Here is a 144,179-nt window from a genome sequence, read left to right as displayed (position 1 = left end):
ATGCTCGAGTACCCCATTGACTTCAATGGGTTTCGTTACTCGAAACGAGCTCTCGAGCATTACAAAAAGTTCGACTCGAGTACCGAGCAACTGAGCATTTTGGTGCTCGCTCATCTTTATTCAATATATCACATAAGAATGTCAAACGAGAAGTTCAGGATTGCCAACGATGATTCGCCTGTCTACATTGGCTGCCTGAAGATGAACGAGCTGGTGATGACATCACTAGCTTGTTCGGTCAGGCAAAAGAGAATTGTGAGGTTCTCGTTGGGTGTTAAAGGAGCATTAGGGCACTTTTAGATGGAACAATTATTGTTTAAAAAATCATTAAAAGAATGAAAGTGAAGGATAATCATTCAGTTTAAACGCAAATCAACAACTGAACGACGAAGGAGAATCATTCACTTCTCGCTCATCAATAATTTTATGCAGGCATAAAAATCATAGTTGGCTCGTTCTCTTGTCATTCCGTTTAAACAGCGCTCATTCGGTCTTTCACATGTGAAAGACAGAACGATCCTGAAAGATTCTCGTTGAACGAGTCACCGATCAACCTGTGTGTCTAAACAGTCTGCACGAGAGTAAATGTCAACTGCTCATGCAAACGAGACTCGGCTCTTTGAAAAGGAGTCTTAAAACTTACACACTAGATGTTTACAGATTGTGGACAATTTCTGGTCTCTGATATTGGGGTACAAAAGCATTAACATGCAATATTTTCAGTATTTATACTTTTGTGCGTTAAAGAGGTTTTCCCAGATAACAATATCGATTGCCTATTAGAGATGAGCGAGCATACTCGTCCGAGCTTGATGCTCGTTCGAGTATTAGGGTGCTCGAGATGCTCGTTACTCGAGACGAGCACCACGCGGTGCTCGTCTCGATTAAACGAGCACTGTCCATTGAATTCAATGGAGCCGGCAATACAGCCGGCTCCATTGAAAGCAATGGGCTGCCGGCTAGCGCGGGATGAATTTTCGGGAAGGGCTTAAAAATATAAGCCCTTACCTGAAAATCATCCTAAAATGTGTAAAAAGTAAAAAAAAAAAAAATACTCACCTTGTCCCGGCAGAACGATGTTAGCCCATTGAATTCAATGGAGCCGGCAATACAGCCGGCTCCATTAAAAGCAATGGGCTGCCGGTGATCGCACAATGAATTTTCGGGGAGGGCTTAAATATATAAGCCCTTCCCTGCAATTCATCCAGAAATGTGTAAAAATAAAAAAATATATATACTCACCTGGTCCCAGCAGACGGAGTTCAGCTGCGGCCAGCTGGCAGTTCTCCTGAACTGCTCTGAACAGCTGTGAGCAGTATTCAGCAGCTGGGGATTTAAAATCCCCGCCTGCTGAATGAGCTGCCTCTGATTGGTCACAGCCTGGCCAATCAGAGGCAGATCTCACTCACACCCATTCATGAATTCATGAATGGGTGAGTGAATGCTGCCTCTGATTGGCTCAGCGCAGCTCTCAGCTGAATGACAGCAGTTCAGCACCACACTGCAGGGGACAGCAGGAGAAGACGTGGCTGTGCACCGGCAGCTGAAGGGAGGTGAGTATCTTATTTTTTTTGTTTTTTAAATCACTTTTAATTCATTTCCAGGGAATGGCTTATATGTAAAGCCCTTCCCTGGAAAAGAATTCAGGTGTGCCAGCGGACCATTGTCTTCAATGGAGTCGCCGGCAGCAGCAGCGGCTCCATTGAAGAGAGTGCCTGCATTTTTATTCTTTTTTACACTAAAATCGTTCTTTTTCAGGTAAGGGCTTATATTTTTAAGCCCTTCCCGAAAATTCATCCAGCGCTCGCTGGCAGCCCATTGCTTTCAATGGAGCCGGTTGTATTGCCGGCTCCATTAAATTCAATGGGCTAACATCGTTCTTCTCTGCCACAGCTGTTACAGCTGTGGCAGAGAAGAACGATCGTTATGCTGACAGTGGGGGGGGGGGGGGGGTCTCACTCTTGCCACTATTGTGGCTTAATAGTGAGACCTCGGAGCCCGAAATGCAGCCCTGCATGTTGCTCCTCACCTGCCCTATCCATTTCTGTGTTTTTTACATGACTTTGGTGATTTGCTAAGATTTTCACAAATGAAAACCTTAGCGGAGCACCAGTCATATACAAAAATGCTCGAGTCACCCATTGACTTCAATGGGGTTCGTTACTCGAAACAAACTCTCGAGCATCACTGAAAGTTCGACTCGAGTAACGAGCACTCGAGCATTTTGGTGCTCGCTCATCTCTATTGCCTATCCTTGGGATAGCAGCAGTCCTAAACATCCTGAATCTGCAGCACAGCCCGTATTCGAGCAGTTGTTCCATTATCCCAGTAGGGCATGTCACTACCCGCCTGCCATCGCTAAGTCATTCTCAGTAAAGGCAGCATGCTGTGATTACACTGACAGCACCTGAAGCTTATAGCGCACTGGGATTTACAGAGGCCACAGGTGAACTATAACAAAGAGAGGCTACAGGGGGTCACTATAATTACCTAGGGCCACAGAGGGTTCACTATAACTAAGTGGTGCCAAAAAGAGTCACTATAATTAAGAGGGGTCACAGGGGGTCACTGCAATTAACAAAGGTCATAGGGTCACTATAACTAGGAGGGGCCACAGGGGGTCATTATAATTAACTGGGTACACATGGGTTATCACTATAACTGTGTGGTTCCAAAGGGGGTCACTATAACTAAGAGGGGCAACTAGGAATTATTTTATTTTGAGAGGCCACAGGGGTCACGAAGCCACAGAGGAACTATAAGTGGGGCACACGGGGTGATTTTATGGGATCAAGGTTGTTTCTAAGAGTTTGAGGGTTCCTATAAGACGGGCTCCTATAATTCCATTCCTCAAAAACATGTCCCTTATTAGTTAAAATATCTCTAATCACTTGTGAGGTAGAACTGTAGCTGGCATTGTTGTAAGTGAATTCTGCTGTTGCTAGATAGTCCACCCAATCATCTTGGAGGTGGGAGATTAAACATCGCAGGTATTGTTCTAGTGCCTAATTTGTCCTCCGACCGTTGGACTGGGGATGCCCAGAGCTGTGCATAAGCTGCTCCAGAATCTTGATGTGAATTGTACCCCCCCCCCCCCTGTTTCTTATTCCATGTAGTCTGAAAACTTCTCTAATCCCCAGTTCTGCTGTATACTCTGCTGCTGGGATGCCTTTCGTGGGGATGAATTGGGCCATCTTAGTAAGCCAGTTTAGTAGTCATGTATTTTGATGTAGGGAGGTCCACAATAAAGTCCACAAATAAAGTCCATGTCTAGATGGGACTGGAAGTGGCTATAATTGTCCCAGTACCTAGGACTCTTACCGGTGAGCTATTCTGACAGCTTCCCTGCTGAACTTTGTTCCAGGTTCCTTGCTCCAGCTTCTGTTTCTGAGAAGGCTATGTAGCGGCCAAGAGTTAGTGGGCCCCTCCATAATGTTGTATGTTTGTCTTGTGCAATTGTCTTGTCAGTGTTTTACTTGTAGTGTAAGTTTGGTATGTGTATTGCATCTCTGCAGCACTGAATGGGTTATTGTCTGGGTTATGTCTGGAAATGTATCATATTGTGTGTCACATGACCTTGTAATATAAATTTTTGTTGGCAAGGTGCAGTGCAAAGAGTTCTTGGAATGTTTGCAAAGGGCCGGACATGCCAGTTTGAGTTGGTCTTGCAAGAGTCAGCAAGAGTCAGTGAGTGAACCCCACAGAGATTGATCGGTCAGTGTGTGGAAGATGGAGGAAGCTGAGCGATTCCCTTCTGCTTGGCCTGGACCTACCTTACCCAGGATATGCTGGTGCTACCGCTAAGCACTAAGTGACAGAGAAAGAAGGACTGCTGCTAGAGAGAGGAAAACAGCAGAAGCGAGAGTGTTGACCGGTAGAGTGTTGGAGGGAGAGAGAGAATCGCTGGGAGCGGGATCACACAGATAACTAGGCCTGTGGATTATCCAGATTACCCTGAGAAGTCCTCCCTGTCACACCAGCTTCTAAAAGTTTAATTTGTGCCAAACTACTGTTATACGTTGAAACTTGCTGAAGTTACAGTAAATGGACATTACCGAGCATTCACGGTTTGTCTAGAAAGTATCCCTGTGTGTGGACTAATTTATTTACTTCACTGAGATTCACCGCACAGGACAGAATGGTGGAATCACGAGTGACAATAAGATTGCAGGTAACCTCTGGCTACATTTTCCCTGTGACCTACCTCAGCTGTAACTTGGACAGGTCGCTAGCTAACCCCTGGGGAGCAGGTGGTAGTGCCACCATGACAAGGCCATCTCTTCGGCTGTGAGCCCGCTCCTCAGACGCTGCAGCTCCACCCTGTTTTCATTAATTAGGTTAGCTATTTAAATCTGTTCCCAGAACTCTTCCCTTGCATGATTATAGAGCCTTTAGCCTTTAGTCAAGCTGTCTGCTGCCTTGCTGGGACTGCTGCTTCCATGTATGACCTCCGGCTTCCCATTGACTATGTACCTGCCTGCTGCCTTGCAGTGACTGCTGCTTCTATGTATGACCTCCGGCTTCACACTGACTACGTTCCTGCCTGCTGCCTAGCTGTAACTGCCACTTCCATGTATGACCTCCGACTTCCCACTGACAACGTACCTGCCTGTAGTCCTGCTGTGACTGCTGCTTCTGTGTGTGACCTCCGACTTCCCTTTGATTATGTTCCCGACACTGCTTCTGTCGCATTGGGAACAACCTGAGGACTCGGACCAGGAGCCTTTTCCTTACAGCGAGTGGACAAGCTCGAGGTATTTAATTTCGTACACATGTATCACAAGAGTTGACATACTTCTTCACATCCTCCTTGAAATTAGGCCAGCAGAAGAAGCGAAGCAGGAGCTCCAAGGTCTTTGTGATCCCAGGGTGCCCAGCAAGTTTGGAGTCATGAATCTGTTTTAGGGTTTCAGGTTGACTTCAATTCACACCCAATCTGGAATGTACAGTCTGTTTTTTTGCATCTAGAACCCCTTTTTGTAAGAAAGGTGTGCTTCCTTGGATGGTTATTTGAGGAAAGGGTCACTTTCATATCCTTCTTTAACTCTTGTTCTTTAAGATTAAGAATCCCCCCCAAAAAATTTGGGACCAGGATAGTACTGTCAATCTCAGCCCCCTCCTCCGATCCTCGACAAGGCATTGGCCTAACTGTTCCTGGAACCTAGTCAGTAGGAGATAGCAAAGATGAAACTTGAAAAGAATAAGGCCCACCATGCTTGTCTCACTGATAATCTTTTGGCTTTACAAAGAAACTCTAAATTCCTGTGGTCTGTGAGGACAGTCACTGGATGATGAGCTTCCTCCAGATGGTGTCTCCCTTCAGAAAAAGCTACCTTGATGGCTAGAAGTTCCTTATTCCCAATGTTGTAGTTTCTTTCCGCATGCGATAAGATGTGTGATAGAAATGCACATGGAGGCAGCTGCATTTTGTCTCTGACTTGTGACAGAATAGTACCCACTGCCACATCAGAGGTGTCAACTTCAACAGCAATTTTGGATTTGGGTGGACCAGTACCAGTGCTGACGTAAAGAGGGTCTTTAATCTTTCAAAGGCATCCTGCACCCCTGGAGACCATAAAAATTCTTGTGTTTTCTTCATGGGAGCAGTGATAGGCAGGATGTTTTTTAAAAAGACCTTGATGAATTTCCTGTAAAAATTTGCAAACCCTACAAAGCGTTGGGCCTCTTTTAAGTTCTTGGGGATAAGCCACTCCACAACAACCTTAATCTTATTAGGGTCCATACTCAGACTGTTTGGAAAGTTGATATACATTTTTCACAGCCACAAACTGGCGAACTCAGAAGGAACTGCAGAACTGCGAAAACGACTTCATACTTGCTGACAGGCGAACTCACACAGAACCGCAGAACTGTTAATCCGACCTCATACTTCCAGACAGGCAAACTCAGACGGAACCGCAGACCTGCGAAACAGACTTTATACACGCTGACAGGCGAACTCAGACGGAAACGCAGAACTGAGAAATGGACTTGATACTCGCAGACATAACTGAGAATCCAACATAAATAGAACACTGACAAGCAAAAATAAGGATGTCATCAAGGTAGGCCACCACAAATTGATCCAGCAGATCTCGAAAAACGCTCCTGCCACCCTTCAATATTTATTTAACAAAGCCCAAATGGCATGACTAGCGATTCCTGATAGTAATTTTATTTAGTTTCCGCTAGTCAATGCATGGTTGAAGAGTAGCATATTTCTTTTCAGAGAAGAATATGCGTACTCCTGCCGGGGAGGAAGAGGTCCGGATGAAGCCCTTAAGATTTTCATCCACATATTCCAGAAGGACCTTTAACTCTGGTTCCAAAAGGTTGTAGATATGCTCAAACAGAGTAGAAGATCCAGGAAGCAGCTCAATAGGACAGTCATAAGCCTGATGAGGAGGCAGTTGATTGGCACTCTTTTTGCTGCAGACATTGTTGAAAAAAACTTCAGGCGTGCTCTAAAAACGCACCTCTTCTGGGAGGCATACCATATCTCATAAACCAAACCCCTCTTTTCTCCGCCTGATAACATGTTCTCTGTCCTACTGACTGCAATTCCTGCCAGCCGCAATCAACTGCCCCCTGCAGTCATACTGATTCAGCCACTATACAGCTTTAATCTGACCACTGTCTATGTGTATAGTATCCCGCACTCTCTAACTCTCCAAACCGTGCACATCTCCAGCCCTTTTACCTTCTGTATCACCTCATTAGTATGTTAGCTCGTTGAAGCAGGACCCTTGCAGCATCCCATAGGGAGACCCTAGACATCTGACATACGTGGGGAGCTGGGAGGGTTAAGTGATGGCTTGTCACAGCGGCACTTACCAAGCTCCTTTCCCGGAGGGATGACACACAGCCAAGGCCAAAGTACAACTGTAGGCTACCATTGACACCCTTAGGATAAGGAATGTCAATAAACAGGATGATGGGGGTAGTATTTGTCACGGGTGACTCCACCATTCCCACACACTGGTATGAGAATAATCACAGACACACAGTCATTGAGTACCTCGTGTCTCTAGGAATGGTTAGGGCCAGGTATAAACTTTACTTGAGTAAACTTGCAGAAACAATTATCAGAAGACAATTTGGGTGCAGTTTTTACAGTGCAGGCAAAGCAAGAGATCAGAGGTCAGGGAGAAAACAGAGCATGACACCGCTCCTGCATTCTACGTTATCTGTCAGGAACCACTCCTGGAAGGGGAACACTCTGGAGGAGGAAAGGGGGTAGGGTCACTTCACAGACACTCTGGCAGTAATTATTGATTTTCTGTATTTTCACTCAGCTCTGGAGACGCGTGTAACAACTAAGGAGCATACTTCTACGTGGTGAACCTGGCTCTGGACGACCATGTAGAAAAACGTGAAGAGATTACTTAGTACCTCTGCACTGGCCTTGTAAGGAAAAGTGATTACTCACAACTGCTCGCTCTCTTGTTGGGGCTCACTCCACTCACATCCAAAATACATTCATCAGGGGATATCTCTCCTCCACCTCCATCTTCACCACAAGGAAGCTGAAGGTGCTTCCATGTGGCTCTGTGCTAGACTCTCTCAATTCAAGAAGCTGGAACCTCTTTCCCATTCTCAATCACTCCTATTTATACCTTTACTCATACCACATGACATCACAGACTAATACATTTACATGCAGAATATGATTTTATTAAAGTTAACCCTTCAACCACTGCAGCTATGCAACACACACACTAGAGATATCAAGACAAGTTTGCACAGTGAATCAACATAGGACTGCCTGAGATGTAACTGCATGCAGATTGCTGCAGCACAACGACAACTCCTTCTACGTGCTTGGTTTTTTTGACGACGGGCATTTGTTGTTCATCATTTAATTCACACAAAGATAAATTAAAAATCCTCTCTTCTTTTCCTCCCTCCTCTACAACCTATGGTGCAACTTTTCTAGTCCTTGCAATTGGTTGAAAAAGTTTGGTGATCTTTATGTTCCTGGGCTCTGTTGTATAGCATATGTAGCTACTGAAAATAGATTTGTTTGTACTATTGGGGTGCTCACCAGGTCAGTGCCCAGGGAGATTGTAAAAAAAACTGGATGAAGTAAAATGATTCAAAATAATAAAATAATTAAAATAAGGTGTTGTATTAGTTGAAAATTGAATCTCATGAAATGCAAATATAGAATTTTCTAGAGAAGATGGGGCCTGTATAGGAGCTTTATCACTGCCAATAAAGGAGAGTGCCTGTCGCAAAAAGGACAACCCCACAACCGGAATGTAAATTGGAGGAAAGAGAAGATATAGCGAGACTGAAAAGGCACATAACTTAAATAAAAGTCAGAAGTGTGAGGGCAACAATAAATTGATCCAGAGGTAGGAATACTTTGTTAATATGAACCAGAATAAATACCCTAAACAAGTGACTGATAGGCTGGCTGGGGAGATTGATACTCCATCCAGCCAATCAGCACAAAAACAAAAAAGAGATCCTGCTCCCTTGGCGTTTAATGCTGAATGACACTGTGCATGTGGCGGTGGACACCGTGATGTCAAACTGGAACTACACATGTGCCCAGAGCTCATTGATGCCGCTGGCTCCGTAACAGTAAGCAGATATTTAATGTGGATTCTTGAGTTGTATTACAAGCTGCACATTGATCACATGAAAAACAAGGACCTTGGATCACACTGCAAAAATAATGTAGGTTTAAAGGAGATAATACTGGGGGCGTGGCCTGGCCGTGGCGGGGAGCAGCAGCAAGCTCTGACGGCTCCTGACACCGGAGGCACCAGCAGCCCATAATGTGGCCACACCCTCAGCTGGGCTCAACCTCTAGGCACACCCTCGAGACCTACCCCTCCCGCCTTGCTGTTTCTAACGTCACACATTGTCTGCAAGCATGACTAAATTGAATTTCTGCTCTCTAAATGTTAGAGGCCTCAATGTGGCGCAAAAAAGAAGCCAAATTTTTTATCAAATGCACAAACTAAAATCACATGTTTTGTTCCTACAGGAAATGTACTTCCGTACAGGGCATGTCCCGACTATGAGAGACAGACGCTTTGTAACATGGTACCACAGCACAAACCCCACTACCAAATCGAGAGGACTCTCAATTGCAATACACAGAATGGTACCACACAAGATCCTGGACACAGATCTAGACCCAGAGGGACGGTTCGCCTTTCTGAAGGTCCGTATGTGGGGTAAGCTCTCACCTTCCCAATCGGAATCCTGGCCAAGTGGGCAGAGTCATATTGAACAAACTAGCAGACTTTGCAGAAGGGCTAGTAGTACTAGGGGGTGACTTTAATTTTCCTCTAGACCCTGTACGGGATACCTCTTCGGGACGTGCCTCAGTTTCAGTATCTCAACTCCACAGGTTCTATGGGACCCTTAGACAACTCCAGCTAGTAGATGTTTGGCGGGTAACACACCCCACAAAACGAGACTACTCCTACTTCTCTCCAGCTCATCAATCCCAAAGTCGCATTGACCTCATAATCATAAGTCACCATGCCTTAGCTTGGAACCCGAAGGCCTCTATTGGGTCAGCACTCTGGTCAGACCATGCACCGGTTCTCCTCTCTTTATCGGTCCCAGGTATCTTGGAAAGACCATTGTCATGGAGAATGAATAACAATCTCCTGAAAGACACACTGTGCTGCGTCAACATACGTAGTACTATTGAGAACCTCTTCGCTGACCACTCTGCTGACACAACCTCTAAACCAGTTCAATGGGAGACACTTAAATGTGTCCTAAGGGGAGTCATCATTAAACATGGGGCACGTCTGAAGCAGGAAAAACCTGCCAAAATAATCTCCCTACTAGACAAAATAGCGAACCTAGAAAGAATGTTTCGCCAAAATAGAAACCCATTCACCCAGAACGAACTACTAAATACTGGAGAGGAACTGAAGCTCCTCCTAGATCAAAAATGCATGCGATTCAGAAAAACAACGGTAGACGAGGCGACACGGATAAAAAACTCCTACAGAAGGAATGTAGTTGGATCTACAGATTGGATACGTGTGTACCGAAAGGATTAAATGAGTGTCTATCGTTTGCATCTTTTATCTAACCATCAAATTGTCTGATGTTACTTGAATAAAAGTTTAAACTATGAAAGAACTGACTAGATGTCATGAGATAGCAGCTACGTTGCCTCCATAATCCTTAAAATATAAACTTGGGCTGAATTTAATAATGTGCCCTGGGACTTGACAACAATGTATAATCAAACATTTGCATCACCTATAAATGTAAGTTGCGACACATATAAGAATAGGATACCACAAATAGTTTTTATTATTGTACCATATCAACATAGGTTGGATCTTGATGTGCATCTGACACCATCTATGATGCTACCCTGGTCTTTCCATATGGGTCTAGTACACGAGCGAAAAAATTTCAAGCAGTATATTATTGATGTGTACTCAAATATATGTGGATGGATTGACCTGAATTAATGTCTGGTTACTTACCTGACTTTGCAGTCCTTATCATCACTCAGGGGAAATATCTAAAAATTTCCATATAAACCGTCCCCCCTGATACCCTAGGCTAGAGGATGCTGTTAATATCCACACCGATCCGCTATGTGCGGAGATAGGATTTAGAAGGCTCAGAGAGCCGATATTTGTACCGCATTGATAATCCATATTGAGCGAGATCTGGTGGTTACCAGCAGAGCATAAACACAGGCTCAAAAGCATCCTGGTTGCTATAGCAATCAACGGAACAAAGAGAGAATGACGAGGAAGCGTCACATGATCGGTAAGAAGTCATGTGACAGCGCCGCACGACTACGTGGTGACGTCACGACGTGATGACGTCACGAAACCGCGTGATCACGCCGGGGGTGGGAGGCGAGACGACTAGCTGATTGGAGCGATGGGACCATCCCCTGTGAGAGAAGGGGAGGAGCTATCAGTACATAAGAACGAGCGGCAGACCCACTGACCAGCTCTGTCTATATGGTTGCGGCCAGGCTGGCTGCTGATTCACTAAAACGGCCAAAAAAAGCTGCTGTTCACATCTGTTTCCCCCCCTCTAAAACGGGGGCTTTATGCAGTCACTCGTTAACCTCTGGCTCTAATCAAAAGCTACTGGTTAATATGTGCTAGAAGAGTCAGGCTATGTAGTTTAACTACATGCTGGTAGTTAACTACAACTGATTGCCTGACAGGCTACACTGAGGTGCACATGTTTGATGTCTATCCTTATCAGTAGAGACGTCTCACACGTTTATCTGTCTAGCTCAAAGTAACAAGAGCGGAATGGTGACATGTGTCAAACAATAGTCAGGCTCAGTTTAGACAGAAGCCTAGCTACATTTTGGCAGTCAGCTTTAATGAATTGCCTGATAAGTCTTACTGTGGTGGATTGAAGCACATACTTGGTGTCTATTTATATTAATATAGACATTACTACCAAGAGTGAGGGAATGTGTCTTATTAAGGTGAATTGAAGCACATACTTGGTGTCTATTGATATCAATATAGACATTACGTACCGAAAGTGAGGGAATGTGTTATAGCCCATACTATTAAAAGGCTGTTAATGTGGCGCATAAATTCCACTTAATGTGGATTGAAGCACCACACTAATCAACTCTCTGAATACAAACCAGAGGAGTAATAAACATCCATCCTGATGAAATGGCACATTGATCGGTGTCACGGAAACGCGTCGATGGAATAACTGAGATGGAATGAATGTTAAACTAAATGGAGTATGAGGAATAGTAACCTTAACCCTATGAGGATCAGATATGATTAAAATCTGATGCGTCCGTCAATTTTGGACATTCATAGAGTGTTATATAGACAGTTCCATCAACAACATTTGATAGAAGGTGCTGTTTATAGATAAACATCACCTAATAATGTGGGTTTATCAATCAAAGCGGCAAGGGAAAATATCAGAGTGACCGCTTCTGAGTGTTTATGAGGTCTTAATGATATTTGACTGATACAGAGTGAAAATCAAGGCAACGACATTGTATAAGAGAAGGGCATTTAATCATCGCCATACAAAACACTATACAATAAAGTGAGTCTGTGGCCCTGTTAAAACACTGTTTGAAGAGAGGATACCATTGACCCCACATAAACACTTTGTCCTCTTTTTGTTTGAGGAGGAATTATTTTTAAGTATTAAAATTTTCATTTGTTGTATGTACATACCCGTCTTTTTAAGAAATACCAAATAAAGGTTATATTTTAAGTATCTAATAAGGTTCTTTTCGGTGATAACTACTCCTACGAGCACGCTAATAAATGCGGACGCTCACTGGCACGCTTCCTCCGGAATAGAACAGATACCACGTATGTTCCCTACATAGTGGACGGCACAAGCCAAAAGAAACACGACCCTAAGGGAATCACTGAAGCTTTTAGGGCCTACTACTAGGACCTTTATAACATACAGGGTCGGTTGGCTGAGATGACTTCTGCTGGTCGGAAAGCCAAAATGGATACTTACATACAGGAAACGGCCCTCACAGGGATCTCAAGAGAGATCAGGGCGGCCTTAGATTCCGAATTTACAGCGGAAGAAATTAACAAAGCTATTAACGCCTCACCGAGCGGAAGGGCCCCTGGTCCAGACGGGTTCACCCCCCGATTCTTCAAACAAGTCCGGGAAGTTCTTACCCCAATCTTATTAGAGACATTCAACCATATCTCTCCCTTGGCTCCTTTTCCCCCTCAGTCACTCATGGCACACATCACAGTGCTTCCCAAACCAGGTAAAGACGCTGGTGCGTGCACCAGTTACCGCCCAATCTCACTTCTCAACCTCGATGTTAAGTTATTCTGCAAAGTACAGGCGGGCAGACTAGCTCCCATTCTCCCATCTCAAATTCATAATGATCAAGTGGGATTCATAAAAGGGCGGGAGGCTAGGGATAATACCAACAAGACCGTCCTCCTAGTGAGTCAAGCCCATCGCCTGCCGCAGCCATTTTGCCTCCTCTCAATAGACGCTGAGAAGGCTTTCGATTGCGTTAGTTGGGAATTCCTGAGTGCCTCATTGACACAACTAGGTCTGGGACTGAGATTCCTGAATTGGACTCTGGCACTCTATGGGAACCCTTCAGCGCAGATTCGAGTAAATAGCCTACTGTCCGACTCGGTACATATTAGGAATGGGACGAGACAGGGATGCCCCCTGTCCCCCCTTCTGTACGCCATTGTTATGGAGCACCTGGCTGTGGCACTGCGGAATAATCCAAATGTATGCGGGTTGCAGGTTGGGAGTCAGACTTGCAAAACGGCCCTCTATGCAGATGACCTTCTCCTATTTGTATCTCACCCACATACCACATTTCCAGCAATCCAACAGGAATTTGCTCGCTTTGGCCACCTGAGTAATTTTAAGGTCAACTTGCATAAGTCCGAAGCTATGAATATCTCACTTCCTTCTAGTGAAGTGTCCCACCTCGCCAATCAGTTCAACTTTAAATGGCGTTCAACCTCCATCCAGTACTTGGGGGTACATTTGGCGTCGGACGTTTCGTCATTATACCATCTTAACTATATCCCTCTACTGGAAAAGGTGACAAAGGAACTAAAGGGGTACGCCACCAAACAGTTGAGTTGGTTTGGGCGGATAAATGTACTGAGGATGGATGTGACCCGAAAGTTCCTCTACCTTTTCCAGACCTTGCCAATTAAGCTACTGTCTCAGTATTTCAAACAGATTCACCAGGTTTTTTGCAGGTTCGTGTGGGGAGCAAGATGTACCTGTATTAGCTACAGAAACATGTCGCGCCCTAAATCTAGGGGTGGAGTGGATCTTTCAGACCTCAAAACATACCACTCAGCGGCGGTCCTCACCAGGCTGTTAGACTGGCATCACCATGCTACCCGAAACAGTGGGTGGAACTGGAAACAACACTGATTTGGCCCCACTTGCAGCTACTACCCTGGATCAAGAAGGAAGATAGACGCACGACTCTACCTCACACCCCAATGACACTGAATTGTTTAGAGACATGGGACAGACTGACGACCAGAGGGGACATGATGCTTTGTAGAGGGGCTCTAACGCTGATATTTCACAACCGAGCATTCCCGCCAGGGTGGGAGAGACAGAACTTCCTGGGGTGGCAGGAGAAAGAAGATACAAGGTGCTGTCAGATTGTGGGCGCCGGAGGCCTCCCGTCCTTCAATGAGCTCCAGGCGTCCCGACCTGGACAAAAATTGCTATGGATGGACCTACAGTTATTCTCGTTTTGGAGGTCCCAACTGGAGTCGTGCACCTTTGGGAGCCCCCCCCCGAACCCATTGAGGAACTGTTCCTGAGAACCGTCCCTCCGGATCGGGTCCTTTACCGGATCTATGGAATTATCCTAGAGAGCCTCGCACCAGGTCTCCTGGGCTACACTGGGAACTGGGGGAGGGAGCTGTCAGTAGAATTGCGGGACTCTGATTGGGAAAGAGCCTTTACGTTCATACACAAGCTACCCCTAGCCTGCGTTGCGCAGGAGAAAAATTTCAAGCTCCTCTCCAGGTGGTACAGATGCCCTGATCTAATTCACTGCATTTTCCCCTCAACCCCAGGGGAATGCTGCAGGTGCGGGACCGAGCGTGGTACCATGTTACACATCTGGTGGAGCTGCCCACTTATTAAACCTTTCTGGAGTAAGTTGTCTGAGCTCTACGAAGATGCGTTGCACTGCACGGTGGAGGTTACCCCACAGTTGGCACTGCTATCGATTATTCCTGGTCCATTCGCCACTATCAAAAAAGCGCTGTTGCAGCACTTCCTTACTGCAGCCAAAGCGGTTACCCCGCACCACTGGCGCAGCAATCTAGCCCTTTCCACACAGGAATTTGTTCAGGAACTGAATCAGTTAATGTATATGGAGGAGTTGGGCGATAAAGGATCTGATGGACCTAGGCCAGGCGGGCAAGCTTGGGCAGTATGGAACTCATACCGCGACTCACCGCAATGGTGAGGAGGCGGGTGTCAGAATGCAGTGGGAAGCATTCTCTTTTTCATCAATCACCCCTAACGCTCTTTTTACCCTATACCCCTCTTTGTTTACCCAATGTTGGCTTATATCTTTGTTGAGGAAGGCTCAACCAGTTGAGAGCTATGTCACTTAAGCAGGCATAGGAAAACATCAGATGCGAGGATCTAATGCCATGCTTTAATTGTCATGTGTTAGTATCTTATCTCTATTATTCGCAGATGGACGCCCTTAGGGGGCCCCAAGAGAGAATCCCAGATGATGATATGGTTCATTGAACTATTGTTGCACTTGTCTCTTATACTTAATCCATTTGCCTTGGCCCTGTATGGCCTGATACAAACAGATGCCTTCATTTTCTTTATTCATGTTTATCTTTTATACGCGTTTAACATGTAAAATCCCAATAAAAACATATTAAACATAAAGGGGATAATACTTTCAAAAGGCACAAAATGGGCACAATTGCCACGGGGCGTCAGAAAGGGGCTTATTATTTTTGGAGTTAAAAGGAGTATTATTACTGTGTGTTATTACAAATAAATATATTTGCTAAAAGGTATGTCTTTAGGTAGCCAAATTAAATGTTTAGATTCAAGCTCGAAGCGGCCTAAGGATCACATACGCACTGGATGTGAATTGAAGTCATCTGTTTATGCAATAATGCCCTGCTTGGCCAGCGATGGAGATAATCTCAGCCTCAGGGAAAGACAAATACTTTTGTAAGAAATAAGGTTTTTTTACCTTTTGTTTATAGAGTACTCTGTCTGTTCTTCCCGGAGAAGAGAAAATCTGTTGTGGTGGCTCTGGAATTGCTGCCTTGCTGAGAAGTCTGGTGCTGATTTTGTAGAGGTTTCTACATCTTCTGGCTCAGTGGGTGAGGTATTAGGTGTGACGTGCTTAGTCGCACCTGTGGGTTATTACTAGAGCTATTTTACCTGGTCTGATACTGAGCTCAACAGTGGTTGATTTTCAGTCTCTGTCTGGCTGAGCTAGCATTCAGAGCTCTGGTTCTGAATCTGGATCTGGATCGTTCAGTTGCCTGCGGCATCTCAAGCTAATTTCTGTGCTTGCTTTTATTTCTAGTTTTCGTTTTCTTGTGTTATTTCCCTTTCCCAGGTAGGGTCATTTAGGGGCCAAGGCATGCGGTCAGGGCTGGCGTTATTGGGAAAATCGCCCTGTGTTCAGGCAGGGATGCTTCCCTGTGTTAGGTTATATAGGAAGAGTGTTTCCCATATTTTGGTTTTAGCCCTGTTCTGTTACTCATTCATTTGCATTTGTGGAAGATCTGCGGGTGCATTCTTTGCTGTGATCTGGAATGAGATCAACGGTCATGCCCCATGTTGGGTGCCAACTGTTAGTGCAAATAAATATATTTGCTAAAAGGTATGTCTTTGGGTATCCAAATTAAATGTTTATATTCAAGCTCTGAGTTGCATATGGATCACACACGCATTGGATGTGATTAGAAGTCATCTGTTTATCCCAGCAGTAAGTAGAAGTGTATATATACAAAAGACATTTGAAACAAGGCATAGAACATACCTCACTTGTAATAATTATGCTTAAACAATTTTTATTGAAAAAAAATTGTTTTAACAAAACCAGAAATAGACAATTTTCCTGACAAACGATATTTCCAATATCTAACATTTAACATATCCCCTATTACGTCAGAACCCAGTGTATTGATTAGATACCAGAGCTGATAAATTCCTCTTTAGACTGCTAAATCTCAATCCATTTTAACCTCCATTGAATGAACAGAGAATTGTACTTCCCTAAACTCAACTCTGAGCTTTCCTATATCCTAGCTCCTAGTATGACTACCCAAATAAAAATACCCTAATGGAGAGAGGTAGGGGAGAGAAAAAAACAAACAAAAAAAACATCCTCACACCTTGCACACGTCAGTAGGATAGGAGGGACACCATATATAAGAATAGATAAAGGGGGAGATATTAGTCCACAACCATGCAGAGTTATCCCTCCTGAATTGTCAACGTAGCAATCCTAAACAACTGTCTTTGAGTTTTGAATCAATCTCAGACATTCCGGGGATCTTTGGAAATGTATCCAGGGACTCCAAATGTGTATAAACTTCTCCTGACCGTCCCTTTCCTCTGCCAACAACTCCTCCACAGTCATCAACCCTTTAATCTCCTGCATCCATTCGACTATTTTCAGGATCTTTTGTGTTTTCCAATATCTAGGTATGACTGAATGTGCAGCTGTTAGAAAGAAATGCAGCAGATCATTTTTGATGGTAGACACTGAGACAGGTTGCATAAATACAAGCGCGCTATCTGCGGAGAGGGAGTAATAGAGCGTTTAGTAATCTTCTTATAAGTGGAGAGCACTATATCCCAAAAAGGCGCAATGTTAGAAATTCCACCAAATATGCAGCATAATTCCTATTTCTCCATCACACCTCTAGCAATTTGTGAAAACCAGGGGGAAAATGTGAGGCAACAAAACCTTACACCTACACCATCTAGTTATTATTTTAGAATTCCTCGGTTAAGCTCTACAGGCCATGGGCAGCATGTGGGCCAGTAAAAAGGCCCTCTCCCAATCCCCGGGTGCTATTGAACATCCAAGATCCTTTTCCCACTTTTTCATGAAGGCAGGATCCCAATCAAGGGTATTCTCCATAATGTCTTGTTAAAGCTTAGATAGACATCTAGGCGGGGGCAATTCCTTGGTAGACAAGATTTCAAAAGGAGTAAAGCCCTATTTACATGCAGCAATTATTGCTTAAAATTCATTAAAATGGTGGCTTTTGAGCGATACCGTATATACCGGCGTATAAGACGACTTTTGAACCCCGAAAAATCTGCTCTGCAGTCGGGGGTCGTCTTATGCGCCGGTAATACAAAAAAAAAAAAAGTGTAAAAAAAAAAAATTTTATTACTCACCTCCCACGGCGTTCTGTCGCGCTCCGGCAGGATGTCGCTCGCTCCGGCAGGCTGTCGCTCGCTCCTCGTCCCCGGCACAGCATAGCTTTCTGAATGCGGGGCTTGAAATCCCCGCTTCCAGAAAGCTAATACACACGCCGGCAGCCATGACAGCATTGAATGGCTGTGATTGGCTAAAGCACACGTGGCTTCAGCCAATCACACTATTCAATGACATCATTGAATGGCTGTGATTGGCTGAAGGCGCACGTGTTAGCAATCACACCCATTCAATGATGTCATTGAATAGTGTGATTGGCTGAAGCCACGTGTGCTTTAGCCAATCACAACCATTCAATGATGTCATGGCTGCCGGCGTGTGTATTAGCTTTCTGGAAGCGGGGATTTCAAGCCCCGCATTCAGAAAGCTATGCTGCGCCGGGGACGAGGAGCGAGCGACATCCTGCCGGAGCGAGTGACATCCTGCCGGAGCGCGACAGAACGCCGTGGGAGGTGAGTAATGAATTTATTTTTTTTTCTCCACTGTATACCGGCGTATAAGGTGACAGTTGGGGGGTCGTCTTATACGCCCCGTCGCCTTATACGCCGGTATATACGGTAATCGTTGCGCATAAATGGTTCCATTTTTCACTCTTTGGCTGAACGATGATTTGTAGGTGAGCATAAAATCCATCATTCAGCCGGAGAGAGAAAGCAGGGATCGCATGCTGTGTTCTCCATGGGAGCAGTTAATTTCATTGTATTCACCTGACAGCCCACTGCAGCCCATACAAAGACAATGCAAATGAGTGCAAAATCCAGACCATGTGCTGGGATTTGCAAACAGCTGCTGGAGGCTCATTCACATGCAAAAGAAGCTGCTATAGTGCTAATGGGCATTAGTGACCATTAGTACTTTATGCAAAAAGATTGCTAAAACTGTAAATCTTTCATTCGTTTGAAAGATTTTCTTTGCGTGTAGATGAGCCTTAAGTGGAGTTGTGAAATTTGAGTAACTAGATTTAAGGAATTGCACTAATTGCAAATACGAGAACCATGACAGCGATTTTTCGGTTTGTGCTGCTCTTAGGTCCTCATAAGTTGGTACCACCAGGTTTCTCAAAATCTGATACATTCTAATGTCATTTTTTAAATTGACCAACCCAGGAAGTTGGAAGTCTCCCTGGCAGGAGGAAATCCAGGTAATTAAAAATTGGACAGACAGAGTATTCCACTAAAAGGTAATTTGTTTGTATCTCATTCATGACTCCAAGAGAAAGACCTTCCTGCAATAAGTTATGCAGTGAGACTTTAAATGTTTCTGTTGGGACCAGGACACTAAGGAGAAGATTATTCTTAATTTGAATTTCAGCCATGCTTTCTTCTCTCTTTTCCCTCAATCTACATAATTGTAAACTGTTCTTGTTGTGTATTAATATGATTATTAAATATGCTAGTAAAATGTTTATTGTATTATTGTAAAATTTGAAAATTTCAAATAAAAACTATAGTAAAAAAAACTGATTCTATTGGATCTTCGTTCAAAAGTCTGTAAGTAGTATGGTCCAACAATATCTTCCGTAAAACTGGAAATCTGATGTGTCCCTTTTACATAGAATAACTCTGTACAGGTTTTGCATTCTGATGTTCTTTCGCCACATGTTGTACTTCATTTAGGTGGTAAAAATAGACCGACAGAATTTGTGCATATTTATTAAAAGTGCCGATACTGTGAAAATTATGAAGAAATTTGTATTTTCAACTGCAATATGTCAAATATGTGTAAACATACTGTACAAATTTTTGATGAGGTATATTTCCATCTGTTTTATTTATTCTGGAAGCACATTTTTTTAACCATTTAGGAGACGTACAAATTTAATATTAATTATTAACATTTTTTTTTTCGTACACCAAGCTAAGGCCTTGTTCACATGAGTGTGTTTATGTGCATATATAAGTGTGCACAAAACCATGTGCCCACAAAAAAACACGTGTGAACACAGATTCATGCCCATTGCCTTCAATGAGTGGTCGAGCGCTGTCTGTAATTGGCTGAGCGCTGTGACCAATCACAGGCAACGCTTAACTGTCATTCAATGAATGAATTCAATGAATGACCTAGCACTGCCTGTGATAGGCTGAGCACTGTGACCAATCACAGGCAGCACTCAGCTGTCATTCAATGAATGGCTGAGCGCTTCCTGTGATTGGCTGAGTGCTCAGCCAATCAGATACAGCTCTTTCAGCAGGTGTGGATTTTAAATCCCCACCTACTGAAAGTACTTCACTACACAGCTGTGGCAGAGGATTCTTTACTCCCCACGGGGAGTCCTCTTGTCACTGAACACTGTGACAGTGCTGTCACAGTGTTCAGTGACAAGGGGACTCTCCGCAGGGAATATTGACACACAGCACGGACCTATACCTGCACGCATGTCCTAGGTATGTGAGCTTCCATGCCTATAAAACATGGACATGTGAACACACCATAGGGAACAAATGGTTCTAATAGACGCATGGTTTCGTGTGCACGTATATACGCACATAAACACACTCGTGTAAATGTGGCCTAAGATAGCAAAGGCTCATAGGTGTCAAAATGATAGATACCACCACAAATTACATCATTTAAAAAAACTACACACTTTAATGTATTCACAGAGGGGTGTCATGAGTATTTTGACCCCACAGTTTCTTTTCAGGAGTTAATGCAATTTGGAGATTAAAAATAAAATTTAATATGTTTGAAAATATGTCATTTTAACCCCTTAAGGACATGGCCTATTTTGGCATTGAGCACCAAACGATTTTTGGTATTTTTTCATCTCCATTTTTCAAAAGCCATAACTTTTTTATTTTTCTGTTGACACGGCCGTATAAGGTCTTATTTTTTGCGTGGCAAACTGTAGTTTTTATTGGTACCATCTTTAGGTACATAGAGTACATTGTAAAACTTTTATTATTTTTTATATGATCGTAGGGAGAAAAAACGCATCAATTCTGCCATAGATTTTTGGAGTTTTTTTCAAGCGTTAACTATGCAGCATAATAAATGACACAATACATTTTTTTCTCCGGGTCGGTGCGATTACAACAATATCAAAATTCTTATTTTTTTTAGGTTTTTCCACAATAAAAACCCTTTTTTTGGATTTTTTTTTTCTAAACTCACTGCATTCAAAGTGCTATAACTTTTTTTATTTTTCCATGGACGGAGCTCTCTGATGGCTTATTTTTTGCGAGACGAGCTGTAGCTTTTATTGGTACCATTTTGGGGTACAATCTTTTCTTCATCACTTTTATTGTGTTTTTTGGGAGGCAAAATGCTAAAAATTAGCATTTTGCCTCAGTTTTTTAGTCTTTTTTGTAACGCTTTTTGTCACACAGGATAAAAAGCATGTTTGTTACGGACGAGTTGATACCAAATATGTGGGATTTTAAAATTAAAAAAAAATTTTTATGCTAATATGGGAAAGCATTAAAAAAGGTGTTTTTTTTACATTTTGTTGACATTTTTTTGTACTTTATTTTTCTCTTATTTTTAAACAATCTGTGTCCCTCTGAGGGACCTACAAAGCAGGACTGCAGATCACTACAATAAGGCATGGCAGGACTTCTCTCCTGCCATGCCTTATTGCTTACTATAGCGATCACAGGCTATGGCAAAACAGGACGCCGATATCTGGCATCCTGTTGCCATAGCAACCAGCCCGGCTCTCGCGATGTTATTGCGAGAGCCGGCTGGATTCACCGAGGGAGCACGTTCCCTCTGTGAACCCTTTCCCTGCCGCGATTTACTTAGATCGCGGCAGGGAAGGGGTTAACAGCGGGGGGCGTATCTCCGATGCTCCTCGCTGTCGCAGTAGGACGACAGGTACTAGTGACAGCCGGCTCTCACTGCGGGATAGTGCGAGATCTGCTATCATCTCGCACTATCCCTATGATGTAAGGGTACGTAATTTTGCGGTAAGTACCCTGCTCCCATGTCGTACCCTTACGTCATGGGGCGGGAAGAGGTTAGACATCTTTTTTATATAGTGCACGTGAAAATGAGGATTTGCACCGCAAAATGGATCCCCCTGTTTGTCCTGTGTTCAGAAACATACCCATTGTGGTGCTAATCTTATGTCCGTATGCACAATGGGGCCCAAACTGAACAGAGCAGCCGGTGGCTTTCAGAACAGACATTTTGCTTGAGGGCGATTTAGGCCTCATTAGTGACTTGTACAGCCCTTCAGCAGCCAAAACAATGGAGAACCCCCACAAGTTACCCATTTTGGAAAACTAGACCCCTCAATGAATTCATCTAGTGGTGTACTGCGTATATTGACCCCACAGTTTTTAATGAATCCAAGCCAAACAGAAGGAAAGAAAATTAAGATTTTCTGTTTTTTGGCAATTCTGTAGTTTTTAAAAATGTGGCTTTTTTTGTACACATGTGAATGAAGGCTTTCACCCCAAAATGGATACCCCTGTTTGTCCCATTTCAGAAACATACCCATTGTGGCCCAAATCTTATCTCTCGCTGCACCATGGGGCCCAAACCAAATGGAATATCAAACTTCAGCTGTCTTTTAAATTTTATGTGATCACCATTATCCGTTGGATAACAGCAATCACATGACTGGGGACCGCTCACCGCAGCCTTCAGTCACTGCTCCAGGCTCTCGGCTACCTAAATTTCCCAGGCCCTCCCCAGCTTCTGCGCTTGCGTCCGCCATTTTGGCAACAGGCGCATGCACCAAAGCTGTGGAAAGGTCCGCAGATAAGGATCCCATCAGGAGACATCGCCGGAGGACTTGGGTAAGTAATTTCACCTCCCCTCACGGATCCGTGATAGGAGGTGAAACTTTAACTTTCTTTTATTTTTTACATTTACTGTGGCCCCCCGTGAAATCTCCAGGCTCTTGGCTACGTTTAGTGCCCATGAGCAGGGAGATTTTAAATTACCCTGACAATCCACAGCTTTTGCGCATGCGTCTGACACTTTGGCGACAGGCGCATGTGCAGAAGCCAGGGTAAGGTCCTTGGATAAATCCAGGGGCCTTAGGTACGTAATTTTATCTCACCTCATGGTTACGATCCATGAGGGAGATGAAAAGTAAACTTTTTTTTTTTTTTTTACACTTATTTTAAACTTTATATGATCGCTGTTATCCATTGGATAACAGCGATCATGTGACCGGGAACCGCATACAGCAGCTCTCAGTGACATCTCCTGCTCTGGGCTACACATACTAGCCAGGAGCAGGGAGTTTTTAAATTTCCTATGGAGGACTAGAACGCCGCGGGACATCGCAGAGGATGGGGTTGAGTATCCTCAGCTCCCCTTACGGATCTGATCCATAAGGGAAGCTGAAACTTTAACTTTTTTTTTAAACTTTTTATTGACTTTAATGCGATCCGGTGGATACCAGCAATTGCGTGACCATGGGGGGCTTCCCACGGCCCCCCCTTGACAGCTCTAGGTTGTCGGCTACCTCTGGTACCAACAGCATGGAGCTGTCATGTCCAGAGCCAGCAGGGTTTTAATCCCCAGAGGAAGCATTAAAGGATTAAAGCCCAGCCAGCCAGGACATAAAACGTAGATGGGGTGGTCACTAAGGCATTAAATTGGACTTCTTATATTGTTGTTCTGTGTCCAATATTGTCAAAGTTCTTTCTCTACTTGAATGTGGAACTGATCCATCACCCTTACACATGATTGGACAGGATGAGATGAGAGACATAGTAGCAATTTATTCAGCAGGTGATGAATCCACAAGTATCAAGCCTTGCCCATACGTACAGACTTTTGAACAAGATCCAACAGAATCATTTAAAGTCTCACTGCATAAATTATTGGAGGAAGGTCTTTCTCTTGGAGTCAACAATGAGAAACAAATGAATTACTTTTTGGTGGAATTCTCTGTCTACCCAATTTTTAATGCCTTACCCAAACTTAATAAAAATCTATTTCCTCCACATTTACATCCTATAATTGGTTCTCTATTGGAGAGACTCTCCCAATGGCTGGATAAACTGTTACAACCCCTAGTAACTCGGGTTCCGGGCCATGGTGAGGACACCAAATCATTGTTACAAATTATCAAGAAGCTTAAATTGACAGAGAACTCCTCATGGGTCACATGTGATGTACACTCGTTATATTCTTCAATTCCACATGACAAAGCCCTTGTTGCTTTGGGACATCATTTGAACTGCTACAATAATTACTCATTTGACTTCAAGGAGTTTATTATGTCCGTCACTTTTTTTTTTTGCTGAAACATAATTTCTTGAGATTCAACAAATCTTTTTATTTGCAGATTTGTGGATGCTTTATGCTTTCTTCTTTATATGGCCTAGTGGGAGGAGCGTTATCTGTATTCTTTCCATAACCCATTTTTTAACCCAGATTGGGTAGTATGGGAGGTATAAAGATAATTTCCTCCTTATCTGGCACCTTGGACGCGCTGCGGATCCGTGGGAAAGCAGGAATTTTTTTTTTTTTCCGGCAGCCACGCCTGCATGCATCTGCCGTGTAGAAGAAAGAAGATCCAGCTGGGACGAAGAAGACCTGCACAGGTAAAAAATTGTCCATGGCTGCGGGTACGGGTGGATTCAGCTGCGAGATTCCGCACTTGGAATCCGTGCGTGCCGTGGAAATGAGGCCTTAATTAGGCACAGGATATCCCAAGGGTCCCAATTATAGGTCTGATTTGTTATATATTTATTAGAAAGAAAGAGAGGTAATGCAGTGATTGGGTATAGATTAGATAGTATTCAAAGAGGAGCCAATTACAGGCTGGACAATGATTGGTTGTTTAAATTGCTGAATATATCTTCACAATGTTATTTCTTGATTTATAAACATTTTTTTTCTACTATTTTGGTTGTTTGTATTTCTGGACACACAAATATATATATAATTATTTCTTTTCATCATTTTGGTTGCTTGTATTGCTGGACATATCACATATCACCAATATCCTGTTCTATGTCACATATAAATGTCTTTATTAGTATGCGCTTTACACCAGGGGTATGAGTTCCCTCACATTGTGGAATATGTTTACCAATTGATACTCATTCAGTGGTTCAATCTGGAGACCAATGTCAGCGCTCCTGATTGCAAGTTTTGAGTAAAAAACGTTTGCGCTCGTGGAAAATGCAAGCAAGTAACCCAAAGTAGAAGCGTCGATTTGGTGAAAACGGAAAAGAAAAAAAGAACGGCACTTACTCGGGAGGAGGGGGGTGTTTTAAACAAGAAGCCCCCTCCTTGAAGTGCTGACTCCTCTAGATTCTCCCAATCGCGGATATTACTGCGGTAGGCGAGTTCGATTTTTCAATTTTATTTGTAAAATAGAATTACAGGCAACGCGTTTCGGTGCAACAGGCACCTTTCTCAAGCCAAATACATAAACAGATTATAAAAACATACTCACATTTATAGATGTATGTGTATCACTTTTGTTTCATGTGCAGCGCCATCTTGTGGGTGGAGCTGTGTCATTCTGAAGGGAGTTAAGCCCCGTTATTATAGGGGCGGGGCTAAAAAACATGGTTTCATTTCATCAGTTAAGCTAAGTGTAGATGATATAAAATAGTAGTAAGAGGAATATACGGTTCCCGGAGTAAAAGGCCCTAAGCGCATAATAATAATTGGTGTATAAAACATAAATATAAATATAGTAAGAGCGTGTGGTCTGAGAATCATAAAAAACAGTTCAGATTAAATTCATAATACCATCCAGTGATGTGGTAATTGATGGGAGCTTTTGGATGGTGTGTAAAACATAAACATTGTAAAATTACATGATTTAAGCATCACATAAAACATCCATGAAGTCTAAGATTCCTAATACCATACGGTGATTATAATGTAAAATGAATAAAAAAGTACAAATAAAGTCTAAAATGTGTAATATTATACGATGATGGGTATAAATATACAGCCCATTAAAGGTTCCTATAAGTGCCGAGTGACGAGGTGCAAATGTTATGTGGCTATCGTTAATGGTAGAAAAGAAGTCCAACTACCCCAAACCGGAAAAAAGCACATGATAAAGTCCTTAATGGCATGCAGCACAAGTTACGTCATTTACTTACTTGAATGCCCTTGTGGTTTACAATATATAGGCCGCACAATGAATGCTCTAAGAATACGTTTAAATAAACAGAGAAACAATATCATCAAAGGCTTTGAAAAACACAGCGTCTCACGGCACTTCAAATTGATGCATAATAGGGACCCAACGGGGCTCAAAATAACACCCATAGAAACTATCAAACCAGGTCTCTTGTCTTTATTAAAAAGAGGAGAGATGTATTGGATTTTTAACATGCAAACATTAATCCCTCCAGGGCTCAACGAGGTACTGGAAAAGAATTTTTAAAGAATTTCTTTCTTTTATTCCTGACAGCTAAGCTGATATATGGGCAGCGATAATTGCTGGGGATAATGGTATACAATTAACAGAGTGTTTCATAATTCATTTATTTATTCTTTATATATCTTTACATCATTACTGCATGTCATTATGAATTCTAGATCTTCCTGTTTATTCACAATTTTATATTTATATTTATCATAATCATCATACGGTTCTATGAATTTTTGATCTTGACAAGATTAATTCTTCATTAAGCAATTTCTTACTTGATCACCTTAGGCAAGCAAAACTGGTTTGTTTTCTCCTCAGTAATATATATCTTCAGTACTTGCTTGCAGTCAATCAGTCCATCAGCTGTACTCTCAGCAGCTTACACTTCAGGCTGTTACACTTTGGCTGTCATTGCTGGAAGAGAAAGAAGGTATGTTATACTTAGACCTCATGGGTATGCACGGATTCAGCTGCTAAATCCCGCAGCGGAATCCGCTCGGGTCTGCAGACATGGGCATTAAAAGACAGGTTCTTACCTCTTCGGATCCAGTGCGAGTCTACTCCGTCGCACCGGATCTCCTTTCTTCAGCACAGCGGATGCATCCGGGCGTGCCGGCTGACGCACCTGGTGCATGCTCAGTGCCTTTATTTTTTCTTTTATGTCCTGCTTTCCCGCAGATCTGCGGCACATCTGCTGTGACAGCTGCAGGTGTGTCGTGGCAGGGACGGCCTCTAATGGAAGGCATCCCTGCGGGATCTGCAGGTAAAAAGAGGATACTGCGATTTTATTTCTGCACGTAGAGGGCACAAATAAAATCCGCTGCTGTGCATAGAGAGGAATCTCCACACACATCAATGGGCACATTGAGCAGCGGATCACATGCGTCTGTTGACAAGTGCGGAATCCGCTGCTCAATTTTCCCTGTGTGCATGAGGCCTTACTGTTACTTATTACACTAATGTGTTATTGTACAATGTGAGATGTGTTGGACATCGTGTCTGTAGAGCAGCGAGTTTGTAACTTCAGTTCCCCACATTGTTGTTTTGTTTTGCAATAAATGCAATACATTGATGTTCTACAGGAAGAAATGTCTTTTGCCTTTAAGCAGAACCACAATGTATTATTAATGTAAAAAAAGGATCTTAAAAAAAATACACAGAATCTATTGTTGCAACAGGCCAGACCTAGGAGGGGTTAAGCAGTGACGGAAACTAAGATGGTAGTCACGGTGGCTCTGCTCCTCCTGGCAAGGTGGTAACCGTGGTTTGGATGGCATACTACATAGTGGCAAATTTTGGCAGTTCTCACTGTGTGCTGCCTGCAGGGTCGGGCAAGGTAAGATGTGACACTCCAGTTGGGCACTACCCGCGGGGGTGGGTATAGAAAGAAGTTGTTTTGTCCTGAGACCAGTCTGTGTACAGGTAGGGACGCATTCTGAACAAAATAATAAGTACAAAAAAGTGGAAAATTAAACAAAAATGGGGGATTAGCCTCTGTCCTGCCTGAAGTGCTTAGTGTGGTCCCTCAGTGCAGATGTTGAAGATGGAATTGATGGTGGGAAGTGACTCCAGGAGTCTGGTGGCACAGTAAACCAAAACTGTTTTATTCTTCAAGAGCAGATTAGAGACAAACTTGTTGCATACAGTCCACACTGACAAACCATAGTAGAAACAGGTACAGGCGTTAATTATTTCTTTAGATCCTCAGGGATGTCATACAGGGAAATACATTTATCCTATGTTCCTTGCATTTTTGCTCTGTTTCCGGGCTGAGCCTGACTCTGACCGACTTGCTTTCCTTTCAGCTTGGTGTTGTTACGTGTGCTGCTGAGACATGTTGTACTATGGTGATTCCAGCAGCACAGCACTCTCAGGGTTAATTATTGAGCTGGCTGGGTGTGGTACTTTCTGCTAGCCAATCCCCTGGATCTGTGCTCACATATAAACCCAGCTCCTGGTCAGTCTGTATGGCCACTAAGGTGAGCAGTCATGAATGCTTGTCTGGTGAGGTTTGCAGTGTGATCTGGTTTATGTCCGTTTGTACGTTTAAATTCTGTCAGTTTTGTGTTAGTGTGCTGTGTGTCCTGCAATCTGTGTTGTTTCCTGTTGCAGCTTGCGGTGTGAACAGTGTCCGGTTTTGCTGGACTCCTGGTTAGTGTAGGGACTAGCAATATAACCAGGAGCCGTGAAGTGGCCTGCTAGCTTACAACTTCTTGTACAAAATGTCAACCAATACCTGGTATTTATATTCAGCTTCCAATCTGTTACTAGTGGTTGCATGTTGTATGCAGTGTATTCTGGGTCTGTCATGTGGCATGTGAATGTATCCTGTTCTGGTGCGTGGCTCCTAGGATCAGCTAGGGCCCAGATCCGAAGACCGCTGGGCTGCCCTTTTTGGGGTAATGTCCCCGCTCAGGTAGGGCCTCTCTCATTCCTCCTTGTAGCACAGGGTCTGTTGCCTGAAACTGGTGTGAGTCCCGTGTGACCCAGGTGATACCCGTGTGCGTCCCTTTTGGTCACGATCGTGTGGGTTCCGTGCTTTGCCTGCCCACACGATCGTAACATAATGCACCCCCTATTGTAAGTGCGGGGGCATTATTTTATATGTTGATTCTGAGTATGTTATGCAACTGTATGTTGTGCTACATGTTTGTTAGTATGCATATGTTATATTAGTTATGTTGTGCAACATCTATGTGGTATGCATTATGTTGTATGTTATATGTTCATATGCGAACAGGGACTGGTCCAGTGTCTGTGCAGGTGGCCAGACATCAGGTGTGGATAGTCATGTTCTGAGGATGTTGTGTGTGTGTGTGTGTGTGTGTGAACAGTGACTAGTCCAGTGTCTGGGCAGGTGGCCAGACATCAGGTGTGGATAGTTATGTTCTGAGGATGTTGGTATTCATATGTATGGTAGACACTCTGTGTTGTAGTGTCTATTGCATGCAGTTGTTGGAGCAAGTTTCCCCGTACTTCCCCACAGATGGTTTGGACACCTGCTGTTCCTTCCCTTCCTGGCGTTCTGGGGTGATGCACTCAGTAGGTGTGGTACTGTGACCGCGCAAGTGTAGCCACTCGCAGGTTTCTCCTTTCCCTTGGCAGGTGCGGCCTCCGAACATCTGATTTTTGTGTGCGTGGTGCGAGCTGGTGACGCCGGCCACGATTTTCCTTATAGCCAGATAGGTGTTCTGGTGGTCCTTCCCCTTGTACGGTGGGTATGGTGGCTCCATATAACTTTGGTGGCATGCATGTTTTGTCTGAGTTCCATCTCAGTCTGTATTCCTGTTCCGGTGTCCGTTTTGTGGTGAGGTGTGCCCTGCGGACGTAATTTGTTGTAGACCCCTGTGTGGGAGGTACCAGGGCGTACTTCCTCTGCTGACAGGCTGGCGTCCGCATCAGGTCCGTAGTGATAAGTGCTGTTCACGCTATGTCAGTAGGGATGGTAGCCTTCTTTCCCTCTGGATTGTGCATATTCTATGCAGACTACTGTTCGGTGGCCTTTTGGTATAAGGCGCAGTGGTCCTGCTTAGTTATTCCCTTACTCTCTCCCATTTTGTCATCTTTGCCTTGGTGTCAGGTCCTTTTTAGATAAATCCTGTACACGTGCGCGGTTTGGAGGAGTTGCATTATTTTTTTTTGGTTATACTTAAAGGGGAGGTACTGTTATGTGTGCTGCTGAGACATGTTGTACTATGGTGATTCCAGCAGCACAGCACTCTCAGGGTTAATTATTGAGCTTGCTGGGTGTGGTACTTTCTGCTAGCCAATCCCCTGGATCTGTGCTCACATATAAACCCAGATCCTGGTCAGTCTGTATGGCCACTAAGGTGAGCAGTCATGAATGCTTGTCTGGTGAGGTTTGCATTGTGATCTGGTTCATGTCCGTTTGTACGTTTAAATTCTGTCAGTTTTGTGTTAGCTTGCTGTGTGTCCTGCAATCTGTGTTGTGTCCTGTTGCAGCGTGCGGTGTGAACGGTGTCCGGTTCTGCTGGACTCCTGGTTAGTGTAGGGACTAGCAGTATAACCAGGAGCTGTGAAGTGGCCTGCTAGCTTACAACTTCTTGTACAAAATGTCAACCAATACCTGGTATTTATATTCAGCTTCCAATCTGTTACTAGTGGTTGCATGTTGTATGCAGTGTATTCTGGGTCTGTCATGTGAATGCATCCTGTTCTGGTGCGTGGCTCCTAGGATCAGCTAGGGCCCAGATCCGAAGACCGCTGGGCTGCCCTTATTGGGGCAATGTCCCGCCTTAGGTACGGCCTCTCTCATTCCTCCTTGTAGCACAGGGTCAGTAGCCTGAAACTGGTGTGAGTCTCGTGTGACCTTGGTGATACCCGTGTGCGTCCTCTTTGGTCACGATCGTGTGGGTTCCGTGCTTTGCCTGCCCACACGATCGTAACAGGTGTCTAGGAATGGCTGACTTAGATCTCTTTCTACTCTCCTCTTCCCTCTCCTCTGTTACTAAAACATTCTAAGTCTTGAGTACTCACACTTTAGATATTCAATTTCCACTGCACTGAATTTCTCCTTGTTCCTCCCCAGTCTCTACCTCAGGTTTGCCTGGACTGGACTCTTGGAAGACTATGAAAAAACACTTTAACTCTGCCCACTCCTCTCTTTTATACTCTCAAACTGGTTTAACATGTAATTGGGATCTAGGCTGCCAATCACAGACTCTCTACTCTTTGCTAAGCCTGGCTAAACACTCCCCTGACTGTTCCTAGGTAACCTGTAAACCTCAGGGGCTGGAGAATATTGCCAGAACATATATTACAGTGGAGAAATATGAACACATAACATCATAACTTCACACACTTATTATACATCACATTAGGACCTGATTGGAAGGCTACAGTTGGCACAGAAAGTGCTGGAGTGCCCAACTCCGGAGTACTACAGTTCATCAGTTCACAACTTTATACTCTACAACACATTTTACTTCTGCCTTTTTTTAAAGTCTGAATATCAATCTTAAATTTTTTACTCATCTAATCAATCAGAATTTATCTTTCTTTCCAGCTAACTATGAAGATCTTTGTGAAAACTCTTACTGGAAAGAACATCACCCTTGAGGTGGAGCCCAGTGATACTATTGCAAGTGTGAAAGACAAGATACAAGTCATAGAGGGTATCCCAACCGATCAGCAGAGAATGATGTTTGCTGATAGGGAGCTTGACATTGCAAAAACCCTACATGATTACAACATCTTAGGGGGATCAACACTTCGCATTTATCTTCCTCTGAGATTTAATATATTTATCAACATGGAAATCCCAAAGAAAAAGACCATGACCCTTGAGGTTTTGACTAGTGACACTATCAAGGATGTAAAAGCCAAGATCCAAGACAAAGAGGGCATCCCAGCAGATCAGCAGAGATTGAAGTTTAATGATCGGGAGCTTGACAATGAACATACACTAAATCACTACAACATCCAGGATAAAGCAACACTCTACCTTACTTAGCATGAATAATGTCAATATACATATGGATGTCGGCATCAATGGTTTGCATTTGTAACATTCACTCTCACTATATTGGGTTAAGCGCTCCTATGGGTTTTCTGAAGCTACCAGACCATATGTTATCTTAAGCGTTTGAATAAAAGTCTTATTTTAAAAAATCCTTAATTTATATCTCATTCCTTACAATGAATCATTTTAATATGCTATATGTAGTAAAGTCTTGTACTATCTAGAAGATTATATCTTTCTGATTACAATGAAATCTCTCCTTTTTGGGTAAAGTGATTCTAATTTTGAGGTTCACGTTTCCAGGAGTCGTTAAATGGACCTTCATGAACTTCTCACTATCTCTACATTTTAAAAGGCTTCTATATATAGCGGTAAAATACTTTATTGATTTTTTAATGACTATTCACCACCAAAGCACATGGAAAACTTGTGTTTTCCTAATGAAATTAGGCCGCCTGCACACGGGCGGAAATCCCACGGGAAATACCGGTATTACCGGTAATACGCGGTATTTCCCGCGGGATTTCCGCCACTGAAAGTTTGCATAGGAGTGCATTACAATACGCACTCCTATGCAGACGGCCGCGGTTTGGCCGCGCGAAATCTCGCGCGGCAAACAAACCGCGTCATGTCCTATTTTTGTGCGGGGCACGCACTCACCCGGCCGCCGGCTCCGGTCTGCGCATGCGCCGGCTGCGCCGCAGCCGGCACATGAAAGAGCCGGGGCCGCCAGGCCCGGGTGAGTACACGCTCGTCCCTGCAGGCTCTCGGGTCAGGTCCCGCGGCGAGAATTCTTGCTGCCGGATCCGACCCGCTCGTCTGCAGGCGGCCTTAATAATATATAGAGTAATTCAAATGATCTTCCCAACCTGAAACCCCCATAACTCCCATTTAATGACATTCAGATACATAGATTTGTTATCAATGGAAACAAAAAGGTAACATTTTTTGTTTAGCGAAACTGTTTAACAGTAAGACTGTCCTTGCTACCTATAGCAACCAATCACAGCGCAGATTTCATTTCTCAAAGTGCCGAGGTTAATTTAAAGCTGCTCTGTGATTGGTTGCTATGGGTAACAAGAAGGGTCTTACTGTTAAACAGTTGTGTGTCCTTGATTTTCATGTCTGCATTCAAGCGGCCGAGAACATTTTTTGCGTTGAGAGATGCACAAATCTTGAATGAATATGAACCCAATTCTTTTGAATGCAGTCATATACATAAGTGATTTTTTTTTTTCCCCCGCATTGCATCAAGTTGCAAGAAAAAATTGAAGCATGTCCTATCTTTGGGCGCTCCCTCAGAACGCCTCACCCATTGTCTTCAATGGGGATGGAAAACACATCGCACAGCTTGTATGAGGTGAAGTTTCGCTTCTAAAAAAAGCTATGAAAAACACTTGCCGATCCGCTGACGCAGCTGAAAGCTGCCCTGGAGGATTGCAACTTTACTGAAGGGATGGGAGGCGTTTTTGACAGGATAATGCCTTGCATCCCCCAAGTAACAAGCGCGCTGGAGAGCGTGATATCAGCCGGGCTTTACAGTCCAATATCACGTTTGCTCGCGTGAAACTAACCTCAGTCTATTAGTGTGCAACAGCATTTTTTTATTGAAGTTTGGGGAAGATCTACCCAGTGGACGTTCAATTTGTAAGCGGTACTCCAATTTTAAGGAAAAAGGTTGCATCTATAACTAAAAATCATGTGTCTGTCCACCAGTAAGCGTGGAAACAGTAGAGCGTGTCCGCCTACGTTTCACACAAAGTCCTCAGAGAACCACCGTCAGAGCAAGCAGAGAATTGGACGACCTGCAGCTGATTGTGGAAGATTCTGCATAAATGTTTCCGCTGCTATCCCTACTGATTGCAATTGTTACCAGCCTTGAAACTGGACAGCAAAGTGAGGTGACATTCTTTCTGTGAGAGCATGCAAACTCTGATGGAATCTTCAGTATCCAGTGATGCAGCCACCTTCCATCTTTCGGGCACAGTTAACAAATGTAATGTCATAATCTGGGGGAGGGAAAACCCACTTGTCTTCGTGGAACATATGAGCGACTCCCCCAAGGTGAGTGTGATTTGCGCTATGACCTGTAGGAAAGTGTACGCCCCTTCTTTTTCCATGGGAAAACAATCATAGGGATTTTGTACTTGGACATTCTACATATATGGCTTCTGCCGCAGCTGGAACAGGAAATCCCACGTTTCACCTTCGAACACAATAAAGTTGAAAGTGAGCTCAATAGGCGAATACCCAACAGATCAATTTGCCGTCCAGTCGCGACGACTTGCCTTGTGATTTTTTTTTTCTTTGGGGGAGTGTTAAAGATAGTCTACATGCTCCCCATACCACCAACTATGGATGATCTGTAAGTACACATCACAGAAGCCATTACCTGAGTCCGTGCTGAGCGTGGTGCTCATGTGCTGCACGGACGTGACATAATAAGCAGCCAGATGTTTTCTTAGTGGGTTTTTGTTTTCCCTTGCAGGGTCATGGTTCCCATTGAGGCATTATCCAACCAGCTTGGGTCTCTGGCTATTGAGGTTGCTGAAGTGAAGCAACAATGCTTAGGTGGTATGGGTTTAGTTAGCGATTGCGAACCTAAGCTGGATCTACCAGATCAGTTTTCTGGTAAAAGGCAGGAGTTTTTTGCATTCAAAGAATCCTGCAAGTTATACTTTAAACTGCGCCCTGTTTCTTCTGGTGATGAGCCTCAGAGGATAGGGCTGGTAATCTCCAGGTTGCAGGGAGATCCCCAGGCTTGGGCGTCTTCATTGCCTCCCACCTCTGAGGCTTTGTCGTCGGTCAGCTTTGGGCCTGATCTACAATTACCTTAAGGCCTTAGTCAGACGGGCGTTTTTTCGCGCGATTTGCGCATGCACATGCGTCCGGCGATTTTATAAAACCATTGCTTTGCAATGGTATCGGACACATGAGCGCTTTTTATGCTCTCGTCCGATAAATTACACAGGTCTGCAAAAAAACTTTTTTTAAAATTGTTTTGATTTTGTTAAATCATCTTTATGTAGTTTTTTGCACAGATTTAAAAAATGACATGGGTATGTTTCTATCACGTAAGGCTTGCCTACAAAATAAAGTTGAAGTATTTGGAAAAAATACAAAAAACTGAAAATTTTTTATTTGTTTTTATTATTTTAACATGAAGTAAGAGCAAAAAAACAACAACAATATCTAGCTAAAATACGCATAATAGTGATACACATGTGTTGCAAAGTTATTATAAGTCTTTGTAAAAACGTTTTCTTTTTCCATCAAAGCTTCTTTTGGTACTTTTTCGGCTGTGTTCTTGTGAATTTTCCCTTTTTAACATCCAACAGTAGTCTGCCATCATGTTGACATTCCATCGACCTTGGTATCTGCGCTCCATTTCTTTTAGATCTTGATGGAAACGTTCTCCTTGTTCCTCACTTACAGCCCCAAGATTTTCTGGAAAGTAGTCCAGATGTAAGTGAAGGAAATGGACTTTGACACTCATGTTGCAGCCCAAGATTTTGTAGTTTTGTAACAATTCAGCAACCAAAGTTTTGTAGTTTGGGTCTTTTTTATTTCCAAGAAAGCCTGTTACAACAAGTTTAAATGAATTCCAGGCATTTTTTTCTTCCATTTCCATTTTAGTGACAAAGATTTCATCTTTTAAAAGTTTTCTTATGTCAGGCCCAACAAAGACTCCCTCTTTCAGCTTAGCATCTGATAGACTAGGAAACTCTTCACAAAGATACTTGAAACACTCTCCTTCTTTGTGTAATGCTTTCACAAACTGTTTCATTAGTCCCAATTTGATATGAAGTGGTGGAAGTAAGATCTTTTTAGGATCCACTAAACTTTGTCTTTCAACATTTTTAACTCCAGGAATAAGAGCCTTTCTGATTGGCCAGGTCTGCTTGACATAGTGCTGTTTCCTGTCACGGCTATCCCATTCACAGAGGAAACATGGAAACTTTGTGTAACCACTTTGTTGACCTAGTAACATGGAAATAACTTTCAAATCCCCACAAATGATCCATTTATGGTCAGAGTAGCAGAGCTTATTAAGAACAAACCCAAGATTTTCGTAGCATTCTTTCAAATGAACTGAGTGTCCAACAGGCACAGAAGCATATTGGTTACCATTGTGAAGAAGTACGGCTTTCAAACTCCTTTTTGACGAATCTATGAAAAGTCTCCATTCCTCTGGGTCATACGTTATGTAGAACATTTCCATGATTCCAGGTACATTGTTGCAGAAAACTAGTTCACCCTCTTGTGTAAAAAAAAGGACAAATTCCTTTTCTCTAAGTCGGTACCATGAAAATGAAACACCGGAGGCTAACATATGTCTTTCTTTAAGTCTAGACCCTAACACTTCCGCTGAATCCTTTGGTAGGCCCAGATCTCGTACTAAATCGTTCAAGTCTGATTGAGAGAAAAGTTCAGGGTCATTGGTACCTGGATCATAGCTGTCATCATTATCGCTGCTACTATGTGACATTTGGAATAGGCAAGTCAGGTCCATGAGGAACAGGGCGAATAGCTGAACGTATGTTGGTTGGGTATGAAATGTCCTTCCTGTTTTTTAAATTGAAACCTTGCACTGAACAAGAACAAAAATAACAGTCATCACTGTGATTATTAGGCTCTCTCCAAACCATGGGTACTCCAAAACGAAATGATTTCTTCTTACCTTGAAACCATTGTCTCAGTTCTTCAACACACACAGAACACACTATATGGGGAGCCCAAGATTTATCTTGGTCCCCTAATTTCATACCAAAGTATGCAAAATACACCTTCTGAACAAAATTAGAAATGTTCCTTTATTGCTCCTTGACAGTATAAGACCCACAAATATAACAAACAGTTAGGAGAGTTGACACATCTTCTAGTAGCCATTTCTTCTAAATACCGTATCACAAAACTGTTTGATGCATACACCACAGTGGCTGGCTCCACACTGAGTCACTGACTGCAGTTAAGGTCACGCCTAGCAGACAGTTTAGATTCGTTGTCGTACGCGTAGCGAACCTGAAAAACCCTGAAAATAAGAAAAATTCAGGTGAAATTTGTGACTTATCTAGGGGTGATGGAATTGTTTCACTATTTTTACCGTAATCAGCACAAAAAATACTGTTAAACCCACTAATTAAATATGCTACAATTTTTTCATCGCAGACCTGTGTTATAGAACAGAAATCGCAGATCGCACCTATCTGCGATCTGCGATTCCTGTTCTCTTCTCTATATGCGCTCAATGGGGCCGGCGGCAGCAGCGCAGACCCCATTGAGAGCATATACTAGACAAATCATTCTTCTCTGCCACAGCTTGAAAGCAATGGGCTGCCGGCGATCATGGGATGAATTTTCGGGAAGGGCTTAAATATATAAGCCCTTCCCTGCAATTCATCCAGAAATGTGTAAAAATAAAAAAAATATATATACTCACACGGTCCCGGCAGACGGAGTTCAGCCGCGGCCGGCGGCAGTTCTCTGAACTGCTCTCTGTAGTATTCAGCAGCCGGGGATTTAAAATCCCCGCCTGCTGAATGAGCTGCCTCTGATTGGTCACAGCCTGACCAATCAGAGGCAGCTCTCACTCACACACATTCATGAATTCATGAATGGGTGAGTGAGTGCTGCGTCTGATTGGCTCAGCACAGGGACCAATCAGTGGCAGCTCATTCAGCAGGCGGGGATTTTAAATCATGTTTAAATCAAACATTTCTGGATGAATTATATATTTAAGCCCTTCCCGAAAATTCATCCCGCGATCGCCCGCAGCGCATTGCTTTCAATGGAGCCAGCTATATTGCCTGCTCCATTAAATTCAATGCGCTGGACAGCTCCGGCCCGTTTCTATTGAAACGCAGCTAGGAGCAGTATTTTCGGGCGATTTTTCGGGCCCGGTCACGCGATTTGCGGATACGCATCCGTCATGCGATCCGCAAATCGCGGGAAAAAATGCCCGTGTGACTAAGGCCTCATAGAGTATCCCTGGCAGAGGGTAATGATAGAGGCCTATGTCAGGGGAAATCAGCTATTGAAGACTTTTGCACAGAATTTCGCCATTAGTCTAATGATTTACAGTGGAATGATCCCGCATTGTGGAGTCAATTTTGCTTTGAGCTTTGTGACAAGATAAAAAAATCTCATGGTTTCACATTCCACACCTGGAACACTTGATGAGGCCATGTCCCTAGCCATACAGATTGGCTAGCGGTTAAGACAGTGGGCTAGTAAGCTATCCTTTGCCTCGGCTGTATAACCCGTGGAGCTTGGATATGGGGAAAGGGGGGAAGCGGGGGGGGGGGGGCAGGGGAGGTCACTGTTTTTCTGTGGCCATAAAGGACACTTCATACAGGTATGTCCTTTTCGGGGGTCTCAGTCAGGAAACTAGCTGGTCTGGAGGTTAAGTGGAAGTTCGCTTTGGGCTCGCAAATTGCATGGATATCATCCTCCAGGTTGGTTCTTCCCGCAGAGATTCTTATTGCTGGGGATAGTTGTCCAGTGACAATTTTTTTAGACAGTGGAGCTGGAGTCAATTTAATTCATTATGAGGTGGCCAAATGTCTAAGACTTGATATTAGACCCTTGGACTGCCTGATATCTGTGTCAGCCATTGATTCCACCCCACTGTCCCAGAGTGGGGAAATCTTTTGTTTCAGATGTTTGTTTAAAAATTGGGTTATTCCATACAGAAAGATTAGTGTTGTTTGTCATGGTAGTGTTGGGTTTGCCATGGCTGAAGTTGCACAACCCGGTGGTTGACTGGGAAAAAGGAGACGTGGTACAGTGGAATCCTTTCTGTAGAAAGAACTGCATGTCAGTCAATTTCTCTGCAGTACAAACTGAAGAGTTACCTGAGTACATCAAGGATTTTGCTGACATTTTTTTCTAAGAAAGGAGCGGATAAGTTTCCACCTCAAAGGCAGGGGGATTGCACTATTGATCTCATTCCAGGTTGCAAGCTACCCAAGAATCACATGTATAATGCGTCAAGTCCAGAGAGGCAGACTCTCAAGGAGTATATCGTGGACAGTTTAAAAAAGAGACACATACGCCAATCCAATTCGCCATTAGCTGCTGGTTTCTTTTTTATCAAGAAGAAAGAAAGGGGTCTGCGACCATGTCTGGATTTTAGGGAACTCAACAAGATCACTAAGCGCAACCTTTATCCATCACCGCTCACTCCTGATTTGTTTAGCGAGTTGATGGGTGCCTGCTGGTTTTCTAAGCTGGACATGTGGGGGGCATACAACTTGATACGGTCCAGAGAGGGGGATAAATGGAAGACCGCTTTCAGTACTCCCGAAGGTGATTTTGAAAATCTTGTGATGCCTTTCGGTTTAACTAATGCCCCCGCAGTATTTCAGGCTTTCATAAATGAAGTACTTCAGAAGTTCATTGGACGTTTTGTGTTGGTTTATTTGGATGACGTTCTTCTTTTTTACCCTGATTATGATTGTCATATTGTGCACATTCGACAGGTGTTGCAAGCTCTCCGTGAAAACTACCTATTTGCCAAGAGAGAAAAGTGTATTTTTGCAGTACTGGAGATTTCTTTTCTAGGGCATATTGTAACCCCAGAGGGATTTAAGATGGACCCGGGGAAGGTCCGAGCTGTTCTGGACTGGGTTCAATCTAAGAATTTGAAGGCTCTTCAAAGATTCTTGGGGGTTCACGAATTACTATCGTAAGTTTATACATGGGTTTTCGGAGAGGGTCAAACCTTTGACTAATATGATGAAAAGAGGGTGTTTTACTTCTGAATGGTCGCTAAAAGCAATTTATGCATTTGAGACTTTGAACAGGTGTTTTGCATCTGCCCCCATTCTTGTACAGCCAGACTCTTCAAGCCTTTTGTTGTTGAGGTGGACATTTCAGAATTGTTGGCCATTAAGTGGGCTTTTGAGGAATGGCGACATCTTCTGGAGGGAGCTCAACATAAGAATGAGCTCCCAATCACAAGAATTTGATTTATTTAGAATCAGCAAAAAGACTTAACCCTAAACTAGCTCGGTGGTCGTTGTTTTTCGCTCGGTTTGATTTTGTGTTCACATACCGACCTGGCAGTGGTAATATCAGGGCGGGTGCTCTCTCTAGGAGTTTTGTTCCGGTGTTCTCAGTTGAACCCCCTGCACCCATCTTGTTGGAGGGGGTGGTGGTGTCCGCGGTGTCCCTGGATCTTGAGGAGCAGATCCATAAGGCACAAGATTTGGCGCCTGCTGGCTTGCCTAAAGATAAACATTTTGTTCTGCTACATTTGATATTTCAGGTACTTTCGGAAATGTATAGCTCTGTTCTGGCAGGTCATCCTGGCATCAATACTACTCATAAGTTAATAAGTCAAGGTTTTTGGTGGCCGTCTTTAAGACATGATGTTTTTTGTTTTGTGTCTGCATGCGAGGTTTGTGCTAGAGCCAAATCGCCTTAGCATCTCCCTGCCGGGAAATTGTTGCCTCTGCCAGTACCGGAGAGACCCTGGACTGATCTGTCCATGGATTTTATCATGGACTTACCTTCCCCCGAGGCAAACACAGTTATCTAGGTTGTGATTGTTTGTTTCAGCAAGATGTGTCATTTTGTGGCTCTGCCCGGCCTACATAACGCTAAGAAATTGGCTAAGCTGTTCGTAGCTCATGTTATTAGGTTACACGGAGTACCATCTAACATTGTCTCTGATCGAGGGGTGCAGTTTGTATTTGGGTTCTGGCGTTTTGTGTGTCGCCAGTAAGGCATACAGCTGTCTTTTTCGTATGCTTACCATCCTGAGAAAAATAGCCAGACGAAGAAGTGTAATCAGAGTCTCGAGCAGTATCTGCGATGTTTTGTTTCGGAGAATCGGGATCGCTGGTTGTAGATGTACATTTTTCTGTGCATAAATTGCCATGACTAAATCAAACCATAGCTCAGCAGCCTATCGAAACAAAGTCAATAGGTACATATAGAGAAATGTTCACCGCACTGTAGTTGTGCCCTAATGTGAATTTTGTGTGTTGCTTTGACCGGGGGTATGGATAAAGTTAGATTCTCCCTTTATAACATAAGCAGTAACTAATCGTTACTCACTAGACGTACTTGTTCATAAGCCCATAGTCATGTATAGACAGCAGAATAAAAAAATTCTACAATTGGAAAATAAAAAACAGATTGGAAAAATGGAAAATGTTTCGCTATCTGGTTTTAATTATTACAAAAAATGTTGGTAATATAGTCCCTTTAATACCATAGACTTATTAGGGTTAATCTTAAAATGATAGATTTTCTGGAAGAGGTCAAATACAGATACAAATGCTGGAAGAGAAATGTCTGGGTTAGAGGTATAAATAAGGAGATCATCTGCAAAAGCTGCAACCAATAAATGTTTCAACTTTTCTATTTACCTATATTGCCTCATTCATTCTCTATCACCTCCCTCCAGAATACTGGGCATCGAATGAAAGTGAAATATCACATGCCAACTGCTTAAATGATCAGGACAAGTGTGAGCAACTGTAGTGTAACTAGCACTATTCTAAAACTATCTGTAATAAACAGGAAATACAGAATGGATCCTTTATAAGAATTTCTCAGTATTTCTTCTGACATACCACTAGATGGCATTTAAAACTAAGGCTTGAGAAAATCTGAGATTGGTTGCTGCTTTCAAACACAGACTGATGAAAATGTTCCCCCATTCATCTCTCCCAGGTAACACTTGCGGCATTGTAAGACATTGACAAAATAAAACACAAACAAATAACTCTTGTTAAATTAACCATTCTGTGTTGGAGGGTGGGGATAGTCAAAGCTTTATAAATATATTGGCATTGATTGTAAGTCAAGTAAACAGGTATAAAGCACTGCCTTGTCTTGGAAGCGAAATGCTGTCTGAAGGTCCTTCAACAGATAAGTCCGACTTTTAAGAACAACTTCGCCATTTTGTTCACACTGACTACCAGCTGTGACTTGAAAAACATACCACGCGGTTCACTGAAAACCAAAATACTATCAGAACTACTCATGAAGAAGCAAGCCTATAGAAAGAAGCAGCACCACACAATAAACCTATAACAGGAGGATGAGAGGACTACTGCTCTCCAAAGGGGCTCATCGAGAAGAGGAGGGGCATGCAAGTCCCCTTCTAATATTATTAACGACCAGTGGGAGGGGGGAAACAAGCTTAGAAAGTTGAGACAAACCATCCTGGGAGCAGGAAGGAGTAGGATAAACCCATCTCTAGGTAGGTGCCAACATAATCACCACGGGGGCCGGTAACCCTACACAACCATGCATCAGTCAGGGGGCACCTGTCACACCTAGTCAAGTTCCCTATTCACTGATGGATAGGCCACCCCCTTTCTCTTAGCATGACACCTAAGTAATCGATGAAATAAAACCCAAACACATAACTCTTGTTAAATTAATCATTCTTTGTTCCAGGGTGGACACGGTCACAGCTTTATCAATGTTTTGTCATTTATTGTAAGTCAAGCAGATAGGTATAAAACCAGGTAAACCGGTATAAAGAGGTATAAAACATTGCTTTGTCTTGGAAGCGAAATGCCGGCTGAAGGTCCTCCAACAGGCAAGTCCGCATTCGAAGTCCATGGAGGAGCCTGTGTAGTCCTACATGGTGCTCCAATTCCAACTCAAGAGAAACAATGCGTGCTCAATACCATGCTGCAAACAAGAGAAGAAAATATAAACTAAATGGACACCATCAGCTGTCATCTGGCCAGTATTGTCGCTCTCTAACTGCCAGTGCCAAACAACTACTCCCTGCCTTGAATGGATCAATGCAATAGGCAAAAATTAAAGGGGTTGTCTCGCGGCAGCAAGTGGGGTTATACACTTCTGTATGGCCATATTAATGCACTTTGTAATATACATCGTGCATTAAATATGAGCCATAGAGAAGTTATTCACTTACCTGCTCCGTTGCTAGCGTCCCCGTCGCCATGGTTCCGTCTAATTTCGGTGTCTTCTTGCCTTTTTAGACGCGCTTGCGCAGATCCGTCTTCTCCCTTCTTCTCCCTTCGGCTCCGCTCGGCAGCATCGGCATTTTGGCTCCGCCCCCTTGTACGCATCATCGCTTAGCTCCGCCCCCGTCACATGCCGATTCCAGCCAATCAGGAGGCTGGAACCGGCACACATCATGGGGCGGAGCTACGCGATGATGCGTACAAGGGGGCGGAGCCAAAATGCCGATGCTGCCGAGCGGAGCCGAAGGGAGAAGAAGGGAGAAGACGGATCTGCGCAAGCGCGTCTAAAAAGGCAAGAAGACACCGAAATTAGACGGAACCATGGCGACGGGGACGCTAGCAACGGAGCAGGTAAGTGAATAACTTCTCTATGGCTCATATTTAATGCACGATGTATATTACAAAGTGCATTAATATGGCCATACAGAAGTGTATAACCCCACTTGCTGCCGCGAGACAACCCCTTTAATGGTGTGCCTAGCTTTCTCCAAAGTCCCAGAATTCCTGGCACCTTGCCACACCACCCTGGGTATAATCGCAAACCACACTACTATGAATTCGAGGAGGACACTAGATGAGTTCTCAACGTCAGACCTCTTGAGAGTTAATAGTTCAACCATCTGCAAGAAACATAAATAATTTCCCTCAGCATGTACTATGAGTATAACAGGATTTTGTACTCTCTGGCTAATGTTCACCACTTTCATCACAGCCTGTGACCACCACAGGCAATGGAAGTCCCTTCTTAACACCTTCACATACCTAAAACCAAGGCTCCTCCCACTGGGAAGGCATTTGGCTTTATGAGCTGCCTAAAACATATAAGAAAGGACAAAAAGCCATACCACCGGACAAACAGGACCTTAAAAGGAAAAAGCTAATTATAACAACAACTCAAAACGCATAACCTTGGAATCTAGAAGGCCCACCCTAGTGACCTCAGTCACCACACCAATTTGAAAAGAGTGGGAGCAGAACTCACGAGCCTCTATATCAAAATGCAAAAGCCAGTGCCAGAAAACTATCAGTAATTGGAACTTTATAAGGGGAGAATCATCCACATGATCCCAGAAGCTGACACCAGCCTGTCTGAGGTGAAAGAATTCTGTAGTGAGCCAGACCGGGCAAACCAGGCCTGAGACCGGATGAAGCAGGACCCAAGCTCTCTTATTGAGAACATTAGATTTTGATTGCCAAATTCGTAATCGAACCACCTCATTTGCTATGAAAACATTTTCAACCAGCAGCCCCCCGGGGACATGAAGCAGAAGGAAGAACAAGCTCACCCAAGGAAAACACCCTGAAAAAGTCAAGCAAACTGCATAAAGCACTGCCTTGAAAGGCATGAAATAGCTTACCAAGCAGGTATCTACCAGCTGGCACAGCAAGGAATAATATACTGGCTACCACAACTCCATCTGGTGTTAGAATCATAGAATGGTAGAGTTGGAAGGGATTCTCACATGAGATGTCTGACCGATTGCGATATGGTCAGATATTGTGCATGAAAAACAAACATTGCTTTTAATGTGTTTATTCACAAGTGGGGAAAAGAAATCGCTGCATTTTCTATTTTTGGGTGGTTCCGTTTTAGAATCAACTAGTATTTCCTATAGAAGCTAAAAAAATTGAAAATTCGCACTAGCATGTAGATGCGAATTTCCTGCAGGTGTGATGCAATTTTGAAATGTATGAAAATCGTATGCTACATTTTTAAGAAACTCATTTATCTCTGCATCGCATGAGCAGCAGTAAGTGCAAACTTAAGGGCTCAGTCACACGGACGCCGATGCGCCAGTGTTCCTGCACGAAGAAGACGGCTGCACTGCAGGTGCGGATGACTCTTCGCACCGCCGGAAGAAAGAACACATGACCGGCAAAGGAGCCGGTCGTGTGTTCTTTCTTCCGGCGGTGCGGAGAGTCGTCCGCATCTGCAGTGCGGCCGTCTTATTGTGCAGGAACACGGGTGCCAATGTGACCGTGTGACTGAACCCTCAGACTGCAATATTGGTCCACGATTCTCGGACTGATATTCCCCTCATCTGTGTGGATGCATCATTAAATGAGCTGTTTGGTCCTTACTATTGATGATCTATCAATCAGTGGGGATCTACCACTCAAGATCCGAGCCCGCTGTCAGTGCTAGAAGTAGATAGCGCAGTCTGTTTAGCAGCGTCCCAGTTTGGTACTACAGGCATACTGGTATAGCATCTATTGAAGTCAATGGGAGCTGTGCCTGTAGTACCAAACCAGTCCACTGCAATTATGGACAGCACTATCCGCTTCCAGTATCATCTGCACTGATAGCAGGCCAAAGAATCAGCTGATCAGCTGACTGGCAGACCCTTATTGATCAACTATTGATGACCCAGAACTGAGCCCTAGCGCAAGTGTGAATTCACCCCAAGCAGTGTAACGGGTGCTGATCAACTACACCAGCACTCATTCGTCCGGGTCTCACGCGGCTGTTACAGAATGTACTGTGGGCTGAACGATTGTTCATATGATCTAATCATTAGTCCCACATACTGTTTCATTGCCGTCAGCAGGACATCCCCGTTCATATAACAGGACATTCTACAGCCAATGGGGGAAGCATTAGTAAGCCCAGTATTTCCTACAATGGCCTTAGTAAGATTTTCCCTGGCGCATTGAATACATGAAGAGACGCACACCGCACAACCTCAGCTTCTTTGTGCGCCTTCTGAGAATTGTAAACTCATCCAGGTGTATAGTTATGGTATAATTCATATCAGTTAATTTAGTGAATTATACATATCACGGATGGTATTGGTGACCCCGCCCCCTTCTTACAGAACCCGTCCACTTTTCAAAAAAGTATTAAGCTAGCGCAACAGGAAATAAAGTTACAAAACTTTTACGCAAACAGTGCTTGCACAGAATTTTGCAACTTTTGTATGGCAGTATTCTGGCACACAGCCTTTGTACACGTCCCCCAATGATTTTTGGTGTCGCAGTAAAAATGTGATCACCTGAACAAGCGCTTGCTCAGTAGTCATGTGGTTAGCGGCACCTTCCCACAATTAGCAAATCACATGTTCCTATAAATGTTGTTGACCGTTTCGGCATCACAACCTAATGGAAGTCAATGCCATCACGCTGCAACTCACAAGTTGCCCAACAATTGCAAGAATTACAGCAGGTTTGGATTTCTCGCGGTTGTCAGGTGTTGACTGTTTATGCGTTGACTGCAACTTCATTTGCTTACATTAGGTGGCGATGCAGCGTGGCAATATCGCATCTGTGGTCACGTGACGTGTTCTGGCCCAAATCACCATGTGTTTCTAGCCCAAGACTATTGCTTGTCCATCAATGAAAATAATTATTCATTATGCCTAATCATGAGCTGATACAACACAACAAAAATTAAAGAGGTTGCCCAATTATGAACTATTGATGGCTGATCCTCAGGATAGGCTAACAGTAGTAATTTAGCAGGGGTCTGACGCCCGGGACCTGTGCTGATTTGTTGTTGATCTTTGGGTTGGTGCGCTCGTGCTCAGAGATGATTTCTGCAGGAAGGACGCAGCTCCGTTCTCATTACAGTGGCCATACTTAGTATTACAGGAAAAATTCCCATTTACTTCAGATGGGACTTGGCCTGCAAAACCAAGCCTGGCCACTGCCCTGAGAAAGGAGTCATCTGCTTATTGCAGAAATCAGTTCAGAGAGTAGTTGATTAGTAGTGGTCTCAGCTAGCAGACCACCAGTGACCTAATATCGATGACCTACTCTAAGGAAAGGCCATCAATAGTTTACAATTGGACAACCCTTTTAAGAAAACTTCAGAAAGTTGCAGAACTTTCCTTTATACACATAATAAAAAATGGATGGCACCTGCATGTACAGATAAGGCGATGCTATATTTACGCTCTTGTTAACCTGCAAAGGTCAGAAGCGAACGCTATAGGAACAGGTGGTAACCTCTACCTATATACTGCAGACTGCTCATCGTAAGACACAGCCGGGGCTTCTGGAGCCAAATTTTGAAGTAATTTTAAATAAATACTCCAGGCAAAACCAACAGATCAGATTTGCCTGCAGTGCAAGAAAATGCCCCTCCCCCACAATCTTATCCCAGCTGGATTGTTTTTTATTGATCGGTCTGCGCCGACTTCTTATAGGAACTTATAGCAAAGGTCATGTGATACCCCCGTGCGGAAAACTTTTTTGGCACCCCCCCCCAGCGATAGCACCTGGGGCGTCCCGCACTTGCTGCACCCCACCCCCTTCCTACACCACTGCATCCAGAGACCCAGAAAAGGACTAAAAATCTGCTTTATTTTATAAATATCAGTTAGCAAGCAGCTAATCCCAGTCAGCGACTTCTGTCGGTAACAGCGGCCAGCGAGCAACTAACCCCAGTCAGCAGCCACCGCCAATTAGCGTCTGACCATAAATCATCAATTACAGTTCGAAATCTCCTTTAATCCAAATGGTTCCCCATGTCAAACAACATTTACCAGTTTTTTACTACCTGACGACAGCTTGTCAGAATGAGCGTAACCAGCTGAAACTGTCTAATGCATCCTTACACAAGCCTGTAAGCTCCTCCTCTGGGACTTGTACAGATATAAGCCCTAGACTCCTGTAAAGCTGTTTTTTTTTAAAGGGGTTTTCTTAGTTATTTTATGTCACCGCAGTGAGAACAGAGCTGTCTGCTTCCTGCACACATCAATGCACCGATCCAGCGAATGGCGATCCGCTGAATTACTGCCTGCAGCGCCTGTTGATCTGCTAACCTGTGGAAGGGCCGTCAATAGTTTTACAATTGCACAACCCCTATAAGTAGCATCAGAAACATCAGGTAGCCACTTACCTCCCACCCTTGCTGAATCTGTAGGCATGCTTATGGGGCAGTTGTTGACGATCGCTGGCAGTCTATCACTAAGAGTATAATTATGTAAGGACAATTATAGGATCATCGTTGCCCTATTATACAGTTGCAAAAAAAGTAAGTGAACCCTTTGGAATTCTCTGCACTGGTTACTAATACAAGGGGGTCACAAATATAAACCGACAGAATGTAACTAATAACATACAGCTGTATCACTCGGGCCTTTTACTGAGGAAATATTCACAGTGCAGGCAGAAAAAGTAAGTGAACCCTTGAATTTAAACCGCATATGGCAGCAATCATCCCCACAAAACACTTCCATTAGCTGCAAATTGTCATGTGTCAGGATTGTAGCTGCCAATTTTTCTCATCTCTCCCCTCCTGTATTTCACTGTAGGGAACCACAGAAAAATAGAATAAAATATAACTTTTATTAATTAAGATAAAAAAGCAAAAGAAAAACAATATAGTGCGATATAAGGTGATGAGATAAAACTATGCTCGAATAGTAATAAAGAAGAAGTCTCTTTGATTTTATCAATTATTTTCATAGGCCAAGATAATTCCTTGAGGGGAAAAATCTTTATACCCTCTTGCAATATCCGTAAGGTACTGAGTAGTTAGAATTAGTTGTTATTTTCTATTACTCGTTCTCCCCCCTCTATAAAGTAGAGGATATCAGTATATTCCCCTATCGGAGGTTCTTATGTATTCTCACATAGAGAGAAAGGGAATAGTAACGTATATCTATGATGTTCTAGTCACAGAGGAGATTATTAACCAGAACCCTGTATTCCCGCCATACACAGGGCTACGTATTTCTCTAGATATATAATAGAGTGCTGGAATCTTATCTCGGACTTGAGCACGGTGAGTATATCACCAAGCTCAGAAGTATATCGAAGTCATACGCAGATTGCTTATATATGTCCACAATCGTCAAGGGGTAGATGTACATCCCAAGTACAAGTGTTGTGTTTAACTTAAGGATAGTGGATAAAGTGAGTCATGCAAGGTATGCCCCACACATTGGGGAATAACCTATTGCAGGAATTTCATCAACTACCACAGTGTGAATCGATATAAAATAATTAGAGAACTTCTAAAAAGTCCAAAGACGGATACATAGTGATCTCAGATGAAGATATAGATCAAAAATATTCGTCTGGACTAATGCTGCAGATCAATAGGCTATGAGTATAAATAGCTTCTCTTAGATAGATGTAAAGGACACTTAGGTTTCTGTGTCCAACAGTATAAGTCCTAGGTGGTTGATTTGGTGCAAGGCCAAACTATTGATATCAATCACCTAGGTAGTCACTCTTTATATTAAATTGCTGTTAAGGGACACTAAGATTGTTGGTCCCGGTAGTTATGTGCCTAAATGATAGCTCTGGCATAAAAGCCAGGTATAGATGTCTATCACTTTAGTCAGAAATTCTATCCATCTACGCGTTTCTGCTGTCAGAGAACTTCTGGCAGCGTCATCAGGATGGATACTATCCTAACAGCACAGTTTTTAAGCCACAAAGAGCAGTGTCTGATAGTTGATCTGAACAGCACAGTGGCTGTTAACAAAATGAGCATAGATGGTAACTCAGCTCTCAGCAGAGGTTTATATGGCCCTAGGCACGCCTCCCAAGCAAGGGGATTGGCTCTTGTGCTTCCAATAGGCTGTCAGCCTTGCCACACACCTTCTCCCGAAGTCTCGCGATATTATGCGAGTTCTGCACATGTGCAGTGAAGCCCAAGCGTGAAGACGCCAACCACTTGCCAACCAAGCAGCAGACAGGTGTCCAGCCGGTCGGGAGCATTGTATCGCTATAGCAACCCAGCAGTGTAGGAGAGGGAGGGGGTGGCAGGGAGAAGCACAGTGCCTCAAACCCTTGCAGATGGGCGATTATAGAGTAGCATAGAAGGAGGTAAATCAATCTTAGTGATGGCTCATATCTTTTATGCAGAGGTAAATATTGTAAAATAGGCTATTAGAGATGAACTAATCATGAAGAGATCATGTCACAATAGGGCAAGCAGGCTGCTGTAGTTACCACATTGCTGTTTACAGCTACCAGGGGGTATCTAGTTGTGAGCATGTTTGTGAATAGATAGTGTTCATGTTCATGCAGGATATAGATGTTAGGTATATTTGCTCATGATGTCCACTATACCCATTTAATAGACACTGACAATGCATAAGTAGATAGAAATTATGCAATAATTTAATTTGGATATAGTGCTTGTAGTGAGGATTGTTTGAATATAATCAAACTCTATGGATCAAGATGATATAAAATAGGATCAGGGTATTCCAGGATTAGGATGCAGTGCATGTATATTAGTGCAGATTTATCAGAAGGCATATTATATATGATAATAGTGTAGGTCCACATCTAGCAGTGATTTGCGCATACAAAGCACCCATTTGCCTATATGCCAATCTTACTTAGATGTAAGGATAGGTTAGGCATATATGTTTATCATTATGGAAGACACCATGACAATACATAGATTTGGTACAGATATAATACCAATCTGTATCTTTATGGGATCAGTTAGCTCGCGCATATGCACTAGTCCAGTATATAAGTGGACTGAATATATACATACATGTATTCATCATTGTTATGTATCCATTAGGAACACCATAGTCATACCTCAAACCACATGACCATGTCGCTTTTATGTGGAGTAGTCAATCCTATGTCTGTGATCCAAAACAGGGTGGAATCTAATCTTCACATAATAGAATGCTAGTATTATGCATGCCTCACAGTTTGTATTGAGAGGGTATTATCCCAAATGGCCCAGCATGTGATCACGATAAGTGCCTATATATAAATTTACCTGGAACATGAAACAGCAGGGTGGACATCAAATAAAGGATGAAAATGATTGGCATTCGTTCAGACCTTTTGGGGCGACGGAATCGAGTCTGTAGATCCATTGACTCTCTTTCTGTAAGAGCCTCCGATCTCGATTACCTCGTCGTCCATTGTCTTTTAGTATTTCAATCCCTTGAAATCTGAGGACATTTGGGTCACTTTGATGGTATTCTCTAATGTGTGTTGCCAAGCTGGTATGTTCCCCTCGCTCTACATTCCCAATATGGGCCAACAGTCGTCGGCGTAACTGTTGGACGGTCTTACCTATGTAGTCGAGGGGACAGGGGCAGGTGGCCTTATATACAACACATTGGGACCTACAATTAACGAAGTCGCGGATAGTATATACCTTGCCGGTAGACGCGCTTCTGAAGGTGCTTCCTCGCTGGATGAATTTACACGCCTTACAACCAGCGCATGGGAAACAACCTTTTGGTAGGTCAGATGCTAACCAAGTTAGAGATTGTGGATTTGGTCCAAGGTGACTATGCACCAAGCGATCACCCAAATTTCTACCTCTTTTGTATGTTATTAAAGGTCTTTCAGGGATGAAGTCTTGTAGGTCTGTATCGCGTCGTAGTATATGCCAAAATTTGTTTAGAATCATTCGTATCTCTCCAGCACGGTCGTCAAAGGTACCGATGATTCGAACTTTTTTGTCTCCCGCTGTTTGTTGCCTTTTCTGAAGGAATTCATCTCTCCGCTTGTTTTTAACGAATTCATTTGCTTGTGATATAACAGAATTCGGGTAGCCTCTATCCCTGAAGCGTGAGGACATTTCTCTCGATTTTAACTGGAATTCTTCGTCAGAAGAACAATTTCTTCTGACTCTAATGATTTGACCCTTAGGAATTCCGCGCTTCAGGGTTATTGGATGGTGGCTTTCCCAATGAAGTAATGTGTTAGTTGCAGTACTTTTACGATGGACCGTTGTCTCCAGGGAGCCGTTTTCCATTTTGTTGATTTTCAGGTCAAGGAAGGTGATTGTCGTGGGATTGATTTCTGCCCTCCTGGGATTACGGATGACTTAATGGTGACATCACCACAGGTCCTGTAAGCATATGGCTGCTGTCTGGTTCTGCTAGTTTAGGACTTGTGACCAACTCCAATCCCTTTCACCTTATCATTGCACCACCAGAAACACTGGTGCTATAATTTCCTAATAATTAGTGTATATATGGGGGTGTGTGTGAGTATATGTGTGTATATATGTGCGCATGTGTGTGCGAGTGTGTATGTGTGAGTGTATGTGTGTGTATGAGTGAGTACATGTGATATGTGGTGTCAGAAGGTGGGAATGCAGATGTTCTTACTGACTACATATAGACTGAGTGTAAAATAGTAGAAATACAGTAGAAGTGTCTGTGTGACCCCAATGTAGGAAGAGTTCTATAACAGCAACAATATATATACAGCTATAGAGCACTGTGCATACACACACAGTCACACACATACACTCACATGTACAGTTACACACATAGTCACACACATACACTCACATGTACAGTCTGACACACAATCACACACATAACAAGTGGCATGGAGCTCCACCTACCGCTAGCAGTCAGTATGGAGTACTTCCCACTGCTTGCGCCGCTGGCTGCCACCTCAGAAGGGAGGGGAGGAGTCTCTGTATGACCTTGATCACATGACTGTGATGTCATGGAAGGTACTGGCTGCACCCCATGTGGACGGGTGAGGTAGGGACGGGCTGAAGAGCCACTGAATCTGTCAGAGGAGGTGAACCCAGCTCTGTCCATCCATCAGCAGCCACAGCGTGTGGAGAACTGCAGCTCATCCAGACAGTGCTTAGCAAGGTCACCTGGTGTAAAAAATTTTTTGTCACCCCCCTCAGTCATGGCACCTGGAGTGGCCTGCACCTGCCGCACCCCCCTTCCTATGCCACTGGCCGTATGGTGCCTCCATATGGCACTGCATTGTCCCCTAGATTCTTGTGTTAAATGGGCTCTTAATTTTCTATCAGTGTTGTATAGCGGATCTATGATATGGTTGTGCACGTGAGGCCGTAGAGCTCATTATTGACTGTTTCTTAAGCTGCCCATACACTTTAGATACTGTAGTTAAATTATAAAATACGTGGCTTGGTTGGCTGCCCAGGGCCCAAGCTTTCACCGCCGCTCAAACCCCCTCTCATCGTAAAAGAGAGTCCAGACACTACACACTAAAGAATATTGCTTATAAACCACGTACTCAAAGGTGGCTGGCAGTGATAGGCCGCGGTGCACACAGGACGCCACAAACTCAGACACTAGTGAGGGATATCTAGGATCTAACTAGTCATATAAGTATATTCAGATGTTTCTTTTATTTAGTTCTAAGAATAGCTCAGGAGATATCGAACAGGAAATCCTCTGAAATGTCAAGTTCCTAAATTTTATCTTGGTAGAAGTTTGTTGCCTCTTAGTCAATGAGTGATAGTTATATGTGCAATGTTCCTCTCCAGAATAGCAACAATGGTTTCCACAATTACTGTACTTTTGCACTAGTGTTCCAGTATGCTGTCATATGATTGCAGCAATACAATATTCTGCACACCATCATGAGAATTCCTGTGCACGTGAAAGACCAAAGTGAAAGACTGAAAACATGGCCCAACTTGGTACCACATTTTGGTAGTGATAAATGCAAGCGCTAGCTGCACTACCTAAAAAAAAAATCAATACTCAGCTAGCTGGTGCCGTCCGGTTCCCTGCCACTGCTCCCCGGTGCTCTGGGCAGGCTTCCGGGCACTTGTCATTGCATCTTTTGCTAGTGATGGGGTTTGAAGACCCCACCTCCAGCAAGAGATTGCTTTGATTGGTTCCTCGAGTGCTGACTTAGAGCCAGCACTCGATGAACCAATCACAACCATTTAATGAATAGCTGTGATTGGTGCATCCAGCGCTGGCTCTGATTGGCTGAGCTTGCAGCGCTCAGCCAATCAGAGCAATCTCTTGCTGGAGGCGGGGTCTTCAAACCCCATCACTACCGTGAAGATAAGACACTGTCTTATATTAATTCTTGCCCCATAAGAGGCACAGTGTCTTATTTGGGGGGGCTTATACTCATCTGGTCTGCGGCGTCCCAATGCCTTGTGATGGTCTCTGGCGGCGCTGCGGCATGCTGCAGTGTCCTCCGCGCTGACATATCAGTTTATTTTTGGTAAACGGAGCTTTGAGTACCCTGCCTCCAGCAAAGCAAGCACTGTGATTGGATCGAGCGCCAGTTAATCACAGCCGGCGCTCAATGAGCCAATCACAGCCATTCAGTGATGTCATTCACTGAATGGCTGTGAATGATCAAGCGCCGGCTGTGATTGGAGACCATCATGAGGCACTGGGACGCTGCGGACCAGGTAAGTATTGATGTTTTGCTTTTCATGTAGGTTAACTAGGGCTTATTTTCGGAGGAGGTCTTATATTTCAAGCCTCCCCTGAAAACTGTAGTAGGGCTTATTATCAGGGTAGGTTTTATTATCAGGGAAAACCGTAACAAAAGATGGTCCGTTGGCACTGACAATTGCCCGAAATCCTGTCTGGAGCTCTGGAGAGCAGCGGCAGGGACTCGGACGGTGCCAGCTAAGTGAGCATTGATTTGTTTTTCAGCTTCCTTGGCTGAGTTTTTAGCTGTGCTGAAAACACAGTCGAGACACTGGAAAAATGCATGCAAACGTCTGTGTGAGGGAGACCCAAGTGAGTTGCAATATTCCAATTTTTTAATTCAACACTTAAAGGGGTATTTTACAGATTCAAAGTGAAAGTTATATGCTTCATAGAGTGATAATATGTAAATTTGCAATATAATGATATAACCTGATTTACAAAGCTGCAGATATATGGCTTTACCTGTGATCTCCGCCCAAATTAGTTCTCCGTTGGTATCCAAAAGTTACGGCTTGTAGGCTCTGCTGTTATACTGGTCAGACATGCTCAGTGCCTTCAAATTCTGTAATGACACAGTTTGTAATAGTTGTGAATGCACACTGACAATGGGGCATTGTGGGAGATGTAGTCTTTCCATTCTTTGGTTGCCATTTTAAATAACAATGGGGAAATCTGAAGCTAGCAGAAACGCAGCAGTTGCGCAGGTGGGCAAAAAAAGCAACGGGTTTTCAGATTGATGCTTTAGATGGATGTTTGAAATATTGGCAATAAGTGAAAGCATTAGGGAAATTTTTGAAAATTTTGCCCAGTCTCCAGAATACCATCAAGGATATAGTCAGTTGTAGTTAGTAGATAATTAGTTGTGATTAGTACATCAAATGGGTTGTATAGTTGTGAACTACTGATGGCCTATCAACAGGATGCTCCATCAATAATAGATGGGGTGTTTCCACCACTCAGGCTCCTACTGATCAGCTGTTCGCCAAATACATGTGTTTGTGCACTGAGCTGATTTCTGCAGGATGCAGACAGCTCTGTTCCCACTGCAGTGGTCAGGCTTCCTATTAACGGCAAAGTTTGCATTCACTTCAGTGAGAACTTTGCCTGTAATACCACATCTGACCAATCTAGTGGGAACGGAGCTGTCTTGAATCGTGCAGAAATCAGCTCAGTGCATGAGCACACTAATGTGGCAAACAGTTGATTAGAGGTTGTCCGAGATGTCAGACTCTAGCTAATCTACTATTAATGGCTTATCCTGATAATACGGTAGATAATCGATAATGTTGAACTGGGCAACCCTTTTAAATCCAGGACATGGTTAACTTGATTCGTAAATTTGTAGTCCAGCCAAAAAATTAAATTGGATATTTCAGTCCATGCAACCTTTGTCAGTGGTCTAGGTTGATGTGTCATCAGTGAAGAGTGCTGCCCTACTGTTCCTGTATGATGCTGTTATATACACTTGGTAGGCTGGCCCTTCTTTCCTCAGCAGTATTATATTACCTACACAGGTTTTCCGGTATATAATGCTTGGTTTTCAAAAACTGTTTAAAGGGTCACTATTCTATCCCTCACATACAAGAAAGTAGGGTCCCTTAACCAAGGAGAATGTCTTCCAATATAGGGACATCAATACTATACTACAAAGGCACTGGGATATCCTGAAAGGTGACAATATCCTCAAAAACATTCTGTCCAATAAACCAAGATAGCACAATTTTCCTGTGTGGGAAGACCCTGAAAAACATCCTGGCCCCCTCCTGTCCACAACAAGGGTTTACATCTACAAAACTGGGTGTGGGGGATTTAAGAGGGGTATTTTTAAATGTAGCAAACCAAAATGTAAATCTTGTATAGAAATTTATCATAGGAGGAAGGCAATTGAAATGAATGGTGAGGAAGCCCCCTTTGAGATCCAGCAACATTTAAATTGTGGCTCACACTGTGTTATATATCTCTTAGAATGCCGGTGCAATTTGAGATATGTGGGCTGCACCCTAAACCCTCTACGAGAAAGAGTGGACAAGCATAGTTCAAATATTAGAACGGCTATGATAAACATAGACATTTCTCAATATGCCATAACAAGAAACCCACAAATATGCCCATTATCCCGATCAAACAAATTCTGGTGGGGAAATACCAGAAATTGAGAAGAAAGGAGTTGTATTGGATCAACAGCCTAAACACCCTGACTCCGCATGGCCTCAACAGGACATTAGAAAACATCTATAAAAACCTGGATTGTGGGCCTCCTCCCTTTTATTATTTTTATTATATATTTTTTTTACAATCTTACCCTTTTTCTACCATTATTTGTATTCATTAATTTCTTTTAATTTTTACATTTGTATCTTTATAGTATTTTTGCATTTTTTTATTATGTAGTTTGTGCTTTTTTCAGGGTTTTTGGTACATTTCTATGATTATTTTTTATCTGTCTTTTCTTATGTTTTATCTATTTTAAATCAATCTAACTCATTGTTTACCAGCACTAGATTATCACCACAGAAACAAATTTAACCCTCCGCTTCCTCGTTTTCTTTTTAGTATTTTTAATGTATATCATTACATCCTGTTTTATTCCTAATTTCATAGACACATGCTTTTAATAAATTCTTCTGATCCCAATACTTTTCCAAAATCGAGGGTAAGAGTTCTTTAGTCCAATTCATCCATTTTATATTACTTTTTAAAATGCTTATTCCAAGCTCCATTCATTCCTAATTATTTTTACCCCCCCCCCCCCCCCTTCCTTCGGATTCTGTGTAAGCCTTTTTATTTTTAGTTATATGCATTTTCCTGTGTACAGTTGTATAATTCCAAATCTAGTTTGTCTTATTGGGATATACATTACTAGCTATGATTAATTGAAAGACATTGTGTAAGCTAACAGGTGAAATCTCGCTATATAGATCATCGGATCACCATTATTATCCTTCGGCCAATTCCAGCCATTGGATCACATCAAAGAGAGTTTCTGGAACACACGCCCGCTTCCGGCCACACTTCACTGCCGGTCACATAGGTGTGCCAATTTTCCCACTGTCTCATGTGGCTAAGTTTGGTGTGCTGGCTTCTCCATTCAATGCTTCAGAAAGAAGGAGTGCTTTATCCCAAACCCCCGAAATGCGTTGCATCATGTCTCTTGTTTTTACTTAGTCCATTTATTTATTTACTTCTAATTTCATTTTATATTACATTTATATTTTATTATTTTATCACCACAAGTAATTGTTGTCATTGGTCTGCACTTCCAATTAAACCCTATTCATCCGAATTGTGCATTCCTGTCCTCTGGATCACTGAAATGGATCACTACTAGAGATGAGCACCCAAATGCTCGGGTCCGTGTTATTCGAGTCGAGCTTTTCATAAAATTCAAGAGCTCTACTCGAATGATGAACCCCATTGGCTACAATGGGAGACTCGAGCATTTTTGTATGTGGGACACCGGGTCCCGAGCTTTTTTTTTTTTTTTTTTCTTGGTTCATCTCTCTCTCTCTCTCCCAGCCAGCCGAAAAATTTGCCATTGACACTCACACTGCATCGCAGCAGGGAGTGGCCAAAACAGGCATGTCACAGCGGGGAGGAGCCAAAAACTGGGGCGGGGTCGAACACAGCGTGATGCTCGTTCGAGTAACGAGCATCATCAAGTACGCTAATACTCAAATGAGCATCAAGCTCGACAGAGTACATTCGCTCAACTCTAATCACTACACTTCTAGATACAGGGAATTGACGGGGGTCCGCCCAGGACCTATACACCTCCCTGGTAATGTAAGTTTTTCCAGTTTTTCTTATTCTGTTAATAGTTACTGCACGAAGGATTGTCCACAAGCTCCTTTTAACTCTTTTGTTCTTACATTATCTCAAGCCATTTTGTAAAATTGGGAGTGTAATAATGGGGGTAGATGGAGCATTTAGCCCCATACATTTGGAAACCCTGAATTTGGCTCCTCTTGTTCTAGACACACTCATTTGGCTGATAAGGTAGCACTGGACTGAATGTTTTATGATTCCATTTTATTCTAATTCAATGTCAGCCTGACCTTAGTGTAGATTCTAATCAATATACACATATAACTACTCAGTATTCCACACCATACAGTATGTTCAATTTACTTGATTTCATTGGCTACCAAATGCAAATCTCCACATACTGAATATATGAGCTCCTGGCAATACAGAATGACTACATCATTGTAATTCTTCACTGCCTGTTCTATTATTAGATGTCCCTCCGATATGAAACCACTGTTTCTGAAAAATCACTAAAATAGACCTTCAAATAGCTTTATTTGTAAGGGTGTGCTCACACATTGCAGAAACATTGCGGATTTTCAGCAGCAGAAAATTTAACAATCAAAGCAAATCCCCTTCACATGTAGCGGAGAAAAAACGCTGCAGATTTTCTAATGCTGCGGAAATCCATTGCAGCGTTTTTTGATGCATAAATACTCCTGACTTTTCCCATAGAAATATAAGGGATGTATAAAACGAATGTGCATTTATATTACTGTGGTTTGAACAGCGTACATGCATTAAAACCGCAGCAAATCCAAAAAAACTAGATTAAATTTGCAGTTTTTGAGGCAGAATTAGGCTGCCTGTCCACGGGCGAATTTTCATTGTGCTCCCCACGGCAATAATCCAGTGAACACTTTCCAGCCCCCTGTCCACGAGTGGAGAATCATAGCAATCTGTCAGATAGGCTGATTGCGGAGAACCGTCAGCTCTCCCCTGCTCCCGGGGGGCCGCGGCTCCGTGGACAGGCAACCTTTAGTAGCACATGTCCGAGGTGTGAACCTGTGAATTTGCTGCAGATCTTCTGCAGACCTTTGATCTCACGGCTCCCATTATATGTACTGCCTTTGAAATCCACCATCCCCTCCATTTACAGTGGTGTCATGAACAATGAAACTGTAGTAGAACTAGGTTGTCTTCGGAGATGATTCAAGGTTTAGTTTGGGTACTGATGACCGCGTTCACGTCTGGAGACCTAGAGATGAGCGCCTCAATCCTGTCTTTGCTGTGGATCAGCACACTGCCCCCACTGCTGGTGTGATGGTCTGGGGTGCCATCGCATACGACAGTCGGTCATCCCTAGTAGTGGTATGAGGGACAATGACAGCAATGTGTTCAGGACATCCTGCAGCCACGTTTTCCTCTCATTGCAGGACTTCCAAGAGACATTTCCCAGCAGGATAATGCTCGGCCGCACACATAAGGGGTCACAGGAATGTCTCCACAACATTGTCACACTTCCGTGGCTGCCCTGTTGCCAGATTAATTGCAAATAGAACATGACCATCTAGGACACCAACTTCAACATCCTATGATTTTGTAGGATCCAGAGGTTCAATTACAGCGAATGTGGACCAATATACCACAGGATACCATATGGGACCTGTATGCCTTCCTGCCCGCGCATACCACATCTTGTATCCAAGCTAGAGGTCGTACAATAGGGTACTAGAGCCTCCATACCTGCCTGTATCACATCTTGTATCCAAGCTAAAGGTGGTACAACAGGGTACTAGAGCCTCCATGCCAGCCTGTATCACATCTTGTATCCAAGCTAGAGGCAGTACAACAGGGTACTAAAGCCTCCATGCCCGCGTATATCACATCTTGTATCCAAGCTAGAAGTGGTACACCAGGGTACTACAGCCTCCATGCCAGCCTGTATCACATCTTGTATCCAAGCTAGTGGCGGTACAACAGGGTACTAGAGCCTCCATGCTGCCCGTATCACATCTTGTATCCAAGCTAGAGGCAGCACAACAGGGTACTACAGCTTTTATGCTGCCCATATCACATCTTGTATCCAAACTAGAGGTGGTATAACAGGGTACTAGAGCCTCCATGCCTGCCAGTATCACATCCTGTATCCAAGCTAGAGGCGGTACAACAGGGTGCTAGAGTCTCGCTTCAAGTATTCATCTTTCTGCAATAAATTATCCTTTTGCTCTGATATTGTAATTACTCATATCAACTTTCACTGGATTCCGATAACTTCTTGGTGCTTGATTTTTTGACAATGCATGTAGATTTGGACCTAATTTCTTGAGTGCTGGATTAACTACTGTTTGAATAAAGGCCCATTTACATGCAAAGTTTATCGTTCACAATTTGCTCAAAAGCCATCATTTGAGCGATAGTTGTTATGTGTAAATGATGCCATCTTTCACTCTTTGACTGAACGATGATTTTTAGGTGAGCATAAAATCCATCGTTCAGCTGGAGAGAAGATAACACAGACCACATGCTGTGTTTGCTGTCCATGATGCTGTATTCTCCACTGGAGCGCTTATTACATTGTATTCAGCAGAAAGCCGGAGCAGCCCATGGCAGAGCAAAGGAGCTAAATGCAGAGAATAGACGACCTGCTGTTCTCCACATACAGCACATGGAGGCTCATTTACATGCAAATGAAGGCGGTAAGCTGCTAATGACCATTAGTGTCTATTAGCAGTTTATGCAAAACAATCGCTTAAAATCTATCTTTTGAATAGTTTTCTTTGTGTGTAAATGGACCTTTAGCCAAGTACTTGGAGCCTTACATATTATCTATGCACTGGGTTACACAGGATTACTTTATGATATTGCATTTAAAGGATTGTCTCCATAAGGGTGAGCTGTACCATACCTGCATTTGCCGTTCCATATTGTCTCCTGTTGACGCTGCTTGGTTTTCGACGAAGGGCGCTTGATTAATCCATGATAGTCAATTGTCAACCATGTAACCTCCATAGAAAGTCAAGCGGAGTGGGAAGAATGCAAGTATGTAGGGGTCAGAAAATTGCCTGCCATAGCCATGAGGGTGCTAGAAGGGAATAAGCCTATGCAGCGTGCATAGCTCATCACAGCAAATTTACTTTGAAGGACAGAACATATTAGCACTGGAGATATACAGTATATTTGGCCGGCTGCACACGGCCGGATTTACATTGCAGAATCAATGTGGGCAGCCTCCTCCAGATTCCACAGCAGATACCGGCCATAGCATGCTATGTTAAAGCACATTTCCTGCACATGAGTGGAAATCAATTGCAATTTTCCACTGGCGGAGGAAACATCAAAACATGCTCTATCTTTGTGCGGGTTTCGCACGGACAGCTTCCATTGAACTCAATGGAAGCCGTCCAACCCGCGGTCCTTCTGCAATGACATTGCGGAAAGGTTGCAGGACCTGTGTCATCACCTAGCGTTGCCGCGGGAAAAGCAGGGATTTAAAAAGGGAAACTGTACTGCGCATGACCGACGGCAAGCCATGCGGACCATCCATAATACAGGAAAATAAAGAAAGAAGCAGGTATGCACGGGTGCGCAAGGTTGAATTCTACTGCAGGATTCTGCATCCAGAATCTGACCCGTTCGTGTGCAGCTGGCCTACATTAAGGTGCCACCTATTTCTTACCCATTAAGCCTCAACGACGTAAATAAATATCATAGACTGGCTTGTCTTTAGCTGGTATTGTCAGGGAAATTCTGCATACAGCACCAATCAGGCCCACCCCAATGCCCTGCTGCCGGCGGTAAAGAAGAGACACCACACACGGAGGTCTGGTATAGTTCCTCAAACGGGTAAATAACTGGGCACTTTATTACAGATTACATGGGGCTTTATACCCCTTGGTCACGTCACTAGGAATGTGTAATGATCTCATTGGCTCAAATCCACCGCATAACCATATATGTGATGTCCGCAATTCCGCCTCAGGCCTCGGTCAGACGGGCGTTTTTTCCCGCGATTTGCAGATCGCATAACAGATGCGCATCCGCAAATCGCATGACCGGGGCCGACGATTCACTGAAAAATCTGCACCTAGCAGCGTTTTCAGCTAAACGGGCCCGATCAAAGGAGCGCTGCCTGCTCTCCTCTCTGCCACAGCTGTAACAGCTGTGGCAGAGGAGAACAATGTTCGCCTATTGAATTCAATGGAGCCGGCAATACAGCCGGCTCCATTGAAAACAATGGGCTGCCGGCGAGCGCTGGATGAATTTTCGGGAAGGGCTTAAAAATATAAGCCCTTCCCTGAAAACCATCCTGAAATGTATAAATTTTTTTTTAAAAAAGTATACTCACCTTTTCCCTGCAGGGCTGTGACCAATCAGAGGAAGCCCATTCAGCAGGCGGGGATTTAAATCCCCGCCTACTGAATACTACAGAGAGCAGTTCAGGAGAACCGCCGGCTGGACGCGGCTGAACTCCGTCTGCAGGGAAAAGGTGAGAATACTTTTTTTTAAATTTTTACACATTTCAGGATGGTTTTCAGGGAAGGGCTTATATTTTTAAGCCCTTCCCAAAAATTCATCCAACGCTCGCCAGCAACCCATTGCTTTCAATTGAGTCGGCTGTATTGCCGGCTCCATTGAATTCAATGGGCGAACATCGTTCTTCTCTGCCACAGCTGTTACAGCTGTGGCAGAGGAGAACGATCTTTATAGTATATGTTCTCAATGGGGTCGGCGCTGCTGCCGCCGGCCCCATTGAGCGCATATATAGGACACAAGGAATCGCAGAATGCAAATAGGCGCGTTCTGCGAATCGTTGTGTCCTATAATTTATCGCACATCTGCATAAAAAGCGGACATGTGACCGATCCCATTGCAAAGCATTGGGTGTATATATGCACAGATCGCATGCGCATGCGCAAATCGTGCGAAAAAACGACCGTCTGAGCAAGGCCTGAGACAGTGTTAGTCATATACGTAGTTAAACAGTCGTTATCTTGATACGGCGCTTCTGGGAAAACAGCCAAGCACGCAGCCTTCGTATCCGGTTCTGTATCATCTCTGAATTTCTGGACACAGCTGTCTCAGCCTTGCAAAGCCTTGGCATATCTGATATGATTTTTAAGGCTACATATTAAGTTTTTCTCATTTTAGCATTGTATAGAACTTGCATACAGGTATAAAAGCATAAAAAAACATATGGCAATATATACATATACTCTCACAACCTCCCCTAAAAACTTAATATGGAGATCTAGCACCAGGCCTCGCACTCTCCCTCGGTCGCCTCTCCCTTGCGTCAGGGTTTCTCCACTGCCCGCAAGGCCCTACTCCTAGGAAGGTGGATCCCTACCTCACCTCAGAAGGAGGCCATGGATTCCCTGGGCTCATTTTCCGGGCATCCATATCCTCTATCTGTACAAGTTAACACCCTGCAGAGTGCGCCCTCGCTGGAACCTATGGTCTTCTGCACTGTCCCTGGGCAAATGGGAATTCCACTGACAATCCATCTTAAGAGACCAAGGCGGTGCAGTACTAGTACATTTGTCAATTTTTCTGGTAGCGTACAGTGGTTGGCATTATCGGAACTGGCTCTTCATTTTTTTCAAATAAGAGGAATGTTGGTGTCACATTGTCTAGTTCCTGGTGTAGTTTGCAAACCTCTGCTAATAGTAACAGATATAATTTATCCAGTCTACATTCTTATTAACAGTGATAATAGCAAATAATGACTTAAAACCTGTTTAACCTGATCTCTAGTCTTAAATTCATCTAGTATCCCCCTTGGCACTCCTATTGCATCCTTATATACATGTGGATTAAAGCTACCACCTGGAGCGTCAACTTCTCTCTTAGCACGATGCGGTGTTGGATTCTCACCCTCAGTGTAGTCTTCATATTGCACGTTTGATTGTATTAATTTGTTCTGATCCCTGAAACAGGGGGCTAGTGTACAGTAGTCAAAGGTATGTGTGGCTATGTGTGTGTTAGAGGAATTGTACCACAATGTCCCATCCCATTCATATTCTCCGGACCAGGGGTTCCAGTTTCCCTCCTTTCCTGTCCCTGAACGTGTGACAGCCACTTACGCCCAGGTCCCTCACCCTGCCCATAGCATGTAAAGGATATGCAGGATCATGAGTTCTGTGCTCCCGGACCCAGGGCCTTTTTTCAGTGTGAGGCGTGGATCCAAGTGGGCTTTCCTTCGAGCTTGACTGCAGTTGGGGGGGGTGAGCAACACCTGGTAGGGACCTTCAAACTGGATTTCTAGTCCTTCTCTCTCAAACTTTTTCACTTACACCCGGTCACCTGGTTTCAGATCATGACCTTCATCTGTGGGACCTGGGAGAGAAACAGAGACTGCAGAATGCGTTACTGACAATTCCTTGGAGAGGCCTATGACAAAATTAACAAGAGAATCATTCCCCAAGCTCAGCTACTGTGGCATGTACCCTCCTGTGAAAAAAAAAACTATTGGAAGGCACTCAATCCAAGATTTGCCCGTTTCCTCCATTGCCTTTTGTATCTTAAATTTCAGGGTATCGTTCATGCTTTTTACTTTCCCCGTATTCCGTGGATGGTAGGGTGTGTGAAAGGCCTGACATGATGTGTTGCATTATTTCACCTGTGAAGTGTGTACCTTTGTTTGACTCAATCACTTCCGGTACCCCGTATCTGCAGTTTACCTCGTTCATGAGCTTCTGTACGGTTACCTGCTTATTTACCTTGGTAACAGGATAGGCCTCCAACCTGAAAAGACATCAACAACAACAAGCACATATTCATACTTCCCAACAAGTGGGAGCTGAATGTAGTCAATTTGCAATCCCTGAAATGGGTAGAGTGTCCCTGGCAAGTGTTAAGTGGCAAATTTACTTCTGCCCTGTTGCTTATGGCATAGATCATACAAGATTGGACAAATGATGCAGCAGTTAGAGAAAACCCAGGAGCCACCCGTCCTCGTTCAAGCGCCGACATCATTGCTGCTTTGATAGATGTGTCTTTCTGTGCATCAGCTGGGCCATCATGGGCACAGGGACTGTGTTAGGCAAGTTCTGTTGACTGCTCGCCATACTCTGTCCTGTTCTGTTGCTCCTTTTTAGTCCATTTTTCTTTTTCTTCTTTGCTGGCTTGTAACTGTAAAGTCCTTAGCATATCAAAGTCCAAAGTTTTTATCAATGTTCAAAGTTTTGTCAATGTCCAAAATGTAGTCAATGTCCAAAGTTTTTGTCAATGTCCAAAGTTTTTCAATGTCTTCTTTTCTTCTATGGCTTGAGGGTTGCTGCCTTTGCTGTGCTCTTGGCGAGGGTGTTGTCTCTTGCTTCTCCAGTGTAGGAATCAGTGTGAGCTCTCCACTGACAGGTAGTAGTAGGGCCTCCATGAGACTCTGCACCGCTGCACCATTCTTAATTGGCTGTCCTGTTGAGGTAATAAACTGTTTGGCCTTCCATATTTGGCCGTACTCTTGAGCTATGCCAGATGCATACCGGGAATCAGTGTAAATGTTTGCCGTCTTACCTTCTGTCACTCTACACGCCTCAGTGAGTGCCTTCAGTTCCGCTTCTTGTGCTGAGACATGCGGGGGCAGAGCTTCTGCTTTTAGGACATCTTGTTGTGTGACCACTGCATATCCGGTGTGGAGTCATCAATCCTCACCCTTGGACCATCTATAAAAAACTCAAAATATGCATTGTTAACAGGGGGTTTCAGTAACTGTTTAAAACTTAAATTTTCTTGTTGCATCAATGCTATACAATCATGCTGGTATTCTATTTCAAATAGATCAGGATCTTGTTGCAAAAAATTTAAAAATAGCTTATCTGCAATACCTAGATCACCTATTCCTTCTCCTCCCCCCTTTGAACCAGGATACTCAATTGGAAAAGAGTAGCTGGGTTCAAAGTAGTACAACATTGGGGAAAAAAATGCTATGAGGCATGAAGAAGGCTGGATCTGACAGGCCGGAGATTAAGTGCTTGGTTTGCACTTATGTGCATATGCTCAGGATATCATGAGGAGTAAGGACCACTAGGGGGTAGTCCAGAACCGTAACCTTGTTCCCCTCGCAGAAGTCATGGACCATGCGGTAGGTGTCCACATAGACACCTCTTTGTGTCTTTTCTTGACTGGAAAAGAAAGGTGTTTGCTGGAGGACATATCTCGCACTAAACCTCATTGGAACCAAATCTCCCACTTGTCCCGCATCAACATTTCTTGTGGGATACTGTTCGACCCAGGGGTGTGTACCCTGGTTTCAAACACATCGTCATAGGGGGTACATTCAATTTCCCTATGCCTGTCATGGAGGTAGCCAACAATTTGTCAGGACCTGCGGAAAACTGAGTTTCTGCAGCGGCAGTCAGGGCAAACACATGAGCCGGATCCACCAAGAGAACAGTTAGTTTACAAAATTCTTTTGAACTGGCATCTGAGATCTCAACCCGTACCGATCCATTTGGTAAGGATTTGATGGATGCAGATAAGGCCTGTAAGATGTTAGTGCTAATAGAGACATGAGTTACATCGGGCAGAATAATCTACAAACATCTATCCATATTTCAAATGTAAAAATAAATCAAGGAGACGCCTCACACATGATAAACGGATGTAAATAGAAAACCAGTTTCCACTTACTTGGTGCTGGGCGGAGTACTCTGCCCCGCCCACACCAGAAGCCAGGTAGACTTTACAAAAAGGTCTTTAAAGATGTCTTCCACTTCATCCAAAACCTTAAAGAGCTGCAGCTTAAAGGGAATATCCCAATTTTTAAAAAAAAATAAAAAAGCGGATAAAGTAAAACCATATAACAAAAAAAAAACTTTTTTGTCCTACTGCGCTTCAAGAAAGGAATGGATCACTGCTTCAAAAAAGCGGAGGATAGATGTTTGCAAAATTTATTTAAGCTAACAAACAAGCGGCAATGATTACCTCAAGAGGTAAAATATCATCAATACACTACTGCAACGCGTTTCGGCATCTCAGATGCCTTTCTCGAGCATAGATTTAATATTATCACACTCCCTCTGCTCTTCATTTCAGCACCTTCTAGTAAAGCTTTGTCTTTCAAGGCGCCATTCTTCGACCTAAGAACCTCCTCCCAGTCACCATACTGTAATCTACCGTGCGGGTCCTTGTTACACATTTTCAAAAGAGTTTTCTTACATTTTACAAATTGGGACCCTTGTCTCTCCTCGACCAATTCATCCGCTCGACGACAGCCCTTAAGAGGCTCCATCCTTTCAAACACAGACTTAAAGATATTAAAACAGCACTAAAACACATCTCACAGAGTACTTCCCTCTAGCCCAAATTATCTGCTCTCTGTGACAAGATAACTGAAGGTTCCTGCTTCTGTGAGACAAAAACTTCTGCAGATACAAACAAACAACCCCCACTACTGCTAAAACGCCACAGACTTCAGAGTACAAATAAACTATAGACTAGTCCCTGGGTGGATGATTGGTGCGCTTATCACGATTAGTGGTCCGTGACGGCAAACCGGAAGCACACGAGTTACCGTGTAGAACTCTTAACCCAACACGTCCAGTCACAAAACACAGATAGTCCCTCCAGCTGCAAGACTCCAAGCGTAAAACACAACATAAATATATGCCAGTCTTACCTTGAGTTCTGTGAGTTGATCAGGCTTGGTTTGCAGCAGGACGGCTTCCCCGTGGCGTGGATCCGGGTGGTCTGGGCTGCACGGCTCCGGTTTTACCGCCCCACGTTTGGCGCCAACTGTCAGGGAAATTCTGCGTACAGCACCAATCAGGCCCACCCCAATGCCCCGCTGCTGGCGGTAAAGAAGAGACACCACACACAGAGGTCTGGTATAGTTCCTCACACGGGGAAATAACTGCGCACTTTATTACAGATTGCATGGGGCTTTATACCCTTTGGTCATGTCACTAGGAATGTGTAATGGTCTCATTGGCTCAAATCCACCGTATAACCATATATGTGATGTCCGCAATTCCGCCTGAGACAGTGTTAGTCATATACGTAGTTAAATAGTCGTTATCTTGATACGGCGCTTCTGGGAAAACAGCCAAGCACCCGAACTTCGTATCCGGTCCTGTATTATCTCTGAATTTCTGGACACATCTGTCTCAGCCTTGCAAAGCCTTGGCATATCTGATATGATTTTTAAAGCTACATATTACGTTTTTCTCATTTTAGCATTGTATAGAACTTGCATACAGGTATAAAAGCATAAAAAACATATGGCAATATATACATATACCCTCACAGTATGACAGACATTTTTGTCATGTGTCCTACGCCCACATGGTCCCTGAAATTTCTGATCCTGTCATTTAACTCCCTAGATGCCATGGTTTATAGTAACCATGGTACCTAACTAACTAGGTAGAGGGAGGGGGTTTCCTCTCTCCACATCAGCCCCCCACAAATGCATTTGCAGGATGCTGATGGGTAACCATGGTAGCCAGAGGCCTAGGAAAGACCCCCATGGGTCTGTATTAGGATGAGCCGTCAGAAGAAGCTAATAAATTGCTTTGCAGTATAGAAGCACTTGCAATAATTCTTTGCTATACTGAGTATACCAAAGATCACATTGTGGGTATAATTAAATAATAGAATAAATGTTAATATAGTTGATTAAAATACATTTTTACACAATTTTAAAAAAAAGAAAACTTTTTTTTATCTTGTAAAAGTGAAGAAAAATAACCCACACACGGTATCACTGTAATCACCTTGGCCTATATAATTACCTTCATAATGTCACTGAACAAAACCCACTATACCAAGACCAACATTATCAATAATAAGATCAATACTACCGATAATAATACTATAAGAAGGCCAAATAATACCCCCAGACTATGACCACACTACACAAAGACTAATATTACCCCCATCTTCTCCCACACACATACACACACACACTGTGACCATACAGCGGTATATACTAGATCTACACAGGCACTTTACAGACCATATAAATGATTACAGTACATTATATATTATTACATTATATCCAGTTATCACAGGTGATGTCCACTCTGACTGGAGTTGCTCCCTTTCCCTTTTTCTTCATCTTCCCCAGACCATCATGATGACTTCTCCTGGTCACAACTTGTCTCTGAAAAGTTAGACAGAGACATCTTTGACTCCTCAGTTTTTCAGAGATTTAGTTTCATTTTTCAAACTTCAATATAATATCCCAATCTATACTGCCTCAAATAGTAGAAATGTCACTTGAGGTGACTCATGCAGTAATAGTTTTCAACTTTTTTGTGCTCCCTATAGCCCTCATATAGTAAGTGCCACTTTTCCTGTCCCCCCACTCAGTAATAATACCCCAGTAACTCTCTGGAAGCCATTACGAGATTAGTATGTACATGTTCGTATCCACCTTGATTGTATCTAGCCAGCGTTTTGTTTGGTGTCCTCTTCTACGTGACCTACTAACTGTGCCAAGCATCAATGTTGTTTCTAGAGAATTGGTTTGCATTATATGTCCACAGTATGATAGACCCTATATGATGATTTTGCACTCTAGTGATATTTTTCTTTTGATATGCTCTAGGGCCATCTTGTTGATGATCTATTGTACAACAGAAACTGGTATTGATTATAGCAAGAACCTACTCCAGCTCCTAGCTGGTGTAGGTTTTCATTTGGTGCATGCAGGTACTGCCAGATAAGACAAATGCGTCCACCTCTTAATACATTTGTTGCTGGTAGATGGAGACCATGGCATAACATACGCTTGTATTGGCCCAGTACATTTATTTCTGGCCCCCCTCCATAATGTCATACATGTCATGTCTTTTGCACTGTGCAAACTGTCTAATCATTCTGTTATGTGTATTGCACAGCTGCAGTAAGTGAGAGGTTAAGTGTTGCATGAGCCTGGGAGATGCTTGCAATGTATCAATTGATGTCCTGTCATGTGGTATGAGTGAGAATATAAATAGGAGTGTGTGAGAGCGGGAGAGGGAGTCCATCAGAGAGTGTCTATTCTTCTTGGTTCCTGAGAGAGAGTGCCAGACACATGGGGGTACCTTCAACTCCCATGTGATGAAGAACGGAGGAGGAAGAGCGATTCCTGATTATCTGTATGCCAGTGACCATGAGAGAGTGAACCCCAAAAGAAAGAGAGCGTGAGTGTGTTGGTGGTGAGTCAAGGCCAAATCCCCATGCAGAAGTACTCCCCTACTACTATTCCTATGCCGCCATCCTGTGCCTGGGATCACCGCATAGAGGTACTTAGATTCTACTGTTCCTACGTGGTCATCCTGTGTCTGGGATCACCGCGTAGGGGTACTCAAAATTCTACTGTGTCTACACAGCCATCCTGTACCTGGGATCACCATGTAGAGGTACTATCTCCTACTGTTTGGTTTCCTGCACCTCAACTTCATGTAATTTGTGCCTTTCACCCAGTGTTTACCCTAGGTAAAGTTTTGCCAGGCCCAAGTCTGCAGCTCATTTATTTACTGCCGAGGGTCTTTCCGGTGGGTAGCGGAACAGTGGCATCACCTGTAACAATTCCTATGCCTGTTTGCAAGTTTATTGGGTGTCCCTCTCCTAGGGGTGCCCAGAAGAAGCGCAGCGCTGCCCTGGCCGTGGCTACGTGCGTTCCTCCCAGCTCCTCAAATTATGACCTGTATCCGGGGTCACCCTAAGGGATGCTGCACTCTGGTCTAAGTCAATACAGATAGTCCCCTACTTGCAAACATTCGACTTACGAATTTCGCAAGATACGAACTATCTGTCCTGCACAGTATGATGTAATGCTAAGGCATTACATCATGCTGTGCAGGGACCGGGCAGGCTTCTATCAAGCCTGATAGTAGCCTGTCCGGTCAGATCACGGGACACTGTGCGGTTGCTAGGCAGCCGGGGGCCTTCTGAAAGGCCCTAGGGCTGTCTATGCAGAGCGCCTATCAAGCCATGCGCTTGATGGGCACTCTGCATAGGCAGCCCTGGGCCTTTCAGGAGGTCCCCGGCTGCCTAGCAACCGCACAGCGTCCCGCGATCTCATCGTGGGACGCTGTACGGGCCCCCTGAACGTCGGGTGCCGGCTGTTTCTTATAGCGGGTACTCGGCGGCAGCAGTTCCGACGAGCCGCGCCGCTCGTCAGAACTGTTAACACTTTAAATACTGCTGTCAGAGCGGTATTAAAAGTATTAACAGTTCCGACAAGCGGCGCGGCTCGTCGGAACTGCTGCTGCCGGGTGCCCGCTGTAAGAAACAGCTGGCACCCGACATTGTATGGCGCGGGATCCACCCGCGATCCCGCTCCATACAAGCATTTGTTCCGACTTGCGAACAAATGGACTTGCGAACAGGTTCCTATATCTTTATTTAGTGTGTCTAGTGTGTAGCATTTATTTTGGGGATGCTGAAGCTATTTGTGAGTTTTATTGATTTTAAGAAAGCACACTGTACTCCAATTCTAATTGCTGCATTCAGACCAATAATGAGGACCATGGATTTCTTCTACATCAACACAGGTGTCCAACAAAGCTGTATCCTGTTGGCATTTCTTTTCAATCTGGTTCTCAACCACGCCATGAAATGAGCAATCGAGTGGAATACAGTTGGTATTGTGGGATGTGACCTATTACAATGGTTTGTTGAATTGGACTTTGCAAGTGATATAGCTCTCCTTGTAGCATCGCTCCCCAATCTCCAACAAACAACATCAGCGTTGGATTAAGAAGCAGCAATGGTTGGTTTATGGATTAGTAGTGAGAAGACACAGACTATGTAACTTGAATATGCTATATGAAAAAAATGCTTTGGTACCGTGTTAGCCAGTAGAGTAAAGTTTGATTGTTCTCAGTAAGTAAAACTAAGTAATCTTGTAGATATGATACCTTTTAATCGCTAACAAAAATACATGATGTTACAGCAAGCTTTCGGGTTCTTATTGAACCTTTGTCAGGCTAATGGAACTACTTTGGATGGCACACAAATATAACATACAGATGCAGAGGGGAGGGGGGACACCCCTCTTGATCTAAATAAATGTTCACACACAAAAGTTTGAGACTTAAAGTAACTCAAGACAATCTGAGCAAAGAGATAAATATTTAATCAGTTCACTGAGCTGAGGAATGTGAAATTTTTAAGATGTCTGTCATCTCTACTTTACAAAGAAGATGGAAACACTACCTCTGCAGCACCATCTGTATGTCATATTTGTGTGCCATCCAAACTAGTTTCATAGCCTGACGAAGACTTAGAACCCAAAAGCTTGCTGTAACATCAGGCATTTTTGTGGGTGTGGATATGCCACACCCACAAATTCCTCAATCATGGTCAACCAACAATAGTGGTTGCAAGAGGTTGACCAATTTGTCTATTTTGAAACTGCAATCACCAATGACGGGATGCCGAACATGATGTTCAGTGTCATATGAGGAGGGCGTCGGCAACTTTCCAACATCTAAGCCCTATATGGGCTACCTCCTGTTTTGGCAAGTTGAAAGGCAACAGGTTCGGATATGGCTTTAAAGAAGGCCAAGTGGGTTGATTCAACACAATTTTATTAATAAGATAATAAATGAACAAAATTATGTAAAATAAGTGAAAGTTAAACTAAGTTACATGAAATAGGTGATATTGTGTATACTTGTACAATTTTTTTTTAGGCAAAGGTTAGGTACTGATATCACCAAGGGATATATATGGACACATTCACATTACAAAGGCCTACACATGAATATACATACATCACAAAAACATCATCTGTCTTGGAACATCATCTGAAGAAAGAAGCAGCAAAAGACAAAGAACCAATCCCATTTGTAGGAGCCTTCCATAACATCTTCTGACTGGACACCAGTGGGCAGCAAAAACAGGGAACCCCTTGGAAACTACACTGCGCCCCTTACTCATAGGTCAACTGTTTCTGTCTTCCATGCAACGTCTCCAATCTTTTATACATTATAAAATAGCTTAGTCATCTACTATGCCCTAAGCTTGCATATTTGCATTGTAAAGAACAAAGGATTGTTTCCCTGAAGTTATCACACATCTATCACACGCTAAATTGGCCACATTAAAGGTGTAATAAAATCTGGTCAAACAAGACTTTACTTCAGAAATTGGTGATGTTATCACAGGATTGCCCAAGCTCAACAGATCCTTTACAAAAAAGTTCATAAGGCCCATTTACACGTAACAATTATCACTCAAAATTCATTCAAATGAACAAATTTGAGTGATAAAATTGTTCAGTGTAAATGCACAAAAATCACTCACTTGTTGTACGCGATTTGTTAGGCTGACTTTTAAGTCAGCTTAAAAAACCTTGTTGGCTCACTGGCTTCCTGTCCTGTGTAAATGCTCCCTGCTCACTGCTTCCCATAGGAGGTAAAGCGCTGAGCGAGAAGTGGATGAGAAGCCCGCGAGGCGCCAGCAGGACTTTCAGTTTAAATGCTCTGCACGAGCGCCGACGACCTTAACAGTGACTTCAGTGCTAGCGCAGTCGTTTAAAAGACTGTCGGCCGGTGTAAAACGGCCAATAGTCCATACAATGATACACTCATGGAAAATCAAATATTATAGTTTATATTCATGGCTATTAAGACTCAAGATGGCGGCCTGCGAATAGCCAATTTTATATATTTTCACCACACCTCCTCACTCCCCTTACAGATGAATATATGATTTCTGAAGACTATTGTGATCCCGACTGCACTATATGGATCTAAAAGACAGAAAGCGACTACACGTATTAACCAGCGACTTGTTGCTTTACAACAACGTCTTCATCCCTTATTTAAGGTAATTGGGTTACAAATGATAAAATTTACCGCCGCTCTGGTACACAGCTACTCCACTCCAGAGTTACTGAGCGCCACATTTTGCTGGATACATTGTACATCTCCCTGAGACAAGACTGGCAAGGATTCCTATCTCATGGAACCCCAAAAATGGGAAGCATCAGTGGGGAAAGCAGAAAATCACCTGGCGATGTACATTTATAGAGGACTTAGCGCACTGTTGACCTTTCATGACATGATGCCGAAACTGTTGCCTTTAATCACCAATGATAGTATAATTTTGTTGCTGAAGGGCGTAGGAAGATCTCTGAAGGGGGTCATATATACTATTTATGATTCAAATTCCCGAAGTAGGCATGTCCTATATAAATGGGCAAGACGTAATGCAAAGATTTTGTGCGACATATTATACACTCATTTTTTTCCCCCAGCTTTAAAATCACTTCTCAAAAGTTAGCAAAAATACCATTCTGGTCCGTGATGTTGAACAGCAAAAAAGAACAACCAGGACAAAGTTATCTAAACTGCATTTGGTACCCAAAAATTGGTATTTAATAGATTTTACGGCTCCGGAGAACGAGAGGGTCAACAGGTCAACAGCAGCTCTAACATCTAACAAAAAAAGTGAGGATGACCGATTACGTAGACGCGAAATCATAAATAAAGCATGGGCTGAATTATTTATTGCGGTGTTTAGAGGGTGTTCTGACAGTGACCCCAGGATCTCCCTCACACTATTAGCAGAGCTCTTGTAGTGAGCCGTCCTGGGTGTGCGGCAGACAGCAGTAGCTGAGGGTTCAGCTGTCTCTTTCTCATGTTTCAGAGCTTCTTCCTGAACCAGAGCTGCATTCCCTTCCTCTCGCTGCCTCATTCACTGCTGCAATGTGAGCAGACAGAATGGGGCAGGTCGCATGGAAAGGCTTGTTCCTGTCATTTTTTGACTATAAGACTGAAAAATATGTCATTGCCAAGAACAAAAAGGTGGGGATTTTATTCCGTATAGTTCAACTCTCCATTCTGGCTTATCTAGTGGGGTAAGCTCATGTCTTTATTACTGTATATCAATATACTGCATGGCTATACTAACTGCTATAGGCTGCATGCAAGGTGTTAAGTATAGGCTGACTGCAATGTATATGCTGACTGTGTCATCTGGCACAACTTCTTGTGGTATCACAATGTATTGTCCGTAGGTTTACATAGGAATGCCGGTAAACCTGCTACACTCACTAAAGTCAAGTGATGCACAAATGATGAAGAATTAAATGAGGCATTCAGCTTTGGTCCATCTGTAACATAATGTACAGTATATAGGATGTATAATCTGGAAGCTCGCTATCAAATATTTACATGGTACAAAAATAGTCTAGCGTCTCGTCTCTGCAAAGTTTTCCTCGAATATAGCAGGTGTCATCATTGTAGACGCATACCTTTATCGAAACGGCTATGTGTAATGTTGTTTTCTGGCAAATTTTCCTACATTTCTATTTTTTTGTTTATGGACAGAAAACATCAATATTAATTCCAGGATACATCAGGTGAATAGACATTAGACGTTAACTGTGCATGTGGTTGAATTCATTAGATATCTTCACACTTGCAGATGGTAACAATCTATGCTGCATCACTTGTCCAATGCCAGTAATATAATACATTAATTGTACTAAGTCGACATCAGTACTTTTCCTGCATGTTAATTTTTATGTTGTAGTTTGGCTCACATGAGTATAAAAGAGGACGTGTTAGTTCTCTCGACATGTTTGTTATAGAAAACACTTGTATTCCCTATAGTATAACCATTCTGGAACATATACTGATTGTCAGAAAAATCCCTTCCCTAGAAAGAGTTGTTGGAATCAAATGAAACTTTCTATATGCGGTTGTAAGGTTGATATAAGTGATTATAATATCAGAGCAAAATGATAATTTATTGCGGGACCCCTTGAAGTGAGGCTCTAGTGCCCTGTTGTACCGCCTTTAGCTTGGATGGAAGATGTGATATGGTTGGGCATGGAGGCTCTAGTACCCTGTTGTACCGCATCTAGCTTGGATGGAAGATGTGATATGGGCAGGCATGGAGGCTTTAGTACCCTGTTGGGCCACCTCTAGCTTGGATAGAAGATGTGATACGGATGTGCATGGAGGCATACAGGTTCCATATGGTATCCTGTGGCATATCGCCCATAGACTGTTGAAGTTAGTGTTCCATATGGTCCCATACATATTCAGATAGATCTGGTAACCGGGAATGCTATGAAAGTGTGGCGATGTTGTGGAGGCATGAAACAGTTGGAGTTGCTCGTGCTTGTTAGACGATCAGATGACCATCTTTACTGATGCCCTATTGAGGGTGTCCTGAATTCAGTTGCCTTGTGTACACAGATCCACTGGTCCCAACAGCTCTTAACAGTCTGGTCAGAACGGCCCAGGTGGTGGTCAATTTGTTGATATGACCATCCAGTGTCTTGAATTTCCAATATTGTGCCCCTCTCAAACTCTGTGAACTGGGTAAAATCTCTTCAATTGTGTTGTAGAGGCATCTAGTGGTCTACAAGCTCTACACAAGAGGAAAAAGAGGTCACTACACACAAGTAGCCTCTGATAGCAATTCTATAGGCCAAGGTGGAACCACTTTTAGGGCCTCAGCGGAGAAGACTGTTCATCTAATCATGACACAACTCATCGTTTGCATATCCGACTTAGATGTAACTGCACACTGAGTTTTGCAGCAAAACGATAACTCCTTCCAGGTACTTGATTTTATTTGACAAAGAGTACTATGCTAATACCCAGTTGTTAAAGGAGTTGTCAGGTTGTAAACTGTTGATGGCCTGAAATTAGGTTGGCCATCCATAGAAGATGGTCAAGAGTCTGCCATCCAGGACTCTCGCACATCAGCTGTGCTCATGCACTGAACTAATATCTGCAGGAAGTAAGTAGACATCTCCATTCTCACTAAAATGGCCAGGCTTCAATGGGAACTTTGCCCGTACTACCAATGCTCGTCTGAGAGGCCCCATTGAAATGGATAGAGACTTAGTGCAGCGTCTTTGGAAACGTGCGCTAAATGCTGTGAAAAAACGCACAATGGCCCAATGCATAGCTGTAATTGATGAGCCAGAATTGTAGTATTTTGGAGAATACAAGTTCTTACTAAAGCAGTCATGTCAGGAGAACTGACAGATGGTATTTAACATAATCAGGTTGCCCACATAGCTATTCAGTGACTAAATAACCTGCCCCCCCCCCCCCCCCTCCTTGGCATAAAACAAGTCAAGCATGAATCAGAATTGGGAGAAGTTATGGTAACTTCCATTGATATACTTAACTTCTGGGTGGAGTTTAAAAAAAAAGAAAACTGCAAAAAAAAATCAGAGTAAGAGTTTTTTACACACGACTTTGTTTGCGTCCGCAAAAAGGGACAAAACGAAAGCAATACTTTAGCGAGATTGTCGCACAAGAGAAGATAAGTCCTGCTCTATCTTTCGGCTTTATTTTTCTTCTTGCACGCAATGGCATGGAGATTGTCCAGTAAAAAAAAAAGGTATTTTCACTGGTTCATGTGTGAATGTAAATCTATGTATCGATTACCATGGCCGTATTTTACACGGACGATTTTTTAAAACGCGGCATAACCTGTTTTTTGTGTTTTTTATCTCCATATTGCTATTAGGGCTCAGTCAGACGAGCGGAGATTCACACGTTATTCAGTGCGGAAAAAAAATCGCAATGCGTGTGCGGGAAAATCTCCATGACCACGTCCATTGCCACCCATATGTTCTATCTTTTGTAGGTGCAGATTTTTTCCCGCACATGCGTTGCGGTTTTTTTGCCACACGGAAAAACGTGCGAATCTCCGCTCGCCTGACTGAGCCCTTATCTTCTATTAGGCAAATACGGATCAGCATTTGTCTAGTAGAAAATAAAATATATGGAGGCAAATACTGATCAAATACTGAAGAAATACTGATGACATACTGCTGTAATGTTACAATGAGCTCATCTGAAACCGGTCTAAAATAAAGATAATTTAAAAGTAAAAAAAAGCTCAAGACAAAATGCTTCCAAAGTAGAGTTGGTGAGAATTTTCATATTGTCACTGTACTGTAAGGCTGCCTGCGCATGAGCAGGTCAGATTCCACATGCGGAATCCTGCAGCGGAATCCGACCCTGTGCCCGGTTGGCGTCCACGCGAAAGTCTTTTAGCTGTACTGTGATCGTCTGCATGGGCAAGCCATCAGACATGCGCAGTACAGATTTTTTTCACTGGTGTTCTATGTATGTGAAACCCCTGGATGCTTTCGCATCCAGAGTTTTAACCTTGCGCCCAATAGGGCCGGCGGCAGCAGCGTCGACCCCATTGAGAACATATACTGAAGATCGCAATCCTCTGCCACAGCTGTCACAGCTGTGGCAGAGGAACGTGATGTTCTCTTATTGAATTCAATGGAGCCGGCAATACAGTCGCCTCCATTGAAAGCAATGGGCTGCCCGCAAGCGCTGCAGTGATTTTCGGGGAAGGGCTTCAAATAAAAGCCCTTCCTTGAAAATCAATCCAAAAATGTGTAAAAAAAAATCTATACTCACCTCTCGGAAGCTGCTGGGGCTCAGCCGTGTCCAGCCGGCTCTTCTCCTGCACTGCTCTGAGTAGTATTTAGCAGGCGGGGATTTTAAATCCCCGCCTGCTGAATGGGCTGCCTCTGATTGGCTGAACACTGTGACCAATCAGAGGTAGCACTCAGCTATTGAATGACAGGTTAGAGCTGCCTCTGATTGGTCCCTGCGCTCAGCCAATCAGGGGCAGCCCATTAAGCAGGCGGGGATTTTAAAGCAGCGTTTTTCCGTGGGGACACCCATTTAGGTCCGCACATTTTTGAACACATCAGTTACGCGTTAAAAATTTGTGCGTCAAAACGCCCGTGTGACTGAGCCCTAAAGATTTTGCATATGCAAGTGAATCTGACATTGGTTTTTTTGCCATATGTTGTACGTCATTTAGCTGGTAAAAATAGACCGATAGAATTTATGCAAATTTATTAAAAGCGCCAAATTGGGAAGATTTCGAAAAAATTATCATTTTTTTCACATTTTCAATTGCAAAATCTCAAATATGTGCAAACATACTGTACACATTTTTTGATAAGATATATATTTCCATCTGTTTACTTTACTTTATTCTTTTAACCATTTAGGAGACGCACAAATTTAGCATTAATTATCAACATTTTGAGGAACACTTTGAGTCATAGGTGTCAGAATGATAAATACCCCCACAAATGACCCCATTTTAAAAACTTCACCCCTTCACGCATTCACTGATGATGGTGCCGTGAGTATTTTACCCCACAGTTTTTTTCAAGAATTAATGCAAATTAGAGGAGAAAAAATGTTTTTTTTTGCAAATATGTCTGTTCTATAGTGCACATGAAAATGAGGATTTACACCCCAAAATCGATACCGCTGTTTGTCCTGTATTCAGAAACATACCCCTTGTGACCCTAATCTTATGTCTGTATGCACAACGCGGCCCAAAACGAAAGGAGTAGCCGGTGGCTTTCAGAACAGACATTTTGCTTGAAGGCATTTTAGGCCCCATAGCACATTTGTAGAGCCCTTGAGCGGCCAAAATGATAAAGAACCCCCACAAATGACCCCATTTGGAAAACTAAACCCCTTAACAAATTAATGTAGGGGTGTAATGCGTATTTTGACCCCACAGTTTTTGAGTGAATCTAAGCAAAATAGAAGGAAAAAATTCTGATTTTCATTTTTTTGCAGATTGTGTGATTTAAAAACTGGGTTTTTTTGTACAGCACGCATATGAATTATGATTTTTATTTTTTTTGGCAATTGTGTCAATTTAAAATGCTGAACGCTGAAACTTCTCCCTGGGCAAAATGCCAAAATTCTGCTCCTCGCTCCAGAGATGTGCCCCTAGCAAATACTGAGGAAGAGGCGAAATGGCCTTGAAACGCGTATATGTGCTGGTTATGAAATTAACAGAGAAGTTAAAGGGGTTGTCCCGCGGCAGCAAGTGGTTCTATACACTTCTGTATGGCCATATTAATGCACTTTGTAATGTACATTGTGCATTAATTATGAGCCATACAGAAGTTATAAAAAGTTTTATACTTACCTGCTCCGTTGCTGGCGTCCTCGTCTCCATGGTGCCGACTAATTTTCGGCCTCTGATGGCCAAATTAGCCGCGCTTGCGCAGTCCGGGTCTTCTGCTTTCTTCTATGGAGCCTCTCGTGCAGGATGCCGGCTCCGTGTAGCTCCGCCCCGTCACGTGCCGATTCCAGCCAATCAGGAGGCTGGAATCGGCAATGGACCGCACAGAAGAGCTGCGGTCCACGGAGGAAGAGGATCCCGGCGGCCATCTTCACCGGTAAGTATAGTAGTCACCAGAGCGCGGGGATTAAGGTAAGCGCTCCGGTAAGCTTTCTTTAGGTCCCTGCATCGGGGTTGTCTCGCGCCGAACGGGGGGGGGGGGGTTGAAAAAAAAAAAAACCCGTTTCGGCGCGGGACAACCCCTTTAAGCAATACCACCATTGTGAACTCATATATGTCATAAATGTCCCCAGGTTGTGCCTTAGACCTAGTTTTTTAGCTGCTTTCAATATCTATTGTCTCTACGTCCACCCTGAAGATTGAGACGATCAGCTAGGATTGGCTGTTTCCCTCTGCACAGAAAACTCTATTAAAAACTCAATCTACACGCCCTCACACAGGATAAAAGCCATACGTCTTTTTTTCTCATTCGGTTGCTCCACCTTCTTTTCTCCATACTATCTGTTTAAAGATGTGACAAGTTTATCAAAAGTTGCATTATATTGATACATTTTTTGGATCTTCAACCCCTTCTCACTACAGGACATATGTTTAAATCCTGGATGCGAAGGTGTTAACACAAATGGAAGTTTATCTATATACACCTCAGTGTGTCCTTTGTCAGTCTGTAACGGAAGTACCGCCACCATGTGGTTGCATGATCACATGACATGCTAAGGCCTTCCATTGCTTAGTGTATGTTGCCTTCTCAAGAGTAAGAAGAGCAGATGAAAGTAGCAAAGTAAAGGTTTTGGCTTCCATGGGGGTGCATCACGGCAAGAGTCAGGCCATTTCTCCATCTTTGAGACCCCCCCCCCCCCCCCCCCCCCGGTTCTTATTGCTCTTTCTGTGGTTGCTCTCACTCTATAGGCAAATCTCCAGCATGAGGAAACTGCATAGCGCTTTTATACTGGCCTCCGCCACAATGCTCTGGCTCTGCCTGTGTCCAGCTGCGTCTGCCTGCTCTGCTCCCGATGCTGCACTACTGTCTTCAGTGATGCAGCTCCTTTTCCTTTTATAAGTGCCTCCAAAATGGCATTGTGCACCTTCTACACTTCCCCGCTCCCTGCCATGCTGTCTGGCAGGGGAGCGGGGATTTTATATGATGCTATGCACGCCTGAACTCTTCCCTCACAGGCCGTGTCAGTGGGCCGGCAGAGGGGAACACACTGTGTTTGTCAGTGCTCTTCCCAGCGGGCCTCCTCATCCCTCTCAGCCGGACACATCCCAGACCAGGAGGGGTTCAGCATGGCCTACAGCCACCACTGCAAGTGGCTGTGTGCCGCTGCTCTATGTAAGGGGGGAGCATGGCAACGCTACCTCCTTATATTTACATGGCCCAACAATCGCTTTGTTTTTAGTTCTGCTAAAAACCAAGTGACTCCGACAGGTGAGCGATTTCTCACTCAGCACCCTGTCAATGGCCACGTGTACACAGGACGATTATTGCCCAAATTTACTGTTTCAAGCGAGAATTCAGGCAATAATCACCCCATGTAAAACACACTTGACTCTTAATACAATGTGATATTACGGTGGGGCGGGCTATCAGGGTGGTTTATTTACACTTTGAATTACTTTACAATGGGTTTTGGTGTGTCAAGATAAGAGAATAGGTTTTTAATTGGTTAAAACAAGATAATTTTCTGCGCTGCGTTATCACAATCAAGGTAAAATTTGTCCCATCTATACAGCTTTTTGATGGCTTTTTATTACATTTATTTCCTGGAGATGGGGTGATCCAAAGAGCACAATTCTGGCGTTGTGTCTATTAAGATACAACACAAGCCATAGTCATGTCTTAATAGGCAGAAATACATGGCAGCCTTGGGGGCCATCACAATGCTCCCATATGCCATGACACCCAAAGGGTACCCTGCGACCTCATCAAGACATGTAAATGCTCAGCAGAATTGATAGTGGAATTTAAATGGTTAACAGCAACAATCTGAGTTATTCTCTATTGCAACTGCCGTGGCCGGGTGTCAGCTGTCTGTACGGCGCAGGCTTGGCTCCTAAGTCTGCTCTATACAAAACTCGTGCACATCTGATGAACATGTACCAATGCGACAATTTCCAAAATGTGCTTTTTTATTTTTTAACCCCTGAATGTCCTGTGCGTTCGAGGCTTATATGGAGGGGGATTGAGAGATGATGTTTTTTACAGCTGACACCCACAGGCAACAAGCCGCAATCAGTGTGAACCCTAATCATGGCTGCTAACCCTTCAAATTCCGCTCAAAGTTCACGGGTCCGATGTGATCACAAGGTGCCATTCGTTTGCCATGGTGGCCCGGGGCCTTCTGAATAACTGTCAAGTCACACTATACTGCATGAGCAATCAAACAATTGCAAGTTCAAGTCCGCTGTGGGGACTAAAAAAAAGTGTAAAAATAAGTTTAAAAAACCCTTTTTATTAATTATTAGTAAAAGAAAGTAAAAGTTTAATGAAAACAAAAACCTTTTCCCGTACTTAAAATAAAAAAATCAAAACACTAGAAAACAAAAATATATTTGGTATTGCTGTGTCCAAAAAAGGCTGATCTATCATAGTACAGCATTATTTGTGCTGTATGTTGAACAAAAAAATACACAACGGCAAAATTGCATTTCTTTGGTCCCCCCATCTCTGAGAAAAAAAATTAATAAAAAGCCATCAAAAAGTTGTATGTACTCAAAAATGGTACCAATAGAAACTACAGGACGTCCCAGAAAAAACGAGCCCTTATACAACTATGAAAAAATAAAAAAATTACGGTGGTCAGAAGATATCGGCAGAAAATAGTTTAATTTTTTTCCAAAGGTATTCTGCCTATAGCCCTAGCATGATTTTTCAGGACTTTTGAGAATGTCAATTTAAATAGTGTCCAGGCAGCTATACATATTTTGGTCCATAAATTAATGTAAGACCCTGTCTTATTTTTGGGGAAACAGGGGTATGTATAAATTTGATACCATAGTAATTGACATGCTGAATAAAGTTATGTCCTTTTTGCAACAATATGTACATGATAAAAACAAGACCCACTCAAAAGTAGTGGAATTGCATTTTTTTCCATTTCATTCTACTTATTATTAAGAGATTTTCAGTACATTATATGGCACATTAAACAGTACAATTGAAAAATAAAACTCATCCTGCAAAAAACAAGCCCTAGACAGATACGTTGATGGATGAATAAAAGAGCTATGCTTTTTTAAAAGTGGGGAGGAAAAATCAAGAATGGAATGGAAAAAATGATTCCCTAAAAAGTTAAACAAAATAAGAAAAGGTGCGTAAAAAAGATCTTTTTAAATATTTTTCATGGATTATTTTTTTACTGTTTTGATTTTTTTCACCTTTTTTGTCCCTGTAGGGAGCCTGAACCTTACTGTCGCTCAAATAATACACTGCAGCACTTTTATACTGCAGTGTATTATGTGATTTACTTGCCTGTAATTGCTATGGCAGACCCACCAGTCACCAAGACAACCCATCAACCCTCTGTAATGTCATCCAGAGAGCCTATGACATCACAGAGGATGCCGGTTAATAATCACAGATGTCCCCTGCTACGAATGGCATGGACTCAGCTGCTGAGCCCACGCCATTCATATGTCGTTAATGTATGACATTTCGAGCTTAACCCCCCCCCCCCCTCCATCTCCTGATGTACATGTACTCCATGGGGCAGGAAGAGGTTAATCAGGGCGTATTCAGGTTTAGTGCCTAGAGCCCTGGTTGTAGATATCACCCTTTTTACACTGGCAAAGAGGGCCGTGTTTAGGCGTGACCTTAGCTGCAGAAGAGATGGTCCAGCCCGCCCATTTGAACAGTGGAGTACAGAATAAAAATGAGTGAACAATGCCCAGTCCTCCAGGAAATATGACCATGTGTTTACAGAGAGTAGTAGGAAGGAAAATTAATTTACTTTACATGCGGGTCTCAGTTGAGAACACCTCCTAATCCTGGTTGGCAGTGTACCACAATGGTGTTATCTAGGGCTTCAAATAATTGATCCACTGGAGATAAGGTTTCCAGGGTTTATTCATAAATTGTAACATACATAGTAACATGGTATGTAAGGCTGAAAAAAAGACATATGTCCATCTTCAGTCTATTAACCCCCAATGTTGATCCAGAGGAAGGCAAAAAACTAAATATGAGGTAGAAGCCAATTTTCATCATTTAGCAGAAAAAAAATTCCTTCCTGACTCCAATCTGGCAATCGGAAGAATCCCTGGATCAACAACCATTGAAGATTATAGCATATAATATTGTAACGCTCAAGAATGGCGTCCAGGCCCCTCTTGAACTCTGTTATCGAAATTGTCTTCACCACGTCCTCAGGCAGAGAGTTCTATAGTCTCACTGCTCTTACAGTAAAGAACCCCTTTCTATATTGGTGTAGAAACCTTCTTTCCTCTAGACCAGTGTTCCTCAAGTCCAGTCCTCAGGGACCGCCAACAGGTCATGTCTTCAGGATTTCCTTAGTGTTGCACAGGTGATGTAATTATTGTCAGTGCCTCAGACATTGCCACAGGTGTTCTTTAGGATAGGATATACTAAAAACATGACCTGTTGGTGGTCCCTGAGGACTGGAGTTGGGGACCCCTGCTCTAGACGTAGAGGACAACCCTTGTTATAGTCACAGTCCTGGGTATAACTATATCATAGGAGAGATCTTTGTATTGCCTCCTGACATATTTATAAATAGTTATTTCCAGGTTCATTTTTTGACCCCTTTTTGAATATCGGCACCACATTGGCCACGTGCCAATCCAGTAAAACAGACCCTGTCACTATAGATCCAGTAAAAATAAGAAACAAGAGTCTGTGTATCACATTACTTAATTCCCTTAAAACCCGAGGGTGTATGCTATTAGGACCCAGCGATTTGTCAAATGTAATCTTTTTAAGACGGCTCTGCACTCCTTCCCGAGTTAGACTGGTGACATTTAGTGGAGAGTTTACTCTATCACTCTGCATTACATCTGACATTCCATTTTCCTCTGTAATTACACTGGAGAAAAAAATATTTAATAGTTTTAAAATAATAGCTTGAGAAAGGAGGTAAAGTCATCCCCCGAAATGCGTTACACACTTTCCTCCGTTATTTAGCCTGTTTTTTTTTATATATAACAAATTAATACTGTTAACTCTGGAAACCTTATCTCTGGTGGATCGATTATTCCCAGCCCTAGATAACACCAGTGTGGTTCAGGATTGGGGGGTGATCTCAACTTAGACGCCCCTGTAAAGAAAGTAAATTTTCCATGCTTTCTCTCTCTGTAAACATATGGTCATATTCCTTGGAGCGCTGGATATTGTTCACTCACTTTTATCCTTTGCTTCACGCTTTCGAGATCTCTATTGGGGTCCCATTGATGCTCTCTTCTTCTGGATGCTCATATGACCAGTAGCTGTATGACCAGGAACCATCTGATAATTTATAAGCAAATGGGGACTTTAGGTGTGACGGACTGACCCTTCTAGGGTGGCCCGATCATGCCATTTAAGTCACCTCTACTTTATTTGTGCATTTTGGAACTTATCTATATTTCTACCCCAGGAGCGCTCCTCTTGTTTCTTATCTTTCATTGGACCAGTGGGTCTTTATTAGTATACTTTTCAAAACCTATTTTGGCTGCTTTCCTTAGTTATAAGCAGAGAAGATTTGGAAACAGTTAAACTTCAGCGTGCTGTTGGCGTTGGCAGTTTTATATGTTAGGAACTGCTAATAAGTTCCCTTTAGTAACTAGATTTTGGGAATTTGACGCTTCTTCTACTTCCTGTGTTCTGTAACTTTTACCTCTTCAGTTACATTCTCTTCCATGTGGCTTTTGCTGGTCGTGGCTCGTATATTTATATCGCTGTGCCAAGGATAGATCAGGGCGGTTAAAGGACAGAACAAGGATATAATAATACTACGGATAAGATTGCTGAATGAAGAGATCACTTGCAATACTTCCACAGATGCAATAACAGAGTTCATCGCACTGATGATTAATTCATTCATTCAGGCATTGGCTTCATAGTCAGGTTCAGTCATTTGGGGGATTAGCTGGAGTCCAGTAACAGATTAATTAACATGATTTAATATAAGTGGATTTGGATTTGTCACAGAGCAGAGACTAACTACTGTAGTGATTAGGGAAATCCTTTACAGAAGAAGTCCCAACCTGAAGGCCCAGCTGAGTCATTCGACATGTTATCCCCTGATTCATCCGACATGTGATCATCATTCTGTTCTCTCTTCAGCAGGGTCATAGCTAAAGGCTCAGGGGCCTGGGTGCAAAAGTTCAGCTAAGAGGAAAAAGTTTAAGGGAAAAAAAAAAATTCCTTCCCGACGTCAAGTTTGGAAATCGAGGGGAATAGAGATATTCTTGTTCCCATCTAGCACCTGAATAGACATTATGGGGCATATTTATTATCTTTAATATGCCAGGATTCTAGCATATAAAACTCTTTTTGCAACTCAAATTGCAACTTTTTGCATGTTTCTGCTAGGCTCTGACTCTTTTTCAAAAAGGGTGTTGGGGCCTAGTGTCGGGGTGCGTGATAGCACAGCCCATCACATTTATTGTACTATATGCCAGAAACTGGCATATATTATAGCACAAATTTACACCATCTCAGAGATGGTGTGGGTTTCCATGTAGCGCACAGAGGTTCTGCCAGATATAACTAATATACTAGCCCTTTCCTGCTTACACCTTTTTTTTTCATTTTCTTCTCCCCACTTTCAAAAAGTGCTAACTTTTATATTTGTCCAGTGATATAGCTACACAAGGGCTTGTTTTTGATGGGGCAAGTTGAATTTTTCAGTGGTTCCATTTAATGTACCGTTAGAGATAGTAGTGGTGCAGAAGAAAAAAGGAAGGAAGTGGAGCTACTCCGATGAAGATCCAGTGAGGAGATTGGTGGAATAATTGTCCCAATATATCGTTTCTTATTTCCATATGTGGTGAAGAGGAACAGGTGTAACAAGTTCCAAGTGCTACCAAATCAGCAACTGTGCAACCCAGATAGGTTGGCCAGTGAGATAAAGGGTAGAGAAGAAAAAGATGCTGATCGAGTGGCGCAACCTCTTTTAGAAAATTTTGCACATATTTTTGCACACATTTTGCTTGGATATTTAGAGGAAAGTGTTGCTTTATTTTGGAAAAAAAAACAGCTGAAACGCACAGCGTTTTGAGGCAAAACCGCCCCTTCTTCAGTCACGTTGGATATACACAGCCGTGTGGCTCAGAAGGACATTGGCTTGTGTATCAGGAGGATCTAAACACCCAGGTATCTCAGTGTCTTTAAAGTTTGATCTGACCGGGGGAGGAGTGGAGAGGCAGAGTGTGAGGACGCCGTTGCTGATGTCAGCAGACCTATGCAGCGTGCTCCCTGTTTCAACAGAAACGGCGTCCTCACGCTCTCCCCTCCTTCCCCTGTCAGAACAAACTTTAAAGGGATGTGGTGTTTCTACCTGTCCTCTTTTATCAGTACATTGCATTTTATACACTGGTGACTACCTCCACTCCACTACGAAACGAACGCAGAGCTTTTTCTATTTTTTCACTTGGGTATGTTTCAAACATTATAAAGAGCCACTGACACTTAACTAAAGGGGGCTGCAGCCTCACTAGACACCTCAGGCAGGACAAAAACTGGCATCCATCTAATATGGCTGATTGGCCAAGTAGGGAAAACACATCTCTGTCAGCCAATCATCAATACATCATAGGAGATGTGCACCCATTGGCGCTCAGTTTCAAATGACATGGCACATGCAGGTGCAGTCATGTGAGCCAGGATTGGCATTGTGACGTCATCCCGCATCCACTTCTTAATTCCAGCCGGTGTGCCACCACATTTGGATTTATTCTTGTTGGAGGAATGTGATTACCATTAAGGTAACACGTGGCAGTCCCTATCACTCCTTCTTCCCACACATATGTAAGTCATCATTCCTACATATTTACTATCTCTTTGTGGTATTAAGGCACCTTTCCAACCATTTTGCCAGTCTTTATAAATGACCATCTGGGTGCTAAATGCAAGAATATTTGCAAAAATCGTGTAATCTTTAGCATAGCAGCTACTAAGCCCTTTTTGGCACTAACATCATCTGATGTCTGTTTATACTCCTTTATAGTCATTACAGCTTGGTTCACCTTATGTTGCATGGTACATAGAAGATCAAGGTAAGAAAAGGTAGGGAAGCTTTTAGGAAACTAGACACCAAGCTTTGCATGTCGAAGAAATGAGTGAAGAAGTGCCAGATAGGAAATACTAAGGAAGTGTGGGATGACAGTCATGGAGAGGACACAGTTTTATAGGACTGACACCTTCACTGGATACTTTATCCACCCTCCCCAAACACAAACTGCCATACTAGGAGATGTTTACAAGATACTATTCCTGACAATCCACATTGGCAGATGAAAGGGGTTATCTGTTTTAGAAAACCCATGTTCAAATGAGAAGAGTATTCATAATGAATAGAGGGGATCCTATTATATTAGCCGAGGAGGAGAGCGACAATAAAGAGTGTCCCTTTCTCTGGAGGACCCAGTCTGTCTATTCATTGCACAGAAAGACCATTGATGGTACTTCTCTTTGGTTGCCATAAAAAGACCACAATATTAAAGGGGTTTTCTGTAGAAATACTATTGATGACCTGTCCTCCCAAAATGGGTGGGTGATAGTAGAACTCCAATCTGGGATTGCTACACTTCTAACTAATTTGTTTAACCAGTCCGTTCCAGCAGGTGATATTCCTGATGCCTGGAGAAGTGTACCCATCCATAAGAAGGATATTAAAAAAAAGCCAGGAACTATAGGCCAGTTAGTTTTACATCCGTAGTAGTTAAACTAATGGAAACTCTCCAGACAAAGAGGATAATTGACCACTTAAAAACCAACAACTTGCTGGATGCTAAACAGCACGGCTTTACTGAGGGCAGAGCATATCAGACTAATCTCATTGATTTCTTTCACCCTGTCACAAAAGTGGTGGATGAAGATGGTGCCGTGGATATCCTATCTGAATTTCAGTAAATACTTTGATACAGTTCCACATAAAGAGATTACAGATAAGTAATTGAAAATTAGACTAAATCCTTTGATAGTCCAGTGGATTAACAGTTGATTAAAACATATTAGAGTGTTTTTAATGGAGTGTATTTTGGAGTGTATTTTGAACAGGAACAAGTTACAAGGGGCGACTACAAGGGTCTGTTCCAGGTCCTATTTTTTTTAATATGTTCATAAGTGAAAAAGTGTGCAATGGGGTTGATACTCTTGGTAGTGTCTTGAATATGGAGAAAGATTTAGCCTTACTGGATAGTCAAAACAATGGAAACTGCATTTCAAAGTTTCCAAATGTGAAATAATACACTTAGGGAGAAGAAAGCCTTAGACTAAGTATCATGTAGGCTGATTCTCTGTTATCAAAGACTTCAGAAAATAAAGATTTAGGTGTTCTGATTTCTGACAGCTTCAAAATGGGTCCACAGTGCGATCAGGCAGCAAAGAAAACAAGTAGGATGCTCAGGGGGATGGCAATAGGTATAACCAGTAGAAAGAGGGAGATTGTGATCCTGCTGTTTAGAGCTCTGGTGAGACCACATCTGGATATTGTGTTCAGTTCTGCAGACCTCACCTACAGAAAGATATTGATAGAACAGAACAAGTCCAATGACTGTCTACAAAAGTGGTGAAAGGTGTCAAGAACAAGACATCAGAAAAGACTTAAGGAATAGAGATGAGCGAGTATACTCGATAAGGCACATTACTCGAGCGAGCAGTACCTTATCCGAGTATCTCCCCGCTCGTCTCTAAAGATTCGAGGGGCGGGGAGCGGCAGAAGAGAGCAGGGAAGAACGGAGGGGAGATCTCTCTCACCCTCCCCTTCCCCCCCCCCCCCCCCCCGCTCCCCGCCGCAACTCACCTGTCACCCACGCCGGCCCCCGAATCTTTAGAGACGAGCGGGGAGGTACTCGGCTAAGGCACTACTCGCTCGAGTAATGTGCCTTACCGAGTATACTCGCTCATCTCACTTAAAGAACTCAATTTGTATATTCTGGAAGAAAGAAGGGAGATATGTAATATGATGGAAACCTTTACATATGTTACAGGGAGAAAGAAAAGAGAGGGGGTAGATCAGAAGGGAAGTGCTTTTATTAGGAGGCTAAACACAAGAATAAGGGAGCACAATCTGAAGTTAGTTGGGGAAAGATCAGAAGCAAGGTCAGAAAATATTATTTTACAGAAAGAGTTGAAAAATGAAAATAAATGAATTCAAGAATGCCTGGGATAAGCATCCATCTATGCTAAGAGAGAAATAAAAAGGAAATATACGGGCAGACTAGATGGACCATGTGGTCTTTTTCTGCTGTCATTTTTCTATGTTTATAAGATTAGATTAGTAGTCACAGCTCTGTGATAACTAGCACATCTTTATCTTTTTCTTCACCGATGTGGAGTGTGATATTGGAGCTGAGGATATTAGGGATCACTATCTGGTTTTGAGTTTTAAAATCATTTTAAAATTCAAATTCAGTAAAATGGTAAGAAATCACCACTTTTAGGCTTGTAATCTGCAAGGAAGCCATATGCGGCTAACAGCCTCCAACTCCAAGGAACTCCTCAGAGTTTGTATACAATTTGTGAGAACTGCAGATTAAATTCTAGTTGATTACTTCTCCTTGAAATTGTGTCCTGTATCTGCATTTCCTGTATCATCAAATTAAAGATTTAAGGATGGACATCACCCAAAACCCCTTCCATATAATGAGTTATTGAATTAATCAGCGAGCACTGCTCTTATGAAAAAGTGTTATCAATAAGGAACAGCAAGTAAGCAGCATTCCAGGGAACATGGAAAGTTTGGCTTAAATATTTGGGTTCCTAATATGAAAAATATTGATACCAACCAAAGATATAAAGAAAATACATATATAAAACTCACCAATATGTAATGATAAAAAGAAAGATCAGGGACAAAGAGATTAATCTCTCTCTCCCCGCTGCCCCCCCCACCCCCCCACTACACTGACCTTCCCAATCCTAATGTTTTTCTCCCCATCCCTTCTTATTAAAACTATAACAGATATTTATTATAATAATAATCTTTATTTGTATAGCGCCAACTTATTCCGCAGCGCTTTCAGGCATGGATAAATGCAAAACAATACAACAATTGCAACAATTACAATGTGAGATACATTGGGTTAGACACAAACGGGTTGGGGGTGGTACAGGAGGTACAGGGGGGGGGGGGACACAGGCAATAGGAAATTTCATGTACAGATCATTTATTAGAAGGCAAACAGGGTGGGGCACCATAGGGAGGGGCGAGGGACTAGGTCAGGAGATTTGGTATGCTTCCCTGAAGAGGTGCGTTTTTAAGGCACGTCTGAAATTTCGTGCATCGGGAATTGTCCGGATGCCTTGGGGTAGAGCATTCCAGAGGATGGGTGCTGCTCTGGTGAAGTCCTGTAGGCGAGCATGAGAGGTTCGTATTACAGGGGTGTTTAGTCTGAGGGTGTTAGCTGATCGGAGTGAGCAGGCTGGGCGGTGTACTGACAGTAGGGAGGCGATGTATGGTGGCGCAGTGCCATGCAGAGCTTTGTGAGTGAGGTAGAGGAGTTTAAATTTAGTTCTGCAGTGGATGGGCAGCCAATGCAGCGACTGGCATAGTGCAGAGGCGTCTGAATAACGACTGGATAGAAAAATGAGTCTAGCTGCTGCATTTAGTATGGATTGGAGTGGACGAGTCTAGTGCGGGGGAGGCCGATGAGTAGCGAGTTGCAGTAATCAAGCCGGGAGTGGATGAGGGCAACCACAAGCGTCTTTAGCGTGTCCGTGGTTAGGAACGGCCGTATTTTAGCAATATTTCTGAGGTGCATGTGGCATGTTTGGGCCAGAGATTGAATATGGGGGGCAAAGGAGATGTCAGAGTCCAGTGTGACCCCAAGGCATCGGGCATGCCGTCTGGGGGTTATGATGGTGCCAGACACTGGAATGGAGATGTTGAGGGGAGGCCAGTTAGAAGGTGGAAAGACAAGGAGGTCAGTTTTAGAGAGGTTTAGTTTGAGAAAAAGAGAGGACATAGTGTTAGAGACAGCAGACAGACAGTCGGTGATATTTTGGAGGAATGGTCCAGAGATCTCACGAGAGGAGGTGTATAGTTGGGTGTCATTCAAACTGTTAGAAAAGTTTATTTCTTTTATAATATGGAAAATGAAGGTATGTTAGCAGGACAAGAATATACTGAGCAGGATGTGATGTTAATTGTATGAATATAATAAGTGTTTTCAAAGAATATATCATAAGAAGGACCTGCCACTGGCTTCTTATGGCTTAACTAAGCATGTATGTATTCTCAATGGTAAGAGGGTGATGAGCTGCTACCAGACACCTCGACAGCTTCTTATCTCCTGTGAAAACAGAGTTTCAAGCATGCTAAAAATCCAACATACCCCGAAGCTTTTTTAACCTAACATCTGGTGTTGTGGGAAAGCTGAGACACCACCCCTACCTGTTAGATGATTGGCTGTCATTAATCTAATGTGTATGGGAATCTTAAAGGGGTCATCTGAGGGAAAAATTAAAAAAGAACATGTTCCGCATGGCAAAAACTAATAACCAAGCTTATACTCAGCTCTCCCAGGTATCCATGTCTCCCACGCTGGCACCTCTGCATCTCCCCTGTAATGCTGTGTTTATACGCTGCTGTAGTATGTTTACTGGATATCATAGGCTGCTGCAGCCAATCGCAGACCTGAGAGAGCCCTGTTACAGATTTTGCATTGGGGCTCAAGAGCTTCTAGTCACGCCTTTGTTTTTGGAGATAGCACTTCTTTAACAGTACAAATAATCTGTAGCACATACATGTTGCTTTATTAGGCCTTCTACCCACTAGCGTTTTTTTTAACGCCGTGAAATCACTGTGTTTTTTTCAATGGGGCTTTCTAATGTAAAAATCGCAAAAGCACAAAATTGCGATTTTTGTGCGGTGCGATTTTAACATTAGAAAGTCCCATTGAAAAAAAATGCAGGATATCGCAGCGCTAAAACAAAACGCTAGTGGGTAAAAGCCCTTACCGTATTCTGAAGACTCTCTTGGATTTATGTCTACTGAGATTGCTAAAAGTGTGCCAATATTGTTATTTAAATCGTTTTTGCCCACCTGTGATTGGTCAGAATATATCCTGCAGTTATATCCAGAATTGTTCAGTAAATGTGAAGGAATTTTATTTCTAGTTAAAATAGCTTTTTAAATCTAATGAGTTTATGAAATAATGAAGCATTGTCCATGAGGAAGATAAACCTTTCCAACTGGATCGGTATCCAAAATCCATTAAAGAAGGTGATTTAAACATGCTGGCCTATTAGATATTTCTAAAAATAAACTCGATTTCTCGCCATTCACTAAAGATCATTCACATTTAGAGAAGCCATTAAAAACCTTTCCAAAAAGTTCAAAGGGGGAATGTGTTCTGCATTGCTTATGCGCCAGGCTGTTGTACCAATATTGCGTAATCAATGCAGTAAATTCGACTTTATTAATGGGCAGGAGTCACAGAAAGGACTAGGTGTTGCTTGGATGAGGAAATGTAGACTTTTATCATGATAATGTTTAATACTAGTTAGAATGTGATTCAAAATATCAGAAGTAATTTTATGAGGTGTCAGCGTCCATCCTATGAGGCTGCTCCAGGGCCCGTAGGGTCCACAGATGCCTTATTAAAGGGGTTGTCCCGCGGCAGCAAGTGGGTCTATACACTTCTGTATGGCCATAATAATGCACTTTGTAATGTACATTGTGCATTAATTATGAGCCATACAGAAGTTATAAAAAGTTTTATACTTACCTGCTCCGTTGCTGGCGTCCTCGTTCCCATGGAGCCGACTAATTTTCGCCCTCCGATGGCCAAATTAGCCGCGCTTGCGCAGTCCGGGTCTTCTGCAGTCTTCTATGGGGCCGCTCGTGTAGAATGCCGGCTCCGTGTAGCTCCGCCCCGTCACGTGCCGATTCCAGCCAATCAGGAGGCTGGAATCGGCAATGGACTGCACAGAAGCCCTGCGGTCCACGGAGACAGAGGATCCCGGTGGCCATCTTCAGCAGGTAAGTATGAAGACGCCGGACCGCCGGGATTCAGGTAAGCGCTGTGCGGGTTGTTTTTTTAACCCCTGCATCGGGGTTGTCTCACGCCGAACGGGGGGGGGGGGTTAAAAAAAAAAAAAAAAACGTTTCGGCGCGGGACAACCCCTTTAAGCCTCTCAACTGTCTATTAGATGACATGTGACAAGTGACAAGGGGACAAGAGTAAAGAATCCCTGCCACAGCTGTCATAACTGTGACAGCTGTGTCAGAGGATTTCTTCATCCCTGCGGGGAGTAAAGAATCCCCTGCCACAGCTGTGACAGCTGTGGCAGAGGATCGCGATGTTCTCCCATCGCTTTCAATGGGACTGGCGCTTCTGCAGTCCCATTGAAAGCAATGGGCTGCCGGCAAGCCCTGCAGGGATTTTCGAGGAATAAATAAACCCCTGCCTGCTGAAACAGAGTCAAAGCAGTGCAGGGAGAAGACTGACTGGACTCGCCTGAGCCCCAGCAGCTGAGGAGAGGTGAGTATATATTTTTTTTATTTTTAACACATTCTAGGGATGATTTTTCAGGGAAGGGCTTATATTTAAAGCCCTTTCCCGAAAATCCCTGCATGGCTTGCCGACATCCCATTGCTTTCAATGGGACTGCAGAACACTAGTCCCATTGAAAGCATTTGGAGAACATCGCGATCCTCTGTCACAGCTGTAAGCTGTGGCAGGTGATTCTTTACTCCTCGCAGGGATGAAGAAATCCTCTGCCACATCTGTCACAGCTGTGGCAGGGGATTCTTTACTCCCCGCAGGAAGTCCCCTTGTCAATGAACACCGTGACAGTGCTATCACAGTGTTCAGTGACAAGGGGACTCCCCGCGGGGAATATTTACATGGCAGCGGCGGAGAGGTGAATATATATATATGTATATGTGTGTGTATATATATATATATATATATATATATATATTAGAGATGAGTGAGCATGCTCGCTAAGGGCAATTGCTCGAGCGAGCATTGCCCTTAGCGAGTACCTGCCCACTCGAGAGAAAACGTTCGGCTGCCAGCGCGGGTGACAGGTGAGTTGCGGCAGTGAGCAGGGGTAGCGGGGGGGGGGAGAGGGAGAGAGAGATCTCCCCTCCGTTCCTTCCCGCTCTCCCCCGCCGCTCCCTGCCCGCTGCCGGCAGCCGAACCTTTTCTCGCGAGCGGGCAGGTACTCGCTAAGGGCAATGCTCGCTTGAGCAATTGCCCTCAGCGAGTATGCTCGCTCATCACTAATATATATATATATATATATATATATATATATATATATATATTAGTGGTGCAGCATCAGAATGGTCTAAAGAGGGTGCTAAATAGGCAGTCTGATACCTGTAAAGGAAAAGTGAGGGTTAACACCTGATGGGTGAAGCAGGAATCGGTTGCATATAAGCCAGCTCCTGCCAGAAGCAAAGGGGGAAGTGACAGCACAGCAGAGTTGAGGTGCTGCAGACTGGTGGTCCAAGGTGGACAGGCAAAGGCCCGAGGTTGACAGGGACGACAACCCTAACCTCACACCCAGGTGGGGTGTTTATGGACTCTGTATACCATGTATGAGATACCTGTGTGATATGGAATAAAACCTGGCGGGTGCCAGATTATGGAAGAGAATCTACGTCTCCTGAGCATTTCTGTACGATTGGTGGCCACGCCAGTCTAAGAGGTTGGTGATCCAGTGACCAGTGTTCCCCCTTACCGATTCATTTAAAAAGAGGAGATGAAACTTCTTACCAGAGGCCTCCGCATTTGAACCCAGACGCAATCATTCTCCATGGACATTCCCCGGCTGCTGTGCATATGCCCACAGGCAAAATGACATTCGCAGAAACTGGAAAAGACCTGGGAAATTTAAAATCTCCTTGTTCCCAGCTATCACAGGTAGCTGGGAGCCTGGAGCAGTGACCGGAGTTCCGCGCGGCCGGTCTGCAGTGGGTGTGAAGGGGGTGTGAGTCAGACCTGCCCCCTGATTGGCTCAGCGCTGAGCCAATCAGGGGGCAGGTCTGACTCACACCCCCTTCACACCCACTGCAGGCCGGCCGCACGGAACTCCGGCTGCCGGGAGCAGGTGAGTATATATATATTTTTTATTTTAACACATTTCTGGATGAATTGCAGGGAAGGGCTTATATATTTAAGCCCTTCCCGACAATTCATCCCGCGCACGCCGGCAGCCCATTGCTTTCAATGGAGTCGGCTGTATTGCCGGCTCCATTGAATTCAATGGGCAAACATCGTTCATCTCTGCCACAGCTGTTACAGCTGTGGCAGAGAAGAAGGATTTGTCTTCTATATGTTCTCAATGGGGTCGGCGCTGCTGCCGCCGGCCCCATTGAGCGCATATAGAGAAGAGAACAGGAATCGCAGATCGCAGATAGGTGCGATCTGCGATTTCTGTTATAGACATGTCTGTTATGTATCGGACGAGCGCATAAAAAGCGCTCATGTGTCCGATACCATTGCAAAGCAATGGTTTTATAAAATTGCCGGACGCATGCGCATGCGCAAATCGCGGCAAAAAACGCCCATCTAAGGCCTTATACAGAATATAGTGGGCGCATCAATGCATAACTGGGCAGCTGATATGGAGTTGTTTCCCCTAGCCAACTAGTCAGCTATATTGAAAGTCTTTGTATTTTGGCCCTGCCTCTACATGGGCAGTGGTTATTGTCCTTTCTGGGCTGTTTGGTGAGGCAGTGGATTCTTGTCAGCTAAGTACCTGAGGTTACTTATTCTGTGTGGAGGCTTGTTCCCTTCTATATTATACGGTGTTATATACATTACTTTTTCCATCTCCATTAAACATTTTCCCTATCCCCCATCTAGGGCCCCAACTAGTCTCTCTAGATACCTGACATAGAGCTGTCCTTATCAGGGCAATCACTCTGCTTCTAGGCAGAATTGCCCCACCAAGGTTGGTTAGGGATAACGTTCCCAATTCTGTATTTTGGTTACCGTTATTTGCCCTGTTTTGTGTTCCTTGTTTTGATGATACAGTGTATGTCTATGGTCCATTGTAGACATTAGTCTTGGTCTAACATGTTGGTGACATCCAAGTTGCATACTTACTATTTTATGCAACTGACAAGTATTTTGGCACACAAAAAGCAGAAGACGCCCAATAGCGAAAATTAAAAATGAGATCACCTTCTGGTAGTGATTCCTGCTTTCAAACCAAACCATCCATGAGTCATCTTGTAGGTATGGCCTCTGAAGATGACATCCCTATATTTCTTACCAGAAAACCTGACTGCAACCCACCACAGAAAAGCAGGAAAGCCTTTCTCAAAGGCTCCTCAAAAGGGCCTCATTGGTGTGTAAAGTTTTATGCAAATGCAGTCCATGCATTCATTATAGTGACAACTGACAATTTATCTAAACATCCCATTTCTTCATATTGTGGGTGTCTAATATTTAAGCTTCACCTTCCTTATATCATGCCAAAAAGCCTACTGCAGTGATTAAATGAATGGTCTTGGGAAGACTGCAGATTCTTCTTAATATATTTCTTTTGACTGCCAAGATGATATTTAATTATGACAAGCCTTGGGCTTTGACCAAGTAATATATTACAAAGTATTCGTACTTCCAATTGTGTAAAAATATTGCACCGAGCATGTCATCATTTTGGCATTGTTTGCCATGATGCTGACTGTCCTGCACTTGTGCCTCATCTCTTGTCGTCATCTCATAAACATTCCTGTTCTCATATACAGGAGGAAGAGTATGTAATCTTTACCTGATATAATTTCCAGTATTATCCCCATGAGGACACTTGTAAAATTTTAAAGTAGCTGTAGTATCCCCTCCCAGAATGCAAATTCAGACTGAAATTGTAAATTTACATATAAACAACAACATTTTATGATTTATATATGATTATTAGAGATGAGCGAGTATACTCGCTAAGGCACATTACTCGAGCAAGTAGTGCCTTAGCCGAGTATCTCCCCGCTTGTGTCTAAAGATTCGGCTGCCGGCGCGGGTCACAGTTGAGTTGCGGCGGTGAGCAGGGGGGAGAGAGGGATCTCCCCTCCGTTCCTGCCCACTCTCCCCCACCGCTCCCCACCCTAATCTTTACACATGAGCGGGCAGATACTCGACTAAGGCAATACTCGCTCAAGTAATGTGCCTTAGCGAGTATACTCGCTCATCTCTAATGATTAACATAAAACGTTGAGTAATTTTTTGAATAGCTTACATTCAGTGGTGTACAAAGAAGAGAGCAACCCCAGATAAAAGATTATTTAAGGCCATCATTATGCTTCCTGGTGTTTGTTATACCTCCATGAAACAATCCTTAGACCATTTGTCCACTGAGACAACTGCTAATTGCGAGGAGGCAGGGAGGCAACTCGGGGCATCTTGATACATAAAGTCCACGTTATCTGTAAGATCACTCTCCCGAACGACTTCTCACTCTCACTCTCTCTACCGGCCAACACTCACTGTTTAGTTGTCTGACCAGGTACTTTCTCAATCCTTCATGGCAGCTTTCAACCTCTATTCCAACTGGGGGTAAACGGGGTATTCTCCATTCACAGAATATGGGTATATCGCTCCACTTCCTCCATATTGGGTAGGCCTAGATGGGGGTATCTCTTGCTCATGGGTGGACTTGCAGACTCGCTCGTTATCTGCTAGATGTCTTGACTCCTCACCCACTCAGACTGGACTCTACCACTTACTCCTTAGCCAGACCAACAACAAAGACCTCATTTGCACACCTCACAAACATTTATATCATTCATGCTCAAATGACAACATAGACTACGCACAAACTGTTACATTTTCCAGACAGACCTAGATGTTAACCCCTTGCGCACTGCAACTGGGCAATACACATAAATCACTGACAAGACAATTGCACAGTGCATCCACATTAAAGACAAGACAGACATTGAGAGACACATATATGAACAGTTATGGAGAGACCAGATATACCCTGTTTCCCCGAATATAAGACGCGCCTTATATTAATTTTTGCTCCCAAATATGCGCTGTGTCTTATTTTCAGGGGGTGTCTTATTTCGCCGCGGCAAATCCGTCTGTGGCCGCTAATCCCTCAATTGGCCAGCTTTGTGGACGAAATTTCTCAGAAATCTCGTCCACATGGGACAGCAAATCTGTCACGGCAAAGCTGGGAGAAGCCGGTGTTGTGGTGCGGATTCACCGGCCACAGAAACGGAAAAGTGCGCAGCCAGGTCGCTTCAAACCAAGCGGCTGAGTGCCGTGGGTTTTGAAGCAGCACTTTCCTGGCGGAAATCTCGCTGTTTATCGCTGTGGCCAAACTGCGAGATTTTCGCTGGAAATACGCTCTGTGAGAACCCAGCCTTAAGAATCACACACAGGTTGCCTGACTCACACACAGAGCCATAAAACAAGAAGGGCTGTAAAGTAACGTACCTGTCTGCAGACAGAAGTTCCTGTATCACTTGTAAGCAGGGATGGTATTGCAGCTTCCATCCACCAGGGGGAGCTCATCACAGCAGACGTGTACAGCAGGAACAGAACGTACAGTATGGACTTTTCCAGCCAGCAAGGGGAGCTCACAACAGCACACTCGTACAGCACAGCAGGTACAGGATAACAGCAGACTGTTTGCAGATCTATCTATACATCTGGAGGTAGGAGACAACGGGGATGGCAGCAGGGGACAGGCCTCTTGACTTGCCTGCACACTTTACTATGCCTTACTATCGGGGGGGGGGGTGCCTTATATTTGGGACTTCTGAAAATTTCAGGGGGTGTCTTATTTTAAGGGGTGCCTTATTTTGGGGGAAACGCGGTATATATACTTCAGGCCACTACAATACGTGCATGCAAAATCTATCTTCCGTTACTTTTCCCAAGCTTGCGTGCACTAGCACGAAGGTTAAATAGTCCGAAGAAAAAAAGGGAACCGGCTCATGCACTGATACGCTCCGTAACGACAAGTGTATTAGAGTACGGGCCCATGTGTTTTTGCCCTTAGGCCCTTATGTCCACAGACGGGTCGGATCCCGCATGCGGGAGCCTGCAGCAGAATTCCACCCTGCCTGCAGCCATATTTACCTGTGCGGGTCCTGTGTAAGTCTCCTGCATCCCATCCGGATCTTCTTTCTTTTTCAATGAGAATGTGTGCGAAAACGCCGGACGACGCGCCTTGCGCATGCGCAGTACTTTTTTTTAAATTCCTGCTTTCCCACTGTATCAATTCAATTGCGGACTGGCCGCGCTTCGGACAGCTTCCATTGACTCCAGTGGAAGCCATCCGTGCGGGATCTGCAGCAAAATGGAGCATGTTGCTATTCGTTTTCCGGACCGAAAGGACCTATTTAAGCAATGTGGATTTTGATGCTGAATGTTCCGCAGAGGGGCATAACACTGTTGTGGAATGTTCCATCCCGTCATCAAGGCACAAACATTGGCTTGAAGGGGTTAAAAAAAATCATGAGAAATGGAAAAAGTACAATATGTTATTTTTTTAGATTGTTTCTAATGATTTGGAAAACAAATATGAGTAGAGAACATTCTTTAGATGGCCGTTAGATTAACTCTGTAAGGTCGTTACTGATAGCATGTCTATAGATGTCTCTTTTAGATATGTTTCACAGCAGATTAGTAAATGCAGTTTATTGACTTTATCACGAATACTGTAAGCGCCAGCAATGAAGTATTGCAGTATTGTATTTGTACCTTCTCTTCCAGGCACTACTCCCTACAACAAATAAATTCTGTTATTAGACAAGGACTGGGGTGACCTGAAAAAGCAAATATTTATGTAATGTAGGTAATCGGAGTTTGCATCGGTAATCCAGTGGATTATTCACTACTTTATAGGATCTCAGCAATCTGGCACAAATGAAATAATTTTTTGGTAAGGTTTTTGACTCTATAAGGCCTCGGTCACACGGGCGTTTTTTCCCGCGATTTGCGGATCGCATGATGGATGCGCGTCCGCAAATCGCGTGATCGGGGCCGAAAAATCGCCCGAAAAAACTGCTCCTAGCCGCGTTTCAATAGAAACGGGCCGGAGCAGTGCAGCGCTGTCCAGCGCATTGAATTCAGTGGAGCCGGGACCAGGTGAGTATATTTTTTTTTTTGTTTTTACACATTTCAGGATGAATTGCAGGGAAGGGCTTATATTTTTAAGCCCTTCCCGAAAATTCATCCCGCGCTCACCAACAGCCCATTGCTTTCAATGGAGCCGGCTGTATTGCCGGCTCCATTGAATTCAATGGGCAAACATCATTCTTCTCTGCCACAGCTGTTACAGCTGTGGCAGAGGAGAATTATTTGTCTACTATATGTTCTCAATGGGGTCGGCGCTGCTGCCGGCCCCATTGAGCGCATATAGAGAAGAGAACAGGAATTGCAGATCGCAGATAGATGCGATCTGCAATTTCTGTTCTATAATTTATTGGACGAGCGCATAAAAAGCGCTCATGTGTCCGATACCATTGCAAAGCAATGGTTTTATAAAATCAGCGATTGCATGCACATGCGCAAATCGCGCGAAAAAACGCCCGTCTGACTGAGCCCTGATATGTAGTTTTATGGGTAATCATAGAATAGTAGAGTTTGAAGGGACCTCCAAGGTCATCGGGTCCAACCCCCTGCTCAGTGAAGGATCCATTAAATCATCTCAGACAGATGTCTGTCCAGCCTCTGTTCAAAGACTTTCATTAAAGGAGAAGTCACCACCTCCCGGGGGCAACCTGTTCCACTCATTGATCACCCTCACTTTTTATAATTTTTAATCTGTGTTTCCTCCCTTTCAGTTTCATCTTATTGCTTCTAGTCTTTCCTTCTGCACTGTTACAGCTCTTCAGATATTTGTAGACCGCTATTAAGTCTCCTCTAAGCCTTCTTTTTTGCAAGTTAAACATTCACAGATCCTTTAACTGTTCCTCATAAGACATGATTTGCTGACCACTCAGCATCCTGGTAAGGCCCCCTGTCCACGGGCGTTGCGGTATCCCACCCAGGAGCAGGAGCCAGCAGACGTATCTCAGCCAGTCAGCCTATCTGACAGATAGGCTAACCGCGGAGGATCGCGGCAATTCGCAGCATGCTGCGAATTGCCGCCGCGAGCGGAGAATCACAATGACAGGGGGCCGGTGCTTTCCATAGCAATGCTATAGAAAGCTTCAGACGGCGTGATTTGATGGCAATTTACTGCTGGCGAAATCACGTCCGTGGACAGGGGGCCTAACTCTTTTCTGAACTTGCTCCAGTTTGTAGATGTCTTTTTTAAATTGGGGTGCCCAGAATTGGGCACAGTATTCCAGATGACCAAAGAGGGGGATAATTACCTCATGTGATCCAGGCTCTATGTTTCTCTTAATACATCCCAGAATTGTGTTTGCCTTTTTGCTGCTGCATCATACTGTTGACTCATGTTCAGTCTGTGATCTATAAGTATACCAAAATCTTTTTCAAATCTGCTGCTTAGCCCAATTCCTGCCATTCTATATGTACTTCTTTCTTGCCCAGATGTAGTACTTTGAATTTCTCCTGTTTAATACCATTCTGTTAGTCGCCGCCCATTGTTTAAGCTTGTCTAGATTTTTTGAATCTTCTCTCCAATGTTACCTAGCCCTCCTAGCTTTGTGTCATTTGAAAATTTGATCAGTTTCCCCTTATTTCCTTATCTAGATAATTTATAAAAATGTTGAATAATACTGGGCACAGGACAGAGCCTTGTAGTACCCCACTTGAGACATTCATCTAGTTAGATGTCCAGCCACTTATGACCACTCTTTGAGTATGATCACTCAGCCAGTTGTGAATCCACCTAACAGTTGCCTTGTGGAAATACTTTGTCAAATACTTTACTAAAGTCAAGAGATACTTTATCTACCGCATTTCCCTGATTAACCCAATCAGTGATTCATAGAAGGAAAGTAGATTAGTCTGTCATGACATGTTTGCTACAATCCCATTGTGGCTCTGGTTAATTACTCCATTTTCATCCAAGTACTAGTACTTCCATACATGCTGTTTAATAATTTATTCAACGAACTTTCCTGGTATAGAATTCAGGCTCACAGGCCTGTAGTTTCCTGGATCCACCTTATTTCCTTATTCAGTCTTCTGGGACTACTCCTGTTCTGCAAGAATTTTTAGAGATTACAACAAGTGAACCACTGCTGCTTTCTTCAGTATCCCAGGACATAATTCATCTGGACCTAAAAACTTGAATTCATTTAAGTTAACTAAATATTCCCTCACCATATCTCTGTTTACAGATAGCCTGCATTCTTTTATTCCTTCAATAGCACAGGGAAGATCAGTTGATGTTGCATTTACTTTTTGGGAGAAAACAGATGCAAAATAGCAATTTAAAAGTTTAGCCTTCTCAACATATTTTTTAACCATTAACCATTTTCATCCTGTAAATATCCTATAGCATCATTGACTTTTGCTTTTGCTACCCCCAAGATCCTTTTTATTGCTTTTGGCCTCTATTGCAAGCCTCAATTCATTATTAGCTTTAGCTTTTCTGACAGTTGCCCTTAAGTTTCTACAGACTGCATTATAGTCTTCTTTAGATATGCCCTCCTCTTTCCATTTGATAAACATATTTTTCTTTCTTTTAGCATAAATTTAAGTTCTGTGTTCATGCATCCTGGTCTCTTAAAGGGATTGTTAACGATTGTGCTTTGAGTATCTCATTTCGCAATGTTTTCCAACTTTTTGGACATTTCTGTCTGTAAGACCATCCAGCCATTGGATTCTTTCTACCCTCCTTCTGAATCCATTAAAATCTGTCCTTCTTAAATCCAACCTTGTTGAAGACTGAGTCCTCTCGGGTCTTCTTCCCCTTGTTATCAAAAATTCAAGGATAGCATGATCACTTCCTCCTAAGGTGCCAGCCACTATTACCATACATATTAACATAGTATGTTAGGCTGAAAGAAAACAATGTCCAACTAGTTGAGCCTGCCCCCCCCCCCCCTTCATTGTTGATCCAGAGGAAGGCAAAAGAACTCCAATGAGGCAGAAGCCAATTTAGCCTATTTGGGGGGGAAAAAATCCCTCCCGACTCCATAGTGGCAGTCAGAATAATCCCTGGATCAGTGTTTCAAAGTTCCTACCTGATTCCAAGACCCGGATCAACAACCCTTCTGGTTATTTAATGTCTATATTCTGTAAAATCATAGCGCTCTAAAAAGATGTTTAGTCCCCTCTTAAACTCCTATATCGATTTTGCCATCACCACATCCTGAGGCAGAGAGTTCCACAGTCTCACTACTCTTACAGTAAAAAACCCTCTTGTATGTATTCTATGGAATACTATGTCCAGTTCTGGGCACCCCACTTTACAAAAGACATAGACAAACTGGGGCAAGTTCAGAGAAGCATTACCAAGATAGTGAGCGGTCTGCAAATCATGTCCTATGAGGAATGGTTAACCCTTTCCAATCCACTGTCTGACGTCTAAAGACATTCTGATTGAAGGCTGTACAGCTACGATGTCGGAAGACGTCGGGCAGGGTATTCTTACTGTAGATTACTGGTCGCTCTGTTGTCAAGGGCCTCTCCAGCATGTCACATACCACAGTGCTGGCTCTAGCCAGCAGATGGCGCCATTGTATAAAGGCAGAAAGAGAAAGCCCCCTAGGAAACCCTGAATCCAAAATTGGATTGCAAAGGTTAAAGGATCTGGGAATGTTTAGCTTGCAAAAAAGAAAAAAGTTGATTTGACTCACCTTCTCAAACGGGGCCTCCAGCTGCCTGATACGATCCTCCACAGAGCTCAGACTTAAGGCTTCAGCTTCAACAGGGCAAGCAATATGCAAAAAAAAATCTTTAGCGAGAATCGGCTTACAGCTGTGAAAAAGGCTGCTTTGCTGCCGAAACATGTCTGGCACTTTGGAGTTTGTCATGTTTCTGTATTTAAGAATCGTCAATAAAGAGGATTACTTCACGTAGAGCCGACTCTTGCTAATACCCCATTTAGACAACGATTATCGCTCAAAAGCCGCCTTTCGAGCGATAATCGTTGTCTAAACGCGCAGCCATCGTGCACTGTTTGTGCATGATTCGCTCTTTCACTAGCTGAGAGACAACGATGAGCCTTATTAGTGCCGCGCACTGAGTTCTCAGCAGGATACCACTGATACTATTGTTTCAGCTGGTATCCCGCTCCGTGAACACAGCAGGAGTATGCAGAACACAGCGCTCCAGCTGTGTTCTGCATACCCCGCTTGGAGCGCTCAGCTGTATACCAGCTGAGTGTTCCGAGAACACAGCAGGAGTATGCAGAAGACAGCGTTCCAGCTGTCTTCTGCATACCCCGCTCGGAGCGCTTAGCTGTATACCAGCTGAATGCTCCGTGAACACAGCAAGGGTATGCAGAAGACAGCACTCCAGCTGTTTTCTGCATACCCCGCTCAGAGAGCTCAGCTGTATACTAGCTGAGTGCTCTGTTAACACAGCAGGAGTATGCAGAAGACAGCGGTCCCTCTGTCTTCTGTATACCCCATACGGAGTGATTAGCTGTATACCAGCTGAGTGCTTGAAAACACAGCAGGAGTATGCAGAAGACAGTGCTCCAGCTGTGTTCTGCATACCCTGCTCAAAGCACTTAGCTGTATACCAGCTGAGCGCTCCGTGAACACAGCAGAAGTAGCAGAAGACAGTGCTCCAGAAACAGAATGCACTGAAATATGGTAGAATGTTGTTTTTTTCTATTTTTCTCCGCTTAGAATTTTTTAAAAGTTTTTCAGTACATTATATGGTACAATAAATAGTACCATTGAAAAATACAACTCATGCTGCAAAAAACAAGCCCTCATACAACGACGTCGATGGATAAATAAAGGAACTACGATTTTTTTAAAGGGAGGAGGAAAAAACAAAAATGGAAAAAAGCAAAAAAGCTCCGTCACTCAGGGGTTATATAAATTTCTGAAACACAATGAGGAACCCATTCCCATACTTTATTGTAGCGTAAATTTACTAATTTAAAATACTGTTTTTAATATACCGGTGGCATGACTGAAAGAATTACTGCTGTCCAGTATAATCACTGTGTGCATTGTCAGGCACATATATGAGGTGTACTGGTTGCAGGTTTCCTTGGGAGCAAATATCTGAGATGGTCCAATAGTTCCTCTGTCATGTAAGAGAACACCAGTGCTATAAATTACATGTTAAGTTGGTGACCCTACAGATTGTGTATAAGGGCCAAGAAATAATCATTATGCCTCTGTTATAATTGTACTGTAGAGATTGGTTGTCATTTGACCAAACATTTGTACAACATGCAATAAAATCATATTTAGAGGGGTATTTCCATTTTAGACATTTATGGCATAGCCACACCTCTGGGACCTGCGTCCTTCTCCAAAAGAGTGATGACCACTGTCCTGCCTCGTGAAGTGGCTGGTAACCATTGCCTCCAGGTGGGAATGAATGGACAGGTGGCTCTCCCCATTCACTTTTTATGGGAGCTATGTAAGGAGTCGAGCAGTCGTGTTTTTGCAATGAGCTAAAAACTTAACTTTGGGGTACTTACAGAAGGAGATTAATTTGTTATGTTGTTCAATTAGACTAAAAAATTAAAGGAATATTCCCACCTTGGATATTTATGGCATATCTACAGGGTATGCCACAAACATCTGATATATATACTACCCTTGAGACCTTCACCTATCTCCCGAACAGGGGTTCAGTTTACATAACTCCCATAGAAATTAACCACGGCCACCTCACCAGGAGGCATAGGCAACAGGGAAACCCATTCAGAAGACAGATGAAGGTCTCAGAAACAGAACCCGCATCCATCAGACATTTAGGACACATCCAATAATCTGAGGTGGGAATACCCTTTAATCCTTAAGGATAGATGAGCAACGGAAGAAATCCATCTAATAGGTACCCCATATTTTCATTGATTGCAAAAGTCTTGAGATAATTGAATCTTGACTAGGATTCAAATTACGGCTAGTAATCAGGATCACAAGTAGAGAAGAACCTGAGATAATGAGAGAGATGGAGATTTCTAGAAGAGAAATGAGAAGAAACTATTCTTCAATTTATAACATTTTTCCTGAATCCAAGATGCAACATATTGTTTATGATTTGCTTTTCCATAAGAGATCAGTCATTTATATCTGTTCTTGTTTTATTGGACAGGTGGGTGTTTGTGGTTAAAAAAGGTTATCAAGATACAGACACGTCCATACAAAGCTCTGTCATAACTAAGTTAAAAGGAGTTGCCTATACGAACACCACTGAACTCGGACCAAGACTATGGGATGTGGTGGATTATGTCATACCTCCGCAGGTAAGCAGAAACTCTTATTCTATAAATTCTATAAACTAAAAAACAAAATGCTGATTTTCTTAATGTCTTTTTTTAGGGTGAGAATGTGTTTTTTGTAGTAACCAATTTAATCGTCACCCCTAATCAGAGACAGGAGAAATGCCGTGAGGTAAGAAAAATTAAAATTAAACATGTAAAGTAAATGATAAACCGCATAATCTGCATGTATTGGTATTAAGTGATGCCCCTCAGCGGTGCCATAAGAGTTAAAAAAAAAAATGTAATATATTAAGGCCTCATTCACATGGACATAAATACGACACATATTACCCATGTATTTTTTACATACGTATTACGCAGTGATTAGAACCCATTCATTTCAATTGGTTCATTCACATTTGTGTATTTTTCATACATTTTTTTCAAAATATGCAGGGAATAGAGAATTTTTGGTCCGTCAGTATTCAAGGACCGAAAAACGCTTTTTACACCTGTGTTCATGAGCCATAATTGTAAGACAAGACCCACTTGGGTGACTGAGTTTTATTGATTGTGACTATGGGGATCCTTGACCAGCATATCATTGCGGTTTCTGCTTGTCAATCTGTGCAAAGACTCATAAATAAATTCATCTTAAATAAGTTCTGCTTTCTAGCGAAGAAGACCTGTGGGGGCTGACTGTGCCTGGTACAAAGTGGGACTGAGCTGCAGGAGGGGGCGCAGCCACTACAAACTGTACTCAGCTGTGCCAAATAAGTAATTGAAGAGATTGTATCAAGACTGACTCTTATCCCCTATTTATCGCATAAGTGCTAAAAGTCTGATTGGTGGGGTCTCAACCCTGAAACTCCCAAAATCCTGATAACAGGGGTCCCATGTTCCTCTCTTCTTAGCACTGCGGGCTTGCTGAAAGGACCTGCAGTGACATGGAGACTGAGTGGAGTGGTGATTGCACATGCGTGGCACCATTCCATAAATTTCAATGAGGTTGACGGAAATAGGCGAGTGCAAGCGCTCACTTATCTCCAGCAGTCCCATTGAAAATTAATGGAGCAGCATCACACATCTGTGACCGCTGCTCCATTTAATCTCCTCTGTGGGGGTGCAGTGAGCCAGCAGTGAGGGGAGAGGAGGGCACGGAAATCCTGTTCTTGGGATTGTTAGTGGAGCTAAGCTTCGAGACCCCATCAATAAGACTTTTATCATCTATATCAGTGGTTCCTAAAGTGGTCTATATGGACTCCAAGGGCTCAGTTTTGACTTGCTGGAAGTCCATGTCAGCAAGAAAAAACTTTGGGGGTGCACGAGATGTAAATGGGGGTCCACGTGAGCGAACTCCATTTAGGCAGGTCATCATCAACATTTAGGTGTTCTGCACATGAAATAATACACCTTACACAGATTGTGTACATAATACTTATAATAGACATAGAAATTCCTTACCTCTGTGATATTTCATACATTTGTTTATGTAGAGTTCACTGTGGAAACCCATTTGACTTTAAAATTTAATACTAGACCAGCTGCACATGGGTGGATTTGCACTGCGGAATCTGGAGCGGGTGTCCACCTCCAGATTCCGCAGCATAACATGCTATTGCGAATTTCTGCTCATGGAGTAAATATTGCAGCATGTTCTATTTTTAAGCAGATCCCACGTGTGCAGCTTCCATTGAAGTCAATGGAAGCCGTCCGACCCGTGGCCCTTCCGCAATTGACATTGCGGAAAGGTCACGGATTTCGCGTCATCATCTAGCGATGACGTGGGAAAAGCAGGGGTTTAATAAAAAAATCTGTACTGCGCATGTCTGACGGCGAGCCGTGTGGACCACCTGCAGTACAGAAAAGAAGAACAAATGACAGGTACGCGTAGACACTGGCTGGGCACAGGGTGGGATTCCGCTGAGAGCGCTTGCATGTGGAATCCGACCCAGTCGTGTGCAGCTGGCCTTAGGCAGGCAGGGGGTCTATGGAAAACTACAAAAAATGGCAAGTGGTCTACGGGGCAAAAAAGTTTAGGGACCTCTGATCAACATCAATGTTGGTACAACCTCTTTTAAACGTTGCAGCACTTGCTGCACAACCATGGCCCCTTCAATCAGCTGCTCAGTGGGCAACGGACACTCACCAGTTTGTTATTGATGATATATCTTAGGGTGCCAACCCACTAGCGATATATTATCCTGCGATGCGAGAGCTAATGAAAACACATGATTATGAAACCAATGATTTTCAATGGTTTCTGACTCGTTTGTGATTTTTACTCTCAAGCCTCGCAGAGAAAGAATCTGCGATATCGCTCAGTGTTTTCAATGGGACCAGTCGCCACAGCGCCAGCCCTATTGAAAACATAGGGAGTACATCGCAGACTTCTGTCACAGCTGTGACAGCTATGGCAGAGGATTCCTTTAGCCCTGCGGGGACCGGCTCTTCTGTCCAGCCCTGGGAGTCGTACTCTGTCTTCTGGAGGCCAGGGATTGAAAATACCATGCCCCCAGAAAGCGCTGGTCTCATTGGCTGAGCACTCAGCCATTAAATAACAGCTGAGCGTTGCCCGTAATTGGTCACAGCATTCAGACAATCACAGGCAGCACTCAACCATTCATTGAATTCACTTGCTCTCGCATTGCAAGAAAATATATTGCCTACCCCCTTAAGGATAGGTCATCCGTATGAAAATCTCTGAAAACCCCTTTAATGTATTCAAATATTCCGTGATCCCTTAATATATTTCACTTTCACATACAATGGATTATCCTAGTAGGATGAAATACCAAGAAAGCTATGTCCGAGTGCCCAGTCCAAGGTTTGTGCCATGAAATAGTTCAGGAGCTGAATGAGAAACTTTGAAATATGATATAGCATCTACTGTATCCAGCCAAAATAGAATGATATGTTCAGATGAATGCCAGACAACGACAAATGATTCCTCAGCCATGTGGGCTAAACCATATGCACGAAATATTTAAAGGTAATATCCCGGGTTATAAAGAGATTTTCTTTTTTTCCTAGAAGAAGCACCACAAACTGTACAAAAGCTGTGCCTGGTATTGCCACTCATCCCTATTTTAGTGAATAGGGATAAACTGCAATACTGGGTACAGCCCATGTACATACGTGGCGCTGTTTTTGGAACAAACAGAGGTGTTACCCAGACGTATCAAGCATTGTTTAAGCAGTATTTTCAGAACTGACATTTATCACTTATCCAAAAGATAGGCGAAAAATATCTGATGATTGGGAATCTACCCAGCGATCATGAAAACAGGGCCTCATGTCACCCTTTCCTCCTCATAGCGAAGCTATGACTCCATTCAACTCTATGGGAATACTGGACAGAAGCCGAAAACAGGGCTCAGATCGCAACCAGCAGTCTCATAGAGTTGAATGGAGTAGTTGCGCACATACTCACGCACCACTCCATTTAAGCTCCTTCTCACTATGGGTTGTGCATCGAGGAGGAGAGGGCGACACCATGTTCTCAGGATCAATGAGGATCTTATTGGTGGGAACCTCAGCGATCAGGCATTTATCACCTTTCCTGTGAATAGAATACCCCTTTAAAGGGAACCTGTCATGACCCCACAGCATAATAAACTAAGTTATGGTGCTGTTAGGGAACTATCAGGGTAAAAATTCTAAATACAGCACCAATCGGGCCCACCCCACTTGCCCCGCTGCCGGCCGCAAGAAGAGACACCACACAGGGATCTGGTATCATTCCTCACACGGGACATGGCTCTCGGCTGTGCCAACGTCGTGCTTTATTACAGATTACATGAGATCTTATACCCTTTGTCCCATCCCCAAGGGGGTGATGGGCTCATAACCATATATGGGAAGTCCGGATTTGCGGACTGAGACAGTGAAAATCATATAACAGTCATTATCTTGTTACTGGCGCCTCTGGCTTACGTACAGAAAATCACGTATTCAATTAACTCCAGTGCAAAGAATCACCCACTCAATTCTAAGAAGTCCGGATTTCCGGCCTGGGACAGTGAAAATTATGTACATGGTTGAACATCTTGATACGGCACTTCTGGGAAAACGGCCAAGTACATGCGTCCTTGTGTCTGGTTCCGTGGTTTTCTCTGAATTTCTAGAACATCTCTCTCAGCCTTGCAAAGCCTCTTGGAATATCTGATGTAAGGCGACATATAAGTTTTTTTCATTTGGAATTGAATAAAACTTGCATATAGGTATAAAACATTAAAAAAAACATATGGCAATATATATATATATATACCCTCACAAACCCCCCTAAAAAACTTAATATGGAGATCAAGCATCAGACCTTGCACTCTTCCTCGGTCGTCTCTCCCTTGCGTCAGGGTTTCTCCACTGCCCGTAAGTCCCTACTCCTAAAAGGGAGGGATCCCTACCTCACCTCAGAAGGAGGCCATGGATTCCCTGGGCTTATTTCCGGGCATCCATACCCTCTATCTGTACAAGTTAACACCCCACAGGGTGTGCCCTCGCCGGAACCTAAGGTCTTCTGCACTTTCCCTAGGCAAATGGGAAGTCCACTGACAGTCCATCTTATGAGACCGGGGCGGCGCAGTACTAGTACATTTCTCCATTCTTCTGGTAACGTACGTGATTGGCATTATCGGAACTGGCTCTTCATCTTTTTCAAACAAGGGAAATTTTGGTGTCACATTATCCAGTCCCTTACTCATACTCTTTGATCAAAGGGATAATACACATACAGGAAATTACATACCCCACCTTCTTCTGCTAAAACCATATCCAGGGCTACTCTATTTTGGAACGTCATGGATGCAGTGGGCCCTAACTGGTCAGCTAACCCTTGTAAAGCATCCCTGGTGTAGTTTACAAACCTCTGCTGATTGTAAAAGATATAATTCATCTAATCTACATTATTATTAACAGTGACAATAGCAAATGAGGACTCAAAACCTGCTTTAACCTGATCTCTAGAATTAAATTCATCTGGCACCCCCCTTGGCACTCCTATTGCATCTATGTGTACATGTGGGTCAAAGTTACCACCTGGAGCGTCAACTTCTCTCTTAGCACGATGTGTTGTTGGATTCTCACATCAGTGTATTGTATTAATTTGTTCTGAAACAGGGGGCTAGTGTACAGTAGTCAAAGGTGTGTGTTAGAGGAATTGTACCACATTATAGCATGTAAAGGATATGCAGGATCATTAGTTTTTTCAGTGCGAAGTGTGGATCCAAGTGGGCTTTCCTTCGAGCTTGACTGCAGTGGGGGTGGTGAACAACATCTGGTAAGGACATTCAAACCGGGTTTCTCTTTCAAACTTTTTCGCATAGACCCTGTCACCTGGTTTCAGATTGTGACACTCATCTGTAGGACCTGGGAGAAAAGCAGAGACTACAGAATACATTATTAACAATTCCTTGGAGGGACCTATGACAAAATTAACAAGAAAATCATTCCCCAAACTCAGCTACTGTGACATGTACCCTCCTGAGAAAAAGAAAAACTAATAGAAGACACTCAATTCAAAATTTGACCATTTTCTTCATTGCCTTTTGTATCTACTTTCCCACTACTCCGCGGATGGTAGGGTGTGTGAAAAGCCTGGAATATACCCAAAACAGACATGATGTGTTGCATTATTTCACCTGTGAAGTGTGTACCTTTGTTTGACTCAATCACTTCCGATACCCCATATCTGCGGATTACCTCATTCATGAGCTTCTGTGCGGTTATCTGCTTATTTACTTTGGTAACAGAGTAGGTCTCCAACCTGAAAAGAAATCAACAACAACAAGCACATTTTCATGCTTCCCAACAAGTAGGAGCTGAGTGTAGCCAATTTGCAATCCCTGAAATGGGTAGAGTGGTCTAGGCAAGTGTGATGTGGCAAATTTTACTTCTGCCCTGTTGCTTACGGCAAAGATCATGCAAAATTGGACAAATGATGCAGCAGCTACAGAAAACCAAGGAGCCACCCGTCCTTGTTCAAGCGTCGACATCATTACTGCTTTAAGAGGTGCGTCTTTCCGTGCGTCAGCTGGGCCATTATGAGGCACAGGGACTATGGTAAGCAAGTTCTGTTGACTGTTCACCATACGCTGTCCCTTTTTAGTCCATTTTTCCTTTTTCTTAACTGTAAAATCTTTAGCATATCAAAGGCCAAGTTTTTATCAAAGTCCAAGTTTTTATCAAAGTCCAAGTGTAGTCAAAGTCCAAGTGTAGTCAAAGTCCAAGTGTAGTCAAAGTCCAAGTTTTTATCAAAGTCCAAGTGTAGTCAAAGTCCAAAGTTATTATCAAATTCTTCTTTTCTTCTTTCTTCCATGGCTTGAGGGCCGCTGCTTTTGCTGTGTGGCCTGTGATGGCATTACCTCTTGCTTCTCCGGTGTAGGAATTGGTGTGAGCTTTCCACTTTGTCAGGTAGAAATAGGGCCTCCATGAGACTGCACCGCTGCAACATTCTTAATTGGCTGTCCTGCTGAGGTAAAAAACTGTCTGGCCTTCCATGTTGGGCCTTAATCATGAGCTATGCCAAATGTATACCGGGAGTCAGTGTAAATGTTTGCCGTCTTACCTTCCTCCACTCCACACGCCTCCGTGAGTGCTTTTAATTCCGCTTCTTGTGCTGCGACATGCGGAGACATTCTGCTTTTTAGGACATCTTGTTGTGTAACCACCGTATATCCAGTGTGGAGTCGTCAATCACCCTGGGTACCATCTATAAAAAACAACTCAAAATATGCATTATTAACAAGGGTTTCAGTAACTTTTTTAAAACTTAAATTTTCTTGTTGCATCAATGCTAGACAATCAGGCTGGTATTCTATTTCAAAAAGATCAGAACCTTGTTGCAAAAAATTAAAAAATTTAAAAATGGCTTGCAAAAAATTTAAAAATGGCTGAATTTAAAAATGGCTGACTTGCAATACCTAGATCACCTATGCCTTCTCCTCCCCCCCTTTAAACCAGGGTACTCAATTGGAACAATAGTAGCCGGGTTTAAGTTATTATAACATTGTAAAAAGATTTGATGGATGCAGATAAGGCCTGTAAAATGTTAACACCAATAGCAGAAACATGAGTTACACCGGGGAAGAATAATCTACAAACATCTATTCATATTTGAAATGTGATATCCCTTTAAGTGAATTCATTATTAGTCTGGTCCTGCCTGCAATATCTTTATCAAATTTCAGACAGGAGAAAAAAAAAAAAAAAACTTTTACTAGCTGTTCAAGCTCCTCACCCCTCCCTTGTGGAGAAGAGGGATGAAACATTACGCACTATTACATCATCTAGCTCCACCCCTTCGATATTGGCACATTGCGTCCGTCTTCCCAGCTCCATTTCAGCGTAACAGTCCACACGTCCACATCTCAACCAAGCAAAGTCCCATGCATGGGGAGGACTTTTATCCCCAGTCATTTATCCACATCACACATTCCACCACAGCTTGAACACGGGTCACTAACTCCCATCCATCCATGCTCTCAAGTTTGCTCCGTCACCCCCCATTGAAGGTGTACCAGTACATGCAGATGCACGGACAAAAAAAAAGTTTGACAAACATACATCAGTTGAAAAACATTGAGGTGAGTGCTATTATCTTATAAATTACATGATTCTATTGAGATGAGATTGTGAATGAGCGCTATCTTTGACAAATTATGTGAAAAAGTTTGCTGAGTGACTGAAATATTCTATATTTCTTATCTACTGAAGCTATTATATGCTGTATTAAACGCTGAAGTGTTTTACAATCTCTGGGTATTTTTCAGCCCCCCTTGTGACCCTGACTGTTATCTCTCCGCGAATATGAAACACAGACTGAATAAGTTTTAGCTTAAACTATTGCCTGCATTTTGAAATCATAATTAACACATATCCTGGGACCTTGCAACATTCATTTTCAACCCCTGTATAAGTAAGAATATACATTAGAAATTACTATATTTCCCTGCCTACTAAGACAGTATAACTAATTAAATTTATTTCAATTCATTGCCAGCAAGCAAAGATATTAACCAAGGTTGTTATTGCATTTTCTCTCTCGCTGTTATCTTCCGACCTTGGAAGGCTACACAGAGACTGAACACAAGCTCGCAGCTACATGTCAACAAGCCTTCTCCCCTAAAAGCAAGCTCAGTTAACTATTTGCACTTAGAGTATATATATATACACATATATATCCACCTAGTATGGATTATACATATTATCTATTATCTATCTTGTATTATACACATTTTCATCTCTCTTTGCCAACAAATCACATGCATTGTAACTTCCTTATCGACTTGCTTGCTCCTTCAGCACTTTCCCCTACCTAACTGCCAATATAACCTTTAATAGACACTCTCCTGACGCCCTCTTGATCACTTACTGTACTTTTCAACATTTCACTTACGGATACTTTCTTAAACAAATAATGTGTACATACCTAACTTACTCTGACTATCTATCTCTCTCCTCCTCCTCCAGCATTTTCTAGCAAACCTTGGTCTTTCAAGGCACCTCTGGGTCCTAAAGACCTCCCTCCCAGACACCATTTTGTAATCTGCCGTGCGGGTCGGTGTCACACATTTTCATTAGAGTTTTCTTACATTTTACAAATTTATCCACACGGCGGCAGCCCTTGAGGGGCTCTATCTTCTTTAATAAGATCTTACGCATATTAGAACATCAACAATAATAAAAATAACACGCTCCATAGAATGCATCCCTCTTAATTTTCAAATTGTCAGCCCCTTATATACCGGCAGAACAACCGAGGGTCCCTTCTCCTTATGGAACCAGCCCCATAAAATGCATCTCTCTGAAATCAAATCGCTAGCCCCATATATAAGGCAAACCGACCGAGAGTCCCTTCTCTTATGAAGCCTTATCTCACAAAATGCATCCCTCTCTGCTAAACCATTAACAACTAACTAAACTAAACTGAGGGTCCCTTCTCTTGTGAGATTAAATGAAAAGAAAGAGAGAAAAAAAACTTCTGCAGATACACCAATCTCCACTATTATTAAAACGTTACAGACTTCAAAGTACAAATAGACTACAGACTAGTTTCCGGGTGACCGATTGGTGCCCATATCACGGTCAGTGGTCCATGACGGCAAACCCGGAGCCCACACGAGTTACCGTGCAGAACTCTTAACCCAACCCATCCGGTCACAAACCACAGATAGTCAGTCCTGCTGCAAGACTCTCAGCGTAAAACACAACATAAATATATGTTTGTCTTACCTGGAGTTCTAAGTGAGTTGATCAGGCTCGGTTTGCAGCAGGGCGGTTTCTCCGCGGCGTGGATCCGGGTGGAATGCGTTGTAAGCTCCGGTTTTGTCGCCGCACGTTCGGGCGCCATTTATCAGGGTAAAAATTCTAAATACAGCACCAATCGGGCCCACCCCACTTGCCCCGCTGCCGGCCGCAAGAAGAGACACCACACAGGGATCTGGTATCATTCCTCACACGGGACATGGCTCTCGGCTGTGCCAACGTCGTGCTTTATTACAGATTACATGAGATCTTATACCCTTTGTCCCATCCCCAAGGGGGTGATGGGCTCATAACCATATATGGGAAGTCCGGATTTGCGGACTGAGACAGTGAAAATCATATAACAGTCATTATCTTGTTACTGGCGCCTCTGGCTTACGTACAGAAAATCACGTATTCAATTAACTCCAGTGCAAAGAATCACCCACTCAATTCTAAGAAGTCCGGATTTCCGGCCTGGGACAGTGAAAATTATGTACATGGTTGAACATCTTGATACGGCACTTCTGGGAAAACGGCCAAGTACATGCGTCCTTGTGTCTGGTTCCGTGGTTTTCTCTGAATTTCTAGAACATCTCTCTCAGCCTTGCAAAGCCTCTTGGAATATCTGATGTAAGGCGACATATACGTTTTTTTCATTTGGAATTGAATAAAACTTGCATATAGGTATAAAACATTAAAAAAAAACATATGGCAATATATATATATACCCTCACAGAACGTCACATTTTTTATACTCACCCGCTCCCAGGATCTAACATGGTCCCTTCTGAAGTTGATGTGTAGCAGAAAATCTGACTCTTTTCAGAGTCCCGTGCGTGTGCTCTCCTATAAAAGTCAATGGGAGAACATGTGCACAGCACTCTGAAAAGAGTCCGATTTTTGTGCCACACACGATCTTCAGAGGGGTATTAAGGAGAATTTGCCCTTAATGTAGTGCCATAATACGTTACATGCCTGTGGATGTGCATGGATACTTGTGTCTGTGCACAGAATCCATCCTCATAACTGAACTGTGTGCAGGAGGTTTAATTATTATTGTAAAGTGTCTACTGTTCTGTATATTCATTAAATCAATTAGCTAATTTCCTCACGTAATTTGTTAAAGGGGTTGTCTGCTTAATAAAAAAATAAAGGGGGAAATGGTTTATTAGTAGAGATGAGCGAACGTACTCGGATAAGCACTACTCGTCCGAGTAATGTGCTTTATCCGAGTACCGCTGTACTCGTCTTGAAAGATTCGGGGCGCTCCGCTGCTGACAGGTGAGTCGCAGCGGGGAGCAGGGCAGAGCGGGCGGGAGAGAAGGAGAGAAAGATCTCCCCTCCGTTCCTCCCCGCTCTCCCCTGCAGCTCCCCGCTCCGCAGCGCGTCCCGAATCTTTCAGGACGAGCAGAGAGGTACTCGGATAAAGCACATTACTCGGACGAGTAGTGCTTATCCGAGTACGTTCGCTCATCTCTATTTATTAGTGATCATACAAGTAACTTACCAATGGCTTGCATTTTGTATGCAGGCTTTGACCCCTTGTTGTATCCCAGGGTCATGTGACCTGAAGGCGCTGCCATACAATCGATGCAGTAGGATGTTCATCTGCCAATCATGTGATATTTTCCATCCTACCCGCCTTAGATGGTATGAGACAGCAGGACACACAAACTACCTGTTCCTTTCCATAGTGCAGGCACACCATATGTCTAAGCTGTAAAAAGGAGCAGTCAGCTGTCTCATTCTGTCCAAGGGGCAGGACAAATAGTTGAAAAAAACATGTGATCAGCAGACAGACATCCTGCAACATCTATTGAATGTCATAGTCTTCAGCTCATGTGACCCTGGGATACAACGGAGGGGTGAAAGGCTACACTCAAAATAATGGCTATTGGTAAGTTTTTTGTATGATCACTAATAAAACATCGCCCCTTATTTTTTACTAAATGGACAATTTATTTAAGGCCTTTAGTGATAAGCCTTATTTTTTTGCTTTAGGACCAGACAATTGTCATTGTTGCATCGTTGACATAGCTGTATGAGGGCTTCTGTTTTTGGGACACTTGGTATTTTTTAATGGCTCTACTCTGGGGTACATATAATGTGCTGTAGAACTTTTATTAGATTTTTTTTTATTAGATTTTTATTTTTCCAGCAGCGGAGACTTGTGAGGTCTTGTTTTTTGTGGCAAGAGTTCTAGTTTTTTATTGATATTATTTTGAAGTTCATGTGACTTTTGGATTGCTTTCTATTGCATTTTGTGGGAATTGAACAAAAGAAAAATAGCAATTCTGATGTTAGTTCTTAGAATTATTTTTATGGTGTTCAGCATGTGAGATAAATAACGAAATCTTTTCATTGTTTGTGTCGTTACAAACGAAGCAATACCTATTATGTGTTGCATTTTAAAATTTTCTTTTGTGGGAAAAAGTGCATATTTTTTTTAACTGGACTCCTTTCTTTAAATTAAACTTTATTGAACTTTTTTGATGCTATTTTTTTTAGTCCCTAAGGACGGACACCCATTGGCGTTTTTTTCTCCACTGCGCTGCGAGAGCAAGTGAAAACTTGCCTCGCAGTGCGAGAAAAAAAACAGGATGACGCCGGGATATCGCCAGTCTTTTCAATGGGCCAGCGGCAGCAGCGCTATCTGTAATTGGCTGAGCGCTCAGCCAATAGCTAAGCACTAGCTGTTATTGGCTGAGTGCTTAGCCAATCAGCACAGCCCTTTCAGGAGGCGGGGATTTTTAAATCCCCGCCTGCTAAAAGTGCTGGATAGCAGTGTTGGGGACCCAGCCGGAGGACGCATCTGAGTGGCGGAGAAGTGAGTAATTTTTTTAAAACTTTTTTTACCACTTATTGATGATTTTCAGGGAAGGGATTATATTTCAAGCCCTTCCCCGAAAATTATACTGCAGGGTTTGCCAAAAACCTCTGCTTTCAATGGGACCGGCAGCAGCGCCGATCCCATTGAAGGCAATGGGATAGCATGCTGCACTTCTGCCACAGCTGCCACAGCTGTGGCAGAGGATTCCTTCATCTCTGCGGTCCCCGCGGGGATGAAGGAAACTACTGCCACAGATGTCACAGCAGTGGCAGAAGTCCGCGGTATTCTCCATATCTTTTCAATGGGGCTAGTGCTGCTGCCGCTAGCCCCATTGAAAAGAATGGCGATATCCTGGTCTCATTCCGGCATCTTTCTTGTGAGGCGAGTGTTTTCACTTGCTTTTGCAGCGCAAGAAAGAAAATATCGCCAGTGGGTGTCCAGCCTAAAGGCGACTTGAAAATGCGGTTATCTGATTGCTAGGATATTATACTGCATTACTTATGTAGTGCATTTTACTAAGCCTATGACAACAGCCTATTAGACTATGCAGGAGACAGGGCCTAACAGGCTGAGTTACATGGCATAAATAGAGGCCTCTGTCAGGCTTCCGGTTGCCATGGGAAAAAATTGGTACCTTGCAATTGCACTGTGGGGTGCCGATGGGTGGCAGAAGGATTCCCCTTCCATGTCATCTGCTTAAATGCTGCAGTGGCTATTGATTGTGGCATGCAAGGTGTTTAAACTGCTAGGATCTGAGGTTTCTCTGCGTCTTGTGTTTAGAGCAGGAGCCTGGCTGTCAGTAGTTAGCCAAGCCACCACCTTACAAAGTAGTAAATTTAGATTTGGAAGCTGTTCATGGAAACTCTCAATACATGGTCCAAACAGTTGTCAATACAAGTGAAGGAAGCCATCATCCATACTAATATCATAAATGCGAAAGTAACTCTCTGTCTGTTACCTTTTCATGTCTAAACCGCTGAAGCGATTTTGATGAAATGTGTCAGAGAGATAGCTTGCATCTTGAGGAAGAACATGGGTTATATTTTATGCCAAAAATTTATAGAGTTCTCTGGGGAGCCCGACAAGACAGATTTATTTGGTGATGTGCAGGCACACCTCCGCTACGCTGTCAGTGTCACACCATGCGGCGAGGGGAAGGGGGTCCACACATCATAAGCTATGCCTACACAAACAGGCAGACATATGAGGACAGACATCGTTGCCACACGTATGTGATTATTAGGATAGCAGGGATGCCCTGTGTTGCCCGGGATTAAAGCTTGAAAAAAAGACACATTAACATGGATTAAGATTTTAAAGAAAATCTGTGTTGCCCAACGCAACCAATCACAGCACAGCTTTTATCTTACCTCAGCAATCTTTAAATCCCATGCATTCTGATTATACCAGTGATCAAAAGGCTGCAATTCACTCTAAAAATAGCATTTGCCATTAACGATCAATAAGGCTCTAGGGCAAACACTTACGGTAGCAGGTGTACATTTAGAAAAAACATGTTTTTATCATGGACAACTATATATGGCGTGCTCAAGTGTATACAGCCCACAAAACCTTTATATCCTAGCAAAAGATGACAAGACCAAAAACGTACAGAACTGTGCGGACAGCAGATTGCAGTTACTCCTCTCACTATTTCAACTTTTTACATTTCAATGTACAGCAAAACACATATTAGATAAGAAAAATTACAAATTCCATGCAGACGAAGTCACGGGTAACAAGCTAGTTAGCATATTAGTGCACAAAGAACAGTACAGTATATAGATGTTATTATCAAAGGAATATCACTGGAAAAAAAATCCCAGCATTAAAAACATATACTTTATTAATATTGAATAAAAAACCCAGAGACACATATAACATAAACTGTTGGCTGATAAATAGGATCAAAATTAGGTGCATAGTTGATGGCAACATTGGTAAGAATCAGGTAATCACCTGGATGAGGTGTGATATCGGGATGTCATTATCAAGAAGGAGATGAGACTATCTCCTGATCTTCTTTTCTCTTTGATCCAAGGATGAACCTTGCTTTTTATCCACAGGGAAAAAAAGGTTGGGAATGTAATTATGATAGTTATTAGAGATGAGCGAGCACGCTTGGATAAGGCAGTTACTCGAGCGAGCATCGCTCTTCTCGAGTAACTGCATTCTCGTTCGAGCAGGCTCGAGGGGGCAGCAGGCGGTGGCAAGAGTGAGAGAGACCTCTCCCCCCGCTACCGCCCGCTGCCCTCCGCTCACCCCCGCCACACCCCCTTCCCCGAGCCTGCTCGGACGAGAATGCAGTTACTCGAGAAGAGCGAGGCTTGCTCGAGTAACTGCCTTATCCGAGCGTGCCCGCTCATCTCTAATAGTTATATATTTGTATTGACTTACAGAGGGCTTGTGTAGGTGTATAGCAGTGGACAAACACCGTAGATCAGGAACGCCCTTCTCGGGGTAAGAGCTCCACAGTTAGACAGGTGGAAGTGAAGGCCATTACTAGGGAAAGCATGCCAATAAACTCTTATTTTCCTGACTTCTTTCCTGTATAACATTAGAAAAGGCTTTGGTGGTCTTCGGTCAGTGTGGATTCAGCCAGGTGTTTATCTGGTTCTATAAATCATGAGTTAACACTGCTGCCTTTATCTAAACACCTTATTATGAACTGTTTATCAGCCAACAGTTTATGTTGTATGTGTATGGGTGTATCTTATTGAATACTAATAAAGTATATGTTTTCAATGTAGGGATTTTTCTTGAGACTATCAGTAGTCTGAAAAAAACAAGAATATCAGAGAAATAGCAGAAACTTTAAAAGTGGCCAAATCTATATTGGTGCATTTTTAAAAAGAAGGAAAGCACTAGCATTGGGGCATGAGAGGAGAGAAATGTGGGACGGCAAAGACTGTAAGGTCTTGGCAAACTGCTGGGTGTGGATGGTCTGGATGTTCCTAGAGGTGCTATAGGTGGGAGGGTCTGGAGAGATGATAGGGTGCCTAATGGAGAGGAGGCTGTGGTCAGAGAGTGGGAGGGGGGAGCTAGTGAAGTGGGAGACAGCGTAGAGGCAGAGGAAAATTAGGCCGAGAGTGTTGTTATCTTTGTGAGTGCGGGAGTCTGAGAGTTGTGATAGGCCGAGAAGGAGGGGGGGGGGTTTAAGACTGAAACTAAAAAGAAGTGCAATAAAAACTCTTGGTTGCTTTAATGGCCAAGTCATCTCACCTCAACCTGACTGAGCTTTTCCCTTACTGAAAAAAAAGCTGAAAGCAGAAATACCCCATAACAATCAACTGAGGGCAGCTGCAGTAAAGCGTCTAATGGCAGGTAACTCAGCATTTGGTGATATCCATGTGTTCTAGATTTTAAGCTGTCATCAACTGCAAAGTATTTGCTTCCAATATTAAAAATGTTATATTAATAATGTTAGTATTTCATGAGCTACCGGTAGTAGGTGTAAACTAGCTGCGATGATATTGTCTACACTACACACATAGAGACTAACTCTGCAGAGCACACAGAAATAGCAGCATGATGGAGGACAGTCTACAGCAGTGCTGAGCAGTGTAGATGTGATTTCAGTAGCTATAAGTCACTTTCTGTTAGGTTTATTCACATTTTGGTGAGTCTCTCCCCCTTTGCAGCTCCTTCCTCCTGTACTCTCTCCTCTCCCTAGACTTCTATAGGCATCATGAGACATTACCTTCCTCAACATCCTGTAGTTCATCTTGTTATCTGTTACTAGAGGCAGAGTTAACTTGACAACAGGCAGTGGGCAGCAAATTGTAAAGCAGTAAGACCCCTCGTAGCCAGTGCATTAGAGTGATTGTTTTCAGTATAAAAACATTATTTTCCGTAAATAAAGTGTTTTGCATTTTTGCTTGTTATCAAATTGGCTATTATATTCATACAAGTTCAAAGTGTGGTAAACATTTAGGCTCCTTCACACGGGTGTATTTTTCATCCGTATTTTGTGAGCCAAAACCAAGAGTCGGTCCAAAATACAGAAGAAATGGAAATCTTTCCGTTATACTTTCTCTCTGTACAATACTGTTCTGGTTTTGGCTCACAAAATACTGATAAAAAATACACCCATGTGAAGGAGTTCTTAAACTCCTTGACTTAAAGGGGTTGTCCCGCGAAACAAAGTTGGGGTATACACTTCTGTATGGCCATATTAATGCACTTTGTAATGTAGATCGTGCATTAAATATGAGCCATACAGAAGTTATTTACTTACCTGTTCCGTTGCTAGCGTCCTCGTCTCCATGGAGCCGTCTAATTTTCAGCGTCTAATCGCCCGATTAGACGCGCTTGCGCAGTCCGGTCTTCTCCCTTCAGAATGGGGCCGCTCGTGCCAGAGAGCTGCTCCTCGTAGCTCCGCCCTGTCACGTGTGCCGATTCCAGCCAATCAGGAGGCTGGAATCGGCAATGGACCGCACAGAAGACCTGCGGTCCACCGAGGGTGAAGATCCCGGCGGCCATCTTCGCAAGGTAAGTAAGAAGTCACCGGAGCGCGGGGATTCGGGTAAGTACTATCCGTTTGGTTTTTTTTAAACCCCTGCATCGGGTTTGTCTCACGCCGAACGGGGGGCTATTGAAAAAAAAAAACCCCGTTTCGGCGCGGGACAACCCCTTTAAAGCTTAGGATATACTTAGGATATATGCACACGGCTGTTAAAAAGTTGCACCTGAGATTCTCCGGCACAACTCAGATCAGACAGAACATGTGTGCGGTCCCATGTATGGAAGGCCGCATATTAACATGTACTATTTTTGAAAAATCAAACAAAAATAGGACATGCTGCAATTTATTGTATTCGGACTATTCGTCTGATAAAAAAAAGCCAATGTGCATACACCTATGCAAATGAATGGGTGCTATTTCCATCTGACTTCTGGTCCAAAAATCAGACGGAAAAATCGTCCATGTGTATGTGCCCCCGAGGTATAGACTTTAGTCACATACTTATAATTTTGTCGGTGTTGTACAAAGGCTAAATTGTGAAAACTTAGGCACAGTCTGAATACTTCTGGACCCAACTGTACATATGTCATTTTGTTCTAATAAATAATTTAGCCCTTTTTTTTGAACGGCTGGCCGATATACGCTACCCATCTGATGCATTGGTTTCCAATGCATCTGTTCAGATGGGCGTATTCCCGATGCATAAAAATGTCCGTCCGGCCAAGATAGTGCCTATGGTATGCATTCGGCCAGACGTTTTGACGCCGGCCAGAAAAGATAATTCTGGAACTATCTTCTGTCAGAATACAGCGGCCTCTGCCATAGACTCCTATGGGAGCCTATGACAGCTGGCTAAGAAGAAAGGTGAGAGGGAGTTTAGTAGTGTGACTGCTAAACTCCCTCCCCCTTCTCTCTCTCTTGCCGACTGTCTACAATGGAAGGGGGCGGGGTGGGTGCTAGTGTGCTAAAGCCCAACCCCCTCCCCATGCTGGCAGCTCCCATAGGCTGGAGTGGAGAGGAGGAGGGTCTAACTCTGCTAAGCTCCCGCCCCCTCCCCTTGTTGTAAGCCGAGCTAAATTCCTAACCCACGGTCAACGGTATCCCGGGGCTGTGGAGTATATGTGCTGCAGCCTCGGACGTCTGAATGGACGTCAAAATGGGAGTAGCAGCCGTGACTTGGTCACTGCTGTCTCTTTTCGCACGATTTTCGGCCGCACTTTGGCCGTGACACGGCCGGCCGAAAATTTTCATGCTCATGTGAATGAAGCCTTAGTCTATTTTATGGGTTAAACTTGTGCTATTGTCCTATAAATTGGTGCTATTGTCCTATATTTGTTTGGCCTTTTTACCAACTACGTTATATAAATGACATAAATGAATATTCTATTGCACATCAGTATAAGTTGGAACAGCAGGCTGCATATATTTTAGAAATCTTGTTTCGTGTTGAGTCAACACTTTAAAGCACTTAAAATCAATTTCCATAAATCTTCACAAAAATATATTTTGTTCTTCTATTTCCTCCTGCAGAGTTTTGGAATCACTGATGCCGTGTGCTCAAAGAACACTGACTGCCCTGAGGGTGAACCGGTCATAGCTGGCAATGGTAGAACCTGATCACATTTAGTAATGTACTGGCAAAGTCTCTTGTTCATTGCACAAATTGCTTTACTAAGAGGAGGAAAGCCATAAAAATATGAAGGAAATTGCTTTTATTAATTGACCCGAAAAGCGGAGAATGTGACAAAATAAAGTACAGCATGAAGAGAAGTCATCCAAAAACTCCATTGCAGAAGCATTTAATCTGAATACATCTGAAACCAGCAGAAAAGAGAGAGATTTAGGGAAATATTTACCAAATCCATCAACTTATAAAATCATGAAATCATCATCCTGACTTTTAAAAATGATTTTTACGATTTGTTTTATTGAGGCTCCCAAATAATTACTCATTTACTTTGATTTACTCTGGACTCCTAACAGAAAAGGTGAAACCAGAGGCCTAGCTAAGATTTTTATGGTGCTACCGTAATTGCTTCTAAGCAGGGATCTCCAGGTATGGATTTTATTATAGTCTTGGGTGGCCCATACTGCTTCGTGGCTTTGTCAGGAGGGCATCTGTTTCTCCTGACCCTTTACAGCCACATTTGGGTATGGACAAGCTCCTAACAAGTCGGGAGGGGTACAATTTCTCTTTATGGAGTACAACTTGTTGGCATGAGTAGTCATACAAGGCAATGCATGCTCTTCTGGGAAATTCGGTATGGAAATGGGAGATGGTACAATGCCTCTACAGTGCCACCTATCATTGCACAACTTCACAAGACTCCCCACCTACGAGGCAGTTTCCAAAAGGAGAAACTGTACCTGTGCTGATCCACATCGTAGGCCTTTCACTCAACTGGCCAGAAAGCTACTGTAGACACATGAGGGGCAAAATCCCCAAAACAGTGTATCTATACATGGTCAACCTTTCTTTCTGGAGATTATGGTTTTGGCTTACATTCCAAGTCATATTACAAGGCTTGTAAAAAGATTGGGCGTTGACTTGTAGGAAAGCTACCTTCTAATACCATAGGTGGCACTGAGGCATTGTTCCACCTCCCATTTGCCTCCTAAAGGAAGGAAAGGTACCAGTATGATTCAGTGACCAACGGCTTGGCTAGAATTGGGTCCGATTTTTTAATTTAAAAAAAATTTGCAAGTAAGGGGGGGAAAAAAATCACATCTTTGCTCCTCACAGATGCTGGCATAGAAAAGGTGCTGTCAATTTAGCAAATGGCAGTGATGCATTCAATTAGGACAAGGCCAGTTATGAATTTGGCCCTACATATGTCAATTAATTAACTGAGCTTTAACTCATAAAATTCCTAAAATGATGACATTTTTTATGAATGCGGGTTTGTGTGGAGTAGAGATTTTTTTTTTCCTGCGCAAAATTCAGGAAGATAGAGCAGGCCTTACTTTTTGCCACCTGCGCAAAACACGCTCATGACAACGAGCCCATTGAAATCATTGGATTTTATTCTCTGCGCGCGCAAATAACCACACAAACACGGTCGTGTGAAGAAGCCCTTACTTTGCTGCTATTCTGATTTTCTTTACCACATTACTCAAATTTAGGGCTCTTTTACTCAAGCGCTGTTTTGACTCTGAGTAGGTGCGCCAAAAAAATTGCATCTAAGAGAACCCATGTTTTTCTATGGGTTCTTTCACATAAGGGTTTTTTGACACGCGAGAAAATTGTGTGTCCAATGATAATGCAATAGGCGGTTTTTTTTACATGTCCTATCTTTTGACGGCACAGCGCCTCCAGCTCCCATAGACTCGGGAGCCGGCCGGCAGAGGGAAGGAGTGAGGGGGAGCGGCACACTCGCTAATAGCAACTGCAACATGCTCGCCGCTGCTGTTGTTTTAGCGTGGCTATCTGAGCGTTAAAACTGCGCTTGTGTGAAGCAGCCCTTGTTAAGATTAATTAGGTTTCTTTCGTTATATTACTCATTAGCACCGTATAAGGGTTTGTGTGCGGGAAGGTATTACAGTATATCTATAGCGGCTATATTTTAGATCTTTGGCATCAATCATAGGCGCCCCTTTAGTGACCTGACTTTTAATTTTTATGTCTGGTCAGTAATATGCATGTTTTAAAATGTTTTTATTGTGTCTGAAGGTCATTATTTTTCGTGTTTATTAATAAAGACTTTGTTATTTGCGTAATTATGGGTTGTGCAACCTTTTGCTTATGTGAGCCTGTTTTTTTACCATACACTGTGTTAAGCTCACATTTGGTTGCACCCCTATTTATTATTTTTTTTGTGGTGCTCATCACTTTAAAATAGAACTTCCAAATATGATCACTACTAAGGACACTAAATACAAGTATGTAAGTAGAAAATGTCTTCCAACTTTCGACAGACTTTGAATGACACTTAAGTTTAGATTATGATTGCATTTAGCACTCTATAACAATGCAAATCTGCATACTCTTTATGCTCTCTGGCTCACATCCCCCACGGTGCCTGTTTAATCGGGTCACCTGCCAACCGTTACCTATTCAGCAAATTTTAGAACCCAATTTTTGAATCTACTATTTAATAGAGTCATACAAGAGGAGATCTCAAGGACATCGTTTATTGTATTTGCTTTTTCATATTGTATTTGATTTTTGCGTTATTGATAAAGGTTGTTTATGGTATTTTTGATGTAGCACCAATTCTAAAGACTAACAGTAGACAAAATTCTCATTTCAGGAGTCAAGACTGGGCGCTGCTTGAAGTCAGGTGCCGTAAACACAACAGGAATGTGTGAAATATTTGCTTGGTGTCCGCTAGAGAAGAGGCAAAAGCCAAAGTAAGATCCACTTATCATGTAGCAATTAAGTCAAGGATGCCTACTAGAGATGAGTGAATGTACTCGGTTCGGGTGTTTTTGCACTCGAGCACCGCTCTTTCCGAGTAACTGACTACTCGGACGAAAAGATTCTGGGGACGCCGGGGGGTGGCGTGGTGGATCGGGGGGTAGCAGTGGGGAACAGGGGGGAGCTCTCTCTCTCTCCCCCCCCCCCACTCCCCTCTGCAACCCCCTGCTCACCCCCAGCGCTCCCCGAATCTTTTCGTCCGAGTAGTCAGTTACTCGGAAAAAGTGGTGCTCGAGTGCAAAAAGACCCGAAAAGAGTACTTTCTCTCATCTCTAATGCCTACACTTTAGCAACCTCATCATTCAAATGGGATTATCCAATCCTCAGCTAATAATTTAATCCATTCTAATGGCCAAAATGAAACGTAGACTAAAGTGCAAGCAAGGAATATCGCTTGTTTCTGCCTGCTCTAAATATGCAAATTTATACAAGAAAGTTTTGCATTCACATTCAAGTAAGTGTCACTAAGGATTGAATATTTACTTACCAGTAGGCCAAGGTGAAAAAGTTGCCACTCACTATTCGATGATCCATATTTTAGTGCACTCTTGGGGGTTTTCTCTAGGTCAGGGGTCCGCAAACTTTTTGTCACGTCCCTGCGGCTCACAAGCACCACGCTCAGCACGGATGCAGGGTGATGTTAACAACTGTAGTAGTAGATAGATTTATGCGCACCACAACTGAAATATGTAGCCCAGATGTAAAGCCTGTGCACACCAGAGCACAGTGCAGGGCAACACTATGTGGATCAGCAGCACCACTCCAGGGGGAAAGAAAGCCTGGCCCTAACCTAGCAGGGAGGTGACAGGTCCCTGCCTAAAGCGGAGTCATCGCCTTGATAAAAGGTGGCCCCACGGTCTTCTTTCTGGGCCCTGATTGTCCCTATGGGAACCCCTGGGGAGATGAACTGAAACCACAAAGCAAAACAGAAATGAACAGCAGGAAAACAACTGAAAAGGAACCCGTAGCAACTTATCTGCGAGTCACAATACACCCAGCATGGAAGAGCTCCAACCTCCAAGGACTCCACCATGGAACAGAATAAGCAGCACTAATCACGAGGAGGGGTGAGAATATATAGCCACTCTGCACCTGAAAACTGGCAGAGTGGATAGAAAACCACACCTCCACCTTACTCCTAGGCATGACTAATGCATCATGCATCCATGCAGCAAAGGCAGACTGCACCAGCAGACTCTACACATGGTGCATTAACCCTTGACCTGCTTAACAAGGCAACGGGTCTTTACCTGACCGACAAGCCGCAACACTTTTGCACCTTGTGAGCCACATTCAACTTTATGTGGTGGTCAGGAGTCTCATTCAACTAAAAATAATGGGGGGAGAGGCATATTACATGTGTACAAATGTGCAACTACTGTATTATAGTGTAAAATTTGACTTGCTGGTAATATACCCTCCAAGTTAGCTCAAGGGTTAGGATATGTCTGCAATATTGCCAGTGTGGATATCTTTCTGTAATCAGTGCATACAGCCATAACTGAGGGCTTCTACACCGAGCAACATATCTGTCTGTTTCTTTAAGAGCTTCCTCAAACAGCTGTAGTTTTATCCTGTTTTGCAGCCATGAAAATCACGGCCGCATAACGGGACAAAACAAATCCATTGATTTCAATGGTTTAATTTCCACTATTGGGAACGCTTTTTTTTTTCAAACTCGTACGCACTGGCACGGAGTTTGAATATCCAGAAAAAAAAATGTTTCACTCCATAGCGATGAGCATATTAGCGCATGTGCCCATGTGTTCTTGCCCTCATCATTTAGTTTGTGCGGGCATAAAAATCAAACAACGACCGGCCGCGTAAACAGGCAGACATTCATCAATGGACGACTGCCTGTTTACTGTGAATGGAGGTAGCTACCCATAAGAGATCTCCAGAACGTTTTATCCCCATTCACTGAACGATTATTGCCCCTTTGGGAAAGCAGGGGAGCGATAAGCCATATATACTTAGGGCACCTTCACACGTGCGTACTTGCTCGCATATTTCCACATGCATAATTTACGTGTGCAATACGCAGAGATTAGAACTAGAGATGAGCGAGTATACTCGCTAAGGCACATTACTCGAGCGAGTAGTGCCTTAGCCGAGTATCTCCCCGCTTGTCTCTAAAGATTCGGGGGCCTGCGGGGGGCGAGGAGCGGCGGGGGAGAGCGGGGAGGAACGGAGGGGAGATCTCTCTCTCCCTCTCTCCCCCCCTGCTCCCCACCGCAACTCACCTGTCACCGGCGCCGGCCCCCGAATCTTTAGAGACGGGCGGGGAGATACTCGGATAAGGCACTACTCGCTCGAGTAATGTGCCTTAGCGAGTATACTCGCTCATCTCTAATTAGAACCCCTTGATATCAATGAGTTTAACACGTTGCGCTGAAGTGTGCACAATTACACATACACCTGTATGAAGGAGCCCTTAGATGCACAAATGTAATGAGTCTATAGAAGAGCCGGATATTGATGTGCTGAGCAAACTGAATTTGTCTTTAGGTAACATTACATCCTCTTAACCCTGAAAGTGCGCAGAAAACAAGCATCAGCATTTCAGGGCTTTCCTTGCAACAATCAGCAGAATGCACAAAGCTTCTATCTTCCAAGTGTTGAATGTATTTGTGGACGTTTGCATTATCAGATGTATATGTGTTAATATTTCGTAGAATACCAGTGCTGGGAAAAGCCGAGAACTTCACAGTCTATATTAAAAACTCCATACGGTTTCCGAAGTTCAATTTTTCAAAGTAAGTGTCAGTAAATGGTTTGTTTATTCCGTTTTCTCGTGTATTGTTGTAGGAGAGAAATTGAAGAATCATTAATGTTTCATTTGTATAATAACAATGAGGTTTTTAATGTGTTTTTATCACCTTAGTAGTCGGAACTAACTTCCTTATATACAGGGAGTGAGCAAAGTAAGGAAGGCACTTAGGCCGGGGTCACACGAGTGTATGCGTACTTGCGTGTGCATAGCGCAGCGTATTTGTGGAATGAACAATGTCCTTTTGCGCGTGCATCGGCGTAATTTACTGTAAACGCACCAGTTGAAATGGCTAGGTAGTCTAATGAATTCCAGATGCGTTCGTTCTCCTGTGTAATTACGCACTGCTTCTCATATCTCCCAGCGTATTTTGCATGCATTTGCGCATCTCCATTGACTTCCATGGGGACTTTTACAGAAATGCGCAGAAAATAGAGCATGCTGTTTGTTTGTTTTTTGCGCAGCCGAAAAGAGCAGGAAAAATACCCGCATGTGAACGAACCTATTGAAATCAGACAGACACAGGGGCTTGTAACAATGGTACCACTGGTAACACTGGTAGTCCAGTGTTTCCCAACTCCAGTCCTCATGGAGCCCCAGCAGGTCATGTTTTCAGGATATCCTATAGTAAAAACACCTGTAGCAATGTCTGAGGCACTGACGATAATTACATCACCTGTGCAATGCTGAGGAAATCCTGAAAACATGACCTGTTGGGGGTTCCTGAGGACTGGAGTTAAGAAACACTGCTCTAGATGGTGGACAACAAAAAAGTTGGAGTTGCTCGTGCTTGTTGGATAATCAGACGATCCTCTCTACTGAGCCCAGTTGCCCTGTGTGTGTCCCTTCACGCATCCACTGGTCCTGATACCTCCTAACAGTCTGGTCAAGACAGCCCAGATGACGGGCAACTCACCAATATGACCATCCAGATTCTCATATTCCAATGATGCGCCCCTCTCAGACTCTGGTAACTGGGCGAAATCTCTTTTCACTGCATCGTAGAGGCATCTTGTGGTCAACAAGCTCTACACAAGCAGAAGAAGAGGTCACTACACACAAGGAGCCTCTGAGAGCCTTTTTATAGGCCAAGGGAGTAAAAACTTTTAGGGCCTCAGGTGGCAAGACGTCCATCTAATCACACCACAACTCTAATCATTTGTATATCTGCCTGAGATGGAACTGCATGCCGAGTTTTACAGCAAAGAAACAACTCCTTCTAGGTGCTTGACATTTTTTGACAAAGAGTGTATGTCACCATCCACATTGTCTATATTCTCTCTCATAGAGCTAATATTCTGAACACGGAAGACGACTCATTTTTGAAAACATGTCGATACAGTAAAGAAAACCACTACTGTCCTATATTTCACCTGGGAAAAATTGTCTCATGGTCTGGAAATAACTTTCAGGAATTGGCAATGGAAGTAAGTTATAGAGGTTTATAATCTCATAAGAGACGGATGCTTCATGGAATAAGAGCTTCACTTAATAGTACTTAGGGCTCATAACACAGGCGTAACTATAAGGGATGCAGGGGATGCGGTTGCACCCAGGCCCAGGAGCCCTAGGGGGCCCATAAAGCCTCTCTTCTTAATATAGGGAGCCCAGTACTATGAATAAAGCATTAGTTGGGGGCCCTGTTACAGGTTTTGCATTGGGGCCAAGGAGCTTCAAGTTATGCCTCTGCGTTAAGGGGTTAAGAGAAGATGGGGGGCTCCAAGACAAACTTTTGCACCCGGGCCCATGAGCCTTTAGCTACGCCCCTGGCTCATAAGGAAGGATATTAATGATGCCCCAAATGATAAATCATGACAGACTGCTCTGCACCTCAAGAGTGAACCACACTGGCTCCCCCAGCATTGTACAGACAGACTGCTTACTGCAAAAATAACAATGTATACTGATAAATACAAGGTATTAGTTAATATGTTGACAAAAATATAATAACTTTCAATTCACGTAAAGGGTCCTCGTTATCTTGCAGGTCCCTACACTAGCATTACAAACAAATCACAGAGAAAGGACACATCAAGTCAAAAATCACAGAAGGTGGCCATATTTACTGGTATAGTGATACAAAATATGAGGACAAGAAGAAGTTATCCGGCAGTTTTATATTGATCACCGACCCTCAGAAAAGTACATCAGTAGTTGATCTGCAAGGGTCTGCAGCTTGGGATTCCTGTGGATCAACTGATCCCTGGGCCAGGTGGTATTACAGACAGTGCTGGAAGCAGATAGCGCTATCCATTTTGCAGCTGTCGGATTTTGGTACTGCAGGCATAGCTCCCACTGAATTTAATGAGCTGTGTCTGTAGAACCAAATCAAGCTGATGTAATATTGACATTGCTGTATGCTTCCAGCACTCACCGCACTGACAGAAGTGCCTGGGATGTTGAGCTACAGACCCCCGTTGATCAACTATTTACAACCTATCCTGAGAATAAGTCATCAATAGTAAAAGTCCTCCATTCATTCTCCTCCTCTCTGCGCAGGGTACATTAACCCCGCAGTGAGGAGGATGGGGACACGGGAATCCGTTCTTGAGATCAGCGGGGTGCACAGCAGTGAGACTCCAATTGACCAGCAAGTTTTTCCCCATCCTGGCTGGATGCACAAAAAAGAAAATGTAGCAAGCAGCAGAATTGTGCAGGGTAAAATCAGCATTGTTATAGCAGTACATTGAAGGTAATTAGTTTCTGAAGGCCAGTTAGGATGATGTTTTATTAAAGAGGTTTTCCGGGATCTAAAAAATGAAGAAAAAAATTAATATTCACTTATTGTGATGAAGCAGGAAGGGGAGCCGCCGAAATAGATAAGTATTCATTTTTTTTCTTCATTTCAGGCGATTTTAAGCCACTTTCTTTAAAGGGGTTTTGTCATTAAAAAAATTATCTAAACGTACCTATCCCTTCCCTCTCTGTCTCCTTATCACATTTTCTCTTGGTTGAGCTTCTCCAGTGCCCCAGGTCAGCTCACTGCAGGCTGGGACCAGCTTGTTATGAAGGCTGCTTTATCACAAACTTCTTCCTGATGGGTCAATGAAGGTCACATCCCTGTGCTGTAGCTTCACTGCCTAGGAAGGAATTGTAATCTATTTCAGAGACAGCTCGCATGAGCAATCTCTGAAGAAGATAGGCAGTCCTCCTGCTGGCCTGTGAGCTGTGATGTAACGTACATTGGCAGACTGCCAACCTCACAATGTACGTAACATGCCAATGTACGTAACCTCACAGGAAGGAGAAGAATCAGGCAGCTGGAGGTGACGTGAGCCCTCGGACTGCAGGAGACAGGAGAAGATAAGGGAGTTGAAGATCTGGTAAGTAGACTGATGGGGGAGGAATAGATAAGTAGAGTATTTTCTTTTTTAGTGACAGAACCCCTTTAATGTCTCGAAAACCCCTTTAATAAAAACTATGATGCCCTCTAGGTGGGTTTGAAGGAACTACATGTATGTGTTTAATTTTTTTTTCAAAATCTATTATGTTCATAAGAATGTACTGTTACCATCTGAACTGCACATTGCAACAAAATGAGAATTGTAACTTAAAGACGAAATATACTTTTCTTCTCAGGGTGGAGTTATTGGCATTCAGATAGAGTGGGACTGTAATCTTGACAGAGATGCTTCTGAATGCCATCCTCAGTATTCATTTACTCGCTTGGATAATAAATTCACAGAAAAATCAGTTTCTTCAGGCTACAATTTCAGGTATAAAATTCTAATTAAAATAAGAATTACATTTCCTGCACAAATACCGATACATTGATTTTGATGATGCTATATGGCCTCATAGAAGTAACTTTACTTCTCTTAGGAGCAAAGCAAAATTCCCTTTCAGTCAGTATTGTATTGTTATGTATATGACATCACTTATTAATGTAACTAAAGATCCTCATAATACAAAATCCAGATTTAAAGGGGTTGTCCCACTTCTGGCTATTGATGGCCTATCCTCAGGATAGGCCATCAATAGCTGATTGGTTGGATGTCTGGTGATCAGCTGTTGTCCTGAGCCACTATGTCAACATATGGAGCTGAAAGCACACACACCAAACATACAATTTGCAATAACCTATCATTGGTATTGCAGGCACAGCTTGCATTGAAGTGAATAGGGACCGTGCCTGCAAAGCTATTCCAAGCCACTATAAATTGAACAGGGCTATGTGCTTGCAGCTCCATACTGTACTGTTTCGAAGATAGGTCAGACTTGGAAAATGTTGAGTTCGTTTGGTTAGTTATTGACCCAATGGCTTACCTTTGGTAGGTAGATATGAGCGGAGTTCCACAGATAGAAGTCCCAGGAGCAGGAGTTCAGGTCCATCAGCCAATGGTAAGGTGTAGATATGAAACACGATCATATCGTGAGCAGTTGCAAAATTGAAAATTTTCTTTAATCGTAGTTTGGCACATCAATCGATACAACTTTCTGTACTTTATTATCGTTGCTCTTCTGATACAATATCAGGCTTCTGTCCTTGGAGGGCAGGCTCTGGGTCAGATGTCTCTGAACTGGTCTTGGTCCTCCCCAGTGTAGTCTGGCTAGACTCCGGATCCGCCAAATGGTAGCCCTGAATAGAACTTTCCATGGGCCAGTCTACTATTGCTTTAGCCTTGTATATATGGCAACCCTCAGCATAAACACTACCCTTCTAGCATAGTAACATAATATATTAGGTTGAAAAAGACATATGTCCATGCAGTTCAGCCTATTTCACCCCCAATGTTGATCCAGAGGTAAGCAAATAACCCCAATGAGGTAGATGCCAAATTTCCTCATTTAAGGGGAAAGTTTCTTCCTGACTCTCATCTGGCAATCCGAATAATCGCTGGGTCACCGACCCTTCTTAAGGTATTAATGATTATAACACATAATTTTGTATTGCTCAAGAAAGACATCCAGGCCTCTTTTAAGCTCTTTTATCAAATTTTTCATCATCAAATCCTCAGGCAAAGCGTTCCGTAGTCTCACTGCTCTTACAGTAAAGAACCCCCTTCTATGTCAGTGTAGAAACCTTCTACAGAGGGCGCCCCCTTACATCACAGTCCTGGGTATAAAAAGATGATGGGAGAGATCTCTGTATTGTCCCCTGATATCTTTATACATAGTTATTAGGTCGCCATTCAACCTTCTTTTTTCTAAAATCCCAATTTTGATAACCTCTCTGGGTATTGTAGTCCACCCATTCTGTTAATTCCTTTAGCTGCCCACCTTTATATCCGCTTAAGCTCTGATATGTCCTCCTTGAGTATAGGTGCCCAAAACTGTCCACAATATTCCATGTGTGGTCTGACCAGTGACTTGTAAAGAGGAAGAACGATGTTCTCATCATGTGCCCCTAAACCTCTTTTGATGCACCCCATGATCCTATTTGCCTTGGCAGCAGCTGCCTGACACTGGTTGCTCCAGTTAAGCTTACAGCTAACTAAAATCTCTGAATTCTTTTCTATAAGTGTTTTCCAGTGTTTCCCAGCGAAAAGCATCGCTGGCGCTCAAAAATCACGGAAACAAAGACGCAATTTTCTTTCAGCAAAATCACGGTTGCACGTGTGGAACTAGCCTAATAGTGACATGTATTTTCTCTTCTCATCTGCATACGCTTACATTTGTCAATGTTGAACCTCATTTGCCACTTTTCTGTCCCCAACTTATGCAGATCCATTTGCAACTGTATCCTGTCCTCTCTTATGTTAGTTACTATACATAGTTTTGTAGCATCTGCAAATATTGCTATTGATCAGATTGCTTTGACAGGAGCTACCCCTCATAAATCCATACAGAGGTATACAGCTCTTTTCCTTGAGGTACTCCAGGATTGCATCTCTTAGAAAGCCTTCAAACATTTTACCAACAATAGAAGTAAGACTTACTGGCCTGTAGTTTCCAGATTCACTTTTTGACCCCTTTGAATATCAGCACCACCTTGGCTATTGTTCCAATCCAGTGGAACAGAACCTGCCACTTTAGAGTCCTTAAATATAAGAAACAAAGGTCTGACTATCCCATTACTTAATTCCCTTAAAAGCTGGGGGTGCATGCCATCAGGACCTGCCGACTCTGCACCCCTTCCTGGGTTAAACCAGTGACATTTAGTGGAGAGCTTACATTATAACTGCAAAAACTATATGTATTCAGTGTCCAATACAGGGCTAGCAGACCCCTGGTAGAGAACATCGACATAGAGCGCTCATGAACAGCTGACGGGTGGCAGTCCAGGGCAGCACACCCCCACCAATCAGCTATTGATGATCTATCTTTAGGATAGATCATCAATCATTAAAAGCTGGACAAGCCCTTTTTTTGCTGACTGTTGACAACAGCTCTATGAAACTGTATTAAAGTCAATAAATGTCTTTATCAATCAAGGTATGCAAAGTATTACCGGGATGCTAATGGGACGGATTATAGGACACTGATAAAGGCTTATGGTATTCGCTTTGACATCATGGTGAATGGAAAGGTAAGTCATTTCTAATAGACTATAATACATACAATGTGAAGAACAGCTTTAATGACCCATTGCTATCTTTTCAGAGGTAAGCCATGCAATTGCTATGGGGTTCAGTTGTAATACTGAGACGTAAGAACCTATGCAGACGTCCCCCTCCAGAAGAACTATATTGACAAATAAAGAAAGAGGAAGGGGTTTTTTTTCCGTAAACCAAATAAACTTTAGGGCTCATTCAGACGAGCGTGTTTATGTGTGTACATAGGTGTGCACAAAACCGCACATCCACGTACGTGCCAAAACACACATGAATGAAGGTTCATGCCCTTTGCTTTCAATGGGGCCGCCGCTGCTGCTGGCGGCCCCATTGAAAGCAATGGGCTGTGGGCAACCCCGGCAGTGATTTTCGGGAAAGGGCTTTAAATATAAGCCCTTCCCTGAAAATCATCCTTAGCATGTGTAAAAAATAAAAAAATATATATACTCACCTCTCTGCCGCTGTCGGGGCTCAGGCGCGTCTAGCCGCTGGGTCTCCCTGCACTTCTCTGAAGCTCTTTCAGGAGGCGGAGATTTAAAATCCCCACCTGCTGAAAGGGCTGTATCTGATTGGCTGAGCACTCAGCCCCTACAGCGCCGGAGAGGTGAGTATATATATATATATATATATTTTTTTTTTTTTACACATGCTAGGGATGATTTTCAGGGAAGGGCTTATTTTTAAAGCCCTTCCCCGAAAATCACTGCAGGGGTTGCTGGCATCCTATTGCTTTCAATGGGGCCGCCGACAGCAGCGGCAGCCCCATTGAAAGCAATGGGAGAATATTGCTGTCCTCTGCCACGGCTGTGACAGCTGTGGCAGGGGATTCTCTACTCCTCGCTGGGAGTGCCATCATTAGTGAACACTGTGACAGTGTTCAGTGACAAAGGGACTCCCCGCATGGAATATTGATGTGCAGCATGGACCTATGCAGTGTACGCATGTCCTATCTTTTGCAGGTGCACACGTTCGCACACCTGTAAAACACGGACATGTGAACACATCATAGGAAACAATAGGGTTCTAATAGACGCGCGGTTTTGTGCGCACCTATATGTGCACATAAACACTCTCATCTGAATGAGCCCTTACTAACACATGGTACTACTTTAATTCATAGGAGGGCACGAATTACTTAAATGTTTCTGATTAAACAGGAATTAACACTCGTGATATATATCTATAGCGGAACAACAAGGTACTTTGAACTTCATTTTCAACTAACCATCTCCATTACTCTCTTACTGTAATTTTGAAGATCCGTGACATTGCAGACTCACACACCGTAGGTGTAACAATAAATCTCAGTGACCACACAAAATCCAGAAGATTACACTTGTCTGACATAACTTCTCTTCAGCCCAGAACACCACTACTACAAAGTGTCATGTCTTCCAGTTACAACATGATTCATAACCAGTTAACCACACACATTGTGTCAACATCAAGGCATCACTTTCGCATATCATTACAGTTAGAGATGAGCGAATATAGTCGCTAAAGCAGATTACTCGAGCGAGTAGTGCCTTAGCCGAGTATCTCCCCGCTCGTCTCTAAAGATTCCGGGGCCGGCGGGGGGCGGGGAGCAGCGGGGGAGAGCGGGGAGGAACAGGGGGGAGATCTCTCTTTCCCTCACTCCCACCCGCTCCCCACCGCAACTCACCTGACACCCGCGCCGGCCCCTGAATCTTTAGAGACGAGCGGGGAGATACTCGGCTAAGGCAGTACTCGCTCGAGTAATGTGCCTTAGCGAGTATACTCGCTCATGTCTAATTACAGTCCCTTATTGGGAAGTACTCCCCTAGTCCATGTACATCCTTTCATGATTGTCCCTATGTGTACACAGAACTTGTCAGAGACCGGTCTCACATATCTGTCGGCTTAATACTTATCCGGATCCATGGTGCTGTCCTTGGTTTCTGGGACTGAGTCCTGTGCAGGAAGTGAGATTTCCTCCCCTTCAATATGGTGTGTCACTATTATCTTTGGCTCCAGGTTGTCAAGGCCTTCTCGGTGTTCAGTCACTCAGGCCCTCTGGCAGCTGCCCAGCATGGGGAAACTACCTTATGCCCTCAGATACGGCCTCCACAATATTAAGAGTCCTGTGATGGGCTTAGCTCCATACCCTATTTCCTACTGTGTGGCTATTTTCCCAGCGCTGATGCGTCAGCCGTGTCACCGCTAATATCATCTGGGAGGCAGAGCTTCCTGTCTGACGCTCATGCAACTCACCTTTGCTCCCCTTCCCAACAGTGTCATAAACTGGGGATGGGGCTTCGACCCAGTGCTCACAGTGCCTTCCCTCTGTCTCCCTGTCTCCTTCCTGGTCACATTACTTGTCGGAGGGGCGGGGCTTAACATGCCTGCCAGGGCCACTGTCTGAGCGGCCTACAGTAAGATGGGAGTGGGGCACTGCTTAGCCCTCTTAAACAGTTATGTAAACAAACCCTGGAGGGGATGACCTGTGCCGGGGTGCTGGAATGATGGAATTTGAACTGGTAGGCATATATTTTTTTATTTGCTACATTTGCTACATTAGAAAAAAAAATTACTTAGACCTTTTAAGGGGGTATTTCCATCTCACCCAATCATGGCTGAGATAGGTACATTGCTTGGTTTGTAGTGGCTAGCAGTGGCCGGGAACAGTTGAGCTACACTGTTTACACAATTCCAGTTCACTTCTATGGGAATTATGGAAATAGTGTTGAACAGTCACTTCAGCTGTTTTTGTAATCCCAGCCACATTGGGATATGCTATAAATGCCTGCAATGGTAATACCTCTTTGGTTCACTGTCTTATATTTTAACTAATACATTTCAATGCACAAAATGTAATAACAATTATTTTCAATGTGTTTTACAGGCTGGGAAGTTCAATATTATACCAACAATTATCAATATTGGCTCTGGCTTGGCATTGATGGGCGTGGTAAGGAGCAAATTATCTCATACCAAGAAAGAATTTACACTAACTTGTTGGTTGAAGGGGTTTTCCTGGACTTTAAAACAAATTCACAGGCTTAGAATTGTGTAAAATTCTAAAAAAAAATACCTTTCAGAAGCTCCTCCTCTAGCACTGGAGCTCCAGTGCCTGTGCCTAGAACCTAGAAGGAGCCATTGAGCGGTCATGTGCTGGTCATTGTGCACTTAGCCGCTCAGCCGAACACAGGTTTCAGTGACCATGGAAGAACCAAAGCTGAAGCCTGTGATTGGCTGAGTAGTCACATGCACAACGAACAGCACATGACCACTGGGTAGTTCTTTCCAGGTTCTGGGCAGCGGGCACCAGAGCTCCAATGTTGAACGAGGAACCTCTGAAGTGGATGATTATGTATTTTTTCTTCATTTTACACAATTTTAAGCCTTTCAATTTGTTTTAAATCCCAGAAACCCCCTTTAATTAGCATCAAAGCACTCAAGTATTGAACAGCGGCAGTAATATAGTGCTAGACTGGTGCCTAGTAAGAACAACCATTGCCCTCAATGACATGGATCAGGATCTCTTATAATTTCCATTTAGCTCTGTTGAATTGGATCCATTAAAATCTGGTCTTGCTGCAGATATGAACAGACAGGATGGTTTACAATGTCAGTCGTTAGGGGGATTGTTCAGGATTAGGAAAACATGGATGCTTTCTTCCAAAAATAGCACCATACCAATGCACAGGCTACGTGTGGTACTGCAGCTCATCCCTATTCACTTCTGAGGAGCTGAGCAACATAACACACACAATTCATGGACTGGTATGGTGCTGGTTTTGACAGAAAGTAACCTTATTTTATTCAAATCTTTTAGCACCCCTTTAAAGGCCACTTAAGGGCTCCCACCCACTGGCGATTTTTTTTCCTTTGCGTTTTGCGTTTTTTCTCAAGAGCAATTAGAATTGAATGTGTTCCTGTCCACTTGCGTTTTTTTTTTCAGTCCGTTGCAATATTTTAACATAGGAACTGTCAGTTGCATATGTGTCCTTATTTTTCTCTTAATGCACCCATGAATGTCAATGGAAATTAACGGAAAAGGCGCGAAAATGCCGCGAAAAACGCGCGGAAAACGCTGCGTTTTTCACGCACGAAAATCGCAAATGCCAGTGGGTGGGCGCCCTTAATCAAAGATTTTTGTCTACGCAGGACAATTTCTTTTATAGATTGAAGCAGCATCTGTGATCAAGTGAAGTCAAATGTCTAGTCTCTCTAACTCTTAAGGATCAAATACTAGCACTAGGGCAGGCTTCAGGCGCCTACTCCCATTGCAATGCATTATTATTACATGAGATCCATTCAAATGAAGGAGTAATCATGTAAAACATGGTCAGATTGAGTTCACCAGAGTGGAAACTACTCATAGAAGGAGTACTGAATGAGGGACTCTCTTCTATGATGTCCAGATGCTCCACAAGAGTATAAAACGTTCCTTATTCTAATGAGTATGTCATGTCACCTACCATATTACACTCATCTTACAAGTATCCTGACCACTACTCCTGATTTCCAAATATCACTGGACAGGCAGTTGAGAATCTGGATCTTATCTTCTTTTCCAGTTAGCACTAGAAAGTAGCAGATATGACATATATAGTTCTTGGGTCAGGAAGGGTATCATTTCTCCTTAGGGAGAACACCTAGAAAGTAGGAGGAGACTTATAAGGCCATCCATGCTCCTCTGGGAAATATGCAAATGGTAAGATGGAACAATACCTCTGCACGCTACCTGTTGGAAGGCGGCATTCCTAAAAGTCTGCCTTTGCTGCCTTCCAATAGGTAGCACTGTAGAGGTATTGTTCCCATCTTTCCATTTGCATATACAGTTCTTGGCATGCTACTACAAGTTTGCGTATTGATTACTCTTCATTGTCCTTTAGGGAGCTTTCTTCTGTGACTTGGTATTGCTGTATTTCATCAAAAAGAGCAACTTTTACAGAGACAAGAAATTTGAAGAAGTAAAGTAAGTATTTATAAACACAAGAATTCCTTTTTTGTCAATTTGGAGGGTTTTTCTGACAAGAGATATTTATGATGTATCCATATCCAGGTGGTGGTCACAATCCATAAGATTAACCCTTTCCAATCCAATTTGTATCCTGGTTTTCCTAGGGGGCTTACTCTTTTTCTGCCTTTATACAACGGCACCATCTGCTGGCTAAAGCCAGTACTGCATGAGGTGACACATTGGATGGGCTCCGACAGCAGAGAGGCTGGCAATACACAGTAAGAGAACCCCGACAGACGTCTTCCAACATGGGAGCTGTACAGCCTTAAATCATAATGTCTTCAGACGTCAGACAGTGGATTGGAAAGGGTTAAAAGGACTGTCCAAGTTGTACTTTCTCTGTAAAACCCAGTACCCCATACAGTAACATAACAAATAGGCATATACTCACCTCTCCCCGCTCCGCGCTGCCACTCTGGGTCTCCCTTCTGCCATCACATTTACATTCTGCCCCAGCCTGCTGACAGGACGTCACATTTTCCCAGAAGTATTGTGGATTCAGATGGTCTTAGGCAAACTTGAGACAGATGCAGCATCCTTCCATGAACAACATTTTTGCTGTTTTTTCTAATAGTGGACATGTGGAATTTTTTGCAGGTTTTTTGCTGTTACTTTTGGGTTCCTTCTCACCTCTTTTGGACTTTCCATTGTGATCTTGGATTGATCTTAACACGACAACCACTCCAAGGCAGAATAACAACAGTCTACCATTTCTTCATTTTTAGATAATTCGTCTAACTGTGTATTGATATACACCCATTTTTTTAGTAATGCTTTTGTAGCTTTTTGCTGCCTCATACATCCTTATAACATGTCTTCTGAGGTCTTCTTAAAATTCTTTTCTTCAATGCACAGTTCACCCTAACCAATTTCTTTAGCTTTCTTGACAAGAGCAGATTTGTCAGTAACTAGGCTTTGTGTGCCTTTATTTAATGGGCAAAGCACACATGAAACCTGCATTTTCGATTTCATTTTGTTAATTGAAACGCCTAGCTCTTGCAGGAGTCATTAACACAGATGTTCCCCTACTTTTCCTCCCTGCACTGCAGGTATTTATTATAATTGTGAATTAGTTAACAATATTACCACATTTTATAATTTAGTACATTAGTAATCAATGCAGAAATTCAGATATTTTCAAAGGGTTCACTTACTTTTTTCTTGCAACTGTACTTGTAAATATTACTTTTTGTACTTACAGATCATCCAAGAAAACCTTGCCAGTAAATGGTCCAAAGAAATCAAAAAGCCATGACGCCATAGAACAACTGAAACAGCTTCAGAGTGTGGAGACCTAACTTCTGATGGAAGGGACAAACTTCTAAATAAGAGAGAAGCGCCTGTCAGGGAGATCTGTATGGCTGGACACACTGGTCTACTGGTGGGGTACATCCATGAACCTTTGTTTTCCCAACTACTGCTTCTAATAGCCATCATTCTGCTGTGAGCCGGATATATGAAGATTTCCTGCAGCATGAACTCTTCATTGGGTTGTTGCATTACTGTTTATACAAGGCAACCATACTGCTGCAGCCTCTATGCACTGTGACATTCTGTTTCATCCTGTATTCTCCTGCCGGTCTAATTCTCTGGAGAAGAAGCACTATAGAGATTCATCAAAAAGAAACAAGTTACATTCACTGCTTTGCAGGTAGAAGACAGTGTTGTTTTCTTGACATCTCAAAAACTTCATGGAGTATTTTTTTTTAAAGATTTTTTTCTTTATTGAACTTTTTCAAGTAATTAACATACTTAAGAGGTAATAACCGGAGTCTTATACATCTCAGAAGATATAACAGTCAAATAACAGAGAGAACATGCATATACACATTCATGCTTACACATTTGCATATTCGTCTGCTTTTGGGTATGCATACAGAATCAATGAACAATAAGTATAAAATATAGAACATACAATATAAAACGTCCATCACTACTAAATAAGATATATGGGAAAAGGGCAAGACTTCCAT

At 43.2% G+C, this 144,179-nt stretch overlaps 2 protein-coding genes across 3 annotated transcripts; both read left to right on the top strand.

The window, feature by feature from the left end:
- Nucleotides 1-26,571: 26,571 nt before the first annotated feature.
- On the top strand, nucleotides 26,572-31,870 carry LOC136625373 (polyubiquitin-like). Its single transcript, XM_066599508.1, has 2 exons — nucleotides 26,572-26,667; nucleotides 31,264-31,870. Exon 2 carries the CDS (start codon nucleotides 31,270-31,272, stop codon nucleotides 31,708-31,710), a length of 441 nt encoding a protein of 146 aa, XP_066455605.1. The 5' UTR covers nucleotides 26,572-26,667; nucleotides 31,264-31,269; the 3' UTR covers nucleotides 31,711-31,870.
- A 42,338-nt stretch (nucleotides 31,871-74,208) lies between these two features.
- Nucleotides 74,209-143,893, top strand: P2RX5 (purinergic receptor P2X 5). Of its 2 annotated transcripts, XM_066599493.1 has the most exons (12): nucleotides 74,209-74,345; nucleotides 106,889-107,039; nucleotides 107,116-107,187; nucleotides 125,069-125,144; nucleotides 127,789-127,888; nucleotides 130,631-130,711; nucleotides 132,014-132,152; nucleotides 134,305-134,441; nucleotides 137,101-137,194; nucleotides 140,083-140,148; nucleotides 142,079-142,161; nucleotides 143,408-143,893. In XM_066599493.1, exons 1-12 carry the CDS (start codon nucleotides 74,209-74,211, stop codon nucleotides 143,502-143,504), a joined length of 1,233 nt encoding a protein of 410 aa, XP_066455590.1. In that variant the 3' UTR covers nucleotides 143,505-143,893. The 2 variants fall into 2 exon arrangements, with proteins under 2 accessions (XP_066455590.1, XP_066455591.1); XM_066599494.1 differs by lacking the exon at nucleotides 143,408-143,893 and having other exon boundaries at nucleotides 142,079-142,165.
- The last annotated feature ends 286 nt before the right edge of the window (nucleotides 143,894-144,179 follow it).

Source organism: Eleutherodactylus coqui, chromosome 4 (genome assembly GCF_035609145.1).
Source record: "Eleutherodactylus coqui strain aEleCoq1 chromosome 4, aEleCoq1.hap1, whole genome shotgun sequence".
NCBI lineage: Eukaryota > Metazoa > Chordata > Amphibia > Anura > Eleutherodactylidae > Eleutherodactylus > Eleutherodactylus coqui.
This window is presented reverse-complemented; position numbering and strand designations above follow the sequence as displayed.

Excerpts from the sequence above, each read along its gene's own strand:
- LOC136625373 (XM_066599508.1), top strand. The coding sequence starts at position 31,270 with ATGAAGATCTTTGTGAAAACTCTTACTGGAAAGAACATCACCCTTGAG.
- P2RX5 (XM_066599493.1), top strand. The coding sequence starts at position 74,209 with ATGGGGCAGGTCGCATGGAAAGGCTTGTTCCTGTCATTTTTTGACTAT. Across the intron at positions 137,195-140,082 it reads ACATCATGGTGAATGGAAAG|GCTGGGAAGTTCAATATTAT; the intron begins GTAAGTCATTTC and ends TGTGTTTTACAG. Across the intron at positions 142,162-143,407 it reads AAGAAATTTGAAGAAGTAAA|ATCATCCAAGAAAACCTTGC; the intron begins GTAAGTATTTAT and ends TTGTACTTACAG.